Source organism: Pseudopodoces humilis, chromosome 3 (genome assembly GCF_049639895.1).
Source record: "Pseudopodoces humilis isolate 2021_Gansu_Grassland_sample_001 chromosome 3, ASM4963989v1, whole genome shotgun sequence".
Classification (NCBI taxonomy): domain Eukaryota; kingdom Metazoa; phylum Chordata; class Aves; order Passeriformes; family Paridae; genus Pseudopodoces; species Pseudopodoces humilis.
Window position 1 is genome coordinate 22453834 of NC_142202.1, and position 113418 is coordinate 22567251.

General features: G+C 36.4%; 1 protein-coding gene across 5 annotated transcripts; it reads right to left on the minus strand.

The window, feature by feature from the left end:
* Positions 1-693: 693 nt before the first annotated feature.
* On the minus strand, positions 694-89196 carry SYT14 (synaptotagmin 14). 5 transcript variants are annotated; one of them, XM_088052781.1, is made up of 9 exons: positions 89123-89196; positions 76904-76951; positions 62711-62875; positions 56025-56243; positions 30516-30784; positions 28241-28690; positions 14558-14747; positions 11502-11558; positions 694-10348 (listed from the first exon to the last, which is right to left on the minus strand). In XM_088052781.1, the coding sequence occupies exons 1-9, from the start codon at positions 89133-89135 to the stop codon at positions 10035-10037; spliced, it is 1725 nt and encodes a 574-aa protein (XP_087908907.1). In that variant the 5' UTR covers positions 89136-89196; the 3' UTR covers positions 694-10034. The 5 variants fall into 5 exon arrangements, with proteins under 5 accessions (XP_087908907.1, XP_087908908.1, XP_014108398.1 ...); XM_088052782.1 differs by lacking the exon at positions 56025-56243; XM_014252923.2 differs by lacking the exon at positions 11502-11558.
* Between the last annotated feature and the right edge of the window lie 24222 nt (positions 89197-113418).

Consider the following 113418-nt stretch of genomic DNA (forward strand, 5'->3'; position numbering starts at 1 on the left):
AGGATACCAAAGGATCTTGTGACATCTTCTAGAGAATATGGTCACAAGTGCTCTGTTCAAAGTTTCTCAAGCACCAAATAGGTAACCATCTGTATATGGAATGCTATGTTATTTTTAGCTGTACAGCCTTTGGAAAATACTAGCCTTAACAGTAGCAACTACCATTTTATCTTATTTGCAGGAGTTCTAGGATTTGCACAGATGGTGATGGTGCAGAGAGTCAGGATCATCCAGTAAAAGTCACTGGGCTATGCTTCTTCCATCTGCAGAAATGGGAAGAAACAATAGAAGCTTTTTATACTAAGTGTTCCCACATTTAGGTTAGGAAAAAATGCTTTAATTGTTCTAACAATTCTTTTTCATGCATGCTACTCGGTATTAAAACACACATATATTCCAACACCTCCTAAAGCTGAGCTGCCATGAAAGCCCAGAAAGCTTTTTTTTCTAACAAGTATCACAAAAACCATCAGAGGATAGTACAGAAGATCTAAGTTGGGTCACAATAAAGTTATCATTGTTACTTATGGCAAGTGTTCTTTCATGTTTAAATCAAGCCTCATTTCATCCTACTTATTCCTCAGAAAGCAGAAGTTAAGTATGTTAGACGAGACCTTTTCTGAGAAATGCATGTGGGACAAAGAAGCAAAGAACCACAGACGACCCCATAAGGAAACTGTATAAAGTCAAACAGAATGATCACCTGAGTGTGTCTTTATTTGCCAGTATACACATCATATTTGTTAGAACATTGTCACACTGGTTAATTCAAAGTTCTCTAAGCAGAAGGTTCATGACATCAACAAAGACCGTGGGGAACAGAAGGGGAATCGGGGAAACTTAGGAAATTTGTAAACAGAGCCAAAATGTGTGTAAGGGCCAGGATTACCTTGCCAAAATTAATTTTTTTTTTCTTTAATGCAGACAGCAGTTCCAGTGGTTGACCAAGCGTTGCTATCTTCTGAACAACAAAGTCTGGTTTTGTTTACAAGGTAATGAATTCCAAAGGAAAGTGACAACAACAGGTTTAAAAGTGATTTTTCCTGTTTTTTTCCAAATAGTTTCCAGCAATTAAGTTCACATGCAAAAAGCTGATTTCACATACAGAAAATACTTTGAAATATCGAAAGTCCTCAAACTGACAAAAATACATTTCACAGAGATAGAGTAAACAAAATACAAATCCACAGCTGCAAAGTTTCAGATATGCAAAATGACTATTTTAATGTTGTAACAGATCCAAGGTTTGAAAATATGTTTCAATCAAACCAACATGGGATTGAAGTTACCTGTGCTGTACAGGTAAATATAACTAAAACCAGCTGGTGGCATTCTGGCTCTCCCCAGAATACAGATGGGATGTGTATGCTGAAAGTCCAGGGTTTTTTTACAGAAAGAGAACTGACAACATTAAACTGATCTTGCACACTGGAAACCCTCAAGATTAATATACAGTAGCACAAAAATGATAAAAGTAGTTTTTTGCTAGGTAATAGGAAAGAAAACAAAACAACAAGTATCTGACAACACACAACTGGAGATACTGTAGATACAATGTGACACTTAATTATAACTCCCTCTGGGGATTCAGAGTCTGACACACCATGCGCAGATCTGCACATTCATCGCCAGAGCTCCTGCTTTCACCTGATGTGGACTGAAATGCCATGAAACGTATGTCTTCATCTGGATTATAATGACAGTTTCAAACAAAGTTCTCAGGCTCTAATAAGCTGCATAAGCAGCTGCAAACAGTCATTTGCTCTAATTATGTTTCTGTCAAAATGGGAAAAAAAAAAAAGGATTTTTTTTTTAGGAGAATTTTAATTAGTGCTTATTCAATTTAAAACATGAACAAAAAAGAAAAGCAGCTCAAGGAATACTGAAAATCTGTGTGAATTCAGTCACAGGTATTAGTTAAGGGCATCAAGGTTCTGTACAGAAATGAAAGTATAAAAACAAAAACAAATTCAAGAAAGGAAATGAGCACTGATACTTCACCTCTAAAACATTTAGCAAAAATGCCTCTTTTTTTAGTGCATATAATTAGGAGCATGGTTGATAACACAACTGCAATGTACTAATTTTCTACAATCTTTTACTGATATATAAAAATAATTCTATGACTTCTGAGACAAACAGGACTTGCAAATATAACCTATTCCCGTTAAAACTGTGCTTGGTGTCTTAGATGTTTAAGGCTATACATGCATTGAAATTTAAGGAATTTCAGGTTGAAACAGTAGCTGAAAACTGTGTTATATTACAGAAGTTGTACAATGAAGGGACACTGGTAGGAAACGTACATATGATGCAGCATCAGTCTGTTCCTGTGATACCAGCATACACCAGATAATTATTGTACAACATCAGGACTTCAGACACAGGAAAGCCAAATCTGTTCTCAAAGTAGCACACTTCAGATATAGGTATAACATGGTAAACCAAGCTAATCCAACAGCACTTACTGACTGATATTTTTGTTTGTGATAGATTTTGATTAAAATGCACCAAGAAACACAACCCAAACACTTCACTACTGATACAACAATGCACATCTAGTCAGAAAAGAGGTATTTGGAATTCTCAGCTGGGAGTCACATTTACAGAAGCCTATTTTATATTTGTTAACAGAGATCCATCATATCATTTTTGTCTTTCAGTAATTGCAAGTCCAAACATTTTTTGTTCAAATAATTAGAAACAGGCTTGGTTCTTTGGTTAACACCATGTGACTTACATCAGACAAGGAATCAATTAAGAATAAACAGCCATATGAGGAAGTTTTTTGGATGGGGGGTGGGGTGGGGGTGAGGAAGGTAAGGGGGAAAACTTCAAATTCAAAGAAATGCATTGTGTTAAACTGAACTGCCCTTTGAAACCTCCTGGACTAGGAATAATCAGTTTAAGACATCTCTTCGGTTGCAGTGACATTGTTTACACATCATAACTTCAGTTTCTCTACATATTGAGTTTTATACAAAAGAAGGAAGGCACCGAGTGCTTCGGTGACGTACAGGCAGTATAAAAGTATGCAAGAAAATGCTACATACTGTATATTTCATATGTTTTAGAAATGTGGTGAATGTGTGCTATCTCTATGCAATATAATGCTTCACAAATCCAACTCCTTATATCCCAATGAAAGAATGAATTAAAATGTGTAACACATTTTAATAATCTTGCTGGTAACAGCACAATTCAGTATTTGTATTCACTAAGATCAGTTATTAGCTTATAGTCACCAGAAAAACAAGTCACTTCAAAATCACTGAAGATCAAGGGAACTATAATCTAAAACTATACTTTGGGACAGAGCCAGCAGCCTTTACTCATGACAGATGTCCCACTAAGAATGGAGAGGAGGCTCAGTTTTACCACTGTTATTCATGTTAATAGTGCCTTTCTCTGAGACATCCCCAAGAATAGATGGAAGTGTTTACAGGGAAAGGTTCTACACAGCATGAAAGACATCTGGTTAAACCAGGACCTAAGTAAAAGGCAGAAGGTTCAGGCCCTTAGTCATTATATTAGCACTTTTGATTGCGTTAACAGTGATATAGCTTGCTCATAGAGCATTTAATTTTACATTGTTAAATCATCTTATATAAAAATAGGTAAGAAAGCTCTGTAAGAAAGTATATATACTATATAAGGAGAAATCTCTCCTTAAAAAAAGCAAATAAAGGGAAAAATTGAATAAAAGGTTTCACTAATTACACTTTGTCATGAAAATCACATTAAAAACATTTATCATAAACGAAACAGTACTGAGCACTAATGAACCTTGTGGTTTACTGGAAAGGACAGCAAACTAGCTGTATAGTAAAAAAAGATCATTGCTCTATCTCCTTTTTTATAAATATTCCCTACTACATTCAACTGCTTAGAAATTTTTCTTTAAATGTCATAATAAGCCATTTGCAAAATTGACAATCAAAACTGGTTCAACGCCCTGCTCCTTGCTTGTACTGTGGCCTAGAGATTACATCTCAAAGCTATGATAATGCTTCTAGTTAATTCTGCAAATTCATTCAAATTCACGCTCTGGAAATGAAGCAAAAGTTAAAAAGCAATCCACTTTAGACCCTCAGCATGCAGTCAGTGTCCATGGGGTTTGCAAAACACAGAAAAAAAAAATTATATTGATACAATGGGCAAGACTCTTGTCCTCAGATACAAGAGAGAAACGGATGACATTAATTAGATCCCTGAATGTCCATGAGGTATTCCTTCAGTGGTATGGTATTACTGCTTCTGCTCTCCTGAGTAGGGCCTTTATGCCAGCTCAACCAGTAGATGCTTCCAAGGAAATATAGCTTCTTGCTATAAGACAGCTTTGCCCTTTTTCTGGGCAGAGCCGTCTCCTGATCTTCATTCCTACAGGAGCAGTACCACCCACTTTCCTGACTCCTGGCACATTCCTCTGCATAAGGACCATGTTTCTACATCGATCCAGCATAAGCCTGAACAGCAAAACCTGATCCAGCATGTACCAGGCCCATCCATTGCTTCAGTCACGCCACGTAAGAACTAAGCTCACCAGCACTATTAATTGTGCCATATTCAGGTAGACATAATATAAGCAGATAAGGGTGCATAAGATTTCTGCATAGTCTGCAGAAAGGAAGAAACCCTGCTTGAATTTAAGGAGGGGCAGTGATAAGTTCTTAAGGCTAAACTAATCCATGCCACTGTAGGCCAGTTGGCACTTGCCCTACTCACCCAAGGCAAATAAAAAACCCTTTACCCTCTGTAAAATACCCTGGTTTAGAAGCCACACAATGTCCACAGAGACCAGCACCGCTCTGAATGTATGAACTTCACAACTCACAAGTCACAGTTTGTCTGAGCAGGGCCCTCCGAGGGCCACAAGGTTCCAAGAGAGGAATATGAGTCACTGTTGCTGCTACTCTAAGAAGCCATCTCTTATTTTAATGCTCTTGCTCTCAGATAACATCTCTTCAATGGGTGTTGGTGATTCACTGACAAGGAAATGCTCCTGTGACTTTACCCTCTAGAACTACCATCAGAACAAAGTAGTCTGAAATCCAGCTGTGACATACTACAAAATCTAGCAGTTGAGTTAGAGACCAAAAAAACCAGAACATTCTTGATGGCTCCTTCTAACAATAAACATTGCTGCATGTTCCAGTTAAAATGGTCAAGATGTTTAGGGACTGCTTTAACATTTTTAATAATAAGTTTTAAAAATATTTCAAAAGCTGAGGAAAAGAAGAAACAATAAAAAGAGACAATGACTAAATAACGAGTTTGTGACAGTATCTGGATGTTTGTTTTTTTGCCTCCATTCATTATTGAAATAATATTTGACTGTTTTGCAGGTGCCAGGCTGTACCACCCCTCTAACCTACCAATACCATTGCTCTTCACACCTTCAGGGTGAGGTCTGCTCTCCTCTTGACACCTGTGGGCTCCTCTCACTAACATGAATGGCAGGCAGGCATGCACATCAGTGGGAAAACTATAAGGATGTTTAACTGTTATTGAGAATTCAGTTTCAGAAGGAAGTCAGTCTGCCTTACAAACAAGTGACGAGTCAGGATTTTGAAGACTGCTATAAACAGGACAGCTTTTTTCCCTCCAGAAAACTGTCATAAGTAGAGGGCTCAATACAAATCTGAGTTCAATTGAAAGGGCATTCTGTTGTTAGTTTCAGGCTGGAACAGCTCAGGCCAAAAGGCCTCCCCTCAAACCTCATTCCCTGATCTTACCCTAGACTTTTTATTAGAACTGGGATGCTAAGAGTGATCTGTACTCAATTCCTACATGAAAATGTTTCCCTCAAAGAAGTTTTCTTCTGGTTCTCTGTATTAGAACTGATGGTGTGCATTTCAGAAATCTTTGGGAGTTGGAGAGGTCACAGAGATTTTGCACCAGTACATTAAGGTACAGAGTGTCCCTGACCTCTAAGGTGCCGTGACTGCCACAGGCAGCTTTTCAGGGCCATGGGGAGTTTGCAGGAGTGAGACAATGGGGGGTAAAAAAGACAATAAATCAAGAACACAAACACAGATTTTAAACAACAAAAGAATTGCTCCAAAAGTGTGAAAATGGGAAGGTACTGATGCTGACACTGCATCTGCCAACAAAAGTCCTTGCAAAAATTTACAGGTAAAAATATTTCCTACAGTAAGTGCCACAAAATCTTGTTTTCAGCTCAAGTATTCTCCAAATTGATAGCAATATTTAGCTCCCACAAAAGCACATATGTTCATTCCAAGGGCTCCCAAAATTTCCAAATCTAATTATTAAGGACTTCAGTGGACTTTGATTTCATTTAGAAACTCTGTCATATTTCTCCCATGGGAGAGCTTACACCTTGCCTTTGCAGTCAGACCTCACAGTGTAGCTACAACACGGTAGTCTCACATCCTGAGCATGAGGCAGCAGCACGGGGACCAAGCTTTGCATCTTTCCAGTGCTCCCCTCATTCCCTGTGGCCCCTGGCTGAATGGGAGCAGCAGGATGGCTCTGCTGCCTTCCTGCCTCCACGGATGTGGGAGACAGCGATGTCCTGTAGGTGCTGCACAACCTCTCCTCCTTCGGTGCAGTGATTTCATGCTTGGCTGTCCTGCCCTTCACAACCTTGCCCTGAACAGAAAGGAACTGACCAGCCTTTTCACATTTATAATACTTTAGGACGACCTATTAGAAATGTTCTAAGCACTAAATCAAACAGATCATATACAGAAAGGATGCAATATTTCCAAGAATAGAATCTGTAGGAACGTCACTGTTCTACAATTATTTAAGGCTACACTGACAGGAAACAGATTCATTTCAAGATCTGCAATTTCTACATGGTTTGCTGGCACACAGAAAAGTAATTAATTTGATACATTTTTTCAAGTACTTACTGTACTTTTGAACAAAGGCAAACAACAAAAAGCTATGAAAAAACACAGCCAACTCTGGGGAAAACACAAGTGCCTCTAATTTGTTACTGATACTTTGTTCTTCACAATTCTGTTCTGTGCTTAAGTCCTAACTGAATGCACAAAACCACACTGTGTATGCAAGCCCTTAGGTAGGGTTTAAAAAACCCACAATAGCTGAAGGCAGATTTCAAATACAAAAGTGTAGGTTTGCATAAGCAATGAAAAACAAAATTACAAACAAATCAAATAATAAGAATAGGTTCTAGGAAGAAAAAAACAACATGACAGCTATTGGTACTCACAAATTAACTCACAAAAATCCCAAGGTGAATCCAATTATTGGTGTGACTGGTTTTGCATGGCAAATCTATATTCTACTGCATCAAAATTAAACATTCATTTCCATTCTTCATACATTCAGTTCCTAGCCTTTGTACAGTATAAATACAAATAAATCAACCCTTCTTCTGCACAGAAGCACAGACTGGTCCTGGATACTTTAGGAAAAGTCTTAGAGAGAGATTCCTCTTCCCAAATGAGCCCAACACAGAGTACCATAGATCTTTGTTGTGTCTAAATTAAGATTTCAGTGCCAGAGAAATCTAAATGCTGAAATGCAAAGCTGAAGCAGTGTAACCTACAAACAGAAACCCAAATCATGACACAGTTTAGTTTAGTTTGGTTCTGCAAGAGGTTATTTGCTGCACCTTCCAAACTGACTTCTTCATTTGTTCAGTCATGATGTTAAGAATATTCTCCACTGGAATTACCTGACCCAGTTCTTGCTGTTCAATATTGTACATTATTTTAAATAGCAAAACCTGTACAAAGAGACAACCATCAAAAGACAATTTTCAGTTTTAGGAAAGAGCATCTAAATATCCACAAACAGAATAGATAAAACCACTTCCACACCCAATGAAAAACTGCTTTACAACAGCTTCAAAGTCATTGCTTCTATTATATGGAAAGCTGGAAAGATTGTGAGAATCTGAGCATTTCCCTTATGCATATAAAATTTATGCTGATTTTGTATTAAATTCTACACTCAACATTACATTTCTCAAACTGGACTAACAAAAATGACTGAGACAACCTGCATTGTATTACTGTGATGAAGACCATTCCTGTTTGAAGAAAGTTTTTGCATTATTTGTATTTAGTAAATAAAGTTTTTGTAAATAAAGCAGCAGCACAATATCAGGAGGAAAAAAACAAACCAGAGGCCTGTAATAATGTTTAAATCTTTAAATCAACAAAAACTGAAAGCATGGTTCTGAAAATAAGTCCCTCAAAATACACCAAATAAACCAAGACATGGAATTATAAATTCCTATAAAAAGGACTTAATGAAATTGTTAAATAGTGTAAGAATTTAAGTACCGTGTGAAATATCTTTATTACAGCACATGCACCAGCACCAGTCTCACTGTACTTGACTGTCTGTATACCCCAAAGCCAGAATTCTTCAAAGGTTTTATAAAGGAATTCAAGAGGAACACATCTGTCCTAATGAGAACACTTCAGACTAACACAAATGGTCTGAACAAAATCCAACACTTTACTCTTCTACCCACCAAGTGCTACAACAGTTAGTGAGGTCTCATATTAGGAAGACATCACCACCATTTATAAGAAAAAAGAAATTGCCTGCTTTCTTTACAGCAACAATTAAAAATAAACAAAGCTTGTAATTACAGGCAAAAAATGAATGTTAGAATTGGGAAGCTTTTTAAAAATATGTTTACTCAGTAATGCACAATTTCAGTAATATGAATTAGATTCAGCAGTAATTAAATTAGTGTGAGTCCAGCTAAAGGCTTTAGGACATATAGGAATCTCAGAAGCACTGATATTTCCCCAATTTTGGTGGATGCCATGAGTGTTTATCTGGTGATACTGCAGCTTCTCCACTGCATCATTAGAAAGCTGTGTTTCCCAACCTGAACATAAGCAAAGCAGACTTCTATTTTGTGTGTGAACATTCATTCAATTGCTGGCAAATCACTAGAAAAATAACTTACTGATGTGCTCTTCTTCAAGAAGAAAGGTAGAAACTCCTGGTCCACTCTCTACTTCCAACAAATAGCATATGGTAATTCCTAAAACAGCTCACAAAAGACCTGAATGGATACCTGTTTCAAGCAAAGCCATAGTATTTTGCATTCATTCAGAGTGCAAAACTGCTGCCACTTCCTTCACAGTCTTTCAAACTAATTTCCCACTGCTGACATTTTAAAGAAACCTGTATCAATTTGCTTAATGAAAATATATTTTAGTAAAGTCGTGCTCTATGAGCTTCCTACATTGGAATACATGAATACAGGAAGTGCTTTCAACAGAAAGTTACACAGTTTTACAGTACAACCTGTCTAAGGAGTTTTGGAAGGGACCAAACTAATGATCTGGTCTCTTTGGATTAGGCAGAAGTACAGGCAAGAGGGAAAAACCCAATTTTTGCCTTATATAGAGCTCGTTCCTGTCACAGATTGAAGAAACATTAGTTTGATGTCAAAGTTCACCTGATGCCCAAATGCTAGTATTTTTCAAACCAACTGCATATCAAAAAATGAAAACTTACTTTACTAAGCTCCCAGAAAGAAACTCAGTGCAAAACAACAGTATATTTCTATTTGCTATATTATTAAGTGTTCTTTCACCAGTGGTTTTTCTTTTTTTTTGCTTTTGCTTTACAGACCATTAACTTTCTCAAAGTGCAATCTATTGACCTTTAATCTGAATGCAGGCAGGTCAGAAGCTACAGTATTAAAGCAATACAAAAGGTACACAAGGAGGAGCTTACATCAAATTGGAGAACCTCACACAAAATGTTTCTGAATTGAAAACCACAAAACAAACCCAAACAAACACAGCATCAGGTGGACAGGGAAGGGACCTCTATCCTATCTGTGTAGAGCAAGGCTTCACTGACACCAAGGAAGTTCATGACACCAAGTGAAGATTCTATATTAAATCCCACCATTTTTCAGGTTGTTCATCCTTTATGATGGAATGTTGACCGCAATTTCCATTTTTTACTCTCACAACAAATCTGCTGATTGCGACCAGGGCTGATCATCTTCCCGGGAGAACAAATTCCCTTAGAACCGCAGCTGCACTTTCTACCATCCATTACGATTCCAGTAAAGTATGCCATCTACAGACTTGCTGTCCTTTAGATTCCTTCATTTCAGTCCAGTGATTGAGTTCATCTTCTCCTGAGCTGTTGAGACCTAAGGAAATCCAGCCTATCATCTCTTTCCGCTTCATGCTGCGTTTATTATACACGGACAGTATGAGTGTCACGTCCGAGAGCTGGAACAGTGCCACCTGGAAAACGAAGGTTTCCTTGTACACGGGGTTCGGCTGCCCTCGGCGGATTGAAGTTTTGCATTTGGACATCTCCTGCCCCATCGAGTTCAGCAGTGTTAACTTAACATATGTATCTACAAAAGAAGTCACATTGTGGAATGTCAGATAACTTGGAAAGAAAGATTTGGAGAATGAGGTATTTACAAAGAGCAAGGATATGGTGTGATATTCAGGACGGCTGAATACAGCTTAGCTTAGACACATGGAGAGATGACAAGTAAACAAAATATTACAAACACACTAACAAAGGAAGTAGCTCCTGTACTATGTACATGGGTTAAGTTAAAGGTGTATACCTCATAATCCTCTTCCCATTGACCCCCTTGCTTCGCCTAAAAAAACTTAAATTGCATTAACACTTAGCAAGCTCCAACTAGCCACAACACTGTAAAGCATACCACTGAAATTTCAAAGAATATGGATAAATGAAGTGGAATAAAGGCAATTAATGATGAGGGGGGAAAAAAAAATTATGTCAATATGCAGCGATGATATCAAAACAGCCAGGATAAAATGCTAAAGAATAATCTCTGCATGGATGTGGTTCTCAGTTTGGGCTTTTCAGTTTTCTTTATTTTGAAAACCAAAATGTAGCAAAGTGCATTCAAGATGGCAGTTTACACAATACAAAAAACCCTATTATTTCCTAGATTCATGAAGGAATATATTTACTGCATGTTTAAAGAAAAGCAAATTTTTTTGCATAATTCAAGATGATTGTTGAAAAAGTAGCTTGTATGGTGCTTTTAAGCATACACTTAAGAAACTGATGCAAGTAATGTAGTTAGCACACATGACACGTTAACGTTTGGGTATAAACCCTTAATTTTAAATGTCTATTTTCATCGGACCAAAAGCACTAAACAATGCTCCTACAGAGGGATGCAGATTTCATGAAGTTAACTAATTATAGGAAATATAAAATTGCATAAAACAATCTCATATTCAATTTTTAGTCCTGTCTTTTCATATGAATGGATAATATCAATTAAAGGTTGGAGCTTATGTTAAAAAAACCACATTGAGTATTTCACTTTGCAGGTACACTGAAATCCCAACATCCATAATCAGAGATAAATGCAACTTTTGCATTAGAAAGTGCCACAAAAAATAAACATATGCTTTTATAAACTGGTATGGTAGGCAGCCATATGTGGATATTTTACTGCTGGCAGGTTTCTTTTGCATGAAAAAGACAACATTCAATTAGTTTCTACAGGAACTCACCTCGGATTATATAAACCTGTCCACCTATCAAGTGTTTTAGACAACAGAACAGTCCATCTGACAACAGGGGGTGGAAAGCAGTAAAAGAAATAATGACCAGATGTCAATAGTTGGGTGAGAGAGGATCAAAGGTTAAAGTTTAAGAGGAAACACTATTCACTGGAGTGGAAGAACATGAAACCTTTATCAGCACAGATCAGAAAAAGGACTGAACACAAGGATTGTTAGGTAAAATTTAATGAAATGAAAATTTCGTGCAGTTTTTGTGCCATCTTCAACAGAAATTACATTGCTTACATAATGGGTTATCTTAGAACTAATAGTCATTGGGTTCTAGGTCACACTTACCATAGCAAGAATCATGCAAATGATTAAGTTATAGCAGATTTGGTAAAAAACACTATATCCTTATAAAACCTTATGCTTTTTCATGCAAACTCCAGCATATTTAGAAAAACTGCACAGTAAAGTAATTAAACTTCATATATTAAAAGCAATAAAATGAAAAATCATTGAACTGAAGACCAAGCTGGTTTTGCCCTTAGCTTTTCTAATTATTGATATTTGATTGTAATACTTCAGTTTTTGGGTAGTGATGAACTTGGGCACAAGAATGACTCTGATGGAATCTCTAAAAAGAGCTGAGGGATGCTTATATCTGAATTCAGCAATGGGTCTCTATTTAGGATGTAAAGATTTTGCTTATTAAAATCCACATATTTATGGATTTAATGTATGTGTGCATGCATACTCACACATGCATTTAATATGCAAAAGCTCATACCCTGTTTCAACTAAACTTTAAGAAAAACTGAGAAGCATTTTTTCTCAGACAAAATATTAACTGTCACACAGAGAAACAAAGGAGACACATCCGCTGTTACTGTCTCTTTGCCTGTATTCAACTGCTAAATGAGTTACTATGCAAGATATAAATATGCAGCAGAGGAGCATGTACTAGCAAGTAGAAATAAATATTCACAAAAATTCGTAAGTTCACAAGCCCTAGACTACAGAAATGTGAGGTACAGTAATTGCTTCCATTTCTATCACAGTTCCTCAATACATGAATGAAAACTGAACTGTACACTTCACAGGATTTTGGACACTGATAGTCCAAACAAGAAATGTGATCAGGACATTTCTTCATCATCATCATCATCCCTTCAGGCCTTAGTTTTCATTTTGTGAAAATGATGGCACAGATTGAGGCTGGCAGATGTCCATGATGCATTCAACAGGGAGTTAGTAGATGGCAGTGGCATGGACCTGGGTCCAGGAGTTTAAAAGGTGCCACCACTGCTGCGGGGAGGGGAGAGGGATGGCACAATATAGCCTAAAGGGGAAATCTGGATTCCACAATATTCTAAGCATGGTTTTACCAGACCCAGAAAGTTAATTAGTTTCCAGCTTTCTAGAAACAACAGAACTCTGAAGCCACATTTGCCTAAACAGAACCGGACTATTGTTATTATGAATATCAAATCTTCCCCCTATCCTTCAGAGGGACAAAAGGTAGCATGGAAGCTCTTCCCTCTAAAAAGGTTAGACAGAACATGGTTTTACAGGGCTGTGTACCATGTTCTATGCTCCTTTCTTGCAATCTGAAACAGATTTTTGACCCCAGTGACACTCACAACTGTTAGCTACACTGCATGGGCCCACTGAGCACATTTTGGGAATTAACATTCTAGGGAATTAACATCTTTGTTTTCAAAACAAGTACTGAACCCCTCCTAACTTTCATATTCTAAATATTAAATAAAAGCTGCCCATCTCTGAGATTCCAGAAAGATAAGCATCTGATTTTGCTTTAAGCGAACACGTGGTCTCTTCTCTCCCTTTCATTTCTTCCCACATGCCAATGTCCTTGGACCTCTTTGGCTTTTCCCATCTCTTTCTATACTTTGTCTTCAGAGAGGGGACTCTGGGGCAGCTACCCAATTATATGAAAGTATTAGAGATTCATCTATCACCTTTTTTCTCTGGCCAGCTTAACAAAGTCTGGCTCCCTCAGTGTGAAAAGTAAAGCAAAGCAGAGTAAGGTGAGCCAATTATGATTACAATAAACATGGGTCAAGAAAATGAGAAAGAGGAGAGAGCATCAGTATCAAGTCTGGCTTACTTCCTAAACCCTGAAGACAAAGTGAGATGTGCAAACCACTTACAAAATGTAGGCAGCCTAATATATAATTCAGTAGCAGATATCTGCTAGTGCCATATCAATCTGGGGCTTAAAAAACAGAAAGAGTAGCTAAAACCCAAGCCTCAAGACAAAATCAAAAGGAACAGGTAGGTATTTCTTATTAACACTTACGTGAATCAGACACACCATCTTAAAAAAACAATAAAAAATATCTTTTTAAGAAGTTTGTTACTGAACTTTCTCAAGCTATGTCAAAGAGCTAGAGACAGTAGTAACATTCTCTCCCTGTGACATTCCATCTGGCTCCACTTAAGAAGTATATAAAGTTCACAGATATTTCAGGCATGTACTTTTGAACAAATGCTTGAAGACACAATTCAAGTCCTTTCTGATGGTGAACATTCCTCCTGTACAATAAATATGCCAAAGGTCTCAAGTGCTTGCTCCTTGTCTTCACAGACATTCCCAAATTACAAATATTACCACATATATACAGGCACATAAGCAATTAAAGACTGCAGTATCAACCCCTCTAGGAACAGCAATAACTGTTCAGAATGTTTATATTAATATTAACTGGCATGTACTTTCTCTTTAAACACTGAATTTTTTATTCTTGGCCTGTGATGTGAGGCATTAGTAATTTAGCAATTAATCATTATGATAAAGGTAATTTATTAGTCAGTCATCATGAAAAATTAAAACAGTCTTGTCAACTTACAATTAATATTTTGAATTTTAGATTTTTGCTATTTCCCAACTGACTAGAAATATAAAACATGAAACAGATTAGTTGATGATTGCTCTATTTCATTTTGATTGGGTAAGACTAAGTGATAGGATTGAAGTCTTTGCTACCAAGAGCCCCACCAGTACAGAAGCAATAGGATGAAAAAAGATTTTCACTCACTGGGTGGTCTGTTCGCTGCCAAGTTTTTGAAGTGGCTGCCTTTTATCACTTCTGCTGATAATCTTCCAGTTGTAGCATTATAAAGGAGGCCAATGAGGATTTCTGGAGCTGAGCCATGTACCAGAGACTGACAAGAGGAGGTACTTTCACTGCAGGACACTTCTGACATGCTCATCTGAGAGTCACAACCCTATAAAACAGATTAAAAAGTTCTGTGTGTCTTATGGATCAATGTTACTGGGGAGTCAATTTTTAGAATAATGCATAAAAAATTCTGAAAGCAACTTAGTGTCAATAAAAAGTTCCATTCAATCACCCAATAAGAAATGTACATTCTTAACATATACTTAATTTGAAAATGTTAGAGGTAACAATGAAGTGGTCTGAAATGAAAACAATTCTTAGGTGCTTCCACTGCTTCGTGATTAAGGAGAAATAACAGCAAAAGATGAAGAACAGCCTTTATGGTCCCTATTTATTTCAATTTCTATGGCAAGACCTGTAACATAATTTGTCAGCATCCTGGAAAATGTTAAACCTTGGATCATTTTCTTTCCAAAAATTTGAAAATATCAGCGGAACTTTGAAGATAATAAAATGCAGAAAATTCTTATTCATTCTTTGTAAAGGTTATTCTCTAGACTGAGAATTTATGAGTAGCAACAGAACACATGCAATTAGAAAAATGCACTCTGTCTAGTATAAATTAGCTTACAAGGAATTTAACAGATCCAGGGATACAGAACTGCAATAGTCCCTTTGTCTTGGGTGGGAAAGGAAGCAATGCTTTAATTTCCACCCTAAAAACTTCCAAAAAATTTAGATCTTTCATGCATTCTCACTACATCACATCTTTAATGGGAGTTTCTAATACTAATTTTTATCACTTTAACTCCCCATTATTTGCCTTAAAAAAGGGAAAAGATATACTTTCTTTATGCTGCCATGCTAATCACACCATGGTTGTTCCTATTTTCATTTGCACTGGCACTTGGGTGGTACCACAGAAAACAAAAAACTGGATGGCAAGTAGCCAATGGAATGGCAATGTACTTGGTAGCTGAGGAGAGACTTTTGAATTATCAGCACATCCCTTTATGATTCTCTCAGAAAAAATGTAAATTGGGTCCAGAGATTTTTCAAATATGGCTTGACTCATTTGGGAACCTGGCATCACTCTTTCAAGGAGTCATGATGATATTGTGAAGCTGATTCTTCCAGATTCTAAATGTCTCTATCATTTCCAGCAACAGCTGACACGGGCATAAGACCAGACCTAAAACCTAAATAGCAAAAATCTTCATCAAGATAAATGTTAACCTTATAAGCAAATAATGTCAGCTGACATATAAAGCCCTCATGCATTATAGAGTCTCAAATTATAGAAGATATGATACCTACAGTAATATCCCTCTTATTAACATTTTAACTAGTTCTTTTCAACAGAACATTTCCCAAAAGTCTAGCAGAAATTTCAAGTAGCAATCCAGTTAGTCATTAATAAACATTCACTGTTGTTAGCAAATGTATTCTTAATACTGAAGAAGGACCTCAACAAATTTCTCTGACTTCCCATTCCCAAGCTGCAAATTCAGAATCTCAAATCTTCAGTTATTTCTCCAAAAGCTCTTTATTCAATGCCAGGAATAAATTTCAAACTGCTTGCAAATTGTTAATTGCTGAAAATTAATTACAAGTATACATTCATTCTCTGATTCTTGTCATTCATAGAACAGGAAACTTTTGATTCCTAACTTAAACAGAAGGAACAAAATGGAAAGTTTAAAAGAAAGATGACTTGATTCAGCAGTCACAGTATACACTGCACACTTGAAAGCCTCAGCCTGTCACAACTGCAGCTATTACTTAAGCTTTCTGGTCTTTAAAAACTGTAACACATTATCCTCATGGTGCTTATTCACCTTATTATTTCCTTGAGCCAGGAATTTTAGCACAGTCCACCTGATACTGTTCAAAGCTTAGGTCTCAAATTTGATTGAGATCATGATGCAGGCTCACAAAAAAAAATAAAAAAAAATAAAATAATAATAATAATAATAATAAAGTAACACAAAGCAGGCAGCTGAATAATGTCACCAGATCCTCAAAGGTGACATGCTGAGAGAAGGTGATGATAGTAGCTTTTCCTAATTGGAATTTACTTGTACAGTTTACTGATGTCCCAGAAGGGACTTAGAAACCAGTTTATGACAGTCAAACTCACTACAATGGGTATCAGAGTAAGGTTTAGCCTGTTAGAAATAGTGAATAGTAAATGAGTGACTATCAAGTGTAAATGACTCCTGAAGTACACAGAAAGAGAAGATAAGTAGTTTCTGTGTGGTATAATAGAGAAGGAGAAAAACAACCAAAAAATTCACACAAAAAATGTGTGGTTCTATAAAATTACATAAGCATGGGCTAGAAATACCATTCCTTTACAGCAGAATCCCAAGTGGATAGGAGAAGGACAAGACTGACTTTCTCAAGGCCAGGCAAAAGGATCTCACCAGCTGAATAGTGTGTTGAGAAGACCAAGATGATGCTTCAGAACCCTAAATGGATGTAAATGCAACTAAATGACTGTATCTTAGAAGTGTTGTACAGAAAGAACTGGTAGCTGTAAGCTAGATGAAAAATCTGGAAAGTGCATCTAACTTAAATATTCTGCTATAACGTTTTCAAAACCAAAATATTTTTGCAGGTTTGAGAAAAATGAATGTTGTTTAATCCTTATTTTATAATAAACGTATGGATCTCCTTCCTAAAAAACTGTGGGGACACAGACAAGATATTAAAATAAAGCAATCAAATTCACTGAAGGAAAAAATCTAAATGGTACTTTGTTTTTTTCACTCTAAAAGAACTTAAACTTTAATTCATTTTGTTTCATGTTGACCCAAATGGATTAAAAGAAATACTCTGCTTTTTAGTTATGAACTGGAAAATCCTAATACAAAAGAAAGTAAAATGCTAAGAAGGAAAATGAAGCAGATTAGAAGACAGAGGATTTAGAGATGAGTATGTAAAAATCCTGAGAAAAAGGGGAGAGCAAGGCTGCATTTTGTCAGTTTTCTTTTAAAAGAAAACAAAAATTTTATGAGGAAAAACCAGAATCAGGGACCGTAAGAGACAGCTGAGATCAGCTGGGCTCCACAACTAAAGAAAGACTTTCCATTGCAGGGCAAAGTTAAAAGCAGAGATACTGAGTATTATTAGATGTCTTCTCAAAAGTATTTTTTCCAGCAAAAAAGAATAAAAAAAAAATCCAGGAGTTTGTTTTTCACATTTTGGAAACCCATTCATTGTTTTAAGGAAGATATTTCATGATAACAACATCTGTGTGTAAGAATCCGACTTTGTGCTAAGTCATATGCTGCACTAGAACTGGAAATAACAGCTTTATTAAAGTTTCTGTTTAGAGGGTTCTTTTCTGGTTACGCAAGTCAGAATTCTAGAAGAGCACTAACAAACTCATCAAGAAAAAAGCCAGACAAGAAGTTATGCTTTTACCTGCTCAAAATATAACCATCAAAATCAAGTGCTAAATCATAAAATATTAAGACTGAAATTGCCCATTGGTACAACATGAATACAGATGGAGCTCCAATGACAACACTACGGTGCAACCAGATGCTTTTCATCTCCATGCAGGTCTGCATTCAATCTGTCTGTAAAACTATGTGTAGCCCACTTTGATACTGTTCCTTCCCTGTGGGAAACTTAAGATTCAGACCAAAAATTACTATTTGTTTGAAATAATGTCTGTGTAAGTTTATTTTCATAACCCTTCCCTCTCATCCTCTATAAACATTGTGTGTAATATAACAAGCAAGGAAAAGGACTAAGGTTCCCTAAGAGCAAAGGCTTTTCAAGGTCATTGAAGCAACAGAAGAGCCTAGTGGGAACACAAAACCTTGTATGTGGATTTTTTAGATGAACTGTCAAAGTGCTGCTGATCTGCTCACATTGCAAGAGACTGTCCATTAATGTTGTCTCCAGGATATTAATACTTAATCCTGAACCTTTTTTGTCAGTTTAGCCATAAATACATTATTAACAGTAAGCACTGCAAAAATATGGTGAAGTCTATTCCAAATATTTGGTTCATATATCTGTCTTACTGCAGTAAATAAAAAATGTTCAGCTTTTGTATTGTCTAAGACAAAGCTGTGTGCAAAGGACCTAGACTTTTCTCATATTCATCACAGGATAGTACTTTGTAATAAAGATAGTCTGATTTTATTTGATCAACACCTACAAGAATTGCTGCTTTCCACTGGACTGTAAAAGTAGTATGTGTCATATTCTACACAAACTTAATTACTAATTCTCCAAACTATTGTCCTTGATGACTTCTTTGCATATATTATCTGGGGAAGAGACATTACTTCTTAATGAATATATAATAAAAACGTTCCCATTAAGCAGGCTTTGTATTTCATATGTTCCCATTATACACAAGTTGGCAACCAAAAAAAGAACACTCTTTTCCCCCCTCATACCAATGGACATGAACACATAGGATGCATGAGGTTAGACTTCAGGACCTCAGAAGCATTTTCAATAGTGTTTTTCTTTCCCCTCTTACAACACAGAGGATCATCTATTTGCATCCATGGTAATATATGTAAAATGTATTTATTTTCTTCCTTCTCCACAATTCCATGGAAACACAGTATTTGTTACTTACATATTCATCTCCTACTGTTATTTTTCTATATCCTGAAGTTCTGCTTATAAATTTTGCTCTTAAGCCAACTGGAGTTAATGACAGGGAATAATGTGGCCATGCTCTGAAGGCAGTAAAATGTTCATTTTCCTCTATGCACAGGTTAAAATCACGTCCCTGTAGGCTTTCGAAACAAGAGCATCTGATTCTTTTGGCTTTTCAAAATATACACAGAAAAGATGAAACCTTGCTGACAATCCTTCAGCAACAAAAATCTGATTCACAGCATGTTACTTGTCAAAATGTCTCTCTCCAATTTTAAATGTTAATGTTATACCACTAATCTCTTAAAGAACTTTTATTGCAAGTTACTTTTTCTACTTCTAGATCAATACAACTGAGAGGTTAGGGAAGGAAATGTGAATCCTAGCAGGCAAAGGAGGGCCCTCAAACCAGATCTCCAACAGTTTTTAGGTGGAAGCATTCAATGACCACCGCAGGGTTGAACCCTGAAGCTCCTGTTCCCTTCTGAGCTTGCTGAGGTGAGGAGAGCACCCAAGTCCCACACGGGCTCCAGACCAGCTCTCAAGAAGAGAAAACCAAACCTACAGGCTCCACATCCTTCATTAGTGGCTTCAGCACCAGATACTTTATAAAAACATGTTTCAAATCTAAAATGCTGTTGAAAAAATTATCATTCCTGGGAAAGAGAACTTAAACCGTCTGACAAACTCAGCCCTGAAAACGGAAGGGTGTAAAATAATTAGGAATGTCAAAGTTTAAAGCCAGCTGTCCTGTACTCTAAAATTAGGAGAACACATAGTTATCAGAATTTTGCTTTAAATTTATAACCTGAACTTGCAAACATTGAAACATATAGTTTTAAGCATCTCACAAAGATTTAAGTTTAGGAAAGTATCATTATCTATGACAGGTAATTATTTGGGTTTTTTTTGCTTAATAGCTTCCTTGAAGCATGTTCCAATTAAGTATAAAGTGCATTTTTATTCATGTACTTAACACTTTACAGCATTACTAAGTCAACTTAAATCACAAACATGAAGCTAAATAGTCTAATAATCCTTCCATTATGCAACTTGATCTTAGGGAAAAAAAACATTTATTTTGGGTAAAATGGCATGCTTTAAATATTACAAGGACTTCCTAGTCAAAAATTCCAATTTTAGCAAATAAATCCACTCAACGTCAATGGTATTCACATCAAAAATTATTTTGGTTATTAAATACTATTAATATAGTTGAAAATCAGATTATCTGAAATGATAATATTCCCATTTCTCATTAGAAGCTATTTTTTACTCTCAAGAGGGAAAAACTTCTGGGTGCAGAATTCTAAAAAATACATTGTTTTCACAGAGATGGAACACTGAAAAACTGAGATGAAATTAAAATTCTTTCATTTACTAGATTGAAAGGATTAAAACCTTAAAAATTCTATACACAGCTTTAATTTACCATAGACACTACAACAAACTTCCTAAGATACATTATGATAATACACAGATTTTCATTTCAAAATAATTTAAAATAATTAGTTTAAAAATTTAAAACTTTGTGGGATTTCTAATAAGAATACTGCATTGATAAAGAAAGGCTTGGTTTCAAATTTAAGATATTATAATCTAGTAGTAATATTAAAATAAGAAAATAAAATTCACATTTTTTTAGCAATGGCAAATCAACACTCAACTTTTCTGAAAGATTTTGAACAAGTTCATAGAGAGACTTCTGTGTTGTTTTTCCTGTTTCATGAGAATTTGCTATTAGTACTTTGTGCCTAAATTTTTTTTTAATAATCAGCTGTGCAGAACAAAACATTGATTTTCTACTGAAAGGGGAACATTTTAAGTTTTCTGTAACTTCTTTTAGTCTGTATTGAAATTACAGCCTTGGCAGATGACAAAAGGTCACCTGGTTGTTCCACAGACATAAGGGGCTTGAAATTTGCAGAGCAAACCCAAGCAGCAGTTGGAGGAGGCAATTGGAAATGAACCTACAATGGAATTTACAGCATTTGAAAAAGTACTGTTTTTACACTGCAAAAGTCTAGCAGCTTTTTATACAGCCACGAGGTAGGGGAGGAAAAGAGGCAAGAGACCTTTTATTATCGAATTCAGTTTTCTGTGATAAGACAGGTACATAAAGAAACACTCCAGCACTAAAAGCTGTTAGGTATTTGTGTTAGCAATTTAGGTGAGAACATCTGACACAAAACGCCGACATTTTACCTGCATTCCTGATGAAGCTACGCTAACAGCTCCCACCCAGATCCACTCACACTTCCCCCTCTCTTTACTCCCTGTCAAATATGTAAGAACATGGAGATGTTACTGTGGGACAGCTTCCAAGACCACACACTTCTTTAAATGACAATGCTCTGTCCAGCTGGATCGAGTCTGTGCTCATTGGGGAGATCAATGGCAATAATTTCATTTTTCTCTTGATTATACCCTTTCAGTCTGGGAAAAGAGAATGATTCAGCAATCAAACAGTAAGCACAATTTATGAGTAGTCAATCTATGGATTAGTATTTGCATAAACATACATGCAATTATTTTTCACAGTGAACAAACCCATATCATTAACTGTACATTTAGAATGTATTTGTCAGGTAAACTCTTTGTGATTAGCAATTGCTAGTGGTGCCCCTTTGATTTGCTCAGGTCACATTTAATCTCATGATCAGAGGACCACCAGGTGTTTCCAGTCAGAAGGGATCTGCTTCAGTTCTTAGAGCTATCCTACACACAAAAAAGAAAGGGAAAAGATAAACTGGATTCTCCTGGGGCCGGCTGACAGCTGATTAAACCCAACAGAAAGATAGGAGCTGTGAAAGATTCAGCTCAAGGTCAAATGATATAAAGGACAAACCTGACAAGAGGCTGACACACTACGACTTAAAAGACCCCTTGCTAAAGGCACCCTATGAACAGAAATGCTTATCTGATACCAAATACAGGCTGCTTGAATATACAAAAGTGATTACCTGAAGATCCTCAAGTCTGAAATGAAGAATGCTAATGAAGAAGACTTAAGTTATACTGCAAAGCCCACCAGAGTAATACGAACAATCATCCAGTAAATAAATCAAAAACTAATTCAAAAGTTCCACAACCACATTCGTTATGAATTTGCAGACTAGGTGACTTCATCTGCTTGTGCAAAATCTCTGATTAGGACTTCCCTCAACAGAGATAAATTGAAGGAAAATGGTGCACATGCTTTTGCTGAAGGGTGCTCAAACCTGCAAAGAGAACTAATTCTGTGTTTTGACCTTTCCTAGTTTTCTTGAAAGACAGTAACAAATGTGAGAAGGTATTTGTGGGTACATATGTATGCAAACAAGAAGAGTAAAAATTATAAGAAAATAAAATATTTGGGAAATTCAGCATCTTTAAGGGAACCAGAAATTTCACTTGGATTGAGAAGTTAAAGAATGTACCTCCACTTAAAGAGTTGCTTGAGGAAGGTTTGAGCAGCAGCTCATAGTCTTCAAAAATGGAAATTTCATACGAGGGACAACCTTGATAATCTTAACTTTTAACTTCTAAAAGTCACTTCTGGCAAATTTACAGTATGATTATTTTCCTTACTGCTCTTAGAAGTCACAGTCCAGGTTGGGAGACCATACTTTTACTACACAGAATGATAGAATCTCACAGTTACCACACTTTTTTAGCTTTATGTATTGAAAAGGTTTCTCTATTTTATCTTTTTAAAGATTATCAAAACGAGACATAGACAATATGTTTGCCACTGACGGATTGGCTTTTCGGACTAAGAGATTGCTCAAGAAGATTATTTTGGGTTAATGTTAATTTGGGAACAGTCATTCACAGCCTGTCATTTGACTGGAGGCACTTTAGAGACTGAAAAACATCATCATACACTCAAAACAGTAATACCATGTCTGAAACATAGCTTCCATTATTTGCAAATATTAAAGATTGTAGGGACCAAGTTGAGTAAGTAACTTTGAAGCAACTCATTAATTGAAGGCAAAGCATGTCTGTTTTTAAATTGTTATTTTACCCTGTGTGATTAAGTCACGATTTTGACGACTAGATGAAATTCTTTACATTGCTGACTTCAAAAAACTTGCTCAGTATCCTACATTCAGGATTATGGTAATAGATCTGGCTAACCATGTAGGAACTTGCTTCCCATCTGTGTATCAGCAAGGGAGTTGAAAATGAATTTTTTTATCCCCAGCAACAACACTGAGAAGAAATGGCTGCTGCTTGCTGACACTGCCATGAAATGTTACATGAGCAGCCAAACACAAGGAGAATACTTGGTTTTCCAAGTACTGTCAAGTTCTCCTGCAGCCTCACTAACATTATCACCATCTTCCAATCACCTAATAACTTTCTTCAAAGAAACGGGCAGGAGTCATCTTTCTTATTGTATCAAAAGATTAATTCGGATTTTCTGTGTATTATTACCACTAACTCAGATAAATTGTGTAAGTTATTCCTGAGATAAAATGTGTTCAGGGTTTAAACGTAACTGTCCCTTACTTAGATGGACATAACTTATACAAGCCAACCAAGAGTATTTATATATCATCACATAGGAAGTCTTCATTTAGGTAGTATTACAGGGAAAACACTAAGAACAAAATATTTTGTTTTTTTGTTTCTTCCCTAGACAAGTCTTAGTCATTTTTCCTATTATCGGCTTAAAGTATCATACTGGTATTTAATAAAGCTCTGTTTACACATATGAATTTTAGTACTCAGCCTTTCAGAAACAATCCTGGATAGATCCCGCCATAAGAACACAGTAGTAAAGTCACTAGTAGTAACTCCTCTACTTTGTTTGCACAAAACCCGACAGCATGACTCTATAATGGACAAGAATTCCCAAAAAAGAAATGCCATTATTGTAGCCTATATTCCTGCAATGTTTATGAGCTGATAAACGTTACAAGGAATACTGAAGACACACCACACATAAAGGGCAACATGAAATAAAGGCCTTAAGCACAGTGCATAAACCACTGCATGCTAAATGATTAACCATTGTCCTCACAGTGGAGAATGCATGCGTGTGTGTGCAAGAGTGAGCATTTTTATACACTGCATGCATAAATGCCTTCACTCAAAAAAACTAATTAAAATAATTATCCAGACACTCTGGATCTTTATAGTAAAGATGTACAAAATAATCATTTAAACACCTATGAGTTCCTATACCATTGGTTCTTTGTTATGGGGATCACACTGGGAGTTCAAGATGTTAGAAATGGAGAATACTACAGAAAGAAAGCAAAATAAATTGAATTCTACCCAGTAAACACCTTGTAATTTGATGATACATAATGAATGATTACTAGATTTGCTTAGCAGCAAGAGGTGTGTTTTGGTCACCCAAACAGTACTTCTCAAATCAATCATAAAAACCATGATTGATTGTTGTTATTCTACACCAAAAAGCAACCTATGGGATGGTGAAAGGGATTACGCACGTTTCTTTGATCTTTCCAAACAGATTTCACTCAATAAACTGCTTATGTGTTTTTATAATCACATCATACTAGAGGCTGTTTTTCACTGTCAGGAAAATTTCTCTGGGTGAGAACGAAGAGTAACTAAAAACAGGTCCACAGGGATTTCCTGAAGAGGAATAAACAGCTTTTCTAAACTCCAAGATGGGTGAAGAAAAATTTGTCTTCCACTGTACTAAAGGGAAAATTTCTCTTAAAGCATCAACAAATACCTTCCTACACAAGCTACACTCTGACAAAACCACAATGTATACCCCTTCTATTAAACATGTGATGGAATGGACAATTTCTATTAAATCTGAAAGGGACACAGTCTCAGATAACAGTGACAACTGCATTCTGCCCAGCTCATATTGGTTTTGCTGCTTCCTCCTCATTCAAACATACACTGAACTTGGGAGAAAACGTGTGATAAATAAGGGGGCTGAGGAGGAATCCCTGTTACGTGGGAGAACTGCAGCAACACAGGGCTGTTAAAGACTAATGGCAACAGGACTGGGAATAAGAGCTGCTAATGTAAGACATTATACACAATGTGGGAAGGAGAGAAACGGGGTGAAATCTTGGGTGAAAACTATATTTTGTGAATACATTTGTAAATTTGAAGCCACATGTAGCTTCGAAATACTAGTATCATGTCCTCACCACGACATGCACTTGTTCACATGTTAACAATAACCAGAGACTTGCAGGCCCCGCTCACGTCAACATGTCACTATGTTTGAAAGGCACTGAGCTTGCTGATCTACCTTTAGCCAGATTCCCTTGTGTACAGCTTTAAGGTAGAACTGAAAAAATACTGAACTTCACAGGATGCAAACTTTTCTTATACAATCAGAATACAAATGATTAGCTAATAAAATACATTAATATAATATCAGGCACAGACAGAAGGAAATACATTTCTGCAGAAGAGATTAGCATAGATATTTCAATGGATTAGGAAGTTTCACTGACAGAAGGTATATTTAATATATAAAATCCATATAATGAGAAGCAGTTGAAAAAATAGGACAACTGTCATGTGTCCAAGAAATATCTTCATAAAAAAGCTGTCACATATAAACACTTCTCAGCAACAAAACCCTCTGCAACTGAACAAGGCAAATTTAATTCTGAATGTACAATGTGCCTCATCATGGATCTCAGAATTACTAATATCCTTGAGCAACTGGATATCTCCAAATTCAAACAGCACTTACATTTTTCTTTTAAATAACTCCTGCCTGACATTTATGATTAGTTGTACATAAAGACTGTTGGTTTATTGTAGCAAAAGGACAGTTAAAAAGGAATACAATAAATTTGTATAAATATACCCAGAGGCAAACACCTGAGAAGGGTAGGAACTAATTAAGCTCGAGGCCAATGCTGGCAGAAGAACAAATGGTAATAACTTGGCCATGAAGAAATTCAGGTTGCAAACAAAACAACCTGATATTTTCAGATGAAAATTCACAGTTTTGTGATCAAGATGACCTGGCTGTTCTCAATAACAAGGGCTTGAGCTCAAGAGCCCAAGGATGCCCTTCACTTCCAGTCATACATCCTAAAAATACAATGAATTTTAACACTCTTGCAAAACAAATACATGCTAAATCCTGCAATAAATCAGCCCACTGAAAAAATATTTTATTTGCTATAATGATAAGATAAAGATACCTATAAACTCAGAAGTGAATGAATTCCCAGAGGTTTAAAAACTGATTTGCATAGTTCCAGAAGACCATGGATCCTATTCAAGCAATGATGACTCTGAAGGATCCTTTCTAGCAACAGGTAGAGCTACTTAAATTCTGTTACAACAACTCTGGAAGATCCCTTCACTTTCTACCAATATTTCTTATTCTTGTTCCAACCCTCAAAAAACTGAGAAGCGAAAAATGCTGACAACATCATGCCTTACCATAATAGAAAATAAGGAACAGCCTTATCATCTTTCAGGCCACATGGAACTTGTTTTTATTCTGCCTCTCACAAAACCTCATGAAAATAATACTGAAGAATAGCCAGTTCACATATGGGATACACCAATCAATCACAAACCTGGTCCATTCACTGCCCTTTTTCACCAACTTTAGTAAATTTTATTCACAAACCTATTGAAAACACATAAATTAAGCAAGTACCTTTAGAATATTCAATGTTTTGGGTCATGGGGTGCTTTTTTCCCAAGCTGCAAAACTAGCAAACTTTTCACTAAGGAATTTTGCTCTAGAGAGGTGAACCATCTCATCCTTAGATCAGAATGATTAGTGGTTCTTAAGGCACCTGGAGAAATCTGTTCTATTGTCAGTTGATCCTCTACCAGATCCATGATTTAATCTCAGCTTTTACTAATAAATATTTATTTAGTCATTAAATACAACAGCCTTTTGAGTCTTTGACAATACTCATGTTCACCAGAAATGCCATTTTGATTGATCCAAACCTTTTTTTCAGAATGCAGAACAAATCAATTGCTTTTCACCTATTTTTTTACATAAAAAATATTTTCCTTTCTTTCCCTTCTCTCCCTCTTTTTCTTTTATTGATTGTTTAAAAAAACCAAACCCACAAAATACATACAATGACCAAATATGGATGTCCTTGATAATCATAATTTTTTTCCCCCAACATGTACCTGCAATATAGCACACATGTAACTCTTAAGCAAGGAACACTCAAGCACTCCAGTATAGGATGCCCAGACCACAATATGACAAACATTCTCTTTCTGGATAAAAGCATACTTAAATTCTTATAAAAACAAAAAAGCTGATTATCACTGCCAGTTTAGGGATCTTCTGTGTTTATTAATAATGATACCTATGTTTATCCTTAATTAGTGTTGCTTTGCTTTATTAGAAATATTACTTGGGGGACAAATAATTTTATTCATCACATAGGTAGTTGTTTTTTCAGAAAAAAACCTTTTCCGTTTCAGCTGCTTTTCACTTCAGACTGAACCAGAAATCATTTCCAACTTCACATCCAACTGATGTGAAGTTATTAAAAATGGCTTTATACTCTCAAAATTCCTCTTTCCTATCTTTCTTTCTTTCTTTCAAGGAAAATACCTATTTGCAACAAGACTTAATTGCAACAGATGGAGAACATTTGCTAGTATAGCTTCTTCTTTCTTCCACTCTGGTGTGTTTTTCTTTTTAAATTGAAGTGCTGCAGGTGGTAAAGATAATACTATTACAAACATATACATATACATATCTGTATGTATGGATACATGCATTCACCACTATATCTCTACTTATGGACTGGAAATTTTGAAGTAATTTAAAGGAAAATACGGACAGCTTCTGCAGGTGGAAAGTGAATGTATTTACAGAAGCTCTAAGGAAATTTTCATTGTGCTAATGCAGTGCTATGACTGTTTAAAAAACTCAGTGGATGTGATGACTCTATAAATATACACACTATTCTTATTCAGAATTCAGGACACTGTATCTCACTGCATTCTTATTCTGCCTCATTTAATACTCACAGGCAGACTGTAAGAAGGTTCCAGTATCACTGGCACTGACATCTTCCCTTGAAGATTCAATTTTGTCAAGTAAAAAATCTTTTCTCCCACAATCCTCTCTTTTTTCATGCGCCGTACGCTGTACAGTCGAAAGCGAACTGCATAATTCCCAATCATCTCAGACTCAACATGATTAAATTTGAATGTCTCTGTGAAGACAGGGCATGGTCCCCGCTGGATGCTGGTTTTTGCTCTCTGCTTCTTTATAGGGAGAAGAACTAGGTGTACTTGCCACGAGCTTCCACCTGTCCTGCTGTATGTTGGAATGTCTGTGACAGCTGTCACTGTCACCAAAAGCTTCTGTTCCTGTGAGTCATAGTCAAAAGTCACATCTAGTGTGCCATATTTAGCTACTGGCTCAGGATCAAAAGGTTTAGGAAGCTGTGAAGATGATCCTCGAGCTGACATATCCTGAAGAAGAAGAGAAAAAAGCCAATTATTTATTTATTTATTGTATTCTATTATTAAATCTAGAATGGAAATATATGGTTTACTCTAGACAATATGAAGGCACTATGATCTTTTTGTTCATTTCATAAACAAGATTATTAAGCACTGAAAGCCCAAGGAGATGGCTGACTGGCAGTCAAGATGAAATCAAAACTTTATCTGGCCAATACCACCAAAAACCAGGAGCCAATCAGTATCAACTCAGATTGAATTAAGCTGTAATGATCTCTTCTTCTGTGCCCCACATGTTAAAAAGTATATACATTTGTTACAAGATAAAAACCACCTTATTTCACATATTTCATATACATATTTTAAAGTTCACCTATTACATTGCTTGAAGAGACAGATAATGATTGAGAGCACAGTGAGATGCCAGCAAAGAATACAGGAATTACAAACCTACTTGCACACACAGCTCCAGTCTCTTGCAGTCCACAAGAGTTATATGAATATGCTAAAAATTATCCTAGAAACATAGAATCACAGAAGATTTTGGGTTGGAAGGGACCTTAAGGATCTTTTAGTTCCAACCCCTCTGCTATGGCCAAGGATGTCACTATTGTGGCTTTATTAATGAAATTTTACTGGAACTGTAGAAGTTTTGAACTCATCTTCTGAACTCTCTGTAAACTATATCAGTCCTAAAATCTTATTTTAAACTTAAAATTCAGATGGTTTATTGTCACATCAAATTTTGAGTAAAATACTGGTCCCTTATAAAGTTACAACAGTGAGTTTAATAGGGATATTGAAACAGAAAATACTTACAAGTACAGGTCAACCTACTGCTCATACAATAGATTATTCCAAGTATTCAAAACAAAGGTATTTCAAGTGTGTCTTGTTCACATGAACAAATAGATGTCAAAACAAAGCCTTCTGGGCTAAGAAATGTTCTTATTTTAACCTGGCTGCCACATAGCTGTGGGAATGCATTCCTCTAAAGGCTTCAATCCTGAAGCTTTGTGTGGTTATAAAAAAAGTTGGCAGCATTCTCAGTTCTTACTGAATATGCTTACATTAACGACTGGAGTGACACAAAATGGGAAGGCCTTGCAGCTGGGTCTTCCAGACCTTGTAGCAACACCCCAGGTACACAACATCAGCTTACCAACAGGGCTGCTTAAACAGAAACACCAGAACTGAGCTCTAACACGCACTTCAAAACTTCCAGTAGCAACAAAAGATAAATTTGTACCAAAAGAGCTGCTTCTGCACATGGCATCACTAATTAGACTTACCCATAGATGTCAGTGCAGTAACTGGTTCTTAAAGGCATTTCAATGAAATATGTGTCAGAAAAGAAGATTTCTTCACAGACAAAGATACATATGTATCATTACAATTTATAGCAGAAAAATAGGAAAATTAAGTGGCTCAAATCACTACACCACATCAACAACTGGAAAAAAACCCCAAACCTTTGGAATATTTTTTCTCTCCCATAAAAATTGCTTTACATTATGGGGTGTTCAATATGAAAAAGCATTAACAGAACTTTATTTGGGTTGTCTAAAAAATCATGTGGAAGAATTTTGACTACAGTCCTTACAGTGTGATGAAATTTTCTGACTGGTTTAAAAAATAATTCTATGTTACTGGGAGCTGGTTTGAAAGCTAAGGTGCCATAAAGACAACTACAGCGATCTGAAATCCTATTGTCGTGTTTTCTGACAAACTCTTTTGTTTTAATGAAATGAGCTGCAGTATTAGTGCCCATATAACAGTGCACTGATCTTTAGGTTAAAAAAGTGCTTCACCACACTCAACTATTTTAATTTACCTCTGGACTAAGAACTGCTGTGCTATCACTCGGAACATCCTCTTCGTATCCTTTGTTATGAAAGCTCTCTATTTCGTGTCCCGTGCTTCCCTCACTAGGGCACTTATATGAACATCTCGGGCTGTTGCTACACTGGGAATATTCACATTTGCTGTCTCCAACTTCGGAAGGCGTACAGGAAAGATGAGGAGAACCACTGTCATCCTGGTATGGAGGCGGCTGCAGTTCATCCAGCGGAGGTGTTCTTCTCATCCTCTGAATGCAGTTTGCTGAGAATAAGTTAAAAAGCTTTACTTACTTTCTGATTATTCACCGTTCAAAGAGTTCTGTGGAAAATGTGAATCTAAATGCCTGGACAGAGAATTAAAAAATTTATGTATGTCCTTTTTTTTAACTTTACATTTCATATCAGATGAAAAATACTACTGAAAAAAAAAATTGTTAAAAACGGAAATGAGTGATCTCTCAAATGAAAGAAATTTAGATAAAACCAAAGTTTTGAGTGTACAGTCAGAATGGATTGTGCAAACCACATGTAAATAAATATAGCACAGATATGACATGACAAAAATTCTACACTTGAATTTCAGGGATGCTTACCTTGCAAAAACCTTTGGATATCTTAAGTCAGATTCTGTGCAGATAAAATGTAGGCCAATTATGGAAACAAAATGCACTCCCTAAAGCCATGATATCAGGCTGATTACCTCCCATGCAGTTGCCCACCAGGGAGATACTAAATTAAACTCTGAAGATAAGTAAGGTACTAATAAAGGCAACTTTTCACACAAGTGAACTCTGCTCACCAGAATTTAAAAAGTGAAGCAGTGTCTCAGATTCTTTATTACTTATTAAGAACAGCTAAAGGGTACATATCCAGTGTCTGGAAGTTACACACTACCTCTAGTCACTAAAGACAGAGGAAAAAGGATCATGAGCAATCTTGTGCTTGGGAGAAATACTTGATGCTGACCATTCTTGCTTTTCACACTAGATAGATAGATAGATAGATAGATAGATAGATAGATAGATAGATAGATAGATAGATAGATAGATAGATAGAAATGTGGTTATACATCTCCTCAGAAATTAAACCTGATGCATGGCTACAGACACAGGAAGTTAATTCAAAATAAATTACATTTCAATTTTTTATCTCATATTTTACTATCCAGCATTACAGAGTTGAACAGAATTGGGAAAAGACAGCAAAGTGTGCAGCAGCTGAAATGAAAGGAATATCAAGGACAGGTAAGAAACTGCCTCATAATTTGTTTACATTTTCTGTAGAGGTTTTAATGAAGATTTCAATGCCCCTGACATAAAGAATTACCTTATACATAAGAATTTCAAAGCAAAAATGTTTTCTAGTGTCAGACATACCATTTCACTCACAGAAAAACCTACCAAACAAGCAAGGAAAAGAAAGTACTAACTGGGGAATGCAGGGCTCTTCTCTATTTCAACAGCTCCTAAAAGAAGCATGGCAAACAAGTAATTAAAACACTCCTACAAGATGAAACCACTATCAAGAACCTTTGCGTCTCTGATAAACCCATAAGAGCCAGCCTGCCATTCAGAGTGATTCCAAAATACTGTTTCAGCACTCCTGCAAAAGGTCTTCTGCTGTTAGTGAGCCAGTGCTACTAACACTTGAAAAGCCAGTCCCACAGCGCTGGAAAACAAAACAGACAGCAGGGAACCACATACTTGAACTGCAGACATCTCTCTAGTAGATAAACATTAAACCTTATCTATGAATATTAGACAGCTTGCACCCATGAAACTCGATAAATATGATTTTAGAATCTAAACTGATATTTTAATAATAATAAAATAATAATATGTATCATTTGACTCTTTATACCATGAAAACTGGACTTCCTATTGTAATCTATATAATTAAATATTCTAGAAAATTCAGAAAAACAGCATTTCTGCTCATTGTTGCCAAAAGGCAACAAACAGCATTAAATGAGACAGCAACCACCTGGCAGCCCCAAGTTTCTTGTTGTTCACTTGCCACCAAGTCTGCTAAGAATTTTTAACACCCAGCTTTTCCATAGCTAATGAAATGAAAACATGTCCAGTTAACTATCAACACCATTATTGTCTTACATGAGTAAATAAATGACTGTGTGACTCACTTTTTTCACTTTGATGAACTCCATTATATGTCCCTATGGGAAAACTGTACAGGCTGTGTGACAGAGAAGGTGCTTTTAATGTAGGCATGGAAGAAGTGAAGAAAAAAAATCTTATTAAACAGCTGTGATTCAAAAATCTCAGGAAAAGCTAAAGCACCGGGGCAGGTTTCAACTATATATTTTTCAAATTGCAGTTTAACAAACTGAAATAACATGCAAATTCTTAAAACTAATATCTGGGATTAAAAAATCTCAGGATACCTCTGTCTAGAGAGGTATAAACTGGTTTTGAACAACAGCTTTCTCTACATAAAAAGATATCTAAGTTTTCATATTAATTCTCAAGGTGAAAATGTCTCATTTTAATTTTCTGCTCCCCACAGTAAATGATGCAATAAAATATTTTTTTAATATGGTTATTTGAAAACTATGAAGATTTGAATTCCATTGAGACATTCTAATGACTGATGATATCAAAGCCAAATGATATCACAGACAGTAGTGAATACAGCAATACTAAATATCTGATCCTGGGTATTTTCCTTAAAAATTACTCAGAAGTAGCAACTAACTTGGGCAATCTAACAAAATTTTGCATATGTATCAAAGTTTAAAATACAAAACCGTTGCTAGTGCTTGCTGGCTTATCACTAATTGTATTGGAGAAAAACATCTGGAGCTGAAAGGCAAGATGATCTGCAGTGTGAGCATATTTACACATGAAACCCCTGTGTGTTACATACCTTGTACCCTTTATTTAAGATGTAAACTTCAGACACAGTTATGTATACTTCTGTACTGTGACAAAGCCAAAGAATACCTCCCAAAGATCACTAAACATGGCTAATAACATCTGCTAAGGAGTTATAAGCAAATGGTTACACTGAAAATAAAAAATTAATTATTGCTTCTATGCAAGTTTCAAATCACATAGAAAATACCTTTTGTAATTTCATTTGTAAATTAAATTAATCATATTAAATGACCACATCATCTTGGACTAGATAGACAGGGTAAAAAGCAAATATATGTCCCAAAAGTGGAAGTAAGATACACTCATGGAGAAATCAAATCAGGTTTAGTCTGAGGTTCCTACCAGCCAGAAAATGGCATAACAGAGAAAAGAGAAATATAAAGACCTCACATTCATTTCTCCACCCAAAGTATGTGAAAATACTTGGCATTCTCATGATATGAGTGAAACCAAATTTGTTTAGTAATGAGTATTTGGTAAATTCTAAATTGAGAATACAGTGTATGGGTGTCAATAGGAATATTTGAATAAATGCTTTTTAAATGGGTAACAGCTTTAATAAAAGTTTTCATCCTCCCTTAGTCATCTGGGAAAACAATGGTGATAGTAAGGACCTTGCTTAACAGCTGAAGAAACCAGAACCATAAATGAGATACCTGACAAACCTGAGCAGATTAGCATTTTGCTGGTACACTCAGAAATTACAGCATGTAAACTGTCATTAGCACATTTAAGTCAGAAGTAAATAAATATCTTCTTTTTAGTACTGTTTGTTCAACAGTGAAGGTTCATCTGTTTTCATAAGCCCCTGTAGGACAGATTGCAAGTCAAAGGGGGATGATACATACCCTGCCATCAGCCTCAAGAGATTCGCAAGTTAAATCTGACACAGTAACCTAGGCCAAACTGAGCATTCCTGGAACATACAATTGATAACTATGAGAAAATCCAGAAATGTTTCAGTCATTTTGCTGGGGGTAATCAAAGTTTAAAGATGCATAAGAAATGCTTTAGGTTTTCAGTTACTACTTCAAATTGCTCCTTCCAATGTTGCTCATTTCTCCTCTCTGTTCTGGTCTCTCATGGACCATGCTAGGCTGCACATTTCACCATGCAGCTGGTGATGTCCTCGTCCCATGTTTACAGCATTTAGACTTTCCTATCGCAATTATTTTTCCCAGAGCAGCAGCTGCTTTCCTCACAGCAGCAGCATCAACCCAACCTCCCTTAGACCATATTTCCTGAGTAATTCCAAGAACACCCATCTCTTAACATGGAAAAAGAAACTACCCTTGTGCCTTTAATTCCCCTGTCTCGTAAGCCATCATTAACTACACTTCTGCAGCTTTGGGTTTCTCGTGTACAGTAGTACTTCTTTAAAAATTCACACTGCTGTGGGAGGCAACAGTACCACAACACCCCTATTGGAATCTGACTTCCAGTTTCTTTAAAATAAATAATCACTTCATAAATCAGTAATTTTTGCAAGTCATATTTTGTAATTGTCAGAATATCTTCATACTCAAATGGTACCTTTCCTTTCTCTAATATATCTCTGCTCACACTCTGCTATATAATTTCTTATTTTTTAATCAAACATAAATTTCAAGTTTTCAAGCCTTCAAGGAGTTCTATGTAAATGTTAAGACAATTTAAATAAAACATAAAATGAAATACATGTTTAAAAATTAAAGAAACCTTTCTTATTCTGAATGATTTAATACCCTTAGAGATTTCTGATAGGCAGCACAGACAGTCCAAATGGAATTTTCATGTTTGAACTTTTCTACCATCCAAAAATATTATGTTGACTGAATTACCCCACATTACAGGGAGTATAAAATATAAACATTAAATATTGAATGAAACCTCAGGTCTCTCCTTCCTTTAAAATTAAAAGCTTACATGCATTTTTGTGAGGACAAAACCCAAATTATTTCACAGAACAACAAATTACCTTGGCATAATTCTATTTCTTTTCCAAAAGAATTATGGCATGAATCATTCTTAATGAAAAAAGGGGAATATGGGAATGGTATGGGGTCATTATGGACCCCCCAAAAAATTTCTCCTTTTGCATTTGCTTTCTTCTTGCATTTGCCACAGGTTAGACTTCTATTTACAGCTGAACTATCTTCTACATTAGGCAATTCACCGTAAACAAAAAAAAGTATCATATCTGTTTGGGTTTTTTTATCTGACTGGGTTTTTTTTCCCCAGTAATAGATAACTGTGTTTCCTAAAGTTAGAAAATTCTACACACTATTAGCTTAATCCCAGACCTATGGAAATCAAAGCAGCATTGCTATCATTTACGCCTGACGTCATGCGATGCTTTTAGCACTGCTTTTTCCTAACTCTCTCAAGCTCATGTTGCTGATCATTCAGGTAATAAAAAGGTTCTCTTTGGCTTTTTAAATGAAAGTAATTTAAAATGATATAATTATCTTTATGTCCAGTCCTTAAAACTTTTAACTTTCTTCCACAGCAGAGGTCTAAGACCAACTGAAATTGCTGAAACACACATAGCATCTTTTTTACTGTGTCTGTTTACATCTTGAGCCTGTAGAACTACAGCTCAGTTTTGTTTTCCTAAAAAAGAAATTTGCTCTCTGTACTTACTAGAGCACTTCTTATTTGTAAGAATTTATTATCTGTTTTACAGAGCAATACAAAAGCCCAGCACTAATGAAAAAAAAACTCTTTCCAAAATTAGTCCCATTTATAACATTTTAACTACAAATACATTATTAAAAGCATTATCGTGAACCAGCTGTCAAAGACATTCTTTTGTTTCCTTCCCAAATATTTTGGTCGTCTTTCAATGAAAATTACACATTACCATCTATTGAATTAATTTGTTTTCAATTTAAGTATCATTCTCTGGTTCCTTGTACAGCATTGATATTAATTGTAATAGGAAGGAGTTCTGCTACCTGGTTCTGTATTTCTACTTTTCAGTTGTCCAAAATATATCTAAATAATGCTTAAATCTAATGGTTCAATATTTCTAATCTCTTATTGATATGAATATCAATATATCAAGCTCCAGATCCCTTTTTTTTTTTTACTTTTAAAAGCTCTAGTTTTCTGAGACCCTATCTAGCTGTAAAGCATTTTGAAAGCTGTGATCATTAAGAAGTGAAATTGCGTGCTTTCCCTTCTGTAATTATATTTCCTTAGGTAAAGCATATGTACTAAGTATGCCCGTTCAGGTAGAAAAATGTATTTTCTGTTCCATTTAGATGCTGGTGACACTTTCGCTTTTTTTTATAAGCAGCCAACTTTCCTTTACACTACTTTTCAGATTGCTATGTTGGCTAACTTAATAAATGAACAGGAATTCCTATGCACCTCTGCTCACTGTTTGTTTTTTCCAAGTAATCAAAATTGTTAGAAAAAAATCACTTCCAAAAAGGTAGTAAGTTGAATGAATTCATAGAATCTTCCTTTTATTTACCCTTCCCTCTTTTAAAATATGCTAGAAGTCCTGCTTGCTGAGGGTGATTGACAACCAGCTTTGAAATCTTAGGAGTATCTTGGTGACAAGGAAATGCCTTTTATCATCTCTGCGAAAATTCTCCCAAATTCGGCTCTTTCACCAGCATTTACGGATGCTTAAGGAAAATTCAGAGCTTAGCAGCTAAAAGCTGTTAAACTAAAGCATCCCAAGCCCCTGAGAACCCCAATTTCTCACCAGTGTGTGCACGGCAGCATCTCCCTCAAACCTCTAAACAGCAGCAGCAGGATGTGGGCTTAGGAAATATTTTCCTGTCATTGTTATACTTCTTTGGAGTACAGTTATCACCTTAAATTAAAGCTCAAATTCCAGTCCAGTTTAATCCTACTGCAGCTGTGGTATTAAGCACAGGAGCTGAGCAGCAATGAAGAGCTGAAAAGGTGAAAAAGATCCCACGGAGGTCTAAAATCAATTCCCAGTGAAGTATTGTAACACACAGCTAATATTCCTGTAATGTTCCTGCTCTCACTCTGTTCAGTCTCAAATGAGGAAACAAAGCATGATTAGAAAGCAAGACTAATATGTTGTGCAGATAATTTTCTTGAGACTTTTAATGTTTTTGCAGCTCATTTCAGGCACATTTGTTTTTATATTTTACAAAAATAAAAAATACCAAGTTTTCTAAGAGATACAAAACCCCCCTTTCAAGATCTTAATTCATTTACTGATATAAACATGATCCATTCAGCAGTATATACAATACTGACAATACTTAACTATCAGAGTTCCATCATTCTTTTTTCTCACGCTTTTATTTTAAAGCAAAACTACTCTCTTATTGAGAACTCCTTCTGCAACTTAAAATGCAGTAACTTCATGGTTTCTTAAAAATACCTTTACCCTGGTAGCTGCATTTTGTAATTTAAAAAAATATAAAAAATTTAAAAAAGGGTATTTTTAAATAAAATCTATTTAAGTTTTCCATTTATTACTTAACACATGAAAATAAACCATAAAAGATACTTTCCATCAAGAACTGTTTATAGAATAGGAACACAAAGCTTGATTCCTTTGCCTCATTTTCACAGCAATTTTGACTGCAAAGGATGCTCTGTTGGAGTGAGTCACTAACAAAGCAGCACTATAAGGATTATGAATGAACCATTTCAGTAGGGCAAGAGTTAAATTTTCTGCCTCTCTACTTCAGTTAGCTATATGATCACAATTTGGCTATCTCAAAGCTGTTAATATAGATATAAGTGAAATATATATTAGGGTGGATAATAGTAGCATTATAAAATAGAAGTTAACATGTTTGGTATTTTGCAGATGGAGATCTGAAGTGCAGGGTGAAAATGAGATAATAAGGATTGCTGTGAATCTAGCTCAGAAGTGCTCCTCATCACAGAAAGCTTTCAGAGATCTATGGAACAGAAAAACAGAAACCAAGTATTTTACAACTAGTACTCTAGCCATTTCATCTGTTGATTTTTGAGGGTTTGGTTTTGTTTGTTTTTAAATTTTTATTTATTTCTATTTCAGGCTTTTAAATTATTATTAATCTAAAATTTACTTGAAATGAATACCATCACCAACATGAAAAACTCACATAAATACAACACCATCAACATGAAAAACTCCTATAAAATACCCCCACAGAATTTTCCAATATCATCAGCTTTGCAGTGGAAGAGAAGGAACAGAAATAAAAAATAAATCATGCAGGTGGAAAAAAAAAGTACAGAGAATAAGGGGGAAAAAAGGCAAAAGGAGAAAGTAGTGCAGTGATTCAGAAAAAAAAAAAAGTGTTTTTTTTGTCAAATGAACAAAGAAAACAAATAAAAGGAGAGAAGTTTAGTAGATCTGTATGGAAAATGAGAGAAAGCCCAAAGAAAAAGATAAAGAACAAACAAGATGCAAGCAGGAATGAAAAATTACAAACAGGTAAAATAACAAAGCAAAAATGACAGAGGAAGAAAGGTGGAGGGATGGGAAAGTAAAACAACATATGACATGCAAAAAAGTAGTTCAGTTCTGAGAAAAAAGCAATGTCAATAGAGCAAAGAGATAAAAGAGAAATCAGCGATGTTGGATGGGTGGGAATATCCATATTTGGAGGTGAAAATCTGCACAATCTAGAGAACACAGCTAGCTACATTCCAGGAGAGGCAAGACACTTTCCACTATAAGCTTTTTGCATTTATATTTCAGATTTATTGTTATTTTTCCTTTAGGTGGAAAGACAGTTGTAATTATTTATTCAGATCCTACAATTCCAAGGGACCTTGGTTTCTCTGGTCTATTCAGGCACTTTCTTTCCTTCTCTCCTTGACACAATGGCTCAGTGACTTGCTGTAGTAAAATGGGCTGTCTTCTCTGCAGTATATTAAATTATTTCTGGAAAAAGTATTCCAGAAAATTCAAATTTTTTTTTTTTTGCTTTGTTTTGAAACAGCTCTCATAACTTTACCAAATAAAAAGCAGCTAGAACCCAGGAAAAAAATCTACTACAATCTCAGTTTGCAGGAGCACCTAACAGGTCAACAATAGAAGAAAATTCTCTATGTCTAGGGTCAAGAATTTCTATAAAACCTTTTAGCTATTAGTACCTGTAGAAAGTAAGCTTAGGAATGGATCTGGTATCATTTACAGAGCCAACTCTCCAGAAAAAGAAAGGCAAAATAGACACTGTGAAATCACAGGAAATGGATATGCTTTGAAACAAAGGTATCTTTCCTTCACACAGCCAGTAAGAGGGCTAAGAAAAGGCACAGATTAAGCAGCAGGGAGCATGTCAGTATGTTCTGCTCACTCCAGCAAGGCCTCAAACAAGTTTCTCCATGCATAAAGAAACACAATTGCTCAAAACTAAATTTCTTGCACTTCTTTGCGGTGCTTCTGAGACCTCCCACTGTCACAGATGAGCTGCTTTACTAGGCTTACATGTAACGTGTGATGTAGGTGTTGCTGTGTTTCCATAGTTGTCATACAATTCACAAAATAGATAATTTTCTGCATTTTGACAAGACTAAATGAATACGAGTCTGGCTGGTGAAGATATTATCATTCAGCCACAGCACCAGCTGTAAGAGCTAAGCAAGAACTTATGAGGATGAGAAAACAGTGGCCAAGCTGCATAAGGGCTCCTAAAACCTAGAGCATGATGCTTCGGCCCACAGCAAACAGCAGGAGAGGAACTGCTCTTCCATGTCATCCACCCAAACAAACAAGAGCACTGAACAGTTGAGGATTCTCAACACATTGAACTTCTCAAAACTCTATCTGGAAAATTGTATTGTCATAGTCTTATATTCACCATACCATGAGTTACAATTATATACCATGAGTATATAATAATACACAGTAATAAACCTACTAGCCATTGGCACAGAAAGAAGAAAATATACTTATCCATCATTTTTTTTTTTCTCATAGACCTTTCTTATACTAGAAAAAATTTATATACCTAATTTGAAATTACTGTTTGATGCAGCTTGCCGAATAAGAGACTTAAAGGTGGTGCACAGCAGTTAATTAGTAATCGAAGTCTGACAGCTACAGCTGCAAAATGTTTGTATGATAATTTCAAAATTGAAAATTACTTATTTCACTCTACATGAAATTAGTGTACGCTCATTAGAAAGTCAGTGATTATCCTGAAAAGTACTACAGGAACATTTCGGTAGCTATGCTACAGCAGCAGAAAGTATACAACACATGTCTCCGGGCCAATTATCATCACACCTTTCCTCATAATTTGGTGTCAGTGAAGTTTTTAGATCTTAGCCTTACAGTGGAAAACACTCAGCAAAATGATGTTTAACATGGTTCACAATCAGAACGTTGCTGTATCCTGCACTAAATACATATAACTTACAAGCGTAGCACTTCCATTGTTAGAAACAAATAAAACCACCAACCAGCCAAAAAAAAACCTACAAAAAAACCCCAAAACCCACCACTAGCAACACTAAAAAACAACCCCAAACCCCAAGGAAACAAATAATACAAGGAGCAAAAGAGATCCAGAATACCTTGCTAACTGGTGGCATTCTACTGCAGTATTACTGAAAATTTTATTTCAACAAAATAAAAATATCGAGATATACTTTCAGGTTAAAAGCACCCTAAAAATAGTTTATACAGACACATATATACACACACATGTGCCCCCACGGTCACATATCAGTAACAGGAACTATTTAAGGTTTATAAAATATTAAATATAATTAAGATTACAGAGACGAAGTAATGTGCATTACATAATGCTGATGTTAGACAGCAAATATTGACCTTTAAAATTTAACAAGTGAAAAGAGCCTTAATTTGCTTGTTATTCAAACTTTAACAATAAGTATGATAGCTTAGATAGCAAAAAGAAAAAAAAAAAAAAAACCACAACCCCACAGCATTTGCCATCACTTGCATTAACATTTTGACCAGTCAACAATTCAGCAGTGATGAAATGTGCAGTTTGATTCAAAGTAAGACAAGGCTATTTAAATAACTCAAAATAAGAAATGGTTATTGAAACATTAGAATTTTGATAAGCGATCACAGCTGCACTAGAATTAGTTTCTATAGCAACAGAGGAAATAATGTGGAGAATTGCACTGCAATACAAGATGGATTCCTTACAAACACTGGCGTTCAAATAGAAAACTTCAAAATTATTCACTGTATTAAAATATTTTTATTAAAATGGTTATTCAAATATCTTATATCTTGTACTTCATATATTGCACTATTTTTGTTCTCTGGTGTTCAATTCTAGTCCATCCATTGAAGTTTTCACACTTTCCCCCATTGCTTACCTTTCTATTTTTAAATTAATTAAAGTGACTTATTCTGAAAAATACTGGATCTTTAACCTCAAATTAATCTTCGTTTTCAACAACTTGTTTGTTATTCCTACATAGAAACACAGACTACATTTAGTTTTCCAGCAGTGCCGTTGTGAGACAGGAGAGAATGCTCTTTGCATGTACCATTCATAAGAAGATGCATCACAGCCATGAGAATTAACATCACTATGCAACTTCAGAAACTTACAGTCATAAGAGACTTGCAGAAGCTTTTATCAGCGTGTGCTCTCATGTCCTAAGCATGATTAAGAAACCATTGCAAACCTATTAGTATTCATGGTCTGAATACCCATAAGATGGTAAGATAAAGCCTTTCATCTGAGCACATCTTTCAGATTTCAAGTGTTGCTCATTTCTAACAACAAGAATTATTGTTTCATTGCATCATCCCTGATTCCAGCTATTTTTGGCAACTAATTAAAAGCATATGCCTGAACCTTTTATGTATTTTGCCCTTATAATGAGACCTATTACTCTGGCTTATTCCATCCTTTTGAGTTCCAAAGTATCTTTCGAGTTACCATGGATACAAGTGATATGCTTTCTCCCACAACTGCTTTGTGTGCCTTATCGAACACCAGAAAACTGGCACAGTAGGAATCTAAGCCATCTATACAGGATGAATATCCAACCCCTTCAAGTGTTTGTATTCCTCTTCTCCCCCCACAAAAAACAAATTTAAGTATGCTATATACTACCATTTGTAATGAAATAAACAGGCAGGTTCCTTTCTGTCTGAAATCCAGGACTTTTGCTCAAGGAAAACAAAAGGGGGAAAAAAGGTACAGACATAAATTAATTTAATATGACCAACACTGAAACAGTGTTGAAATGGAAACGGGAGTACACCATCATTCTGAGTTTGCTGCTTAATTTCAGTTGACAGAGTTTAAGTGTTTCTACATCAATATATCCACAAAAGATGTAAAACACGACAAATCTCGATGAGTATTTCTGAAAGAAGTTGCAGAAATATTGCATGCAACTCTGAGATTATACATAAACTAGAGTAAACAGAACTCCCCCAAACTCCCTCTTTTTACCAATTTCTTATGGACATTTTCAAATGCAGATTGCTTTCCAACAAGCTGGGAATAATTTGTACTTATTCAGTGTAGAAGAGGGCAGTTAAACAGATTTTTCCCATTATGCTTTTTGTATTCTGACCTCTTCTTAAAAACAAAAGACTCTCCCTGAGACAGCAAAATTTACACAGTATTCAAAAACCAAGTGCTGATAGCATAATCTGAATTTATGTGAAAAGTAAAGGGGAATAACCAGAAGAAGAAAAAAACTATTGTAATATAAACTTTATAGAGACTCAGAACTGTCTCCCAACTTTCAATGCATTCAATCATTGGAAAGACATCAGCTACATAAATGAGTGTCATGATGGCAACTAAGAACGACAGTGAAGATTGAGTAGACAAATGCCACTCTTGCCTCTTTTCCTCAGTTATCTAAACTTCTCTAAGTATTACAACAAAACACTCAATAAAAAACATACTTGGCTTCTTCACATCCACAACCCTCCTCAACCCTGCTTTAAAATACATTGAGTTTGAAGTATAATATCTGAGCCAGACACTGATGCATAAACCTCAGACTCTTACCCTTGTTTGTATTATGAAATAACTGTATCATTCTGCAAGTTTTCCACAAGTTTTCCAGAAAGTTCTTTACTTTATGAAGAAATATTTAATATTTTCTTTTTTCTAACAGTGTCAATGTAGGCTAGACTTATATTTAGCTGGATTTCTTTTAACCTTTAAATTTAACTTCTGTCTCAAACTTCCTTTTGGGGACAAAAAAATCCACTTTGAACTTTCAATGATAATTAAATCTCACTTCTTTTTTTGTCCCCTGAAAATTTCTTTTAGAAGTAACTGAAAGCTAGAGAACAAGGAAAAGGAATTCAAAATTGACTGCTACATGGTGGCATTTATGCTAAGTCATCTGTGCTACCAAAATATTACAGTTCTGCAGTTTTATGTCAGAACCACTTAGCAAAAAAAAGAGCATCTGGATCAGTGGAGATATTTACAGAATGGCTCAGTACTCAAGCCATTACATTCATTGTTACACATGCTATTATTTCTCCTCTGTATAATATTCTCCTGGATTATCTTCACTGGGCACAAAAACACACAAGAGATTCCCTCAGTCTTCTCTGAGAAGAGTTAAAGTGCAAAGTAGTCTTTTTTAAAGAAATAACTAGCATTGTTACCATCCCTCTAAAGTTCTTCCTTTTCAAAATATTGAAGTTCTCTGGAAATTACCGCTGCAGTTCCCTAGACTTCTGTGGCCAACAGATTGCCTTTAACACTTATGACAACTACTGTTACTATTTCAAAAGATTTTCTTCTTCTAAAGTGCCTTCTCTTAACAGGAAAGAAAGGGCGCCAGGACAAGCAGATGATTGAGAGCAGTGCTTCTTATTGCCAGTGAAAGGAATTTTGCTCTGAAAACAGTCAAGATAACAGCTGTGATCAAATAGCAGGATGATGAGTTTCTCTGAAGGAGAGCATTAGATTCCCATCTCTTAACAGATTAACTATTTGTCACTTAAGAGGGAAAATGACCATCAACACAAAGCACCTTTTCACGTTTTACCAGTACTACCCAAGAATTATCTGCTGGCCAAATTTTTGTGTGGATATACAATTCATGGACCAAGAGTTGAGAGGAAAAGAAAAAAATGTATCAGAGCAGTATAATCAACTTCATCATAAAGAACAACTTTTAATCATACATATACGTACAAATTTTCATGGGATTATTGCTATATTAAGATGTAAGTAAATGAAAATTGTAAAATCCAAGGAAAAGACATCATTATTCTCTCTCATTTTTATAATCTAAAAATAGTTCCATTCTAGCATTATGTACAGCATTTAACAAAGCCAGATATAAAAGATTCCAAGCAAAATAGCTTTGAGAAGGAGGGTAAGAATTAATGCCAAATTAGACTAGTATTCTGGTTTGTATCCATCAGATACTGGAAATAAGTGCAATATTATTTTTTCGATTTTCATTTAACTTATTGAATTGCACAAATGCTACAGATGCAACAGAAACACTGGGAAATATACTAAATCTTAATAAAATGTAACATAGATGGCATTGTACTTTTCACTCCAGAGTAGTAGGGGGTTGTTTTTATTAAAATTCACAGGAACTTGGGGAAAATTCTAAAAATGTACTATTTTTAAATCTTACTAAGCACAGTGCTGAAGATTTAAAAACAAAGTTTCAGAAGTCATTATTTCTACCAGCAAACTACTGACAGAGCAAAACACAGGGATAACCAAACAACTGATCAGATATAACCATGAACAGAAAGCCACCGAAAGTTTGAGCAAAATCAAATACCATTACAAATCATATCCTCTTTGAAGATATTAAGAAATTAGACTCATCCCTAGAGCAAATCTTGACCAATTTAAAACAGAACAGATACAACCCCTCTTTTTTTTGTCAAAAGTCGCAGAGTTGGTGCTGGCCTTTTGGTTGTGAGTGTCTTTTCTGGTACAGATGTCAATGCTTTGCGGCAGCCAACAGCAATCATGTCACCGGTTCAAATCACACACATCAGCTGTATTTGTTCGGGCTGAGCAGTTTCAAAGGAAAGAAATTCACACCTGAAGTCAGCCTCTTGAAGACATGTACCTTTTGTAGTTTCATTCTCCAAGATTTGGATTTTTCAGATACACATGCTCTTATCAGCTCTATTTTTAACCTGCCGCTCATATAGGATACTTAAAATTCTGAACATGTTTACATTATCCATCCAGCAGGCTAATGGAACTGCATACCAGACAGTCATGCATAATTCAAATCAATATCCTCAGGCTTGCAACTCTTAAGTCAAAGCTGCCTTTAAATAAGCTGGGTGTGACTTTAACATGAATAAAATGTATCTAATTTTTAACCTTTATGTGACAAATTGATATATTTGCAAAGGCATGTAATAAAACTTCTTTAAAAATTAAAACAATTAGGAAATCATAATAATTGAAAATCTTTTACAAAATACTTTTAAGGACAGAATTTAGAATGGTTCAACAAGACTGAAACCAAAGGTCAAAATGGAGAGCTGGGTTATTAGTATTTTTTTTCAAGCAAATTGTACAGATATATACACAAAAACACATGCTGCTGAACTACTAAGTGGTGAGAAGGTGAATGCAGCAAGATTTCCTATTTACAAATTTAAAGATCAAGCTTTAATTGAATTTGGCATAGGTGACCACACAGATAATCTTACACCCAGTTAAGCATATTTGCTAGCTTCTCTCAAAGGATCAGAATCAGAATTTCCCTAATAAAATAATTTTCCCTTTAAGTTTTCCTATGTGCTTTCATGAGACCATGATTCCTTCATAGCAGATAATCTTCAGTTGCAACAAAAGGACCAGAAGCATGGCAATAACTTTAGCGAAGTATCTATTTCCAACTTGTAAATACAGTGGAGGAAAGGTAATTGGAAAAAAAACCAACCTCCACCCCAAAAAAAAACCAAAACCAAAAGCTCACCCAAAACTAAAAGGACACAAACCAAAACAATTACTTCAAGTTGTATAACATAGCACACTTACCCCTTTCCCCAAGGAAAATATTCCAATAATTCCTAAAATTTAGGATAACTTTATAAGACAAAAGTGTTCCAAACAGCAAATAAGAACTCATTTTGCAAGAAAACAAATTACAGATCTTTGCCTCCACAGAAGCTACAGACACAATTTTATATTGTTTATTTGGATACAATATAGTCTCCAATAATATATGCAAAGTAGTTATGAAAATAGTTATCCTAACAATAAAATACATGTTTATCAGATTAAAATGGTAACATTGTTCAACTTGTGTAACAATAAAACATTCATTAAACCATTCCAAGATAGTTATAGTATGTCTATGAAACTGATACATATGCATAAGGAAAATAATCTACATTAGGTAACAAAACAGAAAAAGAGTTCAGCTACAAAAAAACTATAATGTTCTTCTTTTACCAAAGAGAAAGTTAAAATGTAATGTGCTCAGAATCTAAACAAACAGTCCTAATGGTAACCTATCCTTAACCTACAACGAAAAGGCACAACTGGGAGGCAAACTTTAGTTTCAGACTAGTTAAAAATCCTTTGGTTTTAACCTTTAAAGGTAAGAAAAATGCTTCATTTATCCACAGGTGCTACAGAGGAAGAACTGGTAAGCCATTCTTTTGTCATATTCTTATGCAAAGTTCAAGATCAGGTAGGATGGGGCCTTGGGCAACCTGATCTAGTGGGTAGAATCCCTGCCCATGGCAGGGGTTTGGAACTAGATGATCTTTAAGGTCCCTTCCAACCCAAAACATTCTATGATTCCATTCTATGAAAGCTATTCTAGTTTTTAGTTCTCATATTTACCTAAACTGCTCCACTGTGCTAATCAAGGAGCATGATTATTCTCAGGAGGTAAGTAGAGTACTGGGTAAAATTCCTTTTTCTAATGTACCTAATAATGTCTACACTGAGATTTCCAGTCTACTGTTCAATCTTGTTTCTTAATCACTCCTTCAATGACAGAGCCATGAACCCCCAGAATCAGCAAAAGCACTTGGTTCATCAAGGAAATTATCTTAAATGCTGATATAGTATGATCTCTTATGTTTATATCACAAAACAATTCTACATTTTATGAGTGTAGAGCATCTACTGTAAATACTATTTCAGTCACTATTTGAGTCTGTGAACTTTTCCAAGTTAATGATCTTCTCATAAATTCCAGATTCAAATAAATAAGAGAACTATTAAAAGAGTAAGTTCACAATAAAAATGGAAACTTTCCTGTTATCATTAATGTATGATTTACATCACTTCAGAGATATCACATTGCTAAGGGTGACGTTCTTCAAAGCCTTCACATCAATGCAAAGAGTATTTCTTCAAAGGCTTCAAAATGCTGGCAGGAGGAACTTAATTTGAGAGATTGCTTAGCTCAATTGTGTGCATCATGAAAAAAAGCTCCTTCCCATTGGAAGACAGTTTTTACTCCTCTTCGGAGTTGGTCTAGCTGGAAAAGGAATTTTTCTGCGGAAAATCTTGTCATCATCCCTAACTCTGAATTTTGTTACTAGGTTTCTTCTCTTAGCAGTAGATGATATGCATACTTAAACAGCATCTTTTTTTCCCCAGCATCTCTGCTGCCCATCACAGTGTAAACCCTTGATTTCAGAATTACCCAAATTCATCCTATCAAGGACTTCCACTTTGGTTGAAAAGACTGTGCACAACTTTGACACCATCTATCTGGCTTTTAAACTCACAAGTCCTCAAAGTAAAGTCACTCTCTTCCAAACTGTGTTTCAACTCAGACATGGATCTCCTTTGCATTTAAACCCCCTGTTTGTCTTGCCTCCTCCATAACATTCCTCAAGAAAATTACATGAGTAATACTGAATTGCACATGTACTTTCTACCCCCATCTGTGAATTCAGCCTATTCCAGGACTCAAGAATTTGTAAACATTATGCATGTCTGCTATTCATACACGTAATGAAGCTAACCTCAATATGATCATAGCCCAATTACTTACAAGAAAAGTTCCTTTCTATCAGCAACTTCTCACAAGACAAGGGGTTATACTTTATTGGGAAGAAAAAAAATACATGAATTCTGTAAAACTGAAAAGACAGAGCAAGAGTTAATCTTTAAATCATCTTAGTCTCTGCAACGCTCAGTTGAGTATATTTTGTGGAAACATGCATTGTAATTTCAAGCACTTAAGAGAACTGTCTTCCACTATTGCAGAAGAACAATAGAGGTCTGTCATAATGCACTAGGAAGCTACTTTGGAACTCAAAAAAATCCCACTAAAACCCAAGCAAAACCTGACTAAAGAAAAACCACAAGAAAACCCAAACCCACTTAGCATCACAGATGCTGAGTAGAAAGCATTGCAAATCAGGTTAATTCTAGACACTATTCTGCAGGCCCTTGAATTTAAAAAGTATATTTTTTACAAAACTATCCTTAAATACTCCCTTGATATAGCAATGGATTCAACAGCCACACTCCCCAGAAGCTTCAAAATCACAAGATACTGCCATTCTCCAATTTTTAAGGGCTTGGAGCCAATGAAGACTCATTTTAATTAACCAGAGGAGGCAGACACACGTGTGTCAGGATTCAGAATTTTGTATCATTAGTATTGCATCACTGCACTCTCCTGTACTACAGGAAGATTTTTAATTACTCCTAAAATAAAAAATGTCAAGGGTAGATGCCCACATAATAGAAAAACAAGAATAAGGAAGCTGGACCAATTAAAGAAATACTGTAACTAAAAAATCCCATAAAATCTCCAAAAAGTACATCAATAACATCAATTGATAGTACACAACTACTGTAAGATAAGATACATAAGTATGTATATCTGGAGTATTCCCATCTGCAACATGACTCAGCCTTCAAAATACACTCTGAAGCATTTAGAAATACTGTTCTGAAGGAGTCTTAAGACTTGTCTTAAATCTTTTCAATAAAGACCATTTCAAAGTACCTTGAATGTACTATTTGAAGCGCTAAGCCTTTCCAAAGTTGCTGGACAAAAAGAGTATTTACTTCCAATAAGTGTTATACCAGAGAAATCTCACAGGTAATCTGATTAAGACACATCAGAAAAAAAGTGGGTGGCCACCTTCGCCCTAAATATTCTTTTCATTGAACATATTTATCTCTTTACAGCCCATTAGAGGATATGAGAACTAACTATTTATAATTGAGTATTCAACTGAGCTTTCAGTTGTCTAGTGTGAAAACCAGTACACAGTTCTTTTCTATGTCAGACATCTCTTTTTACCTGTAATTCTTAGTATCTGAAATTACAAAGAGACCAATTTTGAGAGAACTTTGTGGCCTTATTTTGCTGAACACAATACAGCCATACAGAGGCCCTGACTCTGTAATTTCAAAACAGTAAGTTTTCATTCAAACTTGGTTTGAAAATAGATCCACTTACATGCAAGGAATAATGATAGAAACTAAACTACAAAACATATGGTTATGGAATTCACTGAGTGATCCATTGCTCCCCTCTCAGCCTGTCCAAAGGCTTTCACCTCAGCTTGTAAAGTCTGAAGAAGCAGGATCCTGCTTCACAGAATGTATTTACTAATGAAAACTCCCCAGGTTGCTTAAACAGACTGGGGAGATTCACCTCTATATGCGTTCTGAGATGCTTGTGAAAGAGCTTTTAGTGTTTACATTGGAAAGATACTGAGAGGAAATCTCTATATATACTTTAAGTAATTCAGTGAGGAGACTTTTCCTGAGACATGAAAACTAACAAGAGAGAAAGAAAAGGCAAAAAGCTGCATAAAGAATTAGATCCAAGAGATTCCAGAAGAACAGTCGCCTTCACGTGCAAAGATTGACACTGAGGAACAAGGCAAACATATGTCCACAGACACATCAACATAAAGTGCCGAAAGCCTAGAGAAGAATAGAAGGGGAGAAGATAAACTACAAAAATAACCATATTCTACCTTCACAATATGGAAAAGATGGATAAAATCCAGTAGCATATGCCTGCTAGAGCAGCAGATTCTCATTTAAGAGAACTTATGTTTTCTTGCTGCAGTCTTTTAGTGCTTCCATATGTTTCAAAAAAACCTTGTGAAATGTAAGGCACTTGGGCCAATCTCAGAAATAACATGTCTTCAGCCAGAGGGCTTTACCAATTGAGAAGTTAGAAAAAGATTTGAAAACAAGCTGGAGATGGAACCTGTGGTTGTACTGAACTGGCAAACTATAGCTAAATAAAGTACATCTAAGTATGCTAAATAAGTAAGAGAGCTTACTCCTTTTTCCTTCATGATGTGACTTATTTTGCCTCAAAATGGGATCAATTCTCCTTGCTTGCTCTTAATCAGGAATTTTGCACAGCTGTTAAAGAAGTAATGCTTTAAGCATATCATAAATTAACCATGAAAAAACCTTTCTCATCTCAGGAAATTCAGAGAATCTTGATTTCGGAAGCAAAGAACCATCTATAGTCTTTGACATCTGCCTGCAAAACTGCAATTTTAATATATTTATCCTAACATTTCTAAGCTTAAAATCTTCAATTTTTAGGAATTTAGGGGGCTGTTTCCCTAGAGAAAATACATTGCCTATGAAGCTTATGGATATACTAAAAACACAATAACTTGTCAGTATAATGCTTGACTTTTCAAAGTTGAGGAAGCAGCCATTACTGGAGACAAAGAGGCCAATTCAATATAATACTGTACAGCTTTTTGAAATTCAAGTTATTAAGAAAGCATGGTCCATTTAAGATCCCAATATAGATACTAAAAAATATTTCTATTATGAAATACAAACACTGCCAATTTTAATTTTAATGCCAATTTTTAATATAAAATTTTTACACTTCCTTATTTAGATCCCTATTTCAATTCATAACTCTTTGTTAGCAGAAATATCAAGTTTTTACTTGTTTTTTCTTCCCCCCTTATTTTTTATTCTCTATTTTCTGAAATAAATGTATAATATTACAGTCTATATTAATCCCCTCTTCTAAAGTACTACAAATAGTTGGAGCATATAAAGACAATACTATATATTCAAGACTTAAATGGTAGAGAATAATATAAGAAATAGGATACACATTATAAAAACCTAAAAGGAAGTTTTGTCAGAAAAACAGGAAAAAGAAGTCACTTCAGCAAGTATTCATACTTTACTGGATAATATGAGAAAGTACAAAAATAATATTATTGGCAAAATTAAGATTTCAAATTTCAAGCTGACTCTGGGACTCTGGATCTGAGCACAGAGACTGAGCCACACATCCTGTAGTTACACAGGTTCCTCTTAGATTAAAAACCTTCGGTCTTTTGTGCAAGAGTTGAAAATTTCAGGTATAAACCTCTGGACCATTTTACTTTTAATGGTGACCCTTGTCATCAACTTGATTTGCTATTTAACTAGGTTTTCCTTTAATACCCTGGAATTAAGCCTCTCCATGAAGATTTCATTGTAAAAGTTTTATATTTACAATGGCTTACAATCTGTATAAATACTTGCATCCAAGCACAGTAATAATTTTTTTTTTTCATTTTGTGTATCTATATGTAAAACATGTAAAAATCTAAACGCATCGAATGTGCAATACAAATATATAAAGTAGGTCAGACACTGGCCATAAGCAGGTATTTGTGAATGAAAATTTAAAACCCTGAATTGCACAGAATTACCAAAAGTGCTACTAGAACATTCCATCATGAAAATACACCAACAAAGCCTGCAGAGCATATAGCTTTCTTCATTTCAGTGTCAAAAACATTACACAAAATACCATGTGAGTTCTATACAAATACGCTGAAAAGAAAGATTAATATGGCCATCTAGAGGAGAAAAGAATGCTATGAAAACATACAACACAATTTTTCAGGCTTCAGAATATGATGCTTTTAGAGGCATGCAGCCAGAAAATGGATGTAATAAACTAATTACGGAACTGATAAAAAGTGAATCTTACAATAATAAGTTCAAACATCTTGGTGGTCTGAATGATGCAAACATATTAATATTATACACATTTTTAGCAAGGCAAGCAAAATATACAGGGTGTATTAATAAAGACATGATTATATTTTTGTCTCTTTGTTAAATTTTGTGCATGCAGATTTAAGTACACACACATCTAAACCAGTGAATTTAAAAAGACAGAAGTTCATAGTAAACAGTTATCAGTAAAATTGTTTATTGACTCCTTTGAAAACACACAGGTCACTATTGCAAAATAGATCATGTGAATGAGATTGGCTGCTGAAGAGAAAATACAGCAGAGAAATACAAAATTTTCTGAAAATTAAATATTATTTTCATTACTTCTACTCCATCTTTGATGGAATTCATAGAGTCATGGAATCATGGAATGGTTTGTGTTGGAAGGGGCCTTACAGGCTACCACATTGCAACCTCTCTTCCCTAGACAGGGACACCTTCCACTGTACCAGGCTGCTAAGAAATCCATCCAACACGGCCTTGAACACTGCTAGAGATTCAGCATCCACAGCTTCTCTGGGCAATCTGTTCCAGTGCCTTGCTTCCCTCACAGAAAAGCTTTTTTTTTTCCTAATATCTAATCTAAACCTACCATGTTTCAGTAGATCTTCCAGACCTCCTTAAAACCACTCCCCCTTGTCCTTATTCTTAATGATCAGGGGTTGCTTTACTGGCAACGAGCAGGACGAAAACAGTGGTGAGATAAAAATTAATTCTGTCCTCTCATCACTTCTACCAAGTGTTACATGCTAAACATATGGACTGATCAGTGCCTTATAATGGAAGCACAGCCAAAATGTTGAAGACTCAGAAGTGGAAATGATAAAGCACATATGAGAAAACAGAAGCACACAAAATCAAATGCACTCACAACTTTTACCAAAGTACATAGGAACACACTGCTTGTTCCACAGAAGAGTCAAGAAATGGTTCTATCATCTGTCTGTACATTTTTTATAAAAATAATTCAATACCCAAAAAAGCCAAGTATTTAACAAAAAAATTTAGCATTCCTATGGCATCAAGTCTTCTATAGATTTTTTCCAAGTTTAAGGAACAGTAAAGCTTTGCATTTTTAAAAATCACACTGAAACATCTGGAATGCTGATGCTTCTCCCTTAGAATCAGAGATTTTTAATGTCATCTGTTAAGTGAACTGCTTCTCTGAAAACATATGAACAGCTTGGCAGTAATAATCTCTCCTTTAATTCTGATTGCAGGCCTTCTTCATGAGGTTTTTCACCTCTTTTCATCAAAGTTCTACATTGGGCAGCTTTCCCTTTGTAATGATCATCACATAAGGCATACACTGTCTCTTTATTCTAAAACACTTTTATCATTGTGCAAAGACTCTTTGAAGTAATTTAGGAAGAACATAAAAGGTATTAACACTAATTATTCCAGTATGCCACCTTCAGGTCACTGAGGAGTGAAAGATGTTAGGTTGTTAATCTGCTACCATGTCCAAAACTCTTTTTCAATAGTATTGAACAAAATTTTCTTGAGATTAATGAATTAATAAAACAAGACAAAATCCTCACTCTAATTTGCAAGCATTTTGCCAAACATACGGTGTAGAATGATTGCAGGCTGTCAAAAAAATAACACTTTTTATTCTCCATTCCTTGTAAAATGTGGGAAGAGAATGCTCTCATAAGCAGCAGCAAAAGCAAAATACTGACATTATTAAAGTTTTTGTGCAAGTAGAAGTATGTGGTTAAAAAATTTAAGTTTTTAAGTTAGAATGTTTTGATAGCTTTTGTTTTAGAAGTTCTTTTACTTCCAAACCCTGAATGTTCTTTCATTACAATAAATTTTAAAATGGTGCTTATATCCAGCCTGCTCTCAGAATGGAAAGAGCATTGAAAAGGAATAGCACCTGGTGACTGATATATTTAGTAACAGAAGAATAACAAAAAATGAGGTGGGGGTACGAACTGTAACCTTCCAGATACAATATTTGGACTTGCCAAAAAGGTTCTTCTGTCATAGATTGTAACCCTGATACAGATTTCCAGACTGGAAACTATCGCTCCCCAGGATAAAAATCAGTTACTGTAAACTCTGATGAGTTAAAAGGATGATAAGGAGCACAATCATAAAAATTTTTTAAAAAATTGGATATTGACTAGCACAATGCTTTTGAAGCTTAACTCCTATAGGGCCAAAGTAAAAAGTGCAGATGAACTCAGGACTTTTCACTGAGAAGGTGAACGAGATTGGATAAAAAAATCTGTGCAATTACAAAATAAAAAGAGGAATGTCATATAACTATGGCTATTTCAACAACTAGCCTCAGTAATCTGCATAGAGAGAAATATCTTATTCTAGATATCTGAAAGGAGTCTTCCTGTGTACTTCTTGAATTCATATCTGGTATTATTTGCTACTAAATTTTCCATCTGTTAATATGCATCATCATTCTTTCCCAACAGTGACAGAAGCCATAAAAAAAACTGAGTATCTTATCTTTCATATTCCCCCCACCAACACTGTTGAGAGATCTCAACCAAACATACTTTTACTCTCCCTATTTCTTCTCCATCACAGTGTTCAAGGATCAGTTTTTGCCATCTGACCTCACCTCTGCATCTCCACTATTTGCTGGAACTCAGACCACCTGCCTTCCTACAATTTAACAGCAAAGGAAGGAAATTCATTTTCTGATGATCAAAAGAGAGTCCTTTTTACTCTGCAATTTACTTGAACTATGGTTTTCATGTACTTCAAGTCTTAGCTTGGAATCATGAATGACCATGTACGAATTTCAAATTTCAAGAGCAAACAAATTTTTATATAATTTAATTATATCAAATTGTAGAAACTGCAAATTCTTTCAAGCCCTTCTGGACTGTATAGAACATTAAATGCGAAATATCTTTTAATTACATGTACCCACTTTTTATTAGAAAACATCAAACGCTAAAAACTTTTGCATTTTAACATACTAAAGGAAGACCAAAATTGCCTGACTACAATACAGCACCTGTATCAGAATCTGACTTTTACCTAACTCCCAGAAAAGTTAACTTTTCCTGCTTAAAACTGGCTATAGACACAATTCTCACACACCTATTTTCAAATACAAAATGCATATTGACAAAATATTGACAGCAGATTTCTCAGCCTCTACATCAAGCTGTCACCCCAACTTAAAATCAAGAATTATATAGCATGTGAGAAAATATCTATGTTTAAATACAACTTTTAGCACCATGGAAAAATACACTAATCAAATCTTTGTAGTAATTTCTTTCTGTCATTTCAGAGAAGAAAAGATACAGAACATTCCAGCAATGCACACTACAATGACCATATACACTGTAGCAAATAACCAATTCCATTTACTTTGCTGTTAGAACAGCTTATCAGTACAGGAATAATATGTCTTCTTTGTATTTATAATACCACAAATTCAACAAGAGTTGCCATGTTTCCTTCCTACATCAAAACAGCTTAAATTGCCCCAAAAGTGAAATGGATAATGATAAAATTAAATGAAACTTAATATAACAAAATACTGTATCATTTGTAGTATTTCTGGAAGAATGTATACAAGTGTGTGCTTTTCTTATTTTTTTTGAGCATGCACTAGTATAAGAGGTGTCTGGATATTTCTTGCAGACATTGACTATTTGCCAGCCAAGCTGCTCTCGTCTAGGATTTACTTATCCAGAACATAGTTCTGAAATTTGGAATAAAAGGAAGGCTTTTAAATCACTCTTACCTTCTTCTATTGAGGCTTCACTACTGTATCCATCATATTCTGCAGACAGGGGACTATATTTTTGTCTGGTTTCCCATATATAGTTTTTTTGCTGTCTGCCATCCACCACTGGCAGCCTGGAACTCTGGGTTCTAGACAAGGCCTCATGATATTTACCCAGTGCTTCATCTTCACTCTCAGATGATGAACCATGCTGGTCTTTACTCATATAAGAATTGTCTGTTTGAATAAAATAAAGCAAATCGACTACAGCTCAAAATAGAATACAAGAAAATAACCATAAGAGGTTATCAGTGAAGATACTTAAGCCATTTCAATTAAAATTTCTGCAATATTTAAAAAATATCTTGTAATTACAAGCATTGTGATCTTGTAGTTGCTGAGAGCTGTTCTCATTTTCTAGAAGACCTGAAAGATTATTTAACCCCAAAAAACCATACTAACACTTATTCAACAGAAAACAGATCAATCCATGTAAGGCGGCACACAGACATTCTTGAAACCCTTCATTAAGTAGGAACATGCTTAAAATAATTTATGTAAAGTAAATCCAACACTGCTGCAATATTACATTTGGATACCTAACACATCAAGCAAGCAGCTCCTGATTCTACATTCCCAGCTGATTTTTGCTCTGAGTATGTAGCATAGAAATGAAGCTGATTTACAAAAAGAAGCCTACAACAAAATCATCTTTAGGATAGTTATGCCAGTAGTGCTTATACTCACAATAACAAATGGGAAAATGCTAGTGAAAGATGTTTGCATGCACAGTTTTATTTAACTTACAATAAACAGCTCCTTGTTCAATTACTGAAATTAATGCTGATTTTTACTGCAGACATCTGGAAACAGCAAAAATTATATAGGGAAAAAATCTATCCCGTCAATTCTTTTATAGCAGTTATGTAGTGCTCACTCCTGTGGCCAACGTTTTCCAACTACATCTCAAGCACGACTTCCTCCCACAAATCAAAGATTAGCTGTATTTTTATTTCAGTAAAGGGAAAACTTCCTCCTCCCTTTTTCCAAAGTTCAAACAGATTCTGCCCAAATTTAACATGCCTTGCAGAAGTACCGTAGATCTCAGACTCTAACAGGCATTAAGTGTTCATGTAAACTCAGAAGTCAGCATTACCTCTGCTCTGAGACTAAATCTATGGTATATGATTTGCCAGTGCATTTCCATTACCAGCAGAGCTCTGAGATGCCCATAATGCTGTTTCTCAGCTCTCAAATCTGAGGGAATGTTGTTTTAACATGCTATCCAGCCATGCTCAACTGCTTCTCCCCTCCCTGCTTTTATGCCCTCAGCTCCAGATTGGCATTTCTACTCCCGTTAATGTCTGTCTTCATGCCCAGTCTCACTTCTTTGGCTGGATATTCCTGCTAAAAGAGAGATCAACTTATTCAAAATTAATCCAATTAAAATTAAATTAACTCAATGTATGCCAGCCATCTAGTCCTATTTTACAGTCAAGTGTTTGCCTCTTAGAGTACAAAGAGGGCCATCCTTCCTACTTTTAAGAATCACTTCCAGGAGAGGTCTTTTTCTCCCTGGTACTCATAAAGAAAAACCTCTGCTGCAAGTTTAGGTAAGAAATCTTTTGGAAAGTTACATTTATACAAGTAGAATCCTATACCAAGTTCCTGCCTCCCAGCCCGACATTCTCCAAGTTCTTGTTCCAACCACCCCCTTTTGGTTTCTTATGGTGATTTCCTCTATTTTTTCTTTTGGCTATTCAAGCCCAAATTATCTTGACTTGCACCTAACCAACTACTCATGTAACCTTGATTTTTCACCTTTAGTCTCTCCACCTTCATATGAAGTTATCAGTTCTGTCCATAGCTGTCACCCTTCCTAGTTCAAATCTCAATCTACCATGTGCATTGGGTCCTATTTGTTCAGGAAGTTTCTGCCCTCACATACAATATGATTATTCTCGATTCTTCTGTTCAAGATCCCAGTGTCCATCAGTAACCAAAAGTATCAAAGGCAGGGTAAGACCTGCTCCGCTCTTCAATCCCTACAGTGAAGCATATGAGTGCAAATGGGATGGTCAGTGAATTTAACAAGCAAAGTACAAGAAGTGTTTACCATGTCTTTTCAAAAATAAAACTTTCCAAAAATTTACAACTTTATCAAACCTAGGTGTTTTTCATAGAAGAACATGGCATCTCTGACATGGGAGAAGTGCTCTCCCACATTACAAGCACATATTCCAATACACAAAGGTGCCACAGCATCTTTGTAAAGCTGAGGTGAAATATACTTTTTTTTTTTTTGTACATTACCCAGCATACTTTTCCCATAACCTATTTTTGGAAACAGTTAAATATTTTAAACTATAACTTAGGGAAAAAAACAAACAATAGGAACTCAGATAGAAAGAATGCCTAATTTCCTCACAATTCTTTCAAATTTGGCACACAATTTAGGAGACTCATAATAAGGTCCTGAAATGGAAATTGTCAGAAAACCTTAACTGGATGGGGGCTACAGCTCTAAGTACAATGTGTAGATCAATTTAATTTACTATTTATAGAAAAAACAGTGCCTTGAAAGACTTCTAAGGAGCAACTAGATCTTTCAACTCTGGACTATAAATTCAAGGCTAGTAGATATGGTTCTTCCTATTTATGGATGGCTATAAAGCAAGTTCCATTTCAGTGATCATTTACTGAAAATATCACACCAAGCAGGATATATTCTGGCTAACACATTCACTGCAAGAGGTTGCCCCATAAAAAGGAAACTCCTTTGCTGTAACAGAGAGTAAAATTTTCTATCTCATACAGCCCTCCTGGGGTTGAGACCTGCCACACTGAAACTTCTACAGATTTCCACAACTGTAATTAAAGATGAGCATACCAGGCCTAAAATACAGTGCCAGACATCAGTATTAGGTGCATCCATTAACATTACAAGAAATGTATTCACAAATATGAAATCAGGTTCATTAATTAATCAGCCTGCATAAAAAATAGAGTAGTACAAAACATGGGAGCAACATGTTTGAAAGAAGAGTTGAAAGTTATGTCTCTAATAATACACTGATTTTTGTAAGCATCCAGAAGTTCTCAGTGATAGCAGTTTGTTTTTTTTCTCCAGTTCCTATCATAAAAGAATGAGAATGTATACCATTATTATAAGTCATGAAGCAAGACCTCTTCAGAGGACATAAAAACCTCCTCCAAGTTTAAACATAAGCTATCCATGCAATTTTTTTTTTATTTTTTTTTTAATTACAAAGCAGATTGATTTCAGATTCTTGGGAAAAGATATCTTCCTGTACATATCTTCCTACATACCTGTACAAACTTCCTGTACATTTAAAAAAAAAAAAACAACTCAGAATTTTATGCCTTTGCTTGCCACTTCTCATTTGATTTTTATACCTTATTTGGAAACTTGCCTAAGAGAATTTATGTTCTTAGCAAAACCTTTCCTTTATTTGGCTGACGCAGGTCATGAGCAATTATTAACTTATTGAAAGCTATTAATCTGCTTATTATGGGACCTAAATGCCATTTTTGAGAGAATATACCTTACAAATACATTATTATGTAAAGAAATAGGTAAGATCATAGTTTATCATACAAACATGGAAAACACTCCTAATTCAAACTAAAAAAAACCAAACAAACAAAACCAAACCAAAACTCAACAAAGCAGTTAACTGAAATTTTCAGATAAGGAAAACACACAACTGAAGAAAAAAAATGGGTTTCTATTAGGAAATCGTTCATTTCTGTACAGAATCAGCACCTCTGGAAATGCATGTGTTGCTTTCTAAAAATATACTATGCAGCCTAAAGCATATAAAATTGCAAGGTTTTACTTCTTATTTACAAACTGTTATTGCAATTCCCTTATCAGACTAAGATTGGATGTTGAAGACAGCACACAAAGTATCCATAACAACAACACACAGGTTTTCTTTTAAGACTACAACTTTAAGACAAGCCTCATTCACTTCTTTCTGTACTTAAAATCACTTAATTGCCATTTCTTATTGAGTTTCTCATTTCTCATTGTGTCTTAAAATCATCTTACGTATCCTAGAAATAGTCTGAAGATCTACTGTAATGTAAATGCAAAAGAAGTTATTCCTTTTATCATCATAGCACATTTAATGCAATGCTTTTAAAAAGCAAACAAAATTAAAAAAAGAAACTTTTTAAAAAGAACCAAAATAAAAATCACTTTCACAGAGCAAGTATTAATTTCCAGTATTAATTAATTCATAGTTTTTCAGCAGAAACCACACAAGGCAGAGAAGGCAAGAAACTGTATAGAGAAAGAGTAAAGTTAGAACATAGAAAAGACATTTATTAATCAGTTCCTTTAAATAATACTTTGGAAAGTAATTAACTTCCAAGAAATATCAACATAATTAGAAAATGAAGCACTGAAACAAACCTACTTTCACTCACAGGAAACACTATTATTAAATGTGTAAATTAGGTGAAAAAAGTAGGAAATATGGTAAGTTTCAGGAAAGGCTGAAGAATGCAGTTTGCTGACAGACTCCTCACCTTTTCCTGCTGTCTTCTTATTACATAGCTCTCTTTCTAATTTCTTTGAGTTTTTCCTTTTACCCTCATTCACAGTTGTAGTTGACACATTGCCTTCATCCTTTGAGATGGGTTTTCTTTTTCTGTCAAAGAAGCCTTCAGATTTATTTTCTTTGACTTCATTAAGGCAAATGGGACGGTCATTGTGCATCTTCTTCAAGCTGGAGTCTGATAATTTCTCCTTCTGTACTTCAGCAAGCTTTGTTCCTATATCTTGGGGAACACTCATACTGCACACTTTATCAGAATCTTTAAAATCAACTCCAGGTATCTGCGGTTTGATTTTTTTATGCTCATGATTCTTGGAATTTTCTGATACTGCATATAAACAATTATCTTGCTCCTCAATAGATTGCTCCATTGTAAGTTTTTTACTTTTCAGGTTACTATCCTTCAAGAACTTCTCATTTACAAAACACTCATTTCCCCCTACTACTTCCCTTTTAAAAGGTCCTCCTACAGTCTTCAAATCCTGAGCTACTTCTGCATCACTGACAGGATTATTATGATCTGTGCTTCTTAACTGGCACTGGTTTTTGTTCAAGACATGGTCAGATACTCCAACTTGACTTGTACCTTTTTTTACAAAATCTAACGAATTAAAATTATGAGTCTCTTTATGTTCTGTAGCATCTCTCTTCATCTTCATATTAATTTCCTGAGAATGAGTTAATGATGGTGTGTGTTCCTCTCTGACTTCCACAGGTTTATCACTCTGCATTTTGGAGCTTTCATCTTCAGCCCGCAGGCCATTGATCATGCTCGTTACTTGCTCTGTCACTGAGTCAGCCACAGAGTAGCCAACCTCACCAACAACACTGGCCAGGTCATCCACAGCACTGCTTAGCGTGTCCACCAGGGAAGACACAGAGGGAAGGCTCAGATTTTGGTGAAGGTTTCTAAAAAACGCCATTTGTCCAGCCTATTCAGCAACAGCTCTTAATACTGAGAGGTCCTCTATTTCACAAACTGATCGTCTCTGTTTCTCCAGCTTCAATTTCAGAGCTATTTGCCTTTGCTATCTCAAAAATCAATACATTTACCAGGGGAAGTTGCAGCTTTTCTCTTTCCATTCAATAGTTATATGAAAATAATAAGAAAACAGCTAAATAAATATCTTGAAATGAAGCCACAATCAACCAGCAAAACCATAGTCTTTCATCAACTGCAGCATCAACTAGCCATAACAAAATTAATTATTTTCAAAAACAAGACAACTGTGTGAGGTGGATTTTTTTTTTTATTCTAACCTGTGAAGAAGAAGTTGTGAGACATTTAATTTTTTATCAATGTCACACTAAAACAAGTTTTTAACATAACACAACACATCGTGGAGATTTCATCACCCCAAAGTATTTGTTGTCTTCTACACAAGGTAAGATATTTTGGAATATCAAGACTTGTTTTGTAGCAAAAAAGAAAGTTAATATGACAGACAATTTCTGAGGAGAATTTTTTTTTTGCTTCCTGGAAAATTGAAAATAAAAATCTAGCTCCATCTTTTAGAGAGACAGAGGGGAAGAAGGCCTTGTCGATTTCACATTCTGTTCTCTGGTGCCTGACTTCTTCTCTCAAGTCAGCTAACGAAGCCTGTTCAATTTTCACAATACAAAAGTAGAAAGAGGTTGTTTTAACAAACCAAAATATCTTTTTCAAGGTCTAATTTCTTTCATGATCCTTAAAGACCTTGTTGTATTAAAAAATATTCAAGAATGTGTTAGTCAGATATAAGATATCACTAAAATTATTATTTAAAATTATTTTCCAAGTGAATAAAATAATTTTAAAAAATGGTGAAGGATTTGGCTGAGTGAAAATCCAATAATCCTATTCACAAATTTATCTGAAAAGATTTAATTGTGCAAAATTATGGAATGTTTAAAATAAGTTCAAGAGTATTCTCAGAGTGCAAGAGAAGTAACTCCCCATAAGTAAATGCAAACTCTTTGGTTATATAGCTATTGAATTTCTGTGGCTTATGGATACAAAGAATTACTCCTTTCAAGTACTGCAGTCACAGGAAAAGTCAGCATTGTTGTGTTGCTACATCCTTCCAAAAATTTGTATTCTTATAATTAAGTTTAGTACACTATATGTCAGATACTTACAAAGTTTATCTTGTGAATTCTTTCTTGTAGTGTATCCTGAATCGAGATCTGGGAAACCACTAACATTTTCAATACACATCTTCTTATTAATATATAGGAAAAGTAGCAACATGAGAATAATGAACACCCCGACTGCAGACAGGAATCCAATTGCTTCAGGAGATACTAAAAGAAACAGAAAGAAAAATACATTTAAAAACATTGAAAAAGTTTGCGAAGTTGTAATATTATCAGAATTGATCGTTAATAAATACCTTGAAAGATGCAAATATATATGTCAGATATAATTAAAACCCCACAATTTAAATCTGAGTTACTGTTTAATCATCTTTTCAAGAATAGAAAAGCAACTGATCCTAATCTGAGAGGGACTGACACTGCGAGCAAGAGGTTCTGGTGGAGGATGGGACAGTCTCTGCAGAGGAACAGGGAGATTATCAGAAGTTGCCAAAACCAATTATTTCTGACGGAACACCTGAGAGACAGCTCTGGAAAGGAGCTTAGAGTGCCCCATCTTCTGGAGGTTTGGCTACCTCTGCTCAGGCCCAGCTCTGTAGCAGTGCTGCCAAGGAGGGACTGAGCCCTTGCCCTGTCCACCTTGCTATGTTCAGCACCTGGCTCTTGTTCCCTCAGGAACCAGCTGGCGCACCTGCTCCCTGGTAAGCAGGACACTTAATGAGCAAAAAACAGAATGAGAAAAACCATGTACATTCACTTGCATATGAACCAAGAAAGAGCTACAGGGAGATAAAGCAAAAAGACAAAACCAGGTTTGAGGGAAAAAAAAAGGTTAAAGTAGGCTGACATGTCTTAGAAAGTAAGAGTATGTAAAATACAGAATATGTAATTGCTATTAAGCAGATAACCGAAAGGCAGTGTTGGGGATCAGTGTCAGCAGGTGTAGAATCTTTGAAGTCCCTCAGCACCTAACATCAATTATACCATTTAAGACTAAGATTATCAAGGAGCAGGTTTTAGAAATATGAAATCTGCAAATGGATGTGGCAAATTAAAGCAAAGGGGAAAGAGTATTTAAAGGGCAGCTTGCTTATTGAAAAGGAGAGTGGGCAGAGAAAGGGATATAGAAGAGCAGCAAAAAACAAAAGCCCAGAAATGTGAGAAATAAGTAACAATTTATAAAGGCATTTCAAGACCAAGAGAGGGCACATCTTCTGAAAGGAGTGCAGATGCCCACAGGCTATAATGAAGATGAGCTGCTTCATTAATAAAGGCTGCCAGGATGTCAGAGGGAAGGCCCTTAGGAAACCCAGTGGACTCTCCACAATGAGAGATTTTTTGTATCCAAAAAACTTGAAGTGAGAAGTTAAAATGGTGACAGGATTGCAAATTTATTATGAAGTAGGGTGGGAGGTTAAAGTGAAGTGCTACAAAACTGCAATTCAAATAATGTTTTGGTGCAAGTTATAGGCAAAAATGTGATAGAACTCAATAACTACATGCAATTAACTACTGTGTAAAACATTACAGAACTGTGATTCCTAGTGATATGTAACAGATTAATTAACTCTTAACTGGTTTATTAGTAGTTTACTGATAATTAAGAAACATTATAGGTTCAGCTATGTCTCAAACCTGCATTCTAAACAGGAAGAGTAACACCTAAGAGTGGATTTTGTGGCTACAACACACAGGCAACACATCTTTCAGAGCTGAACTTTTAATTTTTGATTAAAGTTTTGAATTAACTGCATTAATCTGGATGAAAGCTGAGATTTCATATACCCCTTTTCTTCCTCCTGCAACTCCTGCAACTCCTGCAAGACTCTACACTCAAATCCATAAATCCTGTTCTTGAGGGTTGATTCTTTTTTCCGTTTAATAGAGATTTATGAAGCTTTATCAAATTTACAAATTCTGTTTGCCAAGATCTTGGCACTTCACTTTAGGACTATAATGCTGCATGGCATCTTTCACTATTTAAAAAGGAGTGGGATTAAAGAAAAGTTGACATCAGACTCGGTGTTCTCAGAGATGCAATACAAAAGGACAAGACACAAGAGTCCAAAATAACTACAAGAAAAGTTCCAATTGGAGATGAGGCGGGAAAAGTCCAGAATGAGAGGAGTTTATCATTGGAACAGATTGCCTAGATCAGTTATAGAATCCAACTTCAATGTTATCCCTGCTTTGAGCAGGGGACTGAACTGCAAATTACTTTCCCGGGAGCCTTCCAAATGAAATCATTCTCTGATTCAACACATGCCCTTTGTAAATCTGGGCTCATACATCTATGTAAAAGTACTGACTGAGAAATACATGCAGTTCCACAACCTTCTCAGTTCATTTTGCAGGATGACAAGGAACATTTGTGCCTGTGGTGCTGTTCTTAAATTATTATACAGGTGTCTTTAAAATCTGACAAAGAAAGAAAGATCCAAAGAAATGCGCCTTCCACCATGAAAAACAAATTGTATTTGCACTCCTGTTTTGAGCTGGACATCCAGACATATCTAAAACTGACAATTATTTTTGCTTCACTTCTTACTTCTGACCAGAAGAGATCATATAACATTTTACCTAAACACCCCTGAAAATTTTCCCATGAAAAGGAACTTGCCAACAACTTCAAATGAGACATCCTGCTGCATCAAGAGGGTTAATAAGGTGAGAAAAGTGGATTTCTATTCTGGAACAGAGAGGAAAGGCAGTTAATTTTTTTTAAAATTAATATTTTAATTATCATGAACTTTGGCATGTGTCAGGCATTCATTTCTTGTTTTTCAGGTGTCTGTTTACCACACACAAGAATACCCTGGGATTTGACAAAAGCCTCAGTTCATATATATTAATTCAAAGCTAAACAGGTGAAATCTCCCGAAGTTCTGCTGGCAGTGGGCATGCTCCCACCTCTTTCAAGACTGTATTATGGATAACTGAGAGTATCTGAGGTTATTGGAACAACACCCAGTTTTATCTAAATTACTGATCCTCACCCAAATGAGACTGGAGACTGGGCCCAGAACAGAAACTATTAATTTTCAATAACTTCCAGCCATAGCCCCTATCAAACACAGAGGCAGAGGCAGAAAAGGCAGCAAGAGGGAACTGTGATTCATCAGAGCACAGGGACCAGCAGAAAGAGCAGTAGATGGTGGCACAGGTTAATGATGTTCAGGGAGGAAATAAGTGTGAGATATGAAGAAGGTGTGACACCAATTTGGGGTACACGGAACAAGTCAGAAAGCAATGAGAAGGCAAAAAAGAAGACAGATCAGAAGGCAGATAAAGATAATGGGACCTGTGAATGAACTATGAGAATGATTGCTTCCTTATTGGAGCAGGCTGTCCTGAGCAATTTTGCCTGAATTCAGTGTCCACACTGCTTTGAGGAGGAGATTTAACTGAATTCCAGTCATGGAATGATTCTCAACAAAGGGCAGTGACAGTCTCCTTTTCATAAGATATATTAAATGTACATCTTCAGGGATAAACACTCTCACAGATGTCACATTTGATCTTTTAAACCTGTATGTTTAAATTGCAATTTTTAAATTTTTACTTATGCTTCTATTGTTCAGCAATCAAACTGCTCTGATCCATTAAAATACGTGCTTAAGGAAGTTGACCACAACCTAAAAAGAACTGAAAGCTGAGTACTTTGGGTTTTTTTTTTTCCAGCACTTCCTGGGTACTAATTAGTTAAAAAAGGCACAGTCTGAAAGCCTTATAGTTCTCTATGGAAACACAGTATCTGATGACATTTTTCTGGAGTGAAAAAAGAAACATTGGCTAATACCGTACAAAAAGAATGAAAATTACGCTACAGCAAAACTAATTAATTATTTATGTAATTCAGTGTGAACATAGGACTTGAAAATTATATTTCTGTATCCATTTGCACTCATGTAAAGAGTCTTAGAATAGTTGTTCACAGATTAGGTAAATTATCAAACTGAAATCTTGTGAAGTATTACCATTATAAAGCCAAGGGAAAAAATGTACTTCCATTTTCTACATTAAATGTGTACAGGTTCCCATCTATGAATACAGGTTTTATACATCTCATTAATCTTTTCAGTTAGTTTCTCAGGTATACTTCGTGGACAGAAAAAAATTTAAAATACCTTTTTTACATAAAAAAGACATCTATGCTGCATTCGCCACCAGAATTATTTTGATTCAAAACACATTGTAATAAATTCTGAGTTGCCTGGGAATTAATTGTACCATGAAAAGCATTTAAAAAATGCTCAGAGGTTCCCAGCAGTTTCTTCTACTATCAGACTCCAGTAGAAAACCAGTATTTTCTCAAAGCCATACTTCAAATTCAGAGTTCCTATTTGTATAAACTTCATAATTATTTTCAGTTCTTGAGAAAAACAAGAATGAAATTCTGTATTTATGTTTGAAATTCATTATAATATAAGACAGTTTTAGAAATACTGAAATAACAAACATCTTTCTACAAAGTTACCAAGACTAATTGAATTGCTGGCTATGGAAGTGGTATAGAAAGTCACAGTCATTACAGAAGTATCACCTTAAGATCACTTTAATTCCATTTTGTTGTTATCATCACTAGAATCAGAAGTATTAGAACACAGAAACTTACCATCTCTTCATCTTAAATATCAAATTAGCACCTCTTTCTCAAATAATAACTTCCTATGACAAGGTTATAATTTTTCATTTCCAAAAGCTGTTTCAAACTCTTCAGAAAATAATGACATGTTCAAATATATGCCACCAAAACAATAAAAATCCTCAGATATTTTAAAAAGATTAAATATTTTTAATATGAAATTTAAAAGCATTTAATATTTTAGTATGTAACCAGCCCCAAACTTTATATAATATCCAATAAATTATTTTTGGAGCTTTCGCACTCTACATCATACCACTCACTTAGCTAGCAATGTACAAAGCCACACAATTCTCTTAGTGATGTTTCAATTATTCATTTACAAACGCAATATTATCTCTTCTGTACACAAATTAAATAACTAGGGGGTATGATATGACAAATGCCAATTATCTTCAGGATCCTAGCATAAAAAAAAACATTTGAAATGTCATATGCAAGCTTGCTTTTATTTGTAACTTGGGTTTTTGGGGTTTTTTTACAACTTGACCTTTAGATAACTTAGAGATACTTTAGCCCTTTAAGTTCTTCTAAATGTACAGGGCTGATGTTTTGTATTTAGTCCTGAAGAAGAATGATTTACTGTTACTCATTTTTTACACCATTACATCTTGACACTCCATGAAAATAATCTGTACTGTCCAGCTCAAAACATTTTCATCCAAATGCCATTCACTGCTGCTTGTCACTTCTTTCCAATTTTGCCACTTGCAAAAGAAATTAACGTACTTTTAGAAAGCTGAGCATGTTACTGAACAAAACAACAAGATTTGAGCCTTGATTGTCTTTTCTCCATGCTTGAATTATTTATCTCCAAACAGGATATATTTATTTTTCACAGACAACTCATGTCATAACAGAAAAAACCAAACAAATCCCTCTACACCTGCTGCTCCCAAGTGAAGTACTTTGGTCTGATTACTCAACAGGAGTAGGGACTGTACTTTCATTTGTGTCAATTTACATGTAAATTATTTTTGCTAATTACACAGGATTGTCTCCTCTTTAAAAGTAAGTAACTGAACTTGAAGGCTACCTAAGATTTCATGCTCTTTTTAAACAGCTTTTCTTTGACAATGGAAACTCAATACACAATGTTTCACAGCAATTTGTGAATTTGTACATAAATAGTGTCTTTAGTGTTTACTGGAGTAGTTGAAGAAGGAACAAGTGAATAGAACCTTTTTTACCTAAACAAACTGCTACACACCTACAGAGGGTAATAGTTTATCCACTGTTGCTGTAGAATTCTGACTTAAAACATTAAATGATTGACTACCTGCAGTCTTTCACAAACATGAACTATATATGGCAGAATCACTATTAGAGTGCTTTCCCATATAAAAAACAAAAGCAACTGCACCACAAATATTGACTAGCTGATGTTGCTGCTAAAAATCAGTGATAGACAATGAACTCTAAACATTTTATTGAACATGTCAAGAGACAAAATTCCAAACATATATGCTATGATTACTGTTTTATTCTTTCTTCTATCTCCCATATAAAACACTGGACTACATAATTCCCTTCAAAAATTTACCTATTTCTTCTATGTTTTGCCAAAACAAATATCAGGAAGTCTTTTAGCTCAACTTAAAACACACAATTACATCTCATAGATTAACACTTTTAATTTTTTAGCTACACTTAGGTAACATTAAAACTGAAGCTTTTCTGTACAAAGATGCTGCCCCCTCCAATTCAAACTTGCATTTTTCCTTTCCTTATGCAGCACAGACTTACCTAGGCCCACTACTGATGGCTACATCTCTCAGCATACTATGCTAAATACATTTTATTCTGCCAGTCTTATGATGTTCCTTCCTCTGGGTTTGTTGTTCCTGCATCTTGCACTTTGCTGTACAGCAGGTTTACACACTCTCCAGTACAAATTACAAGCCCCTGCAACATGAGCTACCTGTACTTCAGCACTTTAAGTATCGACATCCAGGATACAACCCTGAGCAATGGCAATTCCAAATGAGCATGAAATTGAAATGACAACTCAATTTCAATGCAAAATTGAAAAGAGTGCTGCATTTCTTAAATAAGAAAATTATAAACAATTTTAGCAACATGAACCTCTCAGAAGTTTTTTAAGACTCACAGAATGAAACGAGGATGAAAGTGGTACTATTTGGAATAACAGTGCCCTTTAAATAGACCTTTCAAAGAAATACTGAGAACACACAAAGCATACATTCATCTAAAGTGATACATGATGCCACTTTTGGGTTAATTCTAAAAAAGGTCATATTAAGCAAAAAATAAGTCTGTTTCTGTTTATTCAGTTTGCTGAATAATGTGTTTCTTTACAGGAAAAGAAACATGATACACTACTGGAATTAGAGTATCATGAAAGTTACACTGGTCTAACTCCACTGTCACTCTCATTCCAGTGGAAATTTATCAGAAATAATAACAATTTTTTAAACATTCAGTTTACGTAACTTCATCCTGGCTGAGGGTTATTATGCACTGCTACAGAGACAAAGCAGAACTTCTTTTTCCCTTTGTTTCCTTAATATATAATTACAAGAACTAATAAGAAAAATACATTTTAACATCTAGATTCCAGGAATTCTTACACACAGGAAGAAATTCTAGAATGTATTTTCATTAACAAATCCAGCTTATTTGATTTTATTACAATCAATTAAATTACTTGACTAAATAATTACATCAAATAGAGTTAATTTACTTCATAAAATACGATTCTAGAGCCACAGAATATCGTGAGTTGGAAGGGACCCACAAGGATCAAAGTCCAGTTCTCAGCCCCACACAGCACCATCCCAAATAAGTGCATTGTCCAAGTGCTCCTTGAGCTCTGTCAGGCTGGTGCTGTGACCACTTCCTTGGGGACCCTGTGCCAGTGTCCAACCACCCTCTGGGTGAAGAACCTTTTCTTGATACCCAACCAAAACCTCTCCTGACACAGCTTCAGGCCATTCCCTTGGGTCCTGTCCCTGGGCACCACAGGGAAGAGATCAGTGCCTGCCCCTTCTCTTCCCCTCACGAAGAAGCTGTAGACTGCAATGATCTCCCCTCAGTCTCCTGCAGGTTGAACAGACCAAGTGACCTCAGCTACTTCTAACTCACAGTTTAGGATAAAACCAGCTTGGTTCATTACACTAACCAGTCACATCCATAAGTGCACAAAAATACTTGTAGCAGCTCTAGTACTGCCTCTACAGGTTGTCTTTTCTAGGATTCTTTTCCCTTTCTTTTAAAACACCCTGCTGAAACTTTTGCTGATAAATTTAATTACAGGAAAAAGAGGGCCCTTGGCTCCAAAATGCCACTGATCTAAGAATTTACAAATAAGTGAAGCCATACTCTGAGATGGAGATTTAAACTTTTGACAGAAATCTCTTAATTCCTAAATCCGTATGTGCTGAGAAAGTTGTCAGCTTGCCATCCCTGCTGATTTACCAGTCCCTCAATGCCTTTTCTCTTTTACATGGAATTCATCTCTGACTAAATAATATCTCACAACAGAAATCTCTGAAAAGAAACAGTGAAGGAAGTATCACATTTGCCACTTGGAATAGACACTGATCATGGAATCATCTTGATTACCTTCAAATCCTAGTAATCTGCTGGAATTACACAGCATATTACATGACTATTATCCACTCAGTGGGTAAGAGAACAGCAGTGATTATAATTTTTTTAATGGTATTCTCAAATAATCCTTCCAAAGCAAAAGTATTAAAGACCCACAGGGGTGTAGAGACTTGCAGTTTTAAAGTTCATACCCATCACAAAGCAGCTCTCCACTATGGGAAATGAAAAATAATCTATGTAATAAAAGTATTTTAAAACCTCATTTTTCTCTATCAGACACTAAAATTAACAAAGCATGAGACAGTCCGTATAATCCAACAGTAATTAACAAGGATACACAGCAAAGTATTGCATGGTAAAAATGATTATATGAACATGATAACTTGAGTGAAGAAATGCCAGGGTTCAGACATAGCAAAGTTTTTATACACAAAAATTGCTACAGAAGAAAAGATAGTGCCATAGCTGGAATTAAGTGACCCCAGTAGCTGCTGCTTTCCAGAAGACTCTAAACACAGGAGAACACAGAAATAATATTCTGCTTCCTGTATGGGCATCAGTAAGCTCAAAGAAACGTATTTACTTAGTATTGAATTTTTTCTAATCCAAAACATGTACTTACTGATTATTTTTCCAACAGAGTGCAAATTCAAAACATATATTCTGGCGGTGTTAACATTATTACTTTTTTTTTTTTTTTTTTTTTTTTAACATGTAGCAATATGTCTAAATATCTCCCAAGTCTATGAAGATTAGTATCCTTGGGATAAAAATTTTTTTCAAGCCTTATAAAAAAGTATTAATTACTATTGTCTTCATATATTATAAATGTAGCTTTAATCATTTATACTTTCTAAATGAAGAGCTTTTATTCCTCTTTGTAAAAAGAGGAAGTGCACTTTACTTTGTACTGTCCAATCTGAACCTCTAAATGAAGAAACATGTATTTACATTTTACATTAATGTGAAGTTATCTAGTCTAAAGAAATTTGCTACCATCTGTGGCATCACCCTTCAGTTGATGAAGAGCAAGTAGTTTTACCAACTTGATGACAGCAGGAATAAAGGGAAAATTATTTTATTTCTTTTTCAGAGGCAGTTACTTAGTGTAGACTATCACAAATAGTCTAAGATAACTTGAGTATCAGATGCAGTTGACTTCCAACATAATGTTTCTACTTTAAAATGAAACTAATGAATAAATGTTACTTTTTTCCATTTGGATTAAATGCAGTTGGCTGCTTAATATTCAGACATATGCAAATGGATAAAGATAGCTGACCAGAACATTAAAGAGTAATAGTTCTACTTAAAACATACTTCTGACAAAGCAAAAATTCACACCTTCTTATCTTTTCAAAATTATTATTACAAGTGACATTTTTCATTGTCAGACGAAGACATTGTCTTTTTGCAACTTCTCTTTTGCATACTAAAGAGAGCACTTCTGTTCCATTCTTAGTCACAAAGTCAGTTTGCTGAATAATTTCCTTTGTTTGCAAGAGTGCCACAACAGTAGAAAAGAAAGAACATCTTGCAAAAGCAAAAAAGGGCTTAAAAATAATTTTTAAACCTCTGTGCAACTCAGTCCTTACCTGGATACTAAATCTACATTTCCATAAATTAAATACAAAACACACTGCTGAGTTAGAAGTATCACTTTGCACTACTTCAAAAATAAACAAGTGAAAAATGTTGGGTGAAAGAAACCTGAAAATAACATGGCCATATATCTTCTTTAATGTCACTTCCATGTCACGCAGTGAATACATAGCATACTATACTAAAGAGGAGTTTCTTCAGTTATAGCTCAATATTGTAAACACTGAGCACAAATCTGTCTTGTTTGTACAAAGAGAACCTGAAACAGCCTTAATCAAAATATTACTAAATCTTACAACAGCTAATTCCAAGTTAGACTTGCAGCTGCACTATACAGCTAAAAAAGATGTATTTTTCTCAAATCTAATCTCAAGTTCCCTGAATTCTTTTATGTCCATAGCAAAGGAACACAAATATCCTGACTCTCTGAAAAATAGCTGGATACTAGGAAGATATCCAGCAAAAAGACAAACTGTTAACTGAGTAGTTTCAGAGAAACTCTGTCACCTTCTGCTATCAAAAACTAAGCAGGACTCTTCTTTTCACAGCCAAGTCTTCAATTTGTATTGTCAGACACTGAATAAATATGTGAACACAGACTTTCTTTAAATAATAGAAGGAAACAAGATGTTAATTTATAATAAAAGCAAGAATCTATTTTTCCTTGTTTTCTAATTTCCAGATTTAACAATGTGTAAATATAAAAGCGCACAAATACTTCAACTACTTATGTTAAACATAGGAGACACATATTTCATTGATTCCCTAATAGTTGATCATACATCTTTAAAGTTCTTTTTACAAGCTGGGAAGTGACTTGTTCAGAATTTTGTAGCTATTAGATGTTACATAACAGCCACAAAATACTTCCATTTTCATGACACACACTCCCTATATTTATGCATTTAGAGAAAGCCTCTTTAAAAATACATAAGAATTAGTTTTTAAGGCTTTCCAGAAAAGCCTATTAGTCTCCATACTCCTGATCAGCTCCTTGCAGATTCTTCTCAAAAATGCATGAATCTGCTAAAAGGAAACCAAGTAACAAAACCCTATAAAAGTACTGCAATCTTTCTTGTGCAGCCTAGAGGGGGACCCACCACAATCTCTCCTGGGCAGCTACAAAACTGTAACATCATTAATGTGACACAGGAGGAGGCTTGTGCCAGACAATTGCTACATCTTTGGGTAGCAAATCTGAGTCCTGTATCAACACCACACTGGGATCATATTTACACTAGAACTGACATAATCTCAGATATTCAATGATCATTATAACTGGTACTTGCAAACCTTTGAGTCTATCATTTTAACTAATATGAGAAATACAAAACCTAAAAAACAGGCAAAGTGAGGTTTCAAGTTATTTTCATTTTTACAGCTGAATAATCTTAGAGCAGACATTTCCTTTTTAAGGCTTAGGTTTTGCTTTTAAAGCTATGCCTTCAACTACAACTAAGAAGTCTTCATTATGTTATTTGAGCTAAATGGCGTAGTCACATGTAGCTTTGCAGACCTTTCTGGTTCCCTTTCTATATTTCATCATCTGATACTCCAAGGTTCCTATTTTTCTAGCAAAAAATGAAAGGGCAGGCAAGAAAAAGACAATTTAGGAATGTGTTACTTTGCTGACTAGAAAGAAAAATTAACCACCAGCAATAGGTATTCTTCAAGTCATATAATCCCCATATAAATTGTAATTACATTCCATCACTTGAAACTGGAAAGTTTTACCATGCATTATTCATAGAAGACACATGCTTGCTTGCATGCTTACTTTTCCCTTTTCCCTATTCAGTGCAGGAAAAATAAGACGGAACATCACTGTTTATCCTATTAGCTGCTTCTCAACAGCCATGTACTTGGAAGAACTGTAAGAAAGACGGACAGACAAACAAAGCACAAGTGTACACTGGAAAAACTCCAGCTACCTAATGCAGGTTATTTACTACTGTTTGTTTCAGAGGTTCCATAGGGGCATTCCAACTTCAGTCACGGGACAGTCAGAGTTACCCACCATCCCCTGGCAGAAAGCATGAGAGGCTTTCAGGCAAATAGCAAATGGAGAATCATTTTGTCAAACACCACCAGCTCTCAAAGCCTCAGACAGGATTCAATGAAAATAAGGGAGTGGATTAATGCCAGGAGTGCTGGAATGTACTCTCCTGGTGCCACAGTCACACAGACACAGAGAAAAAGGAGAAGGGCACACTGCAACCTTACCCAGCACCAGAGAAGACTGCAGAGAATCACCCATGTGTCAATGTGAACACTCAGTCTGTCCATTAAGCTTCTACTGTGAGCTCACAGACGAAAAAACAGCTTGGCTTTCAGGGCACATCCAAGAGATGGGAAACTCCATCCTGTACAAGCTTGACATGAGCACTCAGTGACATTAAGCACAAAGCTGGAAGGTCTGATTTGACCAGCTCAAGACTGCTGGCAGCCAGGAATTCTCAGCTTGGAAATGCCTACCTATTCTGAGGATGTCAGTAGAGATCTTGAGTCTGCACTCTCATCCTGGCAAGCAAGCAGAGCTGGACAGCTGGCAAATAAAGTAATCTTTAGGAGCCTGGCCTTGGTCAGACAATAAAAGCATCTTGAATGTGCATCAGAAGATGTAAAGTCTTAGATAAAGTAACCAAAACTCCAGGTGACTGGAAGATTTGCAGTACAATGGCAAGCACCTTCTGCTTAAAAGGTACACATTGAGTAGGGAGTGAAGACAGACAAGAATGCACCAAATCCACGCACCACAAGGAGAAATTTGTCAGTAACATAGGGACACACAAGGTTAGAATATACATGGAAACTCATGAATTAAAAAGGAACCCAACATAATGCAAGTATAAATGGCACTAAGAGGCTATTTCTCCTTTAATCACACTTACCCCGAGGCTAATTTATAACCACCAGTGCTAAAACGAGTTCCATGCTATTGTTATTTAATTTATTGTACCAATGGCTAACAGAGCTTAGAATTGCTCAAATATAACACAGAATCTTAAAAAAAAAAAAACAAAACACATCTTTTCAATTTAACTTTCCAGCAATTAACATTAAAACTGTACAGCACTGTCTCCAAGAATGCAGAAAATTTGTTTTTTCTTAAAATCAGTACAGGATCCTAAAACAAATACGGATTAGCAAGATTAACAGGTCTTGAAAGTTTATCAGAAGGCTTTCTGAAATTCCAATGAGTTTCAGAATTCAGAAAGATAAACAGAATTATTACAGAAGAAATACAGAGCACTGTGTGTACCAACTTACCTATCAATGGAAAAACAGAGACAGCAATAAAAGAAAAAATTCACCTCCCCTCCAAAATGAGAAGGAATTAAAAAAAGTAAGATCTAAATGATTCACAGGTTAGAAAAGTGGAGAAATGTTCTTAATTACATTACTGTAACACATACACACTCAAAAATTCTTTCAACAGATATTTGGAAAAGATGATTTGTAACCATAAAGCTATTTTGACCTTAACTGGTAGACTTCATTCTGAGGTTAGGTACTGTTAAATAAATATTTCAATAAATCCCAACAATTTTTCCAAAATGTCTCAGTGAATGCAATGGAAATTAAAAGGACAAACAAAATTTCTACCCACAGAGTATGATGTGGTTTGACAATACTATTGAGCCAGTCTAACCCTAAGTTGTCAAAAGACTCTCGCAGCTTTACTCCTTTCCCACCATGTTTTCTTACTCCTTCCTTTTGAAAGCACTGAGACTCTTCTGACCTAACAGAGACTCAATTCAAGGAACTAATCCTTGAAGAAACTTTTTTTTTTTGGTTTAGCTTTCAGATGAGAAGACAGAAATCCAACAGCAATGCTGCAGGAATGAGCACAGGGCTGCCAAAAGGGACAGAAAACAGAACTGTATCTAGCCTTCCCATCAGCTGAGCTGTTCTGTCGAGCTTTAAGCTGTAACAGCCCTCCCTGGAGCACAGCTCTGCTCTGTGCTCTGTCAGTTGCTGGTCTCACTATTGTTGCAGCTGTTTTCCAAGAAGTTTGAGTCAGTAGGATCTCACCTGAAATCAGAGGCAGAGATTGCCAGTTCGTCATTCTCACGACTTTCTATTACTACTAAAAATCATATCATCCTGCAAATATCTGGATAAAGCAGAGATCAAAGTTTTCATGGTTACACATCACAGCTAAACAACAGGATACAAATTCCATGTAACTTGGTGAATTTTGGAGGAGCACATTTTTTCCTCTCGTGAAAAATCAGATTTTATTTTATAATTTCACTATTTTTTCCTATTGGTATTGTCAGCATCAAAAGATCCTGCAACACAAAGATGCAACACTTAGATCCACAAAAAGTCAGAGCATAACACTGGGCAGCAGATTTCTCACCAGGAATATTCACAAGCTAAGGTGTTCACTTTCACAAGACATTGCTTACCTTTTCTAATGCAGATAAGTTCATGTACACCACAAGTTCGTTCTCCACCTGTGTGGAAATACACCATTAGAAAACAGTAACAAATAAAATGTATTTCATTTCTTAATAAGCTTACAAACAGTGAAAAAGAAAGTTCCAAAACTCCATCAATTAATAAAAATGCAGAAGATTGATTTAACAAATTTTCAAATTATACATTAAATCCTTTGGAGAAAACAAATATACTTTTGGCTTAATATTGATAACGGTGGTATGGTTTGAAGAGCTTTACACCGTATTTATACAGATAAAATTAGGAAAGCAAGCAACTTAAACTGAAGCCACACGAATGTTTCCCAAGTATAAACATAATTTCCTGTTGGATAAAAGGACCCTATAGAATGGTATCTACAGAAGAATTGTGAAAATATTAAAAAAAAATTCCAGTATAGTAGAATGCCAAAATAACATTATGATTACCTTCCATGGTAAAAAAACAAACCAACCAACAAAAAAAACCAACAAAACCAACCCTATTAACAAAGACTTAGTTTGCCTAGAATTTCTCTTTTAGATATATTTTAAATTTAAAAAACAGCTGTATAGAAAGAACTTGAGATATTTATTTGGGAATAATAAAATTGTTGCTAGAAATACTATGTTTTCTTTACATTTTAATAAAAAACATTTTAATTGGAATTACAGCTCATAAACACAACACCCAACACATAATATCTAAACTAAAAATATTTTGGAGTGATATGCTCCATGATCAAACCTTGAAATTTCAAAATACAAAAAGCTATAGCTTGTCTTAAGTACACCCTAACCCACCCAGCCTTTTTCCAATGACAACAAAAGAGTGCATGGATATGAATACAGAACTGAGGGGAGCTGCCTGGGTTTTCATACCAAGTTCTCTGCAATCTCATGAAAATACAAAACAGAGTTCCAAAACCTCACAAAACTTCTATTTCATTTGCCTTAATCACTCCTTGACTCCAGACACTTTGAAAAATGCACTAAAACAAGCTTCAGGTAACAAAATTCTCCCCATCTCAAAGATATGGAAATACATTATATAGCACTTATTGCTGTCCTCCATTCCAAAATAAAATATTTACGACATACAATACAGTATGTAATGATATCAACCAATATTTCAATGCCTTGATCAGTAACACCAGCAGATGATATTGTAAAGGTTTAAGAAAATACCCATATTTCTACTTAAATTTATACTTTAAAGAAATAACTGTAGGAAATCCATATATTGGAGTGAGAAAGAATTAAAGGGATTAAATAAATGGAATAAAACATAACTTTTCTAAAATAAAATCAAATGTCTGTAAAAGTGAAAAAAACACTAGTTTTGTGTTAGCATACTCAAAAATATGAAATACAAGCTTCAAATATACTTTTGAATGGGAAATCAAGTATCAGTGAGGCTGAGAATCCCAGGAGTTTCATAGAGTCATCACCCTCACAAAAGCCAGTTGTGATAGCTATATAATTCCCTCTTTTCAGTGCATTCTAGAAACTGAGCAACATAATTTTTATTCAGAAAGGATTTTGGAAGGAAAACATAAGAAAAACTAAATTAAAAATATAATCCGCTTTTATAATAACAAGGCATTAGAGAACAAACAAACAAAACCTAAAACCAGACAGAGGGAGAAGATTACAATCTTCTTTAAAGTCATTGCAATCATCTTCAGGGTACAAAAGATAAACCAGAAGAGTGACTGAAAGTCTTCTCCCTAGAATTTTTCCTGTGTTAGTTTTAAATTCAGCAGTGAAGACAAAAAAAAAAAAAACAGCAAAAAAAACCCAGCAAAAAATTAAAGGATTTTTCATTACACAGATGCCAGACAGTTAAAAATAAATATTCACCTAGAACTAATGGAAGAAAGCAGCAATAGATTTTAATTATATTGACTGTTCTCAGTGAAATCAACCAGTTTCAAATCGTATCACAAAATACTAGCTTACTAGATCTAGATTTGGATTCTGCATTCTTACCTATTGTTCTATAAAGCAAGAGGTCTTCACTCAAACATTTAACTTCTAATATAAGATGGCATTCCACCAAATAAAGCCTTTACATTAATCAACATGTTACTTTTTACTGACCACAGGGCTACAAAATAAATTTATACCATTTAATAGGCATAGAGTTAGGATTTTATTCCTTTTCATTTTCCTAGAAATGCCAGAATGTTTTTTCTTTTTTTAATAGGTGATTCATTTATTACTTTTTTTTTTTCAAACTGCTCTTGGATGGAAATCAAGTGTTAAATAAAAAAAAAAAATCAAGTGATATAAAAGTTAAAGAAAGTATAATTTATATTTTAAATTAACCAATGTATTAAAGATGTGAAATCTTATCCTCAATTGACCTGCACAGATTCTTCTTTTCCCCTGTGGTCCTCAAAACGGTGGAACTAATACATTATTCACACCTTGCTTTTGTTCATGGATTAACAAACAAACCTAAGTTTTTCGATCTCTACAGCTCCCAAGAATTCTCTCAGCTTTTAATAAACTAGTTACTGAAAGAAACCAAACTGAAAATATGGAAACATTTTGCATAACAGGAAGATGCCAGCCATTAATTTAGCATTTCAGTCTGAAAATAGTGGGTTTGTGTCAGTTAGCCCACAGATCCCAAAGGTTCAGTGGCATGACACACTTAAATTTTATTATTTAAATACTATTTTTAGGTAATTTATGATAGTATAGTATTAGTTCACCATAATGTTATGGGTAATTAAAATTTATGTTTGATTTAGACACAAATTATTATTAGATCCATTCCATCTTGACTATGAACACGATCTCCTATTTAAGATTTTAAGGTTTTATGTGAGTTTCAAGGTTTTAAGTGAGTTTGCATATTTTAAGGTTTAAGTGAGACTGCATTATAAAACTACATAATACTCTGTCCAAAATGTAATCTGAGAATAGAAACAAACCCACTTGGGTACATAGAGCTTTTCATAATGTCAGACAATGGAAGTAAAATGAAAAATAATGAAAGATCAAATAATTTTAGAACTGCACATTCAACAAAACATTTTAATTTTCTTGAGCAAGAAGAACCACCTAGTGGTTCTAAGAATCTAAATCATTCAAACATTGAACACAAAAAGAATAGCCAGATGTTTTCCAGAGGCAGCTGAAACACCTGATGAAGTTTAACTTTCTCAATTTAAGACTAAGGTTTTGTATACCAAGTCTCTATTTGCCAAGATGACTATGGCAGCAACAAGATTACAAGATGTACATCGAACAAGATGAATACTGAATTTTGTATTAACTGAAAATTTTATGTCTTTCTAAAGTAGTACAATTCAAAATTCAAAGTTCTACTATGTTTGGAGTTTAGCTGGAACTTCACCACTAGATGCCGATAATAATTGTTAAGGAAATTTAGAACAGGCATTACCATTGAGTGATTTAGGTTGGGAATGAATGACTCCGGGTGCTCTCAAAGACTTCAGAGTAGGACCAGGACCAGCGTTACAGAAAGTTCCTCTGAGCCTCAACCAACCACGTTCTGAAACAACCCCCATTCCAAGATCTCTCCAGACACCAGTGGTTCTCAGGGGGAAGTCGTCACTCCCATCACTGCGAGCACTTCCCCCTTACAGTCAGCCAGGACTCCCCTTGGCGCAGCTCACACTCACTGCCCCATATGCTTTCACTGGGCAGCTTAAAAACCCATCTCCATCTCTCAGACCCCCTTGCACAATCAAAGGCTGTAAGGGTGCCTGTCAGATTTCCCCAGACTACACAAATGTATTTCCTAAGCCTCTCCTCATGTGCCAGGTACTCTAAATTCCCTCCCAGCTTAGTGGCACTCTGCTGAGGTTTCTCTCCAGTTTGTCAGCCTCTCATGCTGGATTAACACAGCTGGATACAGGCCACAGACACGTGGCTGGTCCATGTTCAGCTTGCCATGCACCAGGATCCTCAGGGTCTTTTGTTCAGAGGTACTCCCAGTCACCCTGCCTGCAGCTGGAAGTGCAGGGCTTGGGCTTCACCTGTTCTTGTGGAAGTTTCTGGGGATCCTTCAGCCCACCCTGAGCTTGCTGAGCACTTGCCAGGTAGCAGCTCTGCCCTCCAGTTTATTAACTACTACTTTCCTGGCATTATCCATAAACCCAGCCAGGGTACATTCCATCCCACCAACAGTGCACATTCCCAGTTCCAACATCAAAATTGTGATGCGACTTAGGCTGCCGCGTATAAAATTCATTATTCTTCAGTTCAGCAAAATATCCATGTTCATAGCTGCAGCAGAACATTACACTGTATGACAAAAGCCTTCTTTCAGCAGGTATAATTTTTCAAATGCTCTTTTTACATGATAAATTACTTTCCTGCTGAGAATTGTTTTTTAATTAGCATTTTCATAAGTTTGGATCACATTCAAAAAACGTTTACTTAACATTTAATTCAACATTTATTCAACAATTGACAACTATTTTTTCCCTTGGCAAACCCACGACGTTCCAGCACAGAACGACACACTGAGCAGGTTGAGTAGCAGGAAGAGGGTGCTACAGTGCAGAAACATAAAACAGGATACAAGTGATAAAGCCTAACACAGTGTTAATGTTACCATGTCTAAGCATGTGGAAACACTAATGCTTCTGCTAGCAATGCAAGAGACCCAGGAAAACCATTCTTATGATAAGAGTTTCATACAACATGCTACAAATTTATTTAAAAAAAACCATTTATTTTTAAAATCTATTGTTATCAATTTGTTTTAAAAAATTATAATGAAAGACTTCTGGGTTCTATATAGCAACAAATCTACTTGAAAAACTGCCTCACGCCATGAACTGAACTTAAGGAAGAATCTGGGCTTGGATGAACAGACAGCCAACTGTAATGGAAAATAAACAAAGCTGAAGACTTTTACACAACAGCAACCCTACAGCTGCCATCAGTGCTTTTCCTGAAAAGGTTACATACAATCATTAGCTCATCTTCACTCATGGTGTAAAATTACCTCTACATTCCTTTAGCATCCTTTTTCACAAGTTTAGTCTACAAATAATACTGCATACATAAAAATTGAAATGTTTAAAATTGAATGCTGAGAACTAGTCAAAAAGTAAACAACACTTTAATTTATAAGGAAAGAGACAGCAAGGTAAAAAAAAAATTGCTATTTTATGTACTTGTTTATATGTTTACGACTTTTACATTTTGTGCAGTTTTGGTCTCCTCTTGGTCCCACAACCTCAAAGAATAAAATAGAACCACAGAAGATACAGAGAAAGACCAAAAAAAAAGGTCAATAAAAATGGCCAAAACATAAATGGTTTCCATATGAGGCGTGACTTAATAGACTAAGACTCTTGGACCTGAAAAAAACTCCACAAGAGATGGTGGACTTAAACAGGTGAATATAGAACAATTATTCACTGTCTAACCCACTAATAAGAGAAATAACTATCAGACTAAATTAGCAGCAGTCATTTTCAAGACCAGAAGAGTAAAAGTCAGAAACTATGTTTAGATTTTATTATACAAACTCCTACTGTAAAGACTGTCTTCTTTGCTTGCACCATTTAAAAAGATCCCTATCTACTAATTTCTTAGCCTAAGGATAGGTTATTTACCTGTCCTAAGAATATTTTGGGTTTTGTTATCCAGCTATAAAAGTAATGACAAACATCAAAACGTTTTTTTAGATTTTTTTTTCCCATGGGACATGAAAAATGGGAATATAATTTTTAATTATATTTGTAATCAACAGAACCAATGACACTGATCAATGAATTAGCAATCAGTAACAATTGATCAAGAACAGTATAGCCATTTCTGTTTCTCAAACAAATTTTGTATCCAATCCTGCCCACACTGAAATAAATGGAAGCATCTATATGTACTGAAAGTAGCTATAAAGAGAAGGATTTGCTAGGCTAAGTCCTAAAGTAGGGAGGTTATTTGGGACCTTTTCCCCTTCTCATATAAATAGTATTATCTCTGCTTCCTTTCTATACAGAATGACCCCAAACTTCTCTTTCTCTACTCTTCTGACAACTGAAACATAATTAGCACTAACAAAAATATTAGTAAGTTCTTTATGTCGCCTTGCTCTCAGTCAAGTACTGCTTCAGACAAGTCTTACTGGTACAACAAATGAAGAAATACAGTAAATATAACTAGCAATAAAAACATCTAGTATAAATGATTCAAATCTGACCTAAAACCTATAATTTTTTTTAACTAAAAATAAAAAGAAAACCAGAAAACAACTTCACTGAAAATGACAAAAGAATATTAAACATACATTGCCAAGCAATGTACAGTGCTATCAAATGTTCAGGAAGTAAAGAAGACGCCAACAACAAAAGCTGACAACAAAGAAAAGGACGAAAGATTAGTATGACTTTTAGCAAATTCCTACAGTTTTTAATTAACACCACTAATCACTACTCTAGAGTAAAGTTTCACAAGAGAAAGTAAACTGAGAAACTTTTCTTTTAAAACGACTCTATGAACTATGGAGAAAAATATACTCTTAGAAACACTTTCAAGTATTTCAGATAATGCAGTAAGTTTGTGATACAAAGGGAAATTACTATGAAGAATTTGTATTGCAAAAGATTCCACTTGGTAGGAAAACTGCTTATTTTAGCCTACAGAACAAAAGTACCTGTAAGATGTGTCAGTCATACTGAATTTACCCCTTTTCACATCAAAGATTATTCTCCTCTGCAGAACGGGACCTATTAGTTCACAAACTCAATACTCATTTGCTGTCTTAGAATTAACTTGCAAAGTCCTCCCAAAATTTCCCCTTCTTATTCTACAGATTTACACAGAAATCGGGAAACATCTCCAAGAGTGAAACGCACAAAAATTACGCGGTTCAGTGATTAACTGCTGACTTGAAATCAACTTTTACATGCAACATGGACCCTTGGCCTTATGCAGTTCAAAACCTGACAAAATTCAGGAAAAGGTTTGAGAATATCAGCTCTGAATCTCTTGCGTCATTCACTACAAAAGCTGGGAGAGGTATAACTGAATTAGGCTGAAGAGAAAATAAGACCTAATGATTGAAACAGTTGAAAGTTCTCTGGAAAACAGCAAACCTCTTTCCTTTCTAACAGGTTCTCTGTATTTGGATGGCAACATAGGGAAATATTTTTAATCAGGTAGTAACTAAATGTTTACCTTCCTGCATGCCCATCCTGACAGCCAAGAATTGCAATTTGTAGAAGTGCTAGGCATTAAAAATTAAGAGAATTCAAGAAAAATTTCACTCTGAACACATCAGCTGTTCTTATATTAAGTATGATAGCTTCATCTCAGCCCACGGGGAACTTGTCAAAAAGAAGTCTGTAAAACATTAGAGATTAGGTGGTTTTTTTTTAAAAAAAGGTTGCCCCCTTTGTTATCTAAAAGATAAGAGACCTACCAGCTTTCTTTAATAATAATGACCATCATTTCAGCAATGATGGTGGAAGATAATCAAACCAGGAAACTGGTGATTTTGCCTAGGTTTCACTGTCATCAGCAAATAATGCAGGAAATCATCCTTACAATGACAATACCAGGCCATACTCACTGAATAGTTTCCACCACAGACACTGAATAAGCATTAAACCTATTCTGTGTGGCTGATCCAATATGATACCTTGACATGTGATCCACCACACAGTTGACAAATGTGTTTAAAAGTGGGCCTAAGTATAAAATATATCTTCTTATATTTAGGCTTCATTAAATACTGATGATGCTGCTCAACCCCTGCTCTGGCCACACCAACTTGGATTCAGAAGCACTATGTCATTTCAGCTCAGCACAAACTTGAGGATCTCCATGTCACCTTACACCCTTCTAGTGCACCCTGGAGTGACACCTGCATAGCCCAGGTAACTGGGAAGTCAAGATAAAACTGTTCCCCAGGCCAGATTCAACCTACAAGCTACACATGATACTCCTACTTAAGCTCTGTAAGCAGCTCATTGCTCTGTTGTTTCCTTTTCTAGATTCTGGAAATTCGCAACTAGGCATAGTTTTCATGTGACCTATATGAAGCAGAGTTCTAAATACGCTCTCTTTTTGTATCCATAAACAAAAAAGTAGGTTCATTCCATAATTTTTGTCATTGTTTCCCAAGGAAATGAGGGTTATATAATTAAACAGCTCACTTCCTGCTTCATGCTTGTATTGTTTACAAATTCTCTGGCTAATTTAAGACAAAATTGTCAGAAAGTTTTAAGAACCTAATTTAATGTTTCATAAAAATCAGCAGTCAAATACAACACAAACACAAGCCCCACAAAACACAAGGACACCCCACCAGCTAGGAACCCCTGCACAGCACACACAGGTGCAACTGCCTGCTCCAAACCAAGCAGCTGGAAGATGGGGAAAAAGAAGGAGACAATCTTCTCAGAAACCTCAGAGAGATTCAGGACACTTCACAGACACTTACGAACAAAATGATCAAAAGTTATGTATTTGGTAAAGACCTTGACCTCTACATTGGGAAGGAAAAGTGTTAAACTGGTAAGAGCACAGGGAGAAAATAGGGGAAGTTCATTAGTCTCATTATTCTATCAATAATTTATTAGATGACAACACCAACACCACACTGTAATTCTTTCTCTTCTATTTCTCTCGGATTCCTCTTACCTGTACAGCTTATTACTCTCTTTAATAGTACTTCTCATTTCTTAGCGCTAAACACTTCACAATAGAAAACATGAAAAAGTTTAAAATCAAAAATATTTAGCTCAGTCTGAGAAGGTTCATCTCCAGATATATTCCCCTCCTTGAGAAATACTAACTTGTATAGCCTGCACTAGATCACAGCATGTTCAAGTGTGGCCCAAAACTCTTTTAAAAGTAAATTCCTGAGGATATACAAGACACACAATTCTGCCTTAGGTTATAAAACATTCCACCTGTGACCTCTAACATTTCCTTGCCCCTTCATGCAATGCAATGTGGTTTCCATTGCTGACTCCTCACCAAGACCTCAATTTTACAGACTTCTCTTAAGGCAGGCAGAAAAGCTTTACTATTGCTCAAAAGAGGAGAAGCACCATAGAGCAGTCAAGTTCATGCTGCCATGAGGAACATTACCAAACCAGTGCTGAAGGATTCTCAGAAGTAACTCCTCAACTTTCTTCCCCACTCCCAGTGAACTGCCACAAGAACCCAGGCTTGGGCAGCAGTAGATGGGAGGATTTTAATCTCAGACTGTCCATCAGTCTGGTTTTGCTACTGCTTTCAGTTTGGCCTTTCTACCACATTTAACAGCTCCCCATTCTGATACTCTCCATATTAATTCTGCCCTATGAAAAAGTGGACATATTAAGCAATAAATAACTCTGCACCATAAAACAGAGCTCCTAGAAAAAACTGTAATTTGGAAGATAACTATACAGAAAATAAGAACTGCAAATACAATTCTTTAAACTCATTTGAGCCAGAATTTTTCCAACAGACTTGCTCTCTGTTGTTTCCTCGCAAATCTGAGATTGCCTGACCTACGCAAAATCTAACTGGATGTCTTTATAAAGACATACAAATGGAACATGTTTTAACATGACATGAACTTTCTAAAGAAAAAGACATAATAGTTCCTGAAATCACTAGATTAGGGCTTTGAACTTGGTCATATGAAGAATACTTGTGTTTTATATGTCTGTCATTGGGTGTAATAAAGCACTGACAATGACCAAAAGGGTCACTGGCCATGGCCAGTGGCAGCCTGGTGCTCTGTAACACTTCACACAAAATGCCTCACTTTTACAAAAACTTTGAGGTTTAGTGTTAGAACCATTGGAAACTGGCATTCTGAAAAAGTGACACTGGAAATGGTACTTAAAAAGATTCTTAAGAACAGGCAAAAGCAGCTAAGAAATTCTATATTAAATTGAGCTCTTTTAATTTTGTGCACTCTTCACATCTATGTCCCGCTTTGAAGGATTTTTTAATTATTCTATATTTATTCTTCAAAGAGAAGTTTTCAATATTCCTTATTTTCTCTGCTGCCTCTACCAAAAAAAAAAAATTAAAAAAATTAAATGTGGTCAAATGCAGTGTCCCTAAAACTGAGCAAAGTATTTTCTCTGTTTACTTAAATACATTAAAAAAATTAGTTTGACACAATGCAAATTCTGTATTTTGACAGTTTAGACTAGAAATCACATGGTTTGATCCTGCCTTCAAGAGCTTTGAGGTTCAAGCGCTAATATTCAACCCAATCAAACTCATATTTTTAAACATTTTCTGCTGGCCAGAACACAGCACTGCTAAAAAGTACAGTCAAGGAAAGGTACTGTTGCACAAACAGGAGGGAGAGATCATCAAGGTAAGGAATAAAAATTGTAACATGTGCCAACAACTCTACAGCAATCAGCCAGTCAGTTGAAAACAATGAGGAGGCATGCCTGCTACAGGCTACAGCAGAAAAATGCATTGTATTTGCTGTCTTCAGGAAGAGACCTAATCAAAACCTAGCACACCCCTTTCATGACTGGAATATGTTTTAATCCCACCTCACATTTAAATGTAAACTGTGCACCCAATTTTTTCAAGAGCTAAAGTCCCATTTTGGATATTTTAAATAAGCATCTACAAGACAGTCGAGCTATTTCTGAAGTCTGGCCATAATAAGAAGTGTTGCATTCTTTTCAAAGGCTAGATTGCTTCATTCATCCATGACTATTTGCTTTAACTTTAAAGAAATAATACCCTCGATCCTCTGAAAATATTACACATGAATTTCACATATCGTGAATATTTTCAGATCTAACAGATCCTCACAGATTTCTGGGATAATGCTGCCTAAAATGAAAACAGAGACAGATTTTGAAGGATAATTTTTTTTTCCGAGCTCAAGTTATGTAAAATGTCCAGACCAAGCAGAATTTTTTGCTATCTTCTTGATAATATTAAGAGGACTTTTCAGCAGAAAAGAACCCAGCCAACACAAAGCTGGCCAGCTCAGACTCCTGGTGTGCACAGCTTCCAAGACAGGGTGAACATGCAGCTTTGCTTGATCAATGCAACTTCTCCTTACAGAGGCCTGAGTTACTAATCCAGGGAAGCTGACAGCAGAGAAGCATCCCACATGCGAAACAAACCAGAACAGTTTCCCCCACATACACACTGTATTCCTAATTCCTTTAAGTTATAACAGATGCTTTCAGAAAGAAACCCCTCGGCCGAGAAAGCTGTATAGCTTAGGTTCTTATCTGGGTAGAAATAAAGTTCGCTTTGTTTGGGGTTTTTTTCTTAAAGGATTTTTAACGAGGTGCAAAATTACTCTGAGAGTCGAAAGGAGAGCTTTCAAAGCAAAGCTCAGAAGCCCTGCCTTTGAAGATGAGCATCTCCAAACAAACCCAACAAGTGTCTAGTACATCTCGCTCCTTTGTTGTTGTTGTTGTTGTTTCTAAGTGATGACTAGAAAGATCTGCGGACAGCAGTTCCTGTGCAGCCTGTTAGCGCCCAGCAACCGGCGGAGAGCAGGGAACATCCGTAGCCTGAGGACTCAGTTTCCAGAGACTCCGGGGCCAGGAGAGTGACAACGAGTTTTAGAGCAGTTGGCAAAGTCCCTGCGGGGAGGGTGGACAGGGCTGCGCGCCTCCGGCACCGACCTTCCCGGCCCGCGTGCGGGGGTCGCCGGCGGTCCGGGACCCGGCGGCGGGCAGGGGCGGCAGAGCCCAGCCCGGGGGGCTGCGCCGCCCGCCCCCGCCACCCCGGCGGAGCAAGGGCGGCTCACGGCACGGGGGGATGGATGGCTCCGTCCTCCTCAGGTCCCCTCCGCGACGCCCACGGGCGCACGCCCGGCATCCCCGGGGCAGGCGGCGGCGGCGGCGGAGGAGGAGGAGGAGAAGGAAGGATGCCGGCCACCGTGCCAGGGATTTATCTACTCCGCCCGGCTCCTGGGCACGGAGACGGGAGGAGGGAGCACCACACTCACCTCTCCCCCATCATCAAAGAGCCCTTGACCAGTAGCCCCCGCAGCCGGGCCGAGGGGGACGGGGAGCAGAGGAGGCGCCCCCCCGCCGCCCTCCTCGGCTGAGGTCCCGCTCGGCTTCGGTGCGCCCCCACCTCCCGCCGCGGTGGGAGCCCTCCCTCCCCCCGGAGCCGCCCCTCTCCCCAGGCCCGGGGGAGGAGAGGGAGAGGAGGGGGCTGGGAGAGGGGAGCGGTTCGGGGCGAGAGAGAGGAGCCCGTTATTGGCCTACTTACCATCAATCGCCATGATCCCCGGCGGGGTGGGCCGTACCAAGCGGAGGGAGCGCACGCAGGAGAGGCGCTGCCGGGCGCCGCGGCTGCCAGGCGGGAGCGGCGGGAGGGGCGGCGCGGGAGGTGAGCGGGGCGGGGCCGGCGCGCGGCTCTCCCCCCGCCGCCGCCCGGGCCCGCCCGCCGCCGCCAGCCCTCAGCCCTCACGGCCCCGGGGGGCCGAGGCTGCCCGTCAGGGAAGCTCCTGCGCTTTCCATGGTGCTGTTCCCTGGGTTTCCTTCCCAAAGCGAGGGGCTGAAATAGAACCCAAAGCTCTGAGGGCGCTAAGTGTCAGCAAAGCCGTGCTTCACAGAATCACAGAACACCCTGAGTTGGAAGCGACCCAAGAAGATCATCGAGTCCAAGTCCTGGCTCTGCACAAGACACACCAAGAGTCACACCATGTCCCTAGGAGCATTGTCCAAAAGCTTTCTGAGTTCTGCCAGGCTTGGTGCTGGGACCGTGGGGAACCTCAGACAGTGTCCAGCCATCCTCTGGGTGAAGAACCTTTTCCTGATATCCAACCTAAACCTCTCCTGACACAACTACAGGCCATTCCCTTGGGTCCTGTACCTGGGCACCACAGGGAAGAGATCAGTGCCTTCCCCTGCTCTTCCTCTCAGGAAGAAGTTGTAACTGCAATGATCTCCCCTCAGTTTCCTGCAGGCTGAACAGACCGAGTGACCTCAAAACTCACAGGTTGTGATAAAACCAACTTGATTCATTACATTAACCAATCACATCCATAACTGCACAAAACTGCGCTTGGCAGCACTAGTACTGCCTCTACCGATTGCTTTTTCCAGGATTCTTTTCCATTTCTTTTAAAATACCAGGCTGAAACTGTCTTTTGGAGGTAAGTTTAGAGGGAGTAGATTCTCCCCCTCTATTCCACTCTCATGAGAACATACCTAGGATACCACATTCAGCTCTGAGGCCTGTGGACCTGTTGGAGCAGGTCAAGAGGTGTTGGAACCTCTGTTGCTACTCCTTCCTCTGTCCCATCTGCCGCAGGTTCTTCCTCTCCCTTCTGTGCCTTTTCCTCAGCTCTCTTGCACTTATACCAGGCCTCTCTTTCCCTGGAGTTCTGTAGTTGTTGTCCCAGCCAGGACATCCTTGTTCTACACTGTCTTCCTTGCCTCCCAGAAGTGGCAAAAGGATCATCACAGTGAGGAAAGAGGACAGGGTTTTGCAAAAGGCCCTGCAGCATTTACTGCAAGGATCCAGAAGGACATCCAAGGCAAACCATGCATGGCTGCTGCAACTAAGAGAGAAAACAGTCAAGCAGATAGCTTGCACTATGGATTTTATATTGTAATATTTTACAGGATGTAGGATGTACATGAAATTCTGTTACTGTGACAGAAAGACCTGGTAAAATTTGGAGCTATAAAAAAAACACATTACTACATGCAAACATGTTTTTCATACATGGGTAGACTGGCCAAACAGGAAAATTTTCACAAGATGATAAGGAGAAATACCTTTTGTACCTTTTGTATCATCTTTCTGCCAAATGTTTAGTCACCATTCAAATCCTGGAAGCATTAATTCCCCTTCAGCCTCACAGCCTTCACAAATCTTTTGTCATATAGAAAAATCAATGTGTTTTCTCAAATTTGTTCTTCACCTCAGGGGAAAAAAAAAAAAAAAACAAACACAAAAAACAACCTTAAAAATGAGGCATTTAAAAGCACAGTCAGCCAGAATAAAATGGCTGTCTTGAAAAACACAAGTCCCAAATGACAGACATATGTCCAGACCAGAACCAACTGTAAGAAAGATCTTCAAAGAGAAAATGTAAGCAGAGCTTAATGGCAAATACATTTCTCTGTACCAGCACTGACATTTACCTCAAATACCCTGATGATTTGCTGTTCTTCCTCTTCCTTCCATGCCTTTTCCTCAGCTCTCCTGCTCCTAGATAGTGTTCCAACCCTGAAGTTTTCCATACAATTTGTGTTGATAGCCGTCTTTCTGATGATATTGCTGTATTGAGTACAGGGATGAAGATTCCTGTGGGATCAGGTACACAGATAGAGTTATTATTCTTCTTTGCTCTGTTTTTTATTTCTCCCCCTGCTTTTGGCAGCATCCCCAGTATGAAGGAACTACCAGTCAGATGTCAACAAATCTTTCCAGGGCACAGACATCCACCCATACAGAATCCAGCATATAGTTTTTGAGATGTTTAAAAAGTCATCCAAAATTTTTGGAGAGCCTCATATGTCATCATGATTCCATGATTCATGCATGCAATTACCATAATGGGATACAGAAGTTCATGTCATTGGACAAACTCTTTTTGAGGGTGAGAAATGAACCTATGTTTTGAATTAGTGACACTAATGATTGTAACTCTTGGTTCAGGGGTTTGTTTTTCAAAACATAAAAGAAACACAATTTTCCCACAAAAATAATGAAAGCTCAGTTGGAAAAACAGTTTTGGGACAAACATGATTCCACATCAACAAAGACATGGTGTGAAATATATGTGTAAGGAACCAAAACACGACTTTTCTGAGCTATGCTGAATCAAGTCTGTTCTATTTGTGCTTAAGTTTCACAAGTACATGTTTAAAATTTCTAAGCTTTATTCAAACAGCAGATACTCCTGCCCACTACCATAACAGTCTCTTTTTTTTCAATGTTACCAGGAGGTACAAATCTTGAACAAACTTCCAAAATTCAACTATTTTAGTTTTGTTCCTATGGTGCAATTGAGACTGTGTAAGCCATAGCTTCATCTGTTCCCTGCACAAAAGGAGTACAACTGGTAAATTTGGATGCGTCAGAAGTTTTTTACTGAATCCAGTGGGCAATTCATTCTGCTGGAATCATTTACATGTGATCCCACAAGTATGCCCTTTGCAGAATAGCACAGCTGCACACAAACATGACTACAGCTCAACTCCAGATGTTAAGTAAAGGTGATAAATCCTTAATGTACAAACAATTTACAGGTTATCAAGAGTTCCCTGTCAAAGGAACCTATTGTGACAACAGATTTGATGATAACAATGCAACTATCTGACAGATATAGGATAAATTTAATCCCATAAACCCTAAACTTTTCAACAAACTACCCACACTGGAGAAACTTCTTTCACTGCACTGATGTGAAGGTACTTTGGCAGTTAAAACCAAAATCTGATAAAAACTCCGGCATGAGTGTTCTAGGAGGAGAAATACATTAAAGATCCATTTAAGGCCTGATCCTTGCCAGACCTTTTTGGATTTTCTCTTCTGTTTTAGCCATAATCTTACTATTAAACCAGATATCATTTAAGATTCTGTGCTTCATGACAACTTAGAATATATGTAATATGTGTGTGGATGAGAGGACTAACTGAAGTGTTAGAGAACGTAGACTTATCAGTAACCAGAAAGGTTGAAGCCCTAGATTAGTAATCTGCTAATTAAGATGCCAGACAGATAAGGTATCTATGATTGTCATGATGCAAATGAGGTGAGTTCACAATTAAGCAAACAGTGGCAGAAAGTTTCCAAGAGCTGGATGTAAATTTACCAGTGGAATGTTGCCATTTCACTCAGCCGTAGGTACTCTGCAGAAGCACAGTGATTTCACTGAAATGCCACTCTGGAAGGGGGTGAAATATCCAAAATCTTGCTTTTCAGACAAAAGCTTTTAATCTCAAGACTTTTTCCTTCATATTACATTTTAACAAAATTATGACATTAAAATGAAGTATCTGGATCTTTATATAGATAACATCTTTCAGTTAGAAAACTCAGTCTTTTGTTGAAATTTCACTTAATGGGGTGTTCCAAAACTGTGTGCATGCAGCCACACCTCCCTGTGTATTTCTCTGGTTGTATTTCAGTCTGGAAAGGAAAAAGTTTTTTAAAGAATGGATCAAAACTCCCACAAAACTGAAATTCTAGTTTTTTGACCAGGAGCCTTAAAAAAGTGCCAGCAAGAAGCACAATGATATGCATCTCCAGGGTGTTCTTTCCTTGCAGATTATTTATAGGAATGCAAAAAAACCTGGTGCAGCAATGCTGAAGTGAAGTGACAAATAGACAAAATCTCTAACCCATAATGTTGAAGTTAAAACACAACCTCCAAAATATTTTCAAGAAAGATCTCCAAAGATATTATTACTCCAGCAGATGAAAAGATGGCTAAGAATTAAAATATGCTGCTGTGTCCTAATTTATTTGGGATATCAGTTTACAACTTCCCGTAAGGATTTTTGGCAGCAATTTTGTGAACACTGCCAATCAGATTTGCAATCAGATTAGTTTTGCATGCATCGTGTTCTTTATTAGGACATTAAACACCTGACCTTTCAATATTAAGGTTTGCATTATTAAGTATTTTGGCACTAAGTAAATAACCTGTGACTCTTACTTAGCTTCTCATAGTTTTTGAAAGCTAGAAAAGACAGCCTGAGACCTCTGGAATTGCAGAGCTACATGTGGTAAGAGTGATACACCAGATACACTCAAGTCTTCACTTCTTGGAAAAGAAACATAAACCTGACTCTTGAAGCAAATTATTTGGCCAAATAATACTCAATTTGTAACTTCATATTCAAGAATAAACTATTGAGAAACTGGAAAATAGCATTTCCAGCAGCACCTTCCTTCTGCCAAATTTGGGACTCTGCAAGGTCGGATTTCCAACTGGGATACAGTTGGAAAAGGTCCTATGAGCTAAATCAAAATTGAAAGATTTTTGTTCAGATTCACATTGTGAATCCATGGGCAATGCATCTGCTACAGAAATAAAAATAGAAAACATAAACAAAAAAGTGATTTTTTGATGCCTCTTCATTCTAGTGGACCTTCAGTGAGCCATAAGTCACATGCAAACTTCAGAGCATTAATAACATAATGACTCTTACTGGTGCACTCGTAAAAATCTTAACTGGCTCAAAAAACCAAAGTTAATATTATTCCCTTGTGTTGCCTTGCACTGCTCAAAAAAACCCCAAAAAACATCATGAAGATACACATAGGACTATTAAATGCAATTCCAAAGAAATGTGTCAATCATTGAGCGTATGTGCTCACACAAACTACAGAAATGGTAAGCCAAAAGTGTGCAAAAAAAGTCATATGCCAAATTCATGCACAATCCATTTAGATGTGCCAGTTTTTCAATGAGAAGCTGAACTAATGAAGTGGATGCCCTGCAGATGTAGTTCTGTACCACTTATCTCCATCCCTCCCCAGTGGGACATCTCTAGGTTAACCTCATGTTATCCTCTGCTGCATTCTCAGTGTTAACAGGATATGTTGCAATTATTCCAGAGCTTTGCATAGGCTGTTTGAATGGTTGAGAAGCTGTCAAATGAAAAGTACTAATGATGATTTGTTGTAATTACTCGATTCTCCTGACCTTTTCTTCAATGAGGGTACTAGTTTCATTCTCTTTCCTCTAAGCAGAAGTTAGTTTCCCTGAAACTGGAAGGAACCTAAATATTTCTGGGATTTCAATGAACTTGACCCACTATTCCTAAGCTGAGGCTTCCTTCAGCTTTCCCAGGAAGAAGCATTTGACAAAGAGAACATGTTCACATAAACCTAATCTACTTAGGAATTAGAAATCTCAAAGCCCAGCAAATGGCCTTCACAACTCCAACAAAATATGAAAAATGAACCATTCAGCTACACTTTAAAAACCAAGCATACATTTTAATGCAAATTTCCAGCAAAAACCCCCTCTGTTCTTGCAAAGACAGGTATCGTATACAAACATCCCAAAACACAAATGCTTTCTTACAGAAGAGCTATGTGAACATACAATTAGAGAAGCCACGGTATAAAATAGTGATATGAAAACAGGTAAATACACAGTATGAACAGCCAGCCATTCAGAAAGCCACACACAATTTTTTGATGGAAAAAAATCTTCTTCATCAAAAAGCCATCAAAGGAAATACCATGGAACAAAATCAAATTCAATCTCCGTTACTCATACTTAAAATATTAAAAGGGGATTGAAAGATATGATCCAGTTCTCCTGAAGGGCTATTTTTAGAAAGAACAAGGTCCTGGATGCTAACAGCCTATTGGGCTGGTTCATGCCAGCATAAAATGAATGACCTTGCTGTCACAACCTCATCTGATAGAGAGGAGAAGCTGCAAATGGTGTGAACAGAGACTGAGCTGCAACAAGCAGTAAAACCACACCATACATAGAGGCAGAGTTAAAACAGTCACAGTGTTGGTTATTAAAACATTTAATTCTCAAGCTGCTTGAACGGTACAGAAGTTTTCCTGTCAGGGTGTTCTTAAAGCTGGTTGCTCACCAACTGGCACTGCAAATCCGAGAGTGGGAGAGATTCTCTTCCCTGTGTCCCAGGCAGCTTGGAAAAGTGGTGCATGCATAGGTGGTGGTGTCAGCACAGGGAGTTAATCACACTCCCAAGGAAGGGGAAGTGATAAGAGATTCACAAGGTGGTTTACAGCATTAGTTACCCACAGCATGTATGCTAGTACTGGTTTATTGACTAGCCCTGGCCAAACCTACCCACCATTGCTGTTCTTGGCTAACCTTGGCAAAGTCACTCCTGTTGCCATGAAACAGCTTCCTTCACTCTCACTCTTCATCTCCCCCTAATTGCCTTTAGTACATTCCCTGCTTCCGTGCTTTGCTTCTTTGCCCTCCCACCTGTAACCTGGTTTGCTGAAGCCACCACTCCTGGATTGCACCGAGTACTTTTGTGTAGCTGGTCTGCATGAAAAGCAAGCAAAAGATGATCTCTGCAGAGGAGGGCGACAGTGTCTAGCAACAAAAGAAAGTGCTTGACAAACACTGTCCCCTTAGCAACCATAAGGCTGTAGCTGCAGCCAGACCTCTTAGGGTCTCTCTGGAACGAAATGGTGTCCTTAACCATTCCTGCTGGGAGGCTTGTGCTAAGTATATAATCTGCATTTCATTTCTCTCTAATTGCAGCAACTTGTTTTGTATATGTTCCCACACAGCTGAGAGCTCAAGCCTCTGGAGTACTTGTTACTTCCTTTCCCACTGAACTTAGTCCCCAGGAGCAGTATTGTAAAAATATTTTTTAAAAAAATAAGCGTTCAAAAGGCTGCATCCATCTAATTTCATGTTTCATTAAAAGGCTTTAGACTGCCTTTTAATTATTTAAACTATTTCAAAGTCATACAGCAACATATGATCTACTCTGATTTTTGGAACAGCAGAGCTGTTCTTAATGCTGTTTCTGAACATACGTTCTGTTCTTACGTTTAAAATAACTACCAGAATATGTCATTCATTCTGATGGCACCACAAATATTCTATTGATGCATTAATGACATTTCTGAAACTAAAGAAAAATTTTTACTAAAAATGTATGAGACCTGCAGAATTGTTAAAGTCACTGTTAAATGCAGGAACCTATTAAAATGCATTTTTTGATTAACATTTCTATTGCCTTATTAAAAGGCTTCCTTCCGTGAAAAAAAATCAAATTATACATAAACTGGTAGTGCTGATTTTTTTAAAAGTTGCTCTTTTATACAACTACATCAAGATTAAGAATTCTGCAGAAGAGCTGTAGAATCACAAAGTATTACGTATATGAAGTACTCAGGCTTAATCTACATTTTGAAGGTAACTAATAAAAAGCTACTGAATTAGTTCATTAAAACCATTTTATATTTGCTAGCTTAAGCATGTGCTTTCAAAAATTGCCCAACTTTCAGTCTGGAATTTAGCAGAAACTTTCACAAAGATTTCTGAATTACAAATACTTACAAATCCAGAACTTCACAGAGGCAGAAATTATTTTTTTAAAAAAAGAAAACCTGGTAACAAAGTAAACTGAAGTTAGTTTGCCACTCAAACAACTCTCCTTCTCTAAGACCCAGCTTCTAATGAAAGAAGAAATAAAGTGATATATATTCCAGTCTGATTTCCTTAATTCCCTTAATTATCCTATTGATACCCCATGGTAATAAAGGATTTGAATACTGAAAACTTACATTTAAATTATGAAGTTTTCCATGGAGAAATATCTTCTATCCTAGAAGAGTAGATAAGTGAACATGATTCCTTCAGGGCATGATGGCACTAGAGCAGGATTGGTTTGGTAGGGGAAGGATGAGTTGTGTTTGTAGAGTGGGGAACCATATGAAGGGGCAGTAAGGTATTAGTCATATGGCTTTAAAACCTCTATTTCTGTTTGGTGTGAGTTTGACTTAGTCATAAACTTACTTCAGCTATCTAAATGTTTTTCCCAAAAAGATGCATCTTAACTTCTCTGCTTTTCAAAAAGCTTGATGAAGACATATAGAAATGAAACTGTTTTATTTCAGATGTGTTAAATGACCATCTAGTATTCACATCTTTTCTAAGAGAGGTAGATACACAAGTACCTCTGGAAAAAAATGTAATGGAAAATTCAAAGGATATGTGAAAAATATTCACAAACCGGCCACGAAACTTCAAAAATATTTATCCTAACTCCCAAGTTACTGAGCTGGGCTTATCATTATAATATTGTTACAACTGTGAGGCAACAGCTGTCTAGAATGGTACTTTCTAATTTTCTGCCTTCTTTGTCCCTTTCTAATACTAAACTTATTTTTCATTCTTTCCAGCTACATACTACCTGTGTCTGGAGCCCCTCCACTGCTGATCCCAATCTACACAATTACTTTGCTTTGGCAGTTCTTGTTGGCTCCCAGAAATGTTTTCAGTCCAAGTGAAAGCTGTATTCTCTACCACCATTTTCTTTGCCAGTTCTCCCAAAGTCATTGGTCCTTGTTGCTGGTTATCATCTGTGTTCTCCTTTCCCTCTCCTCTACTCACATTTTTGCCCTTGGTAGGTCATTCTTTGGCTCTGTGTTTCATTTGAACCTGCTCCCAGTATTCTTTCAACTGCAGCCTATGTGACTCTCCAAAAGAGAAAAGTACTCCACTGGAGTTATATCACCATAGTTAGGACAGGATCTGGCCCTATAAGTTATTTAACGAGATTAATCATTCATTGCGTAATAGAATATTTTAGTCAAAGAGAAATCAAGTTCCCTTGGTTATATCTTCATTGTATCAATCCACACAACAACACTGCTGCAAATTAAGGAAATGAAGTTTCACTTATTTTAAAGGTAAGTAACAGTGATGCAGAAACTGTAATCACACTGCTCAATAAAGCAGGACCAGGGACCATCCCATGTCTCTGGGGTCTTTTGGCACAGCCTGATGTCTCCATACTGTGCCTGGTCCTGGGTTGTTTTTTTTTTGTCTCCTGAACTGTTTCTGTGGTCCTATGACATCATCACCGTAGCCATGATTTTTTTTCCCTACTCAGATGTCTTAAATAACGCAAAAGCTCCATATAGTCCACCAGTGTGTATTCATGGCATTTATTAATACATGGGTAGGTGTTGCATGCCATTGGGCAGGTTATGACGGTACAAGAGGTAGTTAAGGGTGACAAGTCTGCTGGGAATGTGTTGGAAAACTATATAGGTTACAGGACAGATATGGGTTCTTCTTCACCACCCAGTGGAAATTTTGGTGTGATAAATGTCTTGCAAGCATTTTATGAGGCTAAGGATCAGTATTCCCTGAAGCAGGACCCTGTGCTAATTGGGTGGGCTAGGTGTACTATGGTCACTTTGCCCAGCCATGAATATCCAATGGAGTAGATTTTTTTATACTAACTAAATGATGTAAAGTTACGCAATACAATACACACTATTTCAGGGTATAGATGATACTGATACCAGGGCAATTCAGAACATGGAAGATGACACCATTGTAAAACCATTTACCTTTGTTCATTCTCTCTGTGAAAAAGTTGCATCCATAAGCCATTATAGAAATTATTTTCAAACAGATGTCGTATTCAGCAATGTTTTTCTGATGGCTGAGTTCCCTTGCGTTCGTATTTTTTTTATAGAAAAGAGTACTGGTGTTTCTGTTACATGTCTCTAGCCTAAAGTATGGTTTGAAGCAAGTACTTACTCATTTAGCTGTTAAAGTCGATAAGATTCACAATTCACGAACTGTGAATTAATAAACAAACTGAATTAATGAACTTATGCAAAATCATAGACTTTCATTAAATGAAGTACTGTGCAGACTGTAAGAAGCAATGGCATATAGGGCCTGACATTGCATGGAAACACTGTGCCACTAAACTCTAACTTAACATTGCTATCAGGCACTTACAAGCAGAAATCCAGCACATTTGATCTAGCAGACCAGTGCTGTCATTTAATTCATCCAAATGGCTACTCTTACTGGACCTTTCCCTTGGCACAGAGCACACTTCTCTTAGGTGAGGCAAATATGCCCACAGCTAGACAGCCAGCATTCATGTGGAAGTTTTTTGCTGCCATGACAGCACAGCCAACAGAGTTTGGAGTTTACATTCTGTTTTACAATGTGGTGAGCTACAAACCACAAAATACTCTTTGTTGGTGAAAAGAACAGTATGTATCTAGGGTATCTGATGATTATTGAATGATTAACTGATGATTATTAAACTGAATGATAATTGATGATTATTGAATGAAAGCAGTGAGGGATTTTTGTCTTCTCACTCTCCATCACTTATAAAGCATGCCCTTTAAGATTATTTCTTCCCGTTGTCGCCAGATTTATAAAATTTCCCTGCTTCATTTTGTCAGTATACTAAAACTTCAGCTCACTGTAGGCAATGCTGTTGCACCAAATGAGAATTAGGAAACCAATTGTCTTTTGCAATAGTGACACAGTTGAGGACAAATGGCCACAACAAAATCACGACATAGCCTCCTGCAACTCATAATTAACTTTCCTTTGGAAAGAGAGGAACATGCTGTCCTGTTTCAAAAATAACAGTGTGCTTGGTTGTGAGCCAGAGTCAGTGATAAATACATTTCTGATTACAGTCAGCAACTTAATTTACAAGCATCTGATTAGAAGGAAAAAAAAAGCCACCAAAAAACAACCTTTCAGAAAATATAGTGATATGTACAAGACAACTGTGATCTAGTGCACTGAGCACAAGGTTGGAGTCATAAGACTTGGTGTTCCCACTGCTGCTGTTAATCTGCTGTCTGTCTGTGAGCAAGATATTGGATATCTCTATCTCAGTTTCTTTGAGCTGGTAATTAGCTATCTGTGGGCACACCTTAGAGATCAAGGCTCCAACTATGATCTATGAATAAAATATCCTGTTCATATAGAAAATGGTTCCAGAATTTTGAGGATAGGTTTCCACTTTCAACAGTTGAAAGTCATTAGCTGCATTATACCTTGTCTGCAGATATTTATACTGGGGAATTTTAGCAGAATTATATGCCCACATGGTATGATTAAGGCCACAGGAGTAGAGATAATCCAACTTTATGCAGAATAAGATCCATGCTGTACATGTCCCACTCACAGGCTTTGCCACAAACTATACTGGTCTTCTGAAAGTCTGCATTTGTTCCAAGCCAGCATATTACAGCTGTATCAGACAAGCCAGATCAGAAAAATGGATATCATTTGTCTTCCAAGTTAATGATCAGACATTTATATTTTAAGATAATATACTGCTCTGTGTCTCAAATGAGCAGCAGTATGTGATTGAACAGAGAGCATGCAATTACGTGCTACTGTTCAGAAGGCAGAGAATAGTCCTGAGTGACTCCAGTGATAAATGCCTCATTGTGTTAAAAAATACACTGACCTGCATCATCAAGGCTAACTGCTAACCCTATAAAACTTTGTGCTTTTGGAAAGGAAATAAACATTTGCCATTGCTGCCTGTGAATGACCATACATCCTTTTTACTAATAACTCTAATGGGACAAACCTTTCATCATGGCATTATTTCAGTTGCCAAATTTTATCATCTGTTCATCAATTGACTACACAGCTGTCAAATTTAAAACATTTGTCCAACGTTTTCCATTTTTAGCCTCAGCCTGGAAAGTTTAGACAAAACTTCTGCTTTTTGTGAGAGCATGCTTAGGGTAAGAGATAATTTAAATTAAGTTTAGTTGTTAATGCTTACATTTCTGGTGTATATTGGCTGTATTCCTTGAGTCAGTACTGGGATTTATAACAAGTGAAAGTCTAAATCCAACCCACTTTTGCTGTCCCATGGAAGTCACAGCAAAACATGGTTTTTTAGGTGTTCCTTATGCAGCTGATAAGGGAAAATTAAAAATAAAGCTCATGGTTTGTTTTACAATTGTTTGCTGAAACAGTTTTTCATGAGTTATCTTTCCAAATTTTCTTGATTCTAAAACAATTTTTTTAAATGTTATTGGAAAATTGTCACACTATTAGGAACAGCGAGAAGCATGACACAACTCTCTTGTGAGTTGAACAGGAGAGCGAGGTTTATTACCCCAGATCTTGTTTTATAGACAGATACGCGAAAGTCCAGAAAAGTAAAACCCTTCTTGGTCAGAGAACTAACACATCACCCTTATTGGTCAGTGGGGTACACCACTCCTCGACCTTCTCTTGCAAGAAAACAACACCTGCAAGTCTGTCTTCTATCTCTGAGGATTGTTTTGATTCCTCCTTATGATTTCCCAGGCTGCTTTCTCAGGCAAGTCTGAGAAAGTTACGTGGCCTGCTTTTCCACAGGCACTGTGCTCCCTGCTTACTGCTTGCATTTAGCATCCATAAAAATTTTTTTTTTTAATGTTTGGGTACTAAAGAGACAAGGAGAGAAAGAAAAAAAGCCACGCTTCGCTTTCATATGTGCATAAATTAAGATCATAAAGCAAAAAAATTCAAAGGATCTGACTTTCAAGATTTCAGATGCATTATCCCATCTGGCTTACATTTTGCCCAGAGAAAGAGATTCTGCACTCTGGGGACAGGGAGAGAACAGCGCTCAGGAAGCATGTTCAGCAGAGTCTAACCAGGCTTTGACCTGTGAAGCTGTGCTTCTACACTGATCCATGGTGACAGTACAAAAGAGTGCGTAGGAAGCAGGAGGAGGCGTATGGTTTATGAATCCATGCCAGTGCCATACCACTGGCAAAATCCTCTCCTGGGGAAGGGAAGCTGTTGCAGAAGCTTCTGCATGCTGGAGGCTGCAGCTGTGTACATGGAGTACTTATGCTAATTTTGCCCAACCTGGGAAAAGATTGGGGGTGGCTTCATCACCGGCGCAGAATAACTCTGCTGAACACTCTCATTTGTGCTCGGGGCAGTGATCGGAATTAAACTCTGAGAACTGAATCTATAAATATGAGTGGAGAAATAATCAGTTTCTTTTCTACCACACAATTTGGAGGTATCTGAGATTTTTCACTGTTTTAAGGTCCTGTTGCCATAGGCATAGAAGTTGTGAACAATGAGTTGCTGCTCAAGGAAGGGACTGAGGAGTTGCAGAACAGCCATTCAAAAAAGGACAAAAGGCAATTACAGAAGCTGCAGGGAAATGAAATAATTTTTCTTTTATCACAATGCTTGCCATTTCTGTTTTGGCACTGGTGTCACAAGAATAAATGCCAAGAAAAGAAATTTAATCTACATTCAAATAAATTATTTTTAAAAAGACAGATCAAACCATATTCTCAATACATCATGACAGTGTTCTCAAAAAAAAAGACTGCTTCATGTAAAAATAAAAGTCATGGATTAGACCTACCTACCTCCTGAATTTTATCTTAAGATCAATATTCTTTAGAATTATTAAAACTTACATCATTTTCATCTAAAAAGGAAAAAATATTCTGTTTTTTATTTACTTGATACTCAGTTCTTTTGGAAGTAAATAATGCACATAACAGGATAATGCATCTTTAGATACTGCTTTATTTTTAATCTTCTGTTACATAGTTTTCTAGAGTTAATTTCTGTGACTGGCAAGCCAAGAGAAATTGCTATTATGGGACCCTTTTACAGCTTAGGAAGATAAAGTTAACAAACTTATAACTTCCAAGTACTTACACAGAGAGCCCATTTGCCAAAGAATTACGTAATGCTCCATTTGACTCCACAGTGGCTCTTAACAACACATATTTTATAGACAGTAGTGCACTTCTAGGGTTCAGGCCAAAAGATCTTGTTCATCCATTGCTCATTAAAATGTTGAATCTTTAACAGAAACAGGATGGGATCATTGTTATAAAACTACATAAAAATGTTCAGAGGTTAGATTCTGGACATATTCCATTTTGCATTACTGAAGGTAAATCTGTTTTGCAAATGCAGGAGGATGAAAATACCTTTATATTTCTGCCTACACCCACCTCAGCTTACTGCTGCAGATAGAGAGGCTATTGCAAATGCTGAGGTTCGTCATATAGTAACAAAAGCTTCCTGGATCTCTGGGGTGGGAACTACAGTAACAATTATCAGTTTCCAATCTGCGTTCTTGTGAATTGATGCGGTGACACATATTTGCATTTGTCTGATAGCAAATGATAGGGCATGCTAATAGCTATTTTAATAGCTTAACAATTATTTAAATTAAGGTTACCCTTAATAACCCTATTACATTTCCTATTAAATCCAGGCAGTGATTTCCCCACCTCCAGTGGAAAATACTACATGGGCTTACAGGCAAAGAAGGGTCTCTCAAGTTTTCTCATGCCAGCTCCTGGTGGGGAAGACCTGGGGAAGGAAGCTCTGGCTCTTGAGTTCTTGCCTATTTCCCTGGAAAGAAAGCAAGCTGAAGAATCAAAAAGCATCAGGATAGGAATTGTCCTGAAGCAATAATATTTAGATTTGCTGACTCTCTTTGGCCTGAGAACCTGGATGCATCCACCTGACACATCTGATAAAAACAGCCCAGGGCTCAAACTCTGCTGTAGAAACTGGATGCAGGCAAGGTTGCAGGAGAGAGCACACCACTATCTTTTTTCTCTGGAAAAAAGCAGAGGGCAACACCACATCCACATGTGCAAAAGACACCTCAAAGAACATTATCTCCTAAATGGTATGAGAAAGCCAACAAGCCCAGAGAATCTCTCTTGCTGAGTGCAGGTCAGGGGGATTTGCTTATTTTTGTTCAGCAAAGAAGAAACAAAAGCATATAAGTAACCCCAAATTCTCCTTTCATCCCCCCAAAAGATTAAGTGATTTCTTCACATTTTCTGGAATGTCAGGCCTTATTCTTCTTTACCCTCTAATTAGTTTATTGCTAGTGGATGGAAATGCTATTATATGAAAACACACACATAGTCTATCTCTATTATGTAAATGAATGTTTTAGTTCAGAAACCTTGAGACAGTGAAATCAGAAGCACAACCATTGTTCATTCTCACTGTTGACTGATTCAATTTAGCTTTAAATGTGTAATTAATTTTACTACTATGGGAAATTAATTATGTTTTTGTTATAATGATCAGTATTAACCTAATTAGTGACCATGAAAATTCCCAAGCAAAGCACTTAATTATATTAGAGTTAGGAAGGTAAATATTTTCCTAATGTAAAACTTCCAGTAAAACACTAATGTGCTCAAAGGCTACAAGCCCAAGAAAGATGAAGCATTTGTAAAATGCCATCCATAATGAGATTCTGATTGCTAACTCTGCTACACAAGGTAACAGTGTTTGTAATATGAGGTTAGAAACATACCCATACATCATGAGTAAGCTATGCAACACTTAAACTGATGCTTTTAAGATTCAGTTCACCAGATATAGCAGAAATAATTTTCAATAATTTCTTTCTCTAGCTCCCAGATGGAAGTGGTGCCCTGTTCCTCTCCCTGTGGCCACTGAAAACTGGTTTTGGGGACAGGAAAAAAAATCCTTCACTCAACTTCTTGTCCTTCACGTGCAATCTTTTTTTACTGCTTATAACCCCTGGGTATCCACTTCCAGCCCTGCTTCTGCTCATTTCTGTTTTCCACTCTTTTCTGAAACATTTCATTTTCTGAAACATTTTTATGCACAGCATTTTCATAACTCAGAAAGGAGCTCCTGCACCCTGGAAAACACAGGCAAAGATGTAGCTTAGGTGGGAAAGAACGCCACCACCAAATCATGAGGCAACTGTTCTTGCAATTAAAGGACAATCTCTGAAGAAACAGCATTATCTTCTGTCTTCAAGGAGATATATATCCTAACTTCATCTGAAGCCCCTTGTAAAGGATTTGCATTACAGTTCCCACGGAAAACGTCTGAACTCCATCTTTTTTTAATTTAAAACCAAACTTATGTCCAGCTATGTTACCCCACGCAGTCCTTGTAATTAAGGGACACCAAGTAACCAAAGGAATAATTTCAGTTCCTCTGGTAGAGTTTTTCATAAGTCAGTCTGACCCTCCTCTCATTTACTTTGTTACAAAAAGCTTTCTTTTACATACATAACTTGTTGCAAGCACTGTCCCAGACTTAAGCCTGACAGACTTTGTAACACAGGGAACGTGTGATGCCCACAGGCCACCTAACATTGCAAATTAAAGTATTTATTTAAGATAAAAGCTTTGTATTGAATTAGAAATCGATCTTCCACTTGACCTGATAGTATTGTTTTATGTATTCATGTAGAGGTCTCTTTAGAAACCTCTTCCATTAGTGTGCTGGCCAGAGTGAATGACTGAATCATTCCCATACATGCAGAAATAATACTTTGAAATATAATTCCCAGCTTTTGTGGGCGACTGGGGCAGGCACCAATTCTCTTGTCACCTCCCAGCTCCTGGTTAAACAATTTATCTCACCGACTGTATACAAACAGTGCCAGGAATTTATCAGGTTGGTATTATACCCTATCAATTATGCATTGTTTACGAGCACAATACAGTTCATGAAGTCTAAAATACAAAACAGAAAAATAGTGTGTTCCTCCAGAGCTGCATCATACCATTTATGCACAAGAGAAAAGATCTTCAGGTGAATTCCTGTCTTTCCTTCCTACTTCTTCCCTTTTGATCTTATCCTATATTTTCTATTTCGAATTATGTACTAAAAACACAAGGATAATTTATCCCCTAAAGAATCAGTGGAGATACCGAGGAGATGCTGGCTCCAGTAAACTGATGGATTGCCCTATAAAAGAATTTCCAAGAGAGATTTTTAGTTTCCTATTTCTTTATATCTACATTATCTGTGTTACAGGTGCACTTGTGCCTGATCTCCCATCGCCTGGGTAGCCAACACAGCTGCTTCTCCCAGTGTTATTGAAGGTATGTACACATATGTAAATATATATATATGTGTGTGTGTGTGTGTGTGTGTGTGTGTGTTTCCATGGCTGCTGTTTTGTTCTTTTGCTTTGCTGGCATCAGTACATTGTGACGACATACCACAGATACATTAACGATAGAAATGTCCCAGGCTTACCAGATCTATAGTAAATGTTTTACTATAGAAGAGGAAATAAACGAGTCTTAAAATAATATTCCACTATTGATTTTGGGGGATGCCTTAAAAAATCTGTATTGGTTTTCAATATCCCAATTTACCCTGCAAAAGATACCTTTTTCTGGAGAGTTGTATTGCACTAATCTGAACATGGAGTTTGTTTCAGTAATCTTTAGGTACTAATGGCTGAAATACATGCTCTGGAAATCCATTCACTCTGACACAGAAAGTCTGCCTTGATTTGTTTCAAACATGCAGAACACAAAAAGCTTCAGGCAATTCATTCATGCAATAAATATGTTTGCTATCCTGGTGGCTTTTTAAAAATCAGCAGGTTAGGTCTTTAATCATTTTTAAAATTGACTATCTTGATGAGAAATACAGCAAAACCAACTTTTTTGATTGATGGAGTTTTATTAATGGAAAGCTTTTATTGTTATATGTTTAATTATGAAGCTACTGACATGAAATGTTATAAGTACTATGTATGACTGAATTAAAATCTCATTTTAGATAGTGCCAATCCCCAAAACCTCAGCCTGTCTCCTTCAATCATACTCTACATGTTCAACCATCCATTTGGCACCGGCACAGCATTTATATCAAGTCTCATACACAGATCTAAAAAAAATCCTCTAAACTCACATAAGAAAATGCTTTTATGTTTGTGGCACAACTTATACAATTGATTGAGACTGCTCTGAAGATATTCACAATAAACTCATGATTACACCTTGAAAAAGTAAATATATAATACCAATTTTGGTATTATTTATCATTATGAAACACTTCTCACTTCATTTTTCCTAGCCACAAAAAACCCTTAACATCTAGTCTTTAATTATTTTTATTCAATTTACATGTCCAAAAAGGGATGAACACCACAGGAACAGCTAAAGCACAACAGAAAATGGGAGGGCTAAGGGCAGTGCTGAGCAAAACAAACACAAAGCGCAGCTATGATGTGGGACCTGACCTGCCACCTTTCTTCAAACAAATTTTCCAGAAGGGAAACGGGGTTAATACAATGAATGTAGTATGGCCTCGAAAGAGTCTATTCTTTTCTGGACATCAGTGTGTCTACTCTGATGTACTAAAATAGACCTCTGCTTGCTATTGAGCACAAGTTGAGCATGAATATGCAAAGGGAGCCTTCTGTTACCCTGCTAGCAGAGAGGGAATGAATGGAGACATGTAAAGAACACGGGCGGGATATTTTTGGGCCCCACCAGATCTCTACTTGCTTTCCTTTTCAAGGCCATTTGTAATGAGAGTAACTTAGAACATCTCTAAATTATTCAGAGAGACTAGGCCTTCATGCAGCTGACAAACAACTAGGGAGCATTGAAATTACCTTTGAAGGCTTTCCATAGCTCTCCAGTGGGGTGTCTGGCAGGGTTGGATCAGCAGGACCTGCCTCTCTTCTTGTGCAGTCCATGGGCCAGTTCAGAGAGGAAGCTGGATACTTCTTTCCTGCATAGAAATAGTTTCAAAATTAGTTTTGTACAGCACAAACTAAACTACAATGAAGTTTCAGATTTCTAACTGCAAAAAAAGTAGTACTTGCCAATGCCAAGAAAGGCAACAAGTTGAAGATGGTTTTGAATGTTTTTGTTCTTTCCTCCAGATAGAAAGAGCAGCTTTTAGAATCCATTCCAATGTTATTTGGAAAAAACCCAAAGAAATATAATGGTATATATAAATTCACCTTTGAGTCAGCATCTCGTGTTTCAGCACTTCTAGTCAGAGCATCTTTCAGAACAGTTCATCATCCATATGTTTCATGCACATCATTTACCTTCTCAGTAAATCAGAAGATGGATGCTAAAATCCACAAAGCAACCTTAAAAATTCCCCTCTTTTTTAGCGGGTTTTATTGATACCGATGGCTGAGCATATTTTGTAATGGCAGATGGCAACTTCTCCCTTATAATCCGGACAAACTGGAAATAAGAAAGAGGTTATCATGCAAGGAACTTTTGCAGCAGTTAAGAGTAAAAATCCAGACTAATGTTGAAAAAATAGATGCACAATAAAGGAGAAAAAACCTTTTCACTATAATATGTGTGAAGTATGGGAGAAGTATAAAAGCATCACATGGGTCCCGGTCTCACAGGAACCTCAAAATAATGTTGTGGTTTTTTTTAGGGAAATGGGTGGGGTTGGGTAGATCTTTTTTTGCTTGGGGATTTTTGCCACTGAGAAAATAATCTCAGCATCAAGCTTCCAATAAAACAGATTTAATTACCTAAAGAAAACCAGCCAGGAATTATAAATGTAATTATAAATGTACACAGTAACTGGTGTCTTTGTGAGCTTTTTATCGACCTCATCCTTTGAACTTTTCTTTGGATAAATTCTTCAGATCAAAGGAGCATAACAGACACAGTTTGCTAAATGTCATACGGTGTATGATCATGCTTTTTTACTTCTGTACACTCAAATAGCATTTTTTTATATTTTTTAGGCCTGCTGCTGCCATTTTACCTGTGTGGACTATGATCCATATCATATCACATATCAATGATGTTCAATAACAGTTATTGCTTGTCTTTGGGACCCTCCAAACCAAAGGATGACACTCAGTCCTGAACCACCCTCACATCCCACTAGTACGATTGCACTCTCTTCTTATAAGAGCATGGTTAATAGAGCAAAATTAAGAGAGGACAGAGATATTTACATCTAGAACATAAGAATGTTTCGCTATGTAATTCTGTCTGCTTGGTTGGGATTTTGTAACAAAATTGGGGCAATCATCACCAGTTAATTTTGAGTGTGTTAATCCTGCCATAATTCCTTCTGAATTTCAACAGATTTGCATATCTACTGCCTTCTCAGCCCTTCAGAATCACAGCTTTAACACCATAAACATATTTTTCCAAAAGTATTCTTATTCAAAAATCATCTGCTTCATGCTTACAGCCTGTCCTTTTCACTATCTGCATCTAAGCACCCTGGTATAAACCTGACCTATTCATATTTTATGGACAGCAAATTTTCAAACCATCTAGAGGTCAAGAAGGAAAGAGAATTTGCTGTGTTTCTAAATAATCCCTCTGATGACGGTTGTAAATATTAATAACTAGATGAAGAGTTATACCTGTTCTTGTTGAGGGCTCTGAATGTAATTAGATTTCTTTCTTCCATTAGGCTAGGGAGAAAATTAACCCCATAATTCATCTGGGGAATAAGAACTTTAGGAACACTGAGTTTTCTGCTTGTGACTGAGCTAAACAGATGCCAGCTTCGATATGTTTGTTCTTGTCCAGTCCAGTCCTCTTTATTTGACTTTGAGCTTCTACATTAAGCAAATATGTTTTTCAAGGTGCATTTTATAAATTAAAAATGTAAATGAATGTGAAGTATGTGATCTAAATCAATTTATTCTGCATCTTGAAATGTAGCTGTGGGTCTCAATACTTGAGTAAGGCAGTGTCTTCATCATGTCATTCCTTCAAGTTCCAGCACAAGGAGGGCATAAATTATCAATGATTCCAATCTCCTGGCCTGGCTGTATTACTACTTCAAAAATAACAATAGCAGTAATTACTCAAAGACCCTAAAATTATGCATTTATTAAGCTATGTAGTATTTTGTAAGATAAACAGGAGTATGCTGGAATAATTTCTCACAGCAGTGGAATTTAATAATTTAGGACAGGAACCAAAGAATGTACTTTCCAAATAAATGTTCACCCAGAAATCTGTGAGGCAGAAGGTGCCTTCAGGAATAGCACTCAGTCCTTACACTACAGTCCTGATCAGCAAATGGTTCTACAGACTTTAGGAGGAGGCAAATGAGCCTCAAGCTGAGTTGCAGAGTGGAAGGTGCCATCAATCCCTTTGCATTAAGGGCAGCAGTTTCCTCCTTCCCAACACATATTTGTAAGCACACGATTTCTCTTTTTTAAACTTTTGGTTATACTTCCATGTTATACAAATATTTTGTAATTGGTCATAGAAATAACAGAAGTTAACCGCAGCATTTGTATTAAAATGTCTTCCAGAGAACTTAATATAAATAGACTGGATTGTTTTACTATCACTTTTGAACTTTTGTTCTCTAAAGAAGCAAAAGAACATCAAGAAATTTGATTTCCAAGTGTAATCTCTGAAGGGAACTATTGACATTATATAGTTTGGGTTTGCAGCACTTTGACACAGACATATTAAAGTCTTTTCTTCAGACGGAGTGAGAGTGTACATCCTCTCCAGATACTCCAGGAGCACTATTGCTCTTCCTTCACAGTGCCAGCCCATCCAAGCAGAGATTATGGACTGGTCCATTTTACCATGATGGTTCTCAAACATGAAATTTTAATCCTTACCTTAAAATTTATTTCATGGCAAAACAAGAAAAGGAGATTTATCAATTTTATGGGATTCTTCCTGGATGTTTTAAGGTACTAGAGCCTGCAGCACTAGGGACATCCAGAAAACTACACACCCTGGCTAGTGGTTACACAGAAGCCAAAGATACTTGTTCTCTTTTTAGTCAGCACTAACATTTTAGAGGACAGTGATTTCTTGTGATTTCTTAGCAGGACAACTTCTTGCATTTTTATTCACAAAAAGTCTCTAAAAACCCAGAATAGATAGCAGGACTTGGAGAGGAGGATGAGTAATTCAGTGGGTTGTGTTTAGTAAGTGAGTAATGATATCCTTGCTTAGAGAAGCATGTTTCCTATGTTTCTTCCTTGTCTCATGGCAAACTGCCTGTAATTATTGTTATTGTACCATTGGAGAGCAGGGGGACAGGAAGCAGTAGAGTTGATAAGATTAACTAATTAGACTTCTAATAGACATGCAAACAAACTCTGAAGGCAAAGAGCTGTTCAGGCAGATGTGGTGACTGAAAATCAGACTTCAGCCCTCCCACTAGTCCTGGCTTCCAAGATTACACATGTTGGCCTGAACACTGATCTGTGCCACATATTGAACCACAATGATCTTTGACTGGATCCCACACTGGGTATGATACATTGCTGGGCTACTGAAATTCATTTAGCAAAATTTAATTTCCTTTATATTACTTTTACTCTGTAACATACAGGGCTGAGTAACAAATTCAAACACTGCGCTACCAGAAAACAATTTGATTTCTGTTAAATTTCACTTTGGAGTAAGCATAAAAACAACCAGAAGAAAGAAAGGAGGGAGGGAGGTGCAATATAGACCAACATTTTGACCTAGCTTTAAATTACAGTGAAGCAATAGAATGTCACAGTATGCTAATTATTTAATCAACCCACATCTTCTCTGCTGTTCATGTATTATTCTGACTACCAATCGAACACCATCTGCCCTCACAGAAAAATGTTCCTGCAACATAAAGAATATTTAGCTGGCAAGAAACTATCACCATGTTCACACTAGAAAGTCTTGAACCTGAGAAAGCTTGGGGAACTTCGGGTATTGAAAAAATCTCCTGCTCTCTCTTAGACTTCTTCTGGAGAAATGGATGATTTCCATTTGAATTTCAAATAATAAAATAGTTACATTAATGGATAGGAAGCCAAACGTTGGAATCCAGCATTCCTTTTAATGAAAAATTTCTGTCACTTGGAGAAGCGTGGGAAGCAACAGCAAGGAGAGGGAGAGGAAAAGAGAAGGAGGGGAGGTGGCTCCAGCTCCTCTCACCCTCTCTGCTCCAGCAGCATTTCCTTCTGGGGTCTCCTGCCTGTTCACCAGGCTGGCCCTGAATGGACCCAGTGCTTTCCTCCCCAGAATCTGACAGGAACACTTTGGGGACCTGCTTCTTAACTCTGGGAAAAGGACCCTCTCACTTTATTAATTCTCACTCTTTATCTGGAAAGCAAATCCTATCAGGGTATGCATTCATATCAAGAGGTAATTCCTGTCTCAAACAGGGAAACAATGACCTTTGTTCATGACAGCCTGGTAAAATACTATAGGGAAAGGATTTTGAAAAGGTTGTTCACTAACTGTGGATTCTAAGGGAATGTTTACCTTGAACATTGAGATAAAATTAAGTGTGAAACATTGCAAAGTGCATTGCATAACATAAAATCTATGCCAAAGATGGACAGTATTACTTTCATTTTAATTTTTAACTACTAAAATAGATACACAGTCGTGACATTTCTTCCTAAATTGTTCCAGTGGAAAGTGCAGCACAGTTGGCCTCTTCATTCTTTTCCAAACAAGCTCTGCCAATTAAGGAATCCCAAATAAAAAGGTACAAGGATTTCATGTGTTATGACAAATATCAAGCACATAGGCAGCCAAAATGCCTTTGGGCACTGTTTAGATGCAGTTTTGGAAACAGTCCCACCATTTTTAGTTAATAGATGACTTAGCAGGCTGATGGTGAGTCACTGCCTCACACCTCACCTGACAGCTTTAGAACAATGTCCCCATACCAGTGAAAAGCCATCGATAAGGCATGGATGGATCCACCTACCAGAATAAAAAGAACGGGCCCAGACGTCTCTGTTGTCCTTACCCTGAATTCCTTGGAGCAGGCCCAAGGACTTCCAGTGGGACTGGAATTTGGCCCAGTGTGCCACATTCCCATAAAACACAACTGTCTATTGGTTAAACAGTGCCAAGCATGTCTCAGCCAGATGCCTGTTTACTGACTACTGAGAGAGAAAAGAAGCTCTCAGACGCTATTGCTTGGCTTTGCAGGATGTAGGACATTAATTATGAACAAATGAAATGATCATAAAACAGAGATGAGCCACATAACTTGGTTTGGCTGCAATTCCTGCTATATGAAAAAAAATGACTGCACAGGACTTGGTGAACATTCAGTCTGCATTAAAAAAGAAATTATTTTGTTATCTATTTGCTTAAGATAGTTCTTTGCTTTCTTCTGCTATAAGGGATAATGGACCATAAAATTGAAGAAATTATTGTCCATTTAGCACAAATGCTTTCTGCAGTAAAGGAAGAATCCTGGTTCATTTTTCCAAGAAAACACTGTTGTGCTAAAAATGTCCTTTCTTTCCTAGAAACAGAGAAGTCCAGCAACATGAGATGGCATCCACAGG

Excerpts from the sequence above, each read along its gene's own strand:
- SYT14 (XM_088052779.1), bottom strand. The coding sequence starts at position 61,515 with ATGGCGTTTTTTAGAAACCTTCACCAAAATCTGAGCCTTCCCTCTGTG. Across the intron at positions 30,785-56,024 it reads TGAAGCCTCAATAGAAGAAG|CAAACTGCATTCAGAGGATG; the intron begins GTAAGAGTGATT and ends ACTTATTCTCAG. Across the intron at positions 10,349-11,501 it reads ACAGGTTTATATAATCCGAG|ATACATATGTTAAGTTAACA; the intron begins GTGAGTTCCTGT and ends CTTCTTTTGTAG.